This window comes from Diadema setosum, chromosome 22, assembly GCF_964275005.1.
Source record: "Diadema setosum chromosome 22, eeDiaSeto1, whole genome shotgun sequence".
NCBI classification, from domain to species: Eukaryota; Metazoa; Echinodermata; class Echinoidea; order Diadematoida; family Diadematidae; genus Diadema; species Diadema setosum.
Window position 1 is genome coordinate 8,082,379 of NC_092706.1, and position 144,179 is coordinate 8,226,557.

Below are 144,179 nucleotides of genomic sequence, written 5' to 3' on the forward strand. Positions count from 1 at the left end.
AAATGTCAAGAACGGAAAGGTATATGTTATCCTTCCTTCTTTTTTTTTTCCTACAGAAAATACATATTACCCTTGAAAGAAAACTACTGTTGTGGGGACATGGTTTTCTTGATAACCTTTTCCAAATGAAAAGGGAAATTCTGTGAAACTAGTGACATTTCATGCACAAGAAATAACAAGGCAATCAACTGAATGCTAATATCACAGCCACATGTGCATCAACATCTGGGATGCCAATAACTGCACCACAGTTGATAGCCTTTTGTCAAGGCCCTCTCGCTGTATGGTAAAGAGAGCCCAGCTGAGTGGGGTTGCGCGAGGGCCTTTTGAGATCTGCTTCGCATCCTTTTGTTAGCCCTTTGAATTACCGACTTTTGCTCCCCGATTTTGGGAGCAAAAGTCGACGACCAATCAGCGTGTCTGTCTGCTCGAACCCGATTTGAATAGAGCGAATGCACGCCGCAGACCTCACAGAACTCTATACACACAGAGTGTGTAGAGTTCTGTGGCAGACCTCCGCGGGCGGTCAGTGATGCATGCGAACAGGCATGACAACACCGAGGCTGAGGATGCGGGGAGCGCGCCACTCCATTGGTTGACCAGAACCCGTTAAAATGAGTATTCAGAAGGGTTCACTATCATGAATAATAATGTGTAAAGTAGATTTCAAAAGGCCCTCGCGCTGGCGCGCTCGGCTGGGCTCGCTTCGCTCGCCCATTACAGCGAGAGGGCCTTGACAAAAGGCTACACAGTTGATGGCCTCATGACATTCACATGTAGCTGTAAAATGGATTATGTTCTTCACTGTATGTTTCTTTATTACTCTTGAGTTTCTGTGTCTGATAAAAACAGACAGAAAGGAGACAAATCATCTAATAATCAGACAATGTAAGGTATTTTTTTTTTTTGTTTGATCAAAACCTGTAGATAATACCCCCCCCCCCCCCATCATCTAACAGTCGGACATTAGAAGATTTAAATGCCTCACAATTTCCAGAAATAATTGTTACACTAAGTTTAATTCATTATAATGAAATCTACCTTATCATATGTTTTGTAGCTTACAAGGCTACACACATTTTTATCTACTTTCCAGTTTGTGGATGACTGCAGTTACCTCTGCACCCAGTGGCTATTAATTCTCTCTGTTTGCTTAATTATGTAAGATCGAATGAAATACAATATACTCACAACAAAATATGGAAAGGGACAATACAATATTATAAAATCATCCTCAAATCTGCATTTACATACTGTCTGATGGATTATTGTTACCATCACATGCAATATTGATCAATTTACAAAAAAATATTCACCAAATTGTTTTATGCTTCCATAATTTATGACTAATATCCGATACAATATGCTCTAGCAATACCTAGTACCACAAACTTGTACTAGGCTCTGTGCAACAGTCCCCAATTAATATAAGAGATGATTCAGCGATACATTTCACAGACAAAACTCATTGGGTTAAAAAACTGGCATATTCATCATGAAATCTACTTCATCAAAAGTTGAAGCTCAAGTTTATTCATTACAATTTTGAACAGAAAAGCAAAAAAAAAAAAAATCTACATATATCTACAATGATTTGAAGTAACAGGAAAACAAATAACTTCTGAACAAATTACAAATAAGAGTTTCATTGTACAATACATAGCAACTACTCTATTTTGTGTGTGTGTGTGTGTGTGTGTGTGTGTGTGAGGTGCACCAATGTAAATAGCTGTGCAAACTGGGTAAACCACCTTAAAGTTGGACAGAATTTGCCACAAAAAAGAAATGTATATTTAATATTTGTTATGTGTTTCCACTTCCATCACATGAGGCATACAGTGAATTTGTTACTTTCAATTTTCCTTCTTAGAGTGTCCTTTACAGTGCTTACTATGCAGAGACAAACTGTGTTTCGGAATGAAAACTGCCATAACACAACAAAATGTATAAAATCAAGGTGTCACAGACAAAAGTGTATTGTATGCCGTGTCCCGCACCAGTCCGCAGACTTGCACTTTTTGTTTGTCAGAAGTGAAAGTTCTCCTAAATTTGATGCAGTCTTGGGATAAGAGAGATTTTTTTTTTTTTAACAATTCATTTTTTGTCACATGAGAATGAGGTGAACATATCCATGGAAAATTTTTAGATTTACTCACTTGCAACATACACATGTATACACAAAGGCATGCCTTAGATGTACAATTTCAAAGCAGAAAGACAAAGGATTGAAATGTTAGGGTACAACAGTACCACATCAAAATTAATCTTAATTAAATCTAAATCAATCCAACTTGATAATAACCCTGTGGTATCAAATATAAAATGGCTTAAATCTCACTCCACTGGGTACTAGAAAAAATGGGGACTCCAACCATTATAGGGAGTGAAATTTGACATTTAGCAGGTCAGAACCCCCCCCCCCCCCCAAAAAAAAAGCACAAACATACAATGTATACACATACTGAACTACATACCAGTTCACATAATCAAGAACACCAGATGTGATGTACATTGTATTCAGAGAAAAATAATTTGTATGGCTTCAACAATTATGGGCAATTTTACAGACCAACTTCACACAGTGGGACAACAAACGTGCATGTCCATTCGCTTGCATAGCCTACATTTATCTTTCTCTGTTTTTTCCCCCTATCTGATATGACTAAGTGTCTATGAATGCTGTAATCTTCTCAATAGAAGTAAAGCAACTCATGACACTTCAGCAGTTTATCAGATAGTCTCAAAGAGCAGACTTTTGTGTTAACATGATTGATGCGTGTGAAGGATTGATTTTATATGAAATTTTACTGTTTATTTTTTCTTCCAATTTGATATTTTTCTAAGCCATGCATTATCTCTCTATTCAGAAAGCCTGGAAAAAATGTATTGATGTAATTCACAAAATTACTTTTTAAAATGTGCAAGGCTTGAAATACGCACAATGTATGCAACATCATTTTCCCTTTTTAATAAACAATGTAATACTTACAAGATTGTACAATATTATAAGACAAAATAACATTTAAAAAAAATCCTGCTATGGCTTCCTAAAACTGACATGAAAGCTGTACTGACAGCTTCTTAAGCTTCACACAGCATAAGAAGTGAATGTAGGCCTATTGCTCAGACCCCTGAAAGATGTTTCTGTAGGCCTAAAGATGTCTGATAATGCAAGACTAGGTACAGATTAAATATTGATCTGTCAAGCCAATGTATCATTGAGCTTTCTTTCTGTTCAATGGAAAGGACAGGGCTTGGAGGGTTTCTGCTTTTGACTTTCTCTTCTTCCAATAAAAGGGGGGTGCAGACCTTGCACCCACAGAACAATACAACTCTTGGAAAAAAAGGGGTCTTCTTTGATTGGGAGAAATGGGCTTTTCAACTGAGTAGGATGTGGTTAGTTCTCAAAGGCAGCTACTAAGTTAATAACATTAACATCAGAAGGCTACCACACCTTGGTTTAATGTTCTAGCTTCTGAAGCACGTTTCAGTCTTTAGCCTGTCATTTTAACTTGTTATCAAGTCATTCTAGAGACTGTATAGACAATCAAACTTTCATGAGCATAAACCAGAGATTGCAGTTGATAATATGTGCATAAGTAAAGTCTCTGAAGCAAGAAAGGTGAAATAAAAATGTACGATATTCAATTGAAACCTACCACGTACACATTGTATGTGTATAGAACAGTGCAACTTTTCTATAGCAACAGCAAGACCTTGATTCGGCCATCCTGTTGTTTATTCTGTCATAATGAACTCACCTACTTATTCGTTCAAGATTAGTTCCGAGAATACTTGGGCAGGTGTCCACGAAAAATGCATGTTTTAGCAATATCAGCCCATCCTCAATGGGTGAATGATATTAATAACTGATGTTGGTAGCAGAAATCGAACTGTGTTCATCCAGGCTGTAAACTGAGCTGCGAATGTTACTCCGTTTAAAGGACAGATCCACCTTCATTTACATAAGGATTGAGAGAATGCAGCAATATTAGTAGAACACATCAGTGAAAGTTTGAGGAATATCGGACAATCCGTTCAAAAGTAAATGAATTTTTGAAGTATCTGCGCAGTCACTGCTGGATGAGAAGACTAATACAGTGTATGATGTCACATGCATACAACGATATAAGGAAAATGAAAAGAGAAGTTCACAAAACTTTACTTTTTGAATAAAGTGCACATTTCTTCAACTTGTTACTGATGTATATTAAGGGTAATATTATTCCCCCTGCCTTCTGAAAGAGAGAAGTTGAGTGTTCTTTCGTCATGCGAGAAAAATGGAAATATGTTGGATTTTCTTTAATCTTTCTTTATATCGTTGTACTCATGTGACATCACAAGCCATAGTAGTCTTCTCATCCAGTCGTGACTGAGCAGAAACTTCAAAAATTCATAACTTTTGAACGGATTGTCCGATTTTCCTCAAACTTTCACTGATGTGTTCTACTAATACTGTTGCCTTCACTCAATCCACATTTATATGAATGTGAACTTGTCCTTTAAAGACCCAATAGCATGAGGAAACCAAGCAATGGGAAGGACAGCCCGACTCAAAATTTGCAAATTTTTGTCATGACAATTGTGTACAGCTTACTTAGGTAAAGAATCTCAAATAGAGTTGAATGTTTATAATAGGACCCTACTGACAAGTATTCTGTAAAACGAGGAATGTTTGTGAACATTTTAATTTCACATGAGCAAATATTCACAAAAATACAACGCATGCAAATGTTCTTGACTACACTTTATGCACTGATTGTTAGAGGGAACTCAAAAAAATTTTAAGACGTAAAAATGGCCGTTGGTTCCAACACGCAAAAATATTGCCTTTTACAACACTACTCTTCCATTTACATGCATATTTTACTGACGGCCAAATCTACTCCAGCATAGACAGGCATGTGCCTCCCCCCCCCCCCCCCTTTTTAATTTTTTGGACAATAAAAGAATAAAAAGAAGAAAAAAAACATGAAAATGGCACCCACATCCCTTTGATTTTTTGGAAAATAAAAGAAATAAAAAGAAAAAAACATGAAAATGGCGCCCACACCCCCCTTTAATTTTTGCACTGGAAAATGGCACTAAAGTTGGATGTCATTATCTCCGTGTTCTCTAGGTCCCTGGCAGTATGTACTACTTGCCCAAGACCTTAAAAATAAACCCTAAATGGCGTATTACAGCACATCAAATTCGCACCCCTAAATGGCTTAACACAAATTGTAAAACATACTCTAAATGGCGTCACTAGGGACGTCACACACCCTAAATAGCTTATTCTGTTATGGTATCAAGTACTGTACCCTTAATGGCATGTTTCATTATGGTATCAAGTGCAATACCCTTAATGGCGTATTTAGTTACAGTACTTGTACCAAGGACAATATCCTAAATGGCATTTTAGATGAAATGATGCTTCTTACACTAGTAGGAAAACAGCAACAAAATAACACTTTCCCAAAATACATTAAGGAATTTGAACAATTAAACAGATGTCAGATGTTACTGTATGTGTGTGGTCATCGACAACACATGCACAATGTGTGCAATAGTGAATGTGGAGCACCTATTTTTTGCAATAAGATGCCTAAGTGGTTATAGGGAGAAAAAAATTGAAGCCTTTTTAACGCAAATGTCGATGATGCTGTATACCTAAAAATAGACCCTTTTTGACGCTATTTTTTTTTAGATGCAGGTACGTAGCAAGTCAGGTTAAGAGCGACCCCTCTGTGGAAGCAGATAAGTGGGGCTGTAGCACCCCCGCTTGTAGAACTCTCTTTTCCTATCGCACTATCTGGCGTGCCTTTCAACTGGAACATCAACTCAGCGTGTGTTTTTCAAGTCATGTGACAGCTACCGCGACCCCATGGTACGTCATTTGTTTACTGTAACCTGTCAGTGCAGTGTCTCTAATCTTTATATACGGTTTCCGGGTGGACACATTTTCTTCTGACATGTGATCGAGATACACCAAGGATGTTATGTCACCAGACAATGTATCATTCCCTCAATAACAGAAGGAAAGAAACAAACAAACAAATAAACAAATAAAACAAGCAAAGTAAGATGGTGGTTAGTGCAACAGAGAAAAGTAATTAGGATCAAAATCTAGAAGTTCTAATCTCAATGGTTTATATTTCTTTTGAATCTCTGTTTGCATAAATTTTCATTCAGAATTAAAAAAAAAAATATATATATAATATCCATCTGCACACAAAGCCACAAATGTAGGACCCTTCAGACATTTTGTTCATACTGATATTTCTGGATCAGTTGATCAAAATGAAATAAAACTGTTGTAACTATGTATGTACCTAAATGCTTGTCTTAGTTTGCTAAAACCATTGCCATTGTGTGCCATCAGGAGTTAGTACGGTACTGCACATTCATGAGGAGAGACAAAATCACCAAGGGGTACAATGTATACCTCTCAGCTGTGTAGGCCCTATCAGATACAATATATGGTTGGACCTACTACTCATCGACCGCCTAATTTTTATTTCCTTGATAAGAATATTTAACACAGAAATTCACGTAAAAACTTGAGAAAATTCAGCACTATCAAATGCTGTTGTTCCCTTTTCAATTCAAAGTTTCAGTGCAAAAATATTGCTGTCGAACTTGCGTGGCCTCTTTTCAGCTCCCCACGGTGCCGCTCCTTTTTTAGATCGACTGCTGTTTTTGCATTGACAATGCACACAAACCGAGTTGTATTGAACACCGTGTTGTATGAAGCTTTTCAGAAAATGCATCGACATTACATTACAATTTGGTTAAAATATTCATTCAAAATTTTGTCCTTGATTAAAACCACTAATGAATGGTGAATTTTCGCGTTTTTCCCACACATCCTCATGAATGGTCAAAGCCAATACATTTTTACGTGTTCTGCTCGCAGTGCAGTGCGTACTAAGCATTCTGTGCGACAAAACTACGCGGTCGGTTTCAAAAAGGGTGGTCGATGTGTAGTAGAGCTACCATACATAAACACACGATCACACACAATACAAAACATGCACATCATTCCCCACCACACTGACTTAAAGACCAGTCTGGTTTCCAGGCTGCAAACTACTATAAGTGGTTATTTACGGCAAGCAAGTAGCGACTGGAGACTGGTTCATTTGCGATACAATCAGAGACTCCAACTCTCCCGTTTTCGACGGGAGATCTCCCGCCGAAAGCCCATTTTTGCACAATCTCCCTTTCTCCCGTTTGAGATTTGATTTCTCCCGCCCTGGCTCTGTGTCTCCCGGTGGAAAGGATTTCTTACTTATTTCTATCGTATGTTGAAAAAATAAGCCTTAGATAGCACCAGAGAAAATCTAGAATCCTAGGAACTTCGCGCTTCACACACATCAACTTGGAGTCTCCCGTTTGCTAGGGGTTTCGGGCGGGAGAATCTCCAGATCAGAAGGTGCTTGGGGTTGGAGTCTCTGTACAATTGTGACATACTGTCAGAGAGCTATCAAGTTCCTGGTGTTTGATACAAAAAGGTCGCACAGATAGAGGAAATCATCCAACAGTGCTGGAAGTAAGACTATCTAATGCCACACTGTCAACCAGGTGCTCCTGACAGTACAGCTGACACCTTGTCAAGTTCAATACAGTACTGAGTGACAAGTGACAACATTTTCTATTGTGCAGTTTGTTATCTTACTTCGAGAACTTCCCCCGCCCCTCTTTCTAGTTGCTAAAAAAGGTACGATCTGCCAAAAGTCTGGGGTCCCAGCATTCCTATAGCTGTCTACCAACCAACACTCACAAGTTTCACAGAGTATAATTATGCACTGTCATATTTATTTCGAGTAGGAACAGTTGTTGCCGTATCTAGGCAACTTTGCATGGGGGCAGGTTGGGTCACTCAGCACACACCGGTATTAAAAGGATGTTGTGCAAGGGGAATTTACTGATCTACACTATGGATTGTAGCCTTTGATGCAGACTTCAGTTGTAATTGTATGGATAAAAATACAGTGTTGCATCCTGTTAACAGAGTAAAAGCAATAGAGTAATAGCAAAGAAAAAGAATGTCAGGAATTTCACAAACATGAAATAAAATTATTCTATAGTATCTGCAAAATTTTGAACAGTCTGATGTTTTCACATCAAAAAAAGAGAAAAAAGGGGGATTTTGGTTTCGAATACTCGGTTTCAAACATGATATGCAAATTCGTAAAGATGGTGTCATCACCTAAAAAGTCTGTTATCGACCTTGACACAAAGGTCAAGCTATGCTCAGCCTCCTCAAACATCTTGTGCAAGTCAACATCCTGGATTGAGCAAAACTCAACTAGTATATACCTCTAGAATGAGAATGGCGATTCTCCCATGATTTGAGAAATGTTTTTGTAAGAAATACGATTGCAGTTTGCCAATGACACTGACAAAATAACTTGTTTCACAACTAACATGATTCTAAACATGTTTACAAACCAGTCTTCTGCCAATCCAAAAAAAAAAGAAAAAAAAATAAGATTCTCAAGATTTCCAGTGGTGAAAAAACAAAAAAACAAACAAGTGCAAGAACACTCATTAAATCCTTTTGAAGTGTTGAACTTTAGTCCTGATTCTAGGTCACTAGCCTTATGCAGGAGTACCCCATCAGCACATATCAAAATACATGTGCAAAACTTTCCATAATTTTCGATCCTTTCCCCGCTGTTAATTACCCTCACAAGTCCTGACGCAAGCAAGGTCTCCAGTCAAGCAAAATAATCAGGCAGCCAGTACTACGTCATTGGCAACCATGATCACGCAATATCAACAGGTCCATTGACGATTTGGAGATTGCTATGAGACAGCTCTCACTATTCGAAGAAAGCATGTACAGATTCAGCGATGCTTCAATTTTACAATTATACAGACTTTCCGCACCATCTGCTAAGCATCAGTGGCCTTGGGTTTGATCCAAATGAGCAACAGGTCGTATTAAGATCAATGCCTACCAAATACATTCACTTACAGCTTTCTGGCACAAACTGCTAGTGACGAGGGTAGCAACTTTAACCCGTTGAGGACGGACTAATTTTGCTACAACACGCATTTCCCACAGACACCTGCCAGAGTATACTCGGGACTCATCCTCAACGGGTTAATAAAGATGGTTATGATGGTATGTTTTGGTGATGAAAATAATAATACAGTATTCATCGCATAATCGGGCATCTGATAATCGGGAACCTCGCTTAAATGACATACGCTTCCCGGAAACATTTCCAATGCACGTTATTTTCACTGGATAATCAGGCGGGGACCTCTGATAAACGGGACAATTTTTCTTCAAGCGATCTTTGATTTTGTTGATATTTTACACAAAATATCTACCAAAATACCACAGCAATATTTCAAAGATTCCTTATCAGTTGTCGTTTACATCAAACTTACAAAGCAAGCTTCGGACTGGTGTGTTTTGACCTCCGTCCATCCAGTACACGTACATTTCAGCTCGCTGCCCGCCTTCGCTTTTCTGTACATGTGTATATATGGCGAGCCAGATCGCTACAACACATGTACAGTGCAGTGATCGCGGCAAGTAAACAATCAAGCCGTGATGATTGAATGATTGAAGGACTTTTCATTGACGTTCCCACATCAGTTCTGGGTAATCATTTCCCATGGTTGTGGATATGTATTTATACAGAACGCATGAATGTTTAAGAAAGTGCTAGCTTTTAATCCACATATTTTGTGTTCGAAGAGAGGCGACAGAAGAAGAACCCAGTTGCGATTACTCTACGTCATCATTGCGAGAATGCAGGGACAGCTAGAGGGTCGCGCCGAGGGGTAGCGTGGTTGTGTTTCATGTGCATGTACAGTACGTCAGTATGAATGTGTGTGTGTGTGTGTGTGTGTGCACTACATAATGTGCATGTCGTATGCCGTTATGGTGAGTGCTCATCGCGAAATCGGGCACCCCGCTTAAAGGGGCCGTGTTTGCTACTCCCAACCTGTCCCGATTATGCGGTGAATACTGTAATAGTAACAGCGAAAGTTGATTAATGGTAGTCATCATACACGTTCACATGCAGAGCATCGATGGTAATGATTGTCATCACATAAAAGTTAATCATACCATTAAAAAACATAAATTGTGTTCATCAGGTCAGTTGCCAATATCTGATGGCAGTGCTTGTTGAGTGTACTTTGGGTTGGTTGGGATCATGTTTCACCGTTTCAAAGGTGAAAAAAAAAAACAGGATCTTGTCGTCACACATAAACATGAAATCTGTTTGTGAATCACATGATTCACATGCAAAATAGGAACAGACAAATTAGAAAATTATACCAACCTATACTTGATACATAATCTGTATCTCATCAAATATTAAAGCCTGGGAAAGATGCATGGAGTACTCAAGGGAAATGAAAGGAAAGAGGAGGTACTCTTTCACTGTTTTATTATTATTATTATTATTATTATTATTATTATTATTATTATTATTATTATTATTATTATCATTATCATTATTATTATCATTATTATTATTATTATTATTATTATTATCATTATCATTATTATTATCATTATTACTATTATTATTATCATTACTATTATCATTATCATTATTATTATTATTATTATTATTATTATTATTATTATTACTATTATCATTATTATTATTATCATTATTATTATTATTATTATTATTACTATTATCATTATTATTATTATCATTATTATTATTATTATTATCATTATTATTATTATTATTATTATTATCATTATTATTATTATCATTATCATTATTATTATCATCATCATTATTATTATCATTATTTTTGCTGATGGCCACAAAGCATAGAAGTTTACTACAAGATGAGTTTCACATTGCCCATGTATGCACGTACACCATTCTTTCCAAAGCACCGAGTTCGGGCAAATTTTGCCTAATTTTGACAGCTAGAGGGACCAGAATTATGACCTTTGATTTCCCTTCTAATGTCCAAAAAACTGTTTCCTTCCTAAAAGATTAAAAAATATAACATCATGCCATCTCATTTGAGCATATGAATACTTGCATTCATGGCATGCCATAGAAAAATGAACAAATTGGCTTATGCCATGACTTTTTTCAAAGGAATGGTGTCACGCGCACATATTGGTTTAGACAAGGATTCAGCTTTTAACTTGTGAGATACTTAGAAACCACTTTCTGAGTGAAATGTTAAAGAGCATAATACAAAAGGAATTCAAAGTTTATTTGATGAAAATTGGGTTTGAAATGACCGAGATATCCAAAAACAAAGTAGAGCAAAGTGATCCTAAAAAAGATGGGTCCCACCTTTTAACTGGATCGCTTTGTTTTGAATATCTCAGCCATTTCAAAATGAATTTTTATTGAAAGACTTTGAATTCCTCTTAGAACTATAACAATATGCTCGTTTGTATTTCATACTGGAGTTTTCCTATTGTCTAAAAAAAAAAAATTATAAAAAAAAACATTAGAAACCTGAAGCCCTATCTTAAGAGAAGCTGTATACCATCACTTTAACTTTTGCCACATCTTTGCAACTGCTCATTAATACAGTAATGCGCTACTTTGCGCCTTTTCACAAATCTGCCTAGCACAAAACTGCCAGAGTCCGACTTCAATCAAGAGTCAAAACAGGTATACGAGATCTTGGGATAATCCCCTTACTGATGGATTGACGGATTGTCTTCCCAACTTTCTCTCTCCCTCCCCTTTTTTTTTCATCCTCCCACTCCTTCTTTTTTCCCCCTTTCGATCCATCTCCCGTCTTCCCTTTATCGCGTCAATTCGCCCCCTAACATTTTCCAGTCAGGGAACCAATTAATTAGGCCAGCCACAATCAGCTGACCTCAGGCTGAATTCCCGCCCACTGCCAGTACCGGTATGTGGTTCACATGACCGAGATCACATATTCAAAGTTCAGCGAGTTTGGTTTCACAAAAAAACAAACAAACAAACAAACACAAAAACAAAAAAATCCCGAGGGGGGGGGGGGGAGGGACAAAATCAACTTATGCAATATTTCTAAAAGCCTCACTGGAAGAGTCAAACATCTTAATGGGATATTGACCCCCCCCCCCCCCTTCCACAATCAAACCATTACGATATGATGAGGATGGAACTGATGAACACATGAGCAAGATCATGCCAGCATAATTGGCTTACCACTGAGACAGCCTAACCTTGGTACCTCTAAATTGGGAGCCAACTTGACTCTGCTCTAGATAGAATTATCCTCCAGTCCAACTACCCCCCCCCATCCCTACCCCTCCCCCCCCCCCCGAAAAACAAATGAAAATAAGCATAATTCTGTCCCACAACTTAGTGACCAATGCATGACAAACTGAACAGCCACACTCACTATTTTTATTTTTTGTTTAAATTTTTATTAGTATCTTGGGTGATTGTATGCTAAACACATGAGTGGACAAGCAAAGACTGAAATCAACCTTATCGAACTGTGACCTTTACAGGATGAATGCCCTGTTTTGGCAAGACCAGTACAGTTTCAGAATGAGAAATGGATGTTGAGTTAAAATCAGCACTACAGGTTGAAGTTACACTCGCACCCCTGTATTACTTTCTACAACACACTGTAAATGTGAACACTACCATTCTGAATATGAACGTAAAATCATCTGGAATGCTTCTAATCTACTGTGAGTACGGTAATCATTTCAAGCAATATCACCCAAGAGCCTACCAAACATTTTGCCCCCCAAAAAAGCAAAAACAAAAAATTTTGAAAACATACACAAGAATGCATCAATTTTATCTCTTGAGGTTCAAAGTGATGATGGAAAATGATTATTTCTGTGTTTAAAGATAATGATGAATAATTAATTTAATGCATGAATTTCCTAGCGATACCGTGAAGACATTCCTACCTCACATACTGTGAGGTATGCATAGGGCCTACTGTTTGAAAAAAAAAAAAAATGAATTAAAAAATGCCCTAGAAATTGGTTATAACTCAGTTAATCTGAGGCTGATGGCTGCAAAATAATGCTTGTAATCACATCATCTGCCTCCAGAAACATCAACAGTTAAAGTGAGTGTTTATCTTTACTGGAAACAGAGAAAGGCCCTGGCAATGTAATTACATTGTGGAGGATTTTATTGACCTTTTTGTGTGCACTTGATCTTTAAAAAAGGGGCCAGTCGATCTGTACAAAAGTGTGCTCTTTGCATGATTGAACGAAGCCAGTTCTACCAACTGCGGCACATAGTGATCATCCATTGAGCTCCTTGATATATATCGATCTCGTCTGGGAAGTAGGTGGGGGGTAGCAATGCGGAAATGAACATTGCAACTTGAATAGACTCTCACAAATTTGCAATTAGTTAGTCTTATGGTCCAGACTCTCTGTATCAGAATGTTTCCTATCCCTCTGGCAATTCACTGAACTTAGCTTCAGGTTTCTCTCGACAGTTTTCTTAAATTACATGCTGCAATGAATGAGTTTCCTAAACTACAAAAGAATTTTTATTGATGAAGGATGTCTTTACTCATTTATACTTTGAAAATGAAATACTCTCACTTAATACTACATTACCAATTCAGTCAACTTTAATTCAATTGAATCCTGGTTTTATAAATACAACAAAATATTTCAAGCAAACATCATACATCAGAAATTCAAATAAACTCAATTCATAGTTATAATATGATCCTGTTAAAACATGATGGGACAAGACCAACAGACAGCAAATTTTGCATTCACGAACATATAAACTACAGGGATGCTTAGGCATAGTAGAATTATATGATGTCTCTCACATTATTAACCCGTTGAGGTCGGGCTGACTTCGCTACAACACGCATTTCCCATAGACACCTGCCTGAGTTGGGACTCGTCTTCAACGGGTTAATGGTCTGCATGAGCTCCGCAATTCATGGAGACACACTAAGACCCTCGTTACACAAACACACACACACACAAAATGTGGTATACCAAATTTGGTCACCTTTTGAACAACCTTGTCTCAGACCAGCCTACTTTTGATATGCAGGTTCAAATACAGAACCAAATTCATCATGTGATCACAGTGAGAGATGACATTTGAATTCTCATCATGATGTCAGTGTAACCCACAGCATGCAAACCTTTACACGCTGTACCAGAGAAATTACTTGTTTACATGGGGAGCTTCACTACGACAAAATATTCAAATACTTTCATTTAGACCAGCCCAAAATCGTCATCAGTGCAGAAACGCAAAAACTGTGGGCCCAAGTACCACAACTAGAGACAGCCCAGCAGTATAAATAGGGTAAAGTTCTGGTTGCTCCAGAACATCTAATCAAGCCCTTCTCTGCTCCATTGACAGTCCAGAATAATAAATAAAACTGGATGCAGTCCACGGATATGATATCAGTCATGTAGGGACAGTAACAATAAATCCTGTTTATAGTGCATATCACAGAAAATTATATAATTAATTTCTTTCAAACAAAGGAAAGCAGACATGAGAGAGAGAAGGTTAACGAGGGAAGATAAAAAAAAGGAACAAAATGTTGGCATACAGCACAAAGCCTAATCAACTGACAAATTAAAGAAATATATATATATTTATTTTTTTTTTAAATAGACATTCCTGGCCACAATGATATCTCAGCAAGTTTACATATTTGAAAATTGCTTGTTTTTGTCTGTTTCTTTGCTAGTTTGTTTGTTTGTTTGTTGTTGTTGTTTTTTTCATGTTCCCACAACATGAGTCTTGCCTGCCATTCACTGATGATGAATGATAGGGAATAGAAGCAATATATTCAGCAAACATTTGCAAGGTTGATCCTATTCACCAGAGGGGGAAAATGCTCTTGCTTAACTAGTGCAGGAGTCTAAAATGAGCTTGTTATAAATAGTAGTGTACAGTAGGTCCATGTCATAAATGGTCTACACTGCATATGTAGGCTTGGTGCATTGAGAGGCAATGGGGGAATTCTCAATCCTTTGATTGTCTGGTTGTTTTGTTTGTTTGTTTGTTTGTCACTTTACTGTCATTTTAAGCATGAGAGAGCCATGACAAAGGGTGTGGTATGTGATATGACAAGGTTGAATTGTTGCTTACAATGACAAAATTTGTATCATTGAAGATGATATCAGTTTGGTGCATATTTTACTGATTGTTACTGATTGAATGACATCATACTCCTGAAATCCCAAGGTGACTGGCAGCGAACATTACTTGACCCACTGAACTTAATTGATTTGGTGGGCTGTCGTTCACTTTGCAGTAGACAAATAAACAAACAAAATGAGTGAAGAGGGTGCACTTCACACATCCACTCACATGACATATATGGGCTAGAAAGGGACAAACTGTCCTGCAGGTCGCAATTTGCTAATTGTATGCCAAACATGTTACTGGCAACTGAGTGACCAGTCAAAGCTCTGCACAAGCGCTAACCCTTTGGGCCCTAGACTGCTTGCTGCTGCCTTTGTGCATACTATGTGTACACAAGGAACGATTTTCCTGGTATCGCATAGCAATTTGCTATGCATTTTGGTATGACTGCTATACAAAATGTAATTTGCATAGCAGTTGCATTACATAGACTTGTATACCATTATGTTGAAAATGTATGTCCATCGACAAAAATTGCTATTCAATTTCGAGAAGGAAAATTATTCCCTGTGTATATATGTGAGTATGTGTGTGGGCGGGGGGGGGGGGGGGGGGGGGGGGTTTACAGTGTGCAAAAATCCGTGATTGTCTTCACCTGGTTCATATACCTCTGAATCATCCAACCCTGACATTTATTCCCCATCACTACACAATTCATTCCTCTTAACTCATGTGAATATCTGAGAAAATTGCAGCTTTCTTCAGTGTAAAAACAGCTCTAGGCTGACAGTGCCAGAAAAGGTGCTGTTAAAGGATTAAATATTTGGTGGGGTGGTTTCGCCAGGGAGCTGGAAACCACCTCCCTGGTTTCACAGTATACCATATTCTTTCTTGGATGTGATTGTGGTCCTAAAAAGACCTACTCAATATCCTCATCTCCGTTATCATTTTCTTACCACCATCAGGAGATCTAGATATATACCCACATCACTAAATGATCCACCACATGGGTATCCCCAGAGAAACCTTTCAAGAATGGTTAAATATTTCTTTCCCAGCATTTTTACAAATGAGGGCTACCAGCATTTACATATAAAGGAGAGCCACTAACAGAAAAATAACAATATGACTCATGACTATATGACTATAAAAATTGATAGGCCGGAGGCTAGAATCAAAGAAAAACACACAAACAAAAAACAAATGGTTCAATTCTTAAAGGTAGAATATTCAACAGATCGAGAATTACACACTCTAATCAGCAGATTCTAAGGCAGTTTGATATCGTATTCTGCACAAACTGGTTTACTGATTCTAATGATCTTCACTGAGAGATATATAGGGAATATTAGAAGGCTTCTGTAAGAGTCAGTACCATTCCGCACATCTATCAGCAATAAAGTTATATGGCCTCACTGATTACATGACCGATAGTTCATTTGGGTCCATTAATTTGTCAGTCAGACCACAACACACGCAAAGAGCAGGGCAATAGTGATTAAGCTGCATATCTCACTGGCCTTTACTATAGCGGCCTAAAATATTATCATCATGAGGCATAAGCACAGTAACACAACACAACAAAATTGTACCAGTGACAGTGACATTCATTGTTTAACATGATTCCACTAGATAAAATCCTACACATTCATCTCCAGTTATGCCAATGCTGTTATTTATGTTATCGTATGTGCTGGCACATTTCCACCAACTGGGAGATGTCACACTTGGCAAACAAAATTAAATCATAAATCAATAATAATATCCTAAAACAACAAATAAATCTTCTTGCGGTGTACTTCCCCATACCCTCACTGTCAAATGAAATCATGTCCTATGTGTTTGTAAAAGAAAAAAAATATGATTGCTAACTCTTAGTTTTATGACGATGACGTTTGATGAGTTTTTGAGGTACAACAAAGCAGACACGGCACTGCTACTACTCAGTCGTACAGTACGCTACGTCCCGAGCGGCAAGCTTTCATAGGTGTACCGCGGGACTTACGGCTATGAGGTGAGGAGCACATTCGATGAGCTAGGCGGATTTCAGCGCCAGCCCTCCTCGCTGTAATACTGAAAATACGCTCTCACCACAAACTAGAAAGCGTCAAACTTACTTGTAATTTTCTTCGGCTTGGTATCATCCATAGTACTAATCACATGGCACGGGATAGTCGAAACCTGAGTAGATTCCAGCGCAGTCGCGGATTTAGAAGTACAGAACGACGAGACCGATCGGGTATTTCGACTGCTGGCACAGATGCGATGTAGTACCGTGGGCGACGCAATGGGCGGACCGCACGCAGATGCTGGCACTCACTGGTGAACAGTCTGTGGTGTGACCATCGACAGAAAAGGGGATCCCCCTAAGTGCCCCCCCCCCCCCCCCACCTACAGACGCGATTCGCAAAAGCGCCCTCTGTGTTAAGCACCTGATAATCGCAGGCAGCTGGAGGATGATACGTAGTGTTTTACCATGGAGCTAGTAGCTCCATGGTTTTACCTTCCTCGTGATACAAGAGTTTGATCGCAAAAACCGATAAGTCCATATTTGCCAAATGGAGATATTTGCGATTAAAAGTCAAGAAAAATAAATAGAATAATAAGAAAATTTTTGCTTCTTTTGACCATAACTTCAAAAATGTACCTTTATATGTAGTGACCAATATATCATTTAAAAGATATTATTTTGTACTTTATGACAGAGACCTTACTTCAAAATCTTCAAAAATGGACTTATTGGTTTTTGCAAATAAACTCTTCAAATACAGTATTACATTTTTGCAGCGTACACTTGTACATTGTTTTATTCTTTCTTTTCTTTCTCTCCTCTCCCCCATTCATCATCTTCTTCTGCTTATGTCAGCCGATTAACCCAGGAAGTGGAACTAGAAAATTGCGCTGAAGGCATTAAGTTTTGTTTGTTTCTTTTTCTTGTCAGCTGATTAAACTCGGAAATGCCACCAGAAATATAAACTGCCCGGGTGCCTCCCCCCCCCCCCCCTCCCCTCCACACACACACACATACATACACGGCCCTGTTTATGATTGCAATAATAGTTCAGATATTCGCAGTGATTATGATATTAATGGCGTTGAAATGATAATAACCACACTCATAATAAAAAGATAATAGTCTTTATCATCATCATGGTCATCATCATCAAAATGGCAATAATTGTTGCTATTGTTATTTTCACATTAGTACCTCTTATACGATCCAAACGAAGAGACGCGACAAGACCAAAGAGGTCATATAAAGTCATATTTTTTTATTTATTTTTTTTTTTTACACGTGCACTGAGAAACTGAACAGCAGCAATGATTACAACACATGGGGGCGCTTGTCTCTCCCTTGCCTGAGATGTACAGCTGTAGTAGGAAATGAGTTTATGTGTTTCCTATATTGAGGGGACAAGAAGAGGAGGAGGAAGAAGAGATGATAATTATGACGAGGAAGAAGAAGAGGAAGAAGAAAAAGAAGAAGAGGAGGAGGCGGAGGAGGAGGAAGAAAGAAAGAAAGAAAGAAAGGAGAAGTAGATGAGGAGGAGGAGGAAATCGGGAAAATAACTTTATTGTTTGCATTACATAAATGCAAGAGATTTCATTATGCATTAACTTTTATATGGATTTACTTGTTTGTACATGAATGTATGATATTAAACGAAGGGGAATTTCTTCATTGATGAAATTCCTTGCATAATAGAGGTTCTCTGGGTTTTATTAATATATAGTATCCAAGGATATCAAACTCGTATGGTGCAGTCCTGACCGTATTTCCAACTATGAATGCACCCTGAGAGTGAGATGCTGCTCACTACTCCAATTAGTGTTTATTGCTTAATGTATGTTTATAATAACGACCAGTATTTATATAACGCCATTTGTATAGACTCAATGGACTCAAAGCGCTGTAACAATGTTAAAAATAGAAGAAATCAACAATATCTACTAAACAAAACAAAAGCGAGAAAGAAAAAAACGACATAAGATAAAACAATGACTTTAGACTTGTCGAATCATAACGAGTTATAAATAAGTCTTAATTTTGGAACAAATAGGGTTTCACCAGTTTTTTTCTTTATTGTTATTATTAATCTGTGTAAGAGTGGTGTTATTATATTGTTTGAGACCTAACTTCGGGTTTCTAACATTTTTTTCTGGTGAAAATGTGAAAGAGCATGTAATTCCAAGAGGAATCCAAAGATTATTAATTGATGAAAATTGGTTTTGAAAATGGCTGAGTTATCCGAAACAGAGCGATCCTACTAAAAGGTGGGACCCACCTGTCCAGAACTTTTATCATGATCGCGCAATTGTTTTTCTTTGTTTTTGGATGTCTCAGTCATTCCAAAATTGATTTTTATTAAATAAACTTTGAATTCCTCTTAGAATGGTATCTTCTGTACTATTCATAAGTGGTTTCTTGGCATCATGCAAAACAACGTTGCTATAAGCTCAACCCCAATTCTCATCTCCACTAATATCCCTTTACTTGCTGACTGGAAGTTTTAGTGAGACAGTTTCCATGGGTTGTGGTGGTGCAACACAGTGAAGGATGTCTTATTCGGACTCTTTTCAATTACATTAAACCCTGGCTAGGGCCTACATCTTTGTGAAATTGATCCTCGTATTAGATTTAAAGGCAGAAACAATTTAATTAGTTGAAATTTGCATTCCGATTTTAACCGTCCTAATTTTGTGTTATAAGAATAGTTTGGGAATGTAAAAAGCCTTCAGTGAATCACTCGGCTTACCAGTAAGAGACTTGAAATAAAGTCGCCCTAATAAAAGGCGGGACCCTCCCTTTGTCAGGACCATTTCAAAGCCAGTTTTCATGAAATAAACTTTTAATTTCTTTTATGATTGTATGCTCTTTGATATTTCATATAAAAGGTTTCTAATCATCTCACAAAAAGTTTAAACCTGAATCTCCATCTCAGCCAAAACTTTATTCAAGGGGGAAGAGCTTATCCTGGAAGTTATAGCTATAACCTTGAGGTTAGGGATCACAGTCTGTATGTAACTACGGGTGCTGTTCGCTATTCCGAAGGTTCGTTATTCCGAAGGTTCGTTAATCCGAATCACACAAATTCCCTGTACCTATAAGAGGTTCGTTAATCCGAAAATGAAAAAGGGTTCGTTAATCCGAACATTTGTGGCGTTAATCCGAAGGTTCGTTATTCCGAAGATTTGTTAATCCGAAAATGAAATTCGGAATAACGAACCTTCGGAATAACGAATCTTCAGACTGAAGAGCCTTCGGAATAACGAACCTTCGGAATAACGAGCTGTAACCGTAACTACTACGGACAACATCTTGTCCAAGGATGAAGGCATCTGGCAGGATTCGAAACCCGGGCCTATAATGCTGACAGAGATTTCATTATACTAACAGTGCTTCTGATATGAAAGGGATTCTTCAAACTCGAGGATCACTACCTGTTTTGTGATAGTAATGTTACACATTCAGTCAACGTAGATGGCGTGCTGTATGATTATACTCGATTCCACATTGTAGCAGGTGTCGTTTGTAGCTCCATGCCTTTAAAGGGGCATTCCGGACGATTTTCATAATTTCACATCATGTAGTACATAAATCGACAGCTCCATGTATAGATTTGTGGAATTTATTGTGGTCCTTGAGCAGAGAAACCAATAAATTGAAAATCTTAAACAATTTACACTGAACAGTATTGATGACATCAGAGCCTCATATATTTCAGAAATGTAGCGGTGTAATTTCATTACAATACCGCTTGCTCAACAATTTCACCTGTGAAAAATGTGTGCATGCCTTCTTCTTTTGTTCTGCTTCCTTGAGCCCCAACTCCTGCATTCTTATGGTGAGGCTGCTATGTCATCATCCTTGTTCATTGCAATTTGTTATCGATTTTGAAAACATTCTCATTCCTCATCCCAATCACTAAAAATTCTGAAACTCTGTATTCAGTTTAACTAATCTATAGTTGTTCAAATGTAAAGGTCTGAAAATCATCCGGAGGTTCCCTTTAACAGACGCATTTACGCTGTGCTGCAGCTAGCAGTGGACAGTTCTCATTGGCGTCGCTCAGTGGAACATTCGCTCATGCTTTCGAATTCTTCTTTCTCTTTGCGGCCTATTACGAAGATGAACCTGGCCTCCTTGTTTGTTTTGAGGGGGAATTGAACGTGGTCCTACTCAGAAGCTGATGCAAAATGGCCTAAAATGAGATTTTGGATTTTTTATTTCTTTTCTTGGTTCATGGACCTACTAGTACTACACACATGGACTAGTAAGGAAGGTCTTTCTTTGATCCCATCATCACCACCGCCACCTGATTATGTACATCTTAATTAGTATATTCAGGTGCTTGGATAATGACGATTGTGACAATAGTGCATCGACACTGACAAAAGAACCATTTCCCTCATTGCGGCCTTATTTTGCTGAGGTGCCTTTTCAGTCTCAACTGCCTTTGAATAAAATGAAAGGGAGCAGCAAACCCGAAAAATGACAGTTTTCCTATCACAAAATGTAAAATTACTGAAGTGGACACTTGTGGACAAGCATGCAACCTGGCTTAATGATAGGACATATCTATCATCTGTACGGTTAATGTCCATGTTGACTCTGGAACAATGTGTGAAAAATTGGAAAAATTAGATTACAAATCACAACCAACCTATACCAAAATAATTGCTTTCTCTTAAGTACGCGCATTTCGCAAATGAAATTACTTGAGCGATTATTTCCCAATGTACAGTACAACTGCATATGCATTTTTATCGATTTAAGAGAGTAATGAGGTTCTGCCACTTTTTTTTTCAGATTTCTCAAAGCTCTGTCTTGGTTTTTATACAGGCTGGCTGTCGGCAGTAATGATAAGATCAAAGCAGGAAAGCATGTTTAAATGCTTTTGTGCCACTTTTGACAGAAACAGTTGAGCGAATTAATTAACGAGCGAAGAACGTCCATGTGTAGTATATAGGTCCATGCTTGGTTGTACCTATATAAGGAGGTTGAAAATATTCCGTGCACAGAATTTTGATAAAATATTTGGGAAACGTTAAACCCCAAAGGCACTAAAATTTAATCTATGGAGGGGAGCCGAGCTGGGGGGGGGGGGGTAATTTGAAGGGAATATCCCTATCAAACATGAGAGAACTTTAATATTTTTGTGATTAAAGTGACAGAGTTTGTGCACGCTTTTGATGAAAATTAATATTCGGAAATTTGTCAATTTCAAAAGTGCACTAAGTCCATGGAAAGGGACCGAACAGGGAGAATTTTGCATTTTCAGAATGAAAATTCAACGATCTGGTACATGCACTCTTAGGGTGATAATATTTAGACAAGTTTATAGCCCCTGGACTATATAGGCGAGCTATATGCCTGTTAAGTATAACTCCTTGCACTTCCTTGGTTTACCACGTTTGTCACTTTTTATTATTATTATTTTTTTTTACAGCACTGAGTCTGCTTTATACAGTATAATCGCACCATTGTTGTTCTTTGGTGTAAAGCATACACACTCAAACACGTCATATAGTGTAGCATAGGCCTATGGTTCTCTGCATTAGTAATACGACAAAACAAGCACAAATGATGATGTGTTTGTGAATATTTTTTAGCGTTATGTCCTCTGTTACACTAAAACCTTTTTGTTTCTTGTTTTCAAATTGGTTTTGGCTGTTCTGATTTTTTTTTCTTTGGGGGGGGGGGGGGAGGTGACAGGGAAAGACTTTGTGCTTATGTCTTTTCAGTGTAAACTGAATAGTGTGACAATCAGTGAGATTCTTTCGACAATGTCATATACATGCTTCTTTTCCACAGATCCATGTTCTGAACAGCAATGACGATTATGTAGCGACTTTGACGTGATTTCATCGATTATTACAGTGATTCAGGAAAGGACACACACACACACACACACACACACACACACGTACAAAGTTCTTTCAGATAAAAACAATGGAGAAAATGGATACAAAACGAGAGACGAAATAGAGGATGTATGGAGCGATGAAATACAATAGACTACGAGTACTTTACAGACATAACCCATTCTTATCCAACAAAGCTTTAACAAAATCTCTTCGACAGATTTCTGAACTAGTGTTATAAACAAAAGCGCAGATTCCCATAGAACGAACATTGCCAAATTGTGTACGTTTGCTTAGTTAACGATTTCCTTTACATTTGAAGTTACCTCCTTTGAAGAAAGGACCTCGCATACCACAAACACACACCGCAAAACACAAGAAAAATGTTACTTGAGGTAAGAAACATTCTGAAGACATGTAGGCCTACAAGATAAAGACAAAGAGAGTATTGACCGATAAAGGACAGTGGACTAGTATGGATTCATCAATCCATAACATGGGAGAAACAAAAGCTTTCTGGAGCGAACACAATGAAAGTGAGATAACAGATTTTCAGCCGCAAAGAATAATGCAGGTCAAAGGCGGTTGGAGCAAGGAGGTATGAGAGAACATACCCCCTTGGTTGGACCAAGGAGGTTTTCTCTTCAACCTCCTTGGTTGGACTAAGGCGTTCAATACATTGGTGCCAAGAAATGGGCGCTAAGCTTGTGGCAAAGCGATGATAGTTCTACGCGCTTAAGAAAAACAAAAAACACGGGACAAATGTGATGAGAAAAAAAAAAAGGTTTTTGAGAAAAAAGGTCATAAAAAGCAACAAAAAGTTCAAGAAATCAAGAATGTGTTTCTTCATGTTTTTTTTTTTTCCTTCAAATTCTTTTATTGTTTTTGGTATTAGGTTTTTGGTTTTAGGTCACGATAAGAAAATATGAAATACATGTAGATGAAAGCAAAAAGAAAAAAAAATGCACCTACAAGCACAGAGTGAGTAGACCTACAAATTTGTTGTTATTTCCTATTTATTAGTTTTCCGTTGTGGATTCGCCACGCGTTCCTCTACATGATCTAGAGTAGGATTATGGTTAGCCGGAGTACCGTTTGAATTGTGTAAACAAGGGTTAGAAATCACTAATGACCATGAAGCATTGTATTCTACAACAGGTGTGTTGTTACGAGAAGATTCGATCGCCTAACCGCAATACAGAGACGATAAAAGAACGGCGATATACCGATTCGATTGTTTCTACTCCGAAGAGCACAAGAGAGTAGATAGCGCCCCATGGTTCTTGATCCCTCGTGCAACTAAAAGGCCATCATAAAGACCTCTTGGTTCTTGCAACAAAGGGACAGAGTTCAACAAAGGACGCGTAAATCGATAAATCAACGACTCTTCAAACCCCGCAAGTGTAAAGAAGCCCGATAATGCGGTCGTGAATAACACCATGTACCACAAGAGGGGACAATTTGCATAATTGATTGTCACATAGTAACCAATGACAACATATTGAAAGGCGGGCGTCCTGCGTGCACGCTCGGTGAATGGAGGAGCTTTGTCGTATAGTCGATAGTCTTGGAGTGTGCTAAGTAAGCAGTCAGCCCGAAACGGACCGTCCCACCGCCGCGGAACCCCCGGCTACCCTGCCCTGCTGCCCCGTAAAACTCGCAGCCACTTTCTGATGGATCACTACTAGCTAACTCACACAGTGCACAAGAGCGGACTGGAGATTATCGAATTGCTTTGTTACACGACAGTTATATTCGAAAATGTGAAAAATTTTCACGCTACAATTATGTAATTGCTCGACACACTAGCTGAAGGGATGCAGCCGTATTCGTCCAGCGAAGAAAAGTGAGTAGATAGACCTTCCAGGACAGGGTAAACAGCTAGAGAGTGTTTGTTTAAATTTTTTGCTGCATACACGAGCACTTGACTCGTCCCGGGTTTGGTGACCCGGCCCTGTGCTCCTGATATGGTTACGTCCAGGCGATCACGTTTGTGCTTTCATTATTGAGAAGAAAGTCAGTCTTTTGAGTTCTTAAGATGTTCCCTCAAGCTTAAGGCTTTGCTGATTTTCCTCTTTTATAAAGATCCATGTTTAGAATTTCTACGCTTTGTAACTCTAACGTTTAATACAACTACAAGTGAGTACTGAGACGTTATCTTTCTGTGCCCTGTATAAAAACATAAAATTGTGGTTTGTAATTCTCTGTTAGATAGAAATCTGGCCTGGTTGGAAAGTTTAGTACCATTTTTTTTCTTTGAACAGGAGGGTTTCCAAACTCCATGAACAATACAAACTGTCTATTAGTATTAGTATTATTAAAGTCTAAGAATTTAAGATTCATAAAGTTCTATAAGATTCAATGCTCGCTGAGAGAGATATACTTACCCTGACCAGACGCTGTGCTCCGTCTGTCGTGTTTTTGCAGCGACTGGGCTGTGTAGTTAACTGAGACTATCTGTATAGAACACCTATTCTATGCCAAAAATGATTTCACAGGCATGTCACTACTTCTCTGGACTTTAACTACTGGTAACCTTGCTGCTGTACAGATGCCGTGCCTTGCACGGCATCTGGTCGGGCTATTTTACTTTTAGTATTATAACCGTTTCTGTTCTAAGAAAAAAAAAAGAGTTTTATTGACACATTTGGCACTATTTTGCTCATTTTTTACCTCGGATGTACATTCAAAAGTAGCCTTTGAAATCAAAGCAGTGGGCTAGAACATGTGGAACAGTAACTATACACAGCCCACAGTCGCTATCATGGACAGCACACTTTGGAACATACAGCTGAAGGTGAAAGCTAGAATCACGTCACAATTTTGACTTTAGTGTTGAGTGTAGTACAGTACATATAAAGGCATTGCACAGGACATCTTTTGTTGTATTTTACCTCAGATATGCTACCTAAAATATTGTAAGGAATTTGTGTAATCACAACAAGAAGACAGATTTCATCAAGTGAAATCAATTGTGATGAAGACATTCTAATTCTATTCTTGTGTACTTTTATCATCATTCCTCCACAGTACTAAAGAACCGACTGCATATGAGCTCTCCTTTCCTCACATCAAGCTAGCCTCCCAGGAGGATGAGCTCCTAAACAAGTCTCTCCTGGATTCCCTCTCCCCGACCCCGTCCTCCTCAACGTCCTCCACCCCATACCGCCTGCCGAAGCTCAGTTCGTCTGGCTCTCTGTCGTCGACGGCCAGCAGTGACCGCTCGGACAAGCCGCCCAAGGAGGTGCCCCCGGCCAGTGAGAGGGTATCCAGGGAGAGACAGGTCCAAAGCCGCAAAAATCTTGCGTGAGTTTCCTTTGCTTTGCGTAGAATACTTTTTGTTGAATAATTTTTGTGCCATTTACCATTTGCTTTGTTTGCATGTACACGATCTGTTTGAAAAAATGTGAGGAGCTATTTTGGCTCTGTGGATTAATCTGCAAACCCCGATTAATACTTGAAAATCCTGAAATGCTAGACAATCCTGATGATAGCTACCGATGGATACCTATGGTAGATATTAATGAATACAGGCATGCCGCACCTATATTGTGTTCAGTTTTACTTGTGTTTTCTCTTCAAAATAGCCACACATAAATTTATATCTTGGTCCTGATGCACAGAACTTTTAATAATCAGTATGCTCGATTTCTATCCTCAGCTGACTCGGTACAGTGTACAAGTGTATATGTGCGTGATATGACACTGGAAAAATACTATCAAGAAACAAAGATAGGCAAATATCAAGCAAACAATATTTTCAACAGACATTTGACATATTCTCCATCCGCAACCCAGCCATTCTCAATAAAAAACTACAGGTGTAGCACTGGTCCCTAGACGAGTACTCTATAGCACCTACCACACTTGTATCAATACATTGTAGAATGGCTTCAAATGTGAGCTCTGTAAATGCTTGTGTGAGTGAGTTTGATTTAGTTCTGCTCTTCCAAGCTTGAGCATGTAAATTACTCATACACTTTGTCTTTCCATCTTCCAGCTCCAAAAACCAGCAGAGGACCAATAACAGCCGTGCCAGGCAGCAGCAACAGCTGCCCATCCCTCCCTACACCATATCCCAGTTGCGCCGGCTGCAGAACATCCAGGTGCCCAGCTTCAAGAGGGCCCAGTTCGAGCCCCTGCTGGCCAGTCCCATCCGGCCCGTGGAGATCCCGGACCTCGTCGACGAGGAGAAGGACCAGGAAGCAGAGCATGCGATGAGGGCCAGCACACGATTTACACAGTGAGTCTCGCAGAGTCGTAATACTAGTATGTGGCTGCTTATCATAGGTTGTATACATTTTCACTGCGCTCATTGTGTTGTGTGGTTAACTTCAACAATACAGCTACAATGGTTCATGTTGAAACTGCAAATGCTTCTATTTTTATAGGTCATTAGCTATAAAAGAACCCCCCCCCAAAAAAAAACAAACAAACAAACAAACAAAAAACAAACAAACAAACATACAAACCTAGAAGAAGAAGAAGAAGCAGAAGAAGAATAAGAAACAAACAAACTGACAACTCCCCAACCTCCATTAATGCATTTAAGTTTGTTTCAACATTTTGACTGTCTTTACGGTGCAGTATCTCACATTTACTAGAGCCTTGATCTGGCATGAAGCAGTACAAGTACAGCTCAGTCTTGTTGCTAAAGAAATTGTTGCATAGATTAATCCCTAAGCAAGTGCTCTGGTGCCTGCCACAGTGTGCTTTTTAAATACATAAAGTAGGCCTATGGCTTCTCATAGAGAACTACATTGCATACTACTCGGTATACACAAACAATGCCAATATGTTATACACTGTACATACTGTAAAACACGATATATCTGCGGCATTAAAAATTTCGTGAATTGGAGCCGACAGCCTTTCTTGCAGCATGAAATTTTCGCGACTTGCCACTGGCATCCAGTGCATACTGTGTAGGCAAGAACTTTCGCGTGCATTTTAATTTTGCGAATATTGCTGCTCGCGAAATTCGCGAAATTAAAATGCATGCGAACATTCCTCATTTTACAGTACTCGTCATACCTGCATTTGTTTATTATACTGGTAATATCAGCCCCCCCCCCCAAAAAAAAAAAAAGAAGAAAAAAAAGAAGAAGAATCCAGAAAGAGAATGTAGTTTCATGTGCCAACATAACAATTTTCAGATCAAATCAAATCAAATCAAATATTTATAATCTAGGTTTTGAAGTGACATTACTTTTTAGCAGTTCAACTGATTTTGTCAATTGTGTAGTCATACATGTGCATGTACTTGTGTACGAGTACTGTAAAAATCCTCTTCAGTAAGGAACAACAGCAATGTCGCATATGACACGAAAAATTATATAGGATGTGTGTTTTGTAGTGACTATTCTGTGAACCAGGTTAATTACAATCTTTAATTTGCTGTGCTGTGATATCAGACAGTTGCAGTGTATTTTAATACTGGTCAATGTTTTTGAAGTGTTTTCCAAGCAACTCACTATTAAGACTTGTCAACTATCTGGCAGCACATATCTTGATTGCAGGGAGAAGTAATGGTACAAATAAACAAGATTTGGTCAGGATCTGTTGTTACTTTTATCTTTGTAATATGAAAATAAGAATACTGCATTTGGGAAATGAAAGAAACTGACTTCTCCGTCATCACCATAAATTCTGTACAAATGCATGACTATCTGATAAAATGAGTATATGACATTCATTGTAATACGTGTATCTTTTGATGTTTCATAATGTGAGTGACTACCAATCTTATGTACAAAGAGTTTTTAGACAAACTTTAACTTCATGGTGAGCCATGTTCACTCTAATCCTGTAAAAGTTTTCAGAATATTATATGTCACATTGAACTCCATTACCTATAGATTGAACTCTGAAGATATGGTGTGTTTGACATATTTTTCTTTCATTGCTGAACACAAAGAAGACTGAAACTTAAATTAATGCCATCTACAGGTTGTATTTGTAAACTGAACTTGAATGAGCAAACTGTGTTGACTTATAGTGTAGTAAAGAAAAAAGGAAAATAGTACAGTAAAATTTGCAAACAAAATCTGTGATTGGGTATTGAATGTGTTGAGTATCAGGGTATAATCCATAATTCCTCTTTGCAAATTGGAATTTGATAGCTGCAGGGATATTTGTCAGAATGGAAAGGATGAGGTAAGTGATGATCAGAACTAAGATTGCTTAAAATGTATCATTACAGTCATTGATGATGGGAAGAAAAAATTGCTACAATAATGGACTTGAATATTCAAGGCATGTCAAACAGTGATTTATAAAATTCTGCTGAAGATTCTGGTGGATATTCCTCATACTGTACCTATCAAATATTGTGTGAGAGTGAGGGAATAGGGATATGAGCTCAGTTAACTTGTCGCGAAGTCTCGTCTTCGTCTTCTTTTTCTTTTCTCTCTCTCTCTGTCTTGAAAAGAATAGCTAAACAAAAGTAGACGGTAGCAAATGACCCATGACACTTCATATGGTAGTAATGAAATACATGTGTATAGAGTTTTTATGTACTTGTGTGAGAGAGATAATAGTGAAATTATTGGCAAGTGTAGTGTCTATAAAATCTATTGAGATATGTGGAGGAATTAATGTTTACGGTCACTTTGAATTGGAGAAATACTTTGGAGTCCCGTCATATTAGTAAATTGCAGTATGTACATTTGTATACCACTGACATCATCTTTTAAAGGTCATGTCACACATTAGTGAGATTTTTCTGTGTACTCCTAAACGACAGTTCGTCCAATGTGATGAATTCCTTAACTTCTGCTGTTCAGGAGTGCACTGTACTTTATATACGATCATATTGTAGTCTATTTTCTTCAATTCTATGGATGCTGTCACCGGTTTTGGGGCCTTTGTTGCACTAATTTAAGCAATTTCCTTGTATGCGTGGGATGAATACAAGTTTGATTGATGAGGACAATGGCAAGATTCCAACTTCCTTGTACATGGTAATGGGGATTCGGTTGAAGAATTTTGCTGTGGCAGTTTGATATTGACTCTGTGGTCTATGTACATTGCAAAGGTATTTCTAACACTTAGAAACCTCTTCCTGTCTTGATTTGGAGTAGACAGGCCCTTTTTTTTTTGGTCATTGTACTAAATATTTTTTTTTCTCTTTTTTTTTTTTTGCCATCATGAAATAGGTAACTTAATGAACTTGTTTTTTCTCTACCAGTGACTACTAATATGTTATTCTACTTTCAGTGAATACTCCTATTCAGTGTTACATTGTATGAAGTTGAATCACTATTAGCTAACGTGATACATTTGATACTCCTGATTACTCACATATGAAATAGAATTTATACTCACACACCACTGTATGCACACATACACAACTTTGGGTGTTTCCATTACAGAGCATTGGAAATTGGCGTGATCCATTTATGTGCCTCTTTCTTTTCTTTTTTTTCTTCATCACCACAAGGTTAATAAGTATGCATGATAGATACTCTCTTTAATTACTAATGTCTTGAATGTTGTCAACCTCCTTTGTCTTACACTTCTGTAGTGCCAGCAGGACTTCCTATGGACCACGGAGCGCAGCTGTGTCCATGACGATCCCCATGGCAACAGGAAGCGTGTACTCCCGTCCTCCACCTGACCAGAAGGCCGAGTGGCGACTGTCGCCGTACAGACACAAAAACTTTGACCAACAGGTAAAGGTTGCCATGTGTATTGCTGTGCAGGTCTGTTGAAATTTGTTCATCTCTCTCTCTCTTTCCCTCAGCTGCATCAGGTGTGTAAATTTTTAATTTTAAGGTCACCATAGACATCTTTAAAGTGCACTGTCACTCCTGTGTTCAAATCGCATTTGATAAATCATGTTACATTGATCAAACATTGATTTCTTTCTTATTTTAAACATGATTTTGGTATTCAACTTCTCTCGTCCTGTATTGTTGGATTTCACTCATATCCTTGGAATAAGCAAACTGAATATGGTTGTTCTGTAGCTAGTACAGAGCAAGAACGTTAAATAGTTGTGGAATCATTGATGTACAGCACACATAGACAGATTTTCTTTTGGAAAACAAGATGGCACAAATAACTTAAGAGATATAGCACAAAAGTATCATCCAACCAGATGACTGGTCATTGACGGCAAATGTCTATCATTAGAAGATTTGATAGTAGCTTATATCCTCCGCCTCCCCCTCCCCACCCACCCCCCCCCCCCCAGAAATGATTCACTGTGCAGCTATCAAATACTGTACCACAATTTGATGTACCCAAGCAATATTCAAATAATAGATTGAAGTAGGTTATCAAAATATCTGTATTTCATTGTCAGTAGACATCATTGCCAGAGGAAAAATCTTTGCCATAATTTTTTATGTGTTTATTCATTTTTTTTTTTTTTTCGGGGGGGGGGGGGGGGGAGGGGGGTTTGAGTGAAAGGAGGAAGAAAATCTTTCATGTTTTCCAGTAGCATTCATTTCAAGAACAGTGAAATATTAATCAAAAGAATCATAACTGGTATACATTTTTGGTCTCTCATTTCACAGTACAATAGCTCTTGATACCTTCCTTTGTATTTGAAAGAAGATGAAAATGTCATCTTATTCATCCTTAGTACTACTTAAATTTAGGCAAACCTACCATCTCTAATTACTCGCTTTTCTTTGTGTTAATCTTTTTATGCAGGCTGTAAGTCCAAACTTTGGACCATACTCGCGGGGCTTTGTCATACACTGCACAACCCCCAAGTCATGGCTGCACATGAAGTTACGGCGGACGAAGACGACATTAATGTAAAACAGCACATGGAGTCAAGCAGTAACTACCTGTTTGGTTAAAGAAAAAAAAATGCCGCAAAGTTGAGGAGGATCGTCGGTTAGGTATCTCAGGGAGAACACGATATCAAATGAATTTGAAACAGAAATTGTCTGTTTGGCCATGAAATATGTATTGTAATAATTATTGTGCTACCATTTGTATTCTTATTGTACAGGAAAGAAAAAACGCACACAAATATTGCTTGGTGTTTTTCCTGTTTTATATGTTTGGTAATATCTACCCGGTAAGAAGGAAATTTTTTTTTTTTTTTTTCATTACAGCCCATGTACACAGTTGTGGTAGCCATCAGAGGTGCAGTGTAGATTAACTGGAAAGCTCCAACCCATTTTTTTTTTTTTTTTGGTTAAAGTCACTTTTATTTTTGATAATTTATGTCACTTTGAAAGTGACAGATCTTCCCAAAGGACAGACACCGCCAATCCTTAATATCACTTGTGCAAAATGTGAATGCAAATTGGGCTAAGTTAGTATAATTTTTATTCGGGTTAGAACTGAAATAGATCCAGATGAATGTAAGATGAGCATTCTAATTGCATATGATGTAGCCAAAGAATGCAGTTTTCTTTTCACCTAGGTAAGAATTACCTTAGAGAGGTTTTATACATGAGCGCAGCTGATGTGACTGTTAAGTTTCCAAGTTGTGCAACAACATTTTAGAAACTCTGACTTCCTGTAAACCAGGGGGAATACCCAAAGTGAAACAAGCTATAAGAGAGTTAATGTGAACAGTAGTATTGGAAGCATAAAGCCCTTCAAATGATGCTGTCTAGGGTATTTTGAAGAGGACTTTCAGAAAGTTGTTTTTATATGAAGACATGTATTATTCTTATTGCAGGAGCACTTGAATTTCCAAATTCATTGCACCATCAGAGAGGGAGATAATGTACCAAAAATATTAGCAGTTGCGTCATCCAAATTTATTGAGTTTTGCTATGTACACAGACTATGCAATGCATGGAAGGTTCTGAACCTGGGAAATATACTATATTACAATGTGTGTAGATTCTCATATATGTGTGATAAATGTTAAGAATGGTGTATTCATGTATCACAAGCTTGTGGCTGTGCTTATTATAGGCATTCTTGCTCTTCTTTTCAACCCTTACACAGCATTGTCTATGTCACTTGGGACTATGGGGACACTAATATTGAAACACAAATCTTGCCAGTATGTGCCAACTTTTTTTTTTTTTTTTTCTGACACCAATTTACCAATTTGCTGTTTTCACTCTGTTCTACCCAGCACAATTCTCCCATTTGCACATGAATGTCAACATTTTGCTGTTAGTGGTCAAGTCCGTATGCTAGCCGTATGCTATGTTCAAATGACAGATCTTATGCACCCATGCCCAACGCGCGGACGTCAATCGGGGTCACACTTCCAGTGTTGACTTGTTCACTTCTGGTAATGCAGAGTTACTATGTGGCAGGCATAGGCAGAGCATATGTGGTAATCGCACCAAACTTTTCCCTATTTATCAGGACTAAAGCATTGTCACTTCACAATAGAAATGCATTTTTAGAGCTTATAACTTCATATAAGTTTCTTTTCCCAACATGTAGAAGTAACTGAGAAAATCTGCAAAACTATGGTACATGTACAGTTTGGAAACAGATATAGTGCTTCATGTTTTGCACGCACAATCAAATAGAGCTCAGTGTTATTGACACATCGTGATCGAAATTAGATAAAGGGCCTGCCGCTGTTTGAGTTTTTACTGTTATATGCGATAGGGAGGGTTAACATTTTATTTCCTTTTCATTTCTGATCACATGACACCAGTTTGTTAAACTTTAACCCATCAACTCCCAGGCACCACATTTCTTTTGGTTTGATGCCATATCTTTTTATATTTACCATTTGTTGCTAGTGTTTCAATGAGTAAGATAAAACCTCTTTCAGTAGAGCCCAATTTTTTTCATATATACCTACCATTGTTTACTTCAGTTGCTAAATCATCAAAATCCTCCGAATCACTGGATTTAGAGCCAGTCATAAATTAGCAACATATTTTAGAAGAATTTGAAAGTTCAAGTTTCTCTTGCTATTTGGTATTTTTGAGTGCAGATTTCTGTCCGATCTGGTACAGATGTGATGAATTTAGCCAGCCCCATATAATCTTTATCAAAGATAAGACATGTCGTGAAATTCAGAGTTGCCAATTTGATGACGACACGATCATAATATCTGTAGCAAATTCCTCTGGGACTTGATGGTTGAAGGTAGGGGCCCTTATTTGCAAATCCTTATAAGCTATGTCCGTGTGAGTAGCCTGGAAAATGATCGCCAATATGTTTGATATTTCATTCCATTCCAGTCCATTTCATTCCATTCCATTTATTTTCTCTTTTTCAAACATTATAAAAAAATGTTCCTGCAAGTACAGTAAACCTTGCCCAAGTCGAATCTATATATGGACTGAAAAAATAGCTTTGACTTATAGTACCCTCTGCCAGCATTAATGGTTGTTGTAAAGTGTTGTGTGTCACTACCCCAGGAGGGACACTCTTATTGATACATTTCATAATTCCCAAAGTCAGACATCCTGTAAGAAGACATGTTCTCTTTCACCCTCTTGAGTGGTACTTCAGGCATTTTTATCGTGTGCTGATAGCAGAGCAACCGGTGTGGAAATGATGGTATTACACAAACTTTCAGTGCAAATCACGTATTTTCATGCAAAAACATACAGTGTATAGACTTAGTGTGAGCCATTTATTTTCATTCACGTACCTGCTGTGCAGAGTACTTTATAGTTACTACTTTATAGTACTTTACAGTTTTTCATCGATACTTCTGTTATACTGAATGATTATTTCCCTTGGTTTTGGCAGAATGTGCTGTGTCTGGCTTACCATGTGGTGTCTACTCATCTTTATCATGTATGTGGAATCAGAGTATTAATAATAGAAGTGCTCAGTGGAATGGTATCACTTCTCGTGGGCTCTTATGGGTTTAAAAGGGTAATAAGAGGTAATACTGGTGCTATGCTGTTTGGGGTTTCTTTGTTATTCTGTGTGATGGTTCATGATGCAACCAGGTTTCCTGTGGAATTGATCACTTTGTCCTGTGAAATATAAATTCATTTATCCTTCCAATGTTTGTATTGCCAAAACCCTTGTGCATGTTCTTCTGTAATTTATGACACAAAGTTTGGTATTCAATGATTTTCAACAGTGATGGCGATGATGAAATAGTCATGATGAATAATGTAATCTTTCATCATATTTTTTACCCTCATGGCTGTGTACAGCACTTTGATATGAACTTCAAAAGCTGGTGACAATTTACCAGAATGTTGTACAGACTGTATTATCCATGCTGGTAAACAGGAAATGGTTGCATCGGAGCAGGGAGGTGAACATCTCACCTCCCTGATCGGAGACTCGAAATATTTGCTGCAGGTGACAATCGGTTTTTCATTCTATTCTTTACCTGTATATTTTTTTTTTCATTGCATTAATATCACTTTTATTTACTTTGCTGTTGACAATCTACCATGGGTGTTATTTTGTGTGCTTTATCTTTGATTTTGTTTTCTCACTCTCTCTCTTCTCATTTGGATCAACTTGGTATTTCATGCAAACTTTGTCTTGGTGGAATGGGCCCATGGTATGCCAGGTTTCCAATCAAACACATTTCACCATTTAGGGTGTGAATGGCATCGCGGCAATGGCACATTGGGATCATGGATTTTTTTTTTGTGAGTGATAGCTTACAAATATGTTGGGCACTTGGGGTTGGGAACTCACTGACTTGGAACCTCCAGTCAAAAATGGTTTGGTAACTAGTCATATTAATCCTCTTTTCTCTCTGTTCAATGGACATGAAATATAGGATGCTTGTACATATTTAGAGTCTAATGGTATACAGTTGATACATGTTGAAGTAAATGCATACGGAAGCCAGATGTAAGCAAAAGTAAAAATTCACCTCTATATGTGATTCTTTGTGATGGGTCAAACATCCACAAAGATGTATTACCGTATGTCAGTTGAAAGTATCAATTATCCTGATATCACATCCATCCATGTGTGTTTGCTGAACTAGGAAGTATATCTCTCCCCATGTTGGTCCAATGGTAGAGAGAAGTTCTTAAAGACACTATCTTAACCTTTGTGTACAAAGAGATATGTATTATACACATTTCATATGAAATATTGGTGAATTAAAGTTTTTATGTAAGAAAGAAATCAATGTCAATTTGTTGCTTGTGTTTTTTATTTTGTTCATTTGACCATCTCAAAAAGATATATACACTGTATGTACATTTTATTTGTACATTGTTTTAATCTGCATTGTTTCATCACAGATGAATGTGATAGTTTAAAATGCATTCTGATTCTTTAGATTTACTTTGCTTCATACAGTACAGTTTTCATACAATGGAGTTTGTTCGCAAAAACCGATAAGTCCATATTTGCCAAATGGAGATATTTGCGATTAAAGGTCAAGAAAAATAAAGAGAATAATAAGAAAATTTTTCTTCTTTTGACCATAACTTCAAAAATGTACCTTCATATGTAGTGACCAATATATCATTTAAAAGGTATTATTTTGTACTTTATGACAGAGACTGTACTTCAAAATCTTCAAAAATGGACGTACCGGTTTTTGCAAACAAACTCTTCAATTGTCACTGTCACTGTCATTGTCACTGTGCAGTTGCATACAACATTCTACAAGTTGCCCTGAATGAAGAATGAAAATAGAAATGAATATAATGGGAGAAGATTCAACATATTATCCAGACTTACACTGTGGACATTGCAAAATTTGGTGTAATTTCACTTGTTTTCATGGAGTAGTGACCGTGGCAGCAGCCTCATATTATGCAAGTTAGCTGGGGAAGTGATGCTATCAACTCGCATATTCTTTCATTGATTTGTGCACAAAATTATCATCAAAATTATTTTCAGAGGATATCTTAGCAACTACCCATGAAGTTATTGCTAGTTTTTTTATTTTGTAACACACACATACAATTGTACAAAATATGTACATTTTTCATATTTATTTCTCATAAAAGATTATGGTGTGTACAATATTATGTTTTAGTCAAAAGAATACATAAAATGTCCCAGTGATATCACTCACTCATCTAATGTACACATGTGTTTGTTGCCTTGTATCACTAAGTACTCTAATATTAGAAACATAACATTGCTGGGGTGATAAGACCTTGCATCTCAAATTTTGGTGAAAATTGCTTTTTTAGTTTATTTGCTGGATACTAGTAATCAATCAAGCGAAGTCTTGTCTCGAAGCCTATGAGAAACAGGCATGCTGAATTTGCTGTTACTGAAGATAAGATTGCACACTCAAGCAGCTTCTTCTATATCTTCAGTTTCTCTGCAAAATAACTATTTTCTTCATTCAGTAAAATACATTAGAAAAACATAATATAGTGGTATGTTATTTTCCACCAGAAAGGTGGAGAAAAAACATAATGAGGAGGAGAAGAAGAAGAAGAAGAAGAAGAAGAAAAAAAAAAAAGAAAAACCAACAAACAGCCCTTCCACGTCCTAGATCTAATTTCAAAGAGAAAATAATATGCCACTAAATCCAAGGTTTTGAAAAGTTCTAATGCTTCAATACGGGATTTCAAATCAATGGGCTATTGATACCACAAGTTACATCATATCATTCTTTTCTTGACCAAAAAAGTACAGTGGAATGTATAGTTGCAACCATATCAGTAAAAAAAAAAAAAATAAATAACAATGGACAAGATGATGATGTCATACTTGCACACACACACACATACACACACACACACATACACACGAATCTCGTTTTATTGTGAGTAATATGACAACTACAACCCCTTTCCTGAAAAGATCAGTGTTTGCAGTTATTGGAGACTGCCATAGTGTAATGCTAAGTCAAGGATACAAAATCCTTGCTAACTTCTATCATCAATTTTTTATTTAACGCTGACTTGAGCATGGTGTAAAATAGAATACCAAAGCACATAATTCTCTTGTGAATTGAAGGCTCCTTTTTCTTGCTTAAGTAAGTGCCCTGTCGGCTTCATTCATAGCAATCATTGCTACTAGGTCTAGTATTCAAGTTGATAAACATTTTTTTATAAATATTTCCCCTCCTTTCTCAACAGCGCCATCTCAAACCGCGATGGGCAGATGAATAATGATTTAAAGGGTCATGAATATGCAAATTTCTATGAAATTAGCGCGCGCCTACACCTACGTCACAGCACACACATGTGTTGTGTGCATAATCTAGCTTCGACGATCGGCGTGGGTTCGGCGAAAAATTACATGCACTACCCTCCAGTATGGAACTGTGGAAAAGCGCGATGGAAAGTGGTATGTTTTGGTGAAATAAGACGAAATTCCATTGTATTTCTCTACGGAAATTGATCATCAGATATTCATGAACTTGACTGGGGAAGCGAACTGATAAAGGTATGTACGTATATTTCTTTAAAACACGACGCCGAACACCTTTCCGATCGGAGAGCGTGAGGATACTGTTTTGCGTGTGCGCATACCATCGATGCTGATGCTGTGTATGAAAAGTCCTGTAGCATGTTGTGTACGTAGGCTAGGCCGCTTCGCCGGGCCGAATGGCTTCTGACGTTCTGTCGAATGAATGAAACTGGCTTCGGCCTTCGCGGCCAGGTAGTTTGTGCCAGTTAAACTCAACTCTGTCGAAATTTCACGAATACCTGAAATGTTCCGATTGTTGAATAAGCATTTCTACTTCTCAACCAACAGTATAAAATGTGAATTGATACAATAACAAAACCATTTATTTCTCATAAATTAGCTATTGTTTTCTAGCGGGGGGGGGGGGGGGGGAGGTTCTCAGAACTGTATTGTTACAACGTTAGAGACCCAATGTATGTTAAAGGCCTTGATCTTAGTGTTAATATTTCTGTACATTGATTGACATTCCATTTAACCCAGTTCAAGAGGCAATACTGACATTGTTAGTGTTGAGAGAGATAATTTTTTTGTATTTTTTAAAGATTTTTATTTATTCATTTTTCCTGCTGTGTTGACTTAGAAATTTAGGCCTACTGAACTTAAAGATTATTACAAGCTGTCTGCATCTGTGACATGTTATCTCCAACCGCACCAGCGACCCCAACCCGTACTGGTTATAAACGTACACTCTATAGTATTACAGCGCCCTGCGCCGGGGTTAGTTAACTACTGGAGTGTAACGTTTACTGGTATAGGTTCTACATAAATACTAGGTAAACCAAATTCTACTGGAATTAAAGGCAATTTGCTGAATTAAAAAAAAAAAGAAGAAAAGATTCTTGAGTAGCTATGTGAGTAGGCAACATTTGCCTCTAACTAACTGTTAGGTAGACATCTCTAAATCAACATTAGCAGTGCAGCGTTTTAGAATTATCAATTCAAATTGTTCAGTGTTTTATTACTGTTTGATACGCAAATGTTGATACTTTCAAAAATTCTATTTAATCAATAGTATGCGAGGACCATGGTATGATGTTATTGAAATAAAATTACTAGGATGCCTAGAAAATGACTAGGATGCATGGCTAGAGTATAGTAGAGGTAGATCTATAGAAAAATAAAACCGTGGCTGAAAGTCCACTTAAACAACATTATTCTTTACAGACATTTCCAGAGTGCAACTGGCATCTAAAAGCAAAAAAAAATTATTATGCTGTATAAAAACTGTATTTGAAGGCATTATTTTTTGTTTTTTGTTTTTCCAGTTCCAATAACCGAGGAATGGATACCGTGGTAATAAACCATAGTGAAATCCTAATCCTCGGGTACTAACAGTGCGAATGTGATTTAGAGGGGTTAGACTGTATCACTATCAGATTCCTATTCAATGTTCACTTACTACGTTATTAACTGTATGGGGTATGTGAAATAACCCTTACTAGTCATGTGGATGTAGGCCTATCTATGAAGGTCTATGATACTGACTATACGCTTGCTATACGTAATACAGATATATCTTATCGTAGCTTGTTATTTGACTGGTTAAAGGGCCTCTTGTGGTAAACCCTAGATATTTTAGGATGACATGAAAGTCAAGTGTTCTAATTTGATCATGCAGGATGGTTTCCCTTCATCTCATCTACACTGAAATCTTTTTACCAGAAGGCCGTTTACTTTTGCTATCGATGGGCGCTGGCTGGACGCAGGGACTCTGATCTAGGATGATGCACACCACTCTGTGGATCTTCTGACAGCTAGCCTCGCCTGCTTGGATCCCTGGATTCATCTTTGCAACTGTTCCCATCATCATCATCATCATTATCATCATTGCCGTCATCAGTATCATCTTCTTTATCAGGGTGTCATCTCGAGGAACATCATTTCTCAAGTCATCTTTCCACCGCCAGACGTTTGGAAAGACGCCTGCTTTCATCTCTGATTAAGTCAGATCTTTCCAGGTACAGTATTTAAAATGAGTGAGTGTATATCCCTCTGGACAGAACTGGGTGTCTATATGGTATGCCATGACAATCCAGAGATTCGTTGGTTTTCTCCAAATGACATATTAAATTACCTTCTCTGTATATAGTGTGTTGGTGAGGAATTTCATTTGATTGTTGTGTCATATATGCTGAGATAATGGTATTAATGAAAATACAAAATTGTAGATCTAAGTGGTACAATTATAGATCTCCAAAGTTGCTACCAAATTACAATCTCTTTGTTGTTGTATTTTTTTTCTTGTTCTGAACCATGCAGTTTTATAGCCAGCAATCTAAGACACTTCATGCATTACATGCAAAAAACTACATTAATCTTTTGCGGTGGTCATGAGTTGGAAATATGTTTTGATTGCCCAGCCCAACAATACAAATGATTCAAGAGGGAAACTGTCTTTCCAAAATGAAATCTGTGATTTTTTATTTATTTATTCATTTATTTATTTATTTTATGTTATTTTATTTATTTATTTATTTATTTATTTATTTATTTATTTATTTATTTATTTATTTATTTATTTATTTATTTATTTATTTATTTATTTTTTTTTTTTGGGGGGGGGGGGGAGGGGGTCTAAAAGTCTCAAAATGAGATAGCTTGTGAATTGTACATATTATATATGGCAAATAGTTTGACTCAGATTTGTGGCTGACCTGTCAAATCTTGACATAATTTTGCTCTACACAAATTTAAATTATCATCTTTTATAAAATTGGCTTAAATAGAATCTCTGCAATCTGATTGGTCTGTTATCATGCATGGATTTTTACTGAGCCACACCGAGCCATGTGTTCGGTAAAATCTTAAACACATGGCTCAAGCCTTGTATAGTGGTGTAGGTGTTCCAGACGCACGATGGGGAAAAAGTTGAATTTCATGAATTTAGTGGTCCAATGATACACTGTAAAATGAATGATGCACAGGCCTATTTCGTGGATGGGTGAGAATTTAACGCTCTCTTTAACTTTGGAACCAGTCCTTAAAATCACTCGCTGTGCTCGTGGGTTTAAACAGTGCGAAAGTTAAGCTTGTGCATCTAGTTCTCACTGATCCACTCTGTCCTGTGCATCATTTGTATACTGAGGCTCATAAAATTCTTCTGCATATCCCATTCATAGACGATTAGATGGAATTAATTCTTGAAGTCTGCCCAAAGTCAGAGGAAAAAAAAATAGGTTTAAAGAAATGCTAATAACTGTCATCTTTTGAAAGTGTGGTGCACATTTGATCTGCAATAAAAATACAAAATGTATATTTCAAATAGTAATGTTTACATTTTTATGGAAGAAAGCTGCCACAGCAAATTGTGATGCGGTACCAAGAAAATCATTCCCTGACAGCGAATTATATTCTACGCTCGAAAAAGAAAGTAAACACTTTTCAAGTTCATATTTCTCATAGAATATTTGGCTACATATTTATGTTTTATGTACCACGTTAAAGGTATTTTAATTGGCTGTCAACCTGGTAGGTCAATAAAAATGGAAACTTAGTTATGCATGAGTGAACACATTAGTTTTTCTCTTCCAAGGCACATAAGTAAGAATTGCAAAAATGTTGTCATTCATGTGTATGTGCTCTTCCATACACTTTTATATCGAGAACAAAAGACAAATTTAACACAATAAGAAACAAATGTTAACATACAAAAATCAACCTAGATGATCTCTGTTTTGTCTTTATAGCCCACAAGGATAAAAAAGGCAAAAAAATAAAAGAGGAAAATGAAGAATCTTCTGTCAAATCCTAATTCAAATGACATTATAGAGAAGAAGCAGTATTAACAAAACTGGTAGAAATGTGAAATTTTATTTCAGATTGAGGCAATTCAAAATGATATTTGGTTCTTCAATTTGTCTCATTAATTCTTAAATTCCTGAATTAAAAGAATGAAATAAAGACATTCTGTCTCTTTTATCACCTTTGCTGCTTACTGGCTTTGTCAGTAGGGAGCTAAAAATAGCCCAGTACGCGTAGTGAAAAACTCAGGCGACGCAAGCTAAAAATAGATCGACTTGACGCGCGCTTCTGCGCATGCTCAGAACATGTTTTTTTTTCCTCTGAACGTCCGCGCGTCTAAAATCTAAAGCTCCCTATTTAAAGTTTGAGTTGACAGAAAAATTTTATATTCCCCCTTAGTTTCCCAATTTGTGTTTTTTTCAGGATATAAAGAGAAACAATGGAACGGAAGCTTTTTTTTTTTTTTTTTGCTAATCTTTCATGTCTCTCATTGTTTTAGATTGGCCTTTTGTTATCATTGCTATCTTGAAGGCAATTGCAAATGGTGGCAAAATGTCAATTTCTGCAGTATATACTTATGTGCCTTGGAGGAAAAAAAAAAAAAAATTGTGTTCACTTACAAGTGTATGTATAAGATATTCCTTTGTATCAACCTACCAGTTTGATAGCCAATTAAATAGCCTTTAATATGATATATATGACACAATGATTCTTATCAAAATTTTGTTTGAAAAAATATGTTCTGGAAAAAGTGTTAACTTTCTTCTTTTTTTTTTTTTACTGAATGTAAATTATACTCATGCTTTAACAGGAACAATAGCATATTCGTACTGAAAGTTGATGCTGTACCACATGTAGTATAGTGTACTGTTATGTAGCTGATAACATCTGAACAGAGCTCTGTATTTATGTAAATGTGTCGGGGCTACATGTTAACATATTGTATTTGGTGTTAATTCAAGTTCAAGTTCAAATGTATTTTGTTTTTTCACAATAAAATAATATATAAATTTATTTCTTTGAATTGCAAGTATAGCACTTCGCGAATTGGGACTTGAATGACAATTGCACACGTTTTTGAATTCCTGACCGAGAACATACATGTAACCACACAGATGGAACGGGAAAGAAGCATTATCCCTGGCAAGACAAAATTTAAAGATTTTCCACCTTGGGCGAGAGATATATGCAATACATTTGTGTCTTGGAATGCAATGTAGCTGATAATTTTGCTATTATGGGTCAACTTCTGAAGTTATTGCCTGTATGCAAATACACTGAAATATTCAACATGCAAAGTAATCTTGTGCTTTTAGAGGTACCACTTGGTAGACAAGCTATGCCTTCAGGGTCTGATTAGATGTGTTTTGGCATGTGTTTATATCTCTTTTTATGCATTCAATTTTTCATTATTCAGTGCTTCTTGCTTTGATGATTTACATTGAAGAGAAATTGAAGAAAAGGGCTCATGAAATGACTGCTTACAATTTGTTCAATATTCTACATCGTATGTCTCTTATAATCAAAGAGCCCTCCAATCTGTGGGCTTCTGATGCCTATCTGAAACTTTCATTGTGTTTTGTTGTCTACCATAGTTTGCAGTTGGCAGAAAACTTTAAGTTCATGAGTAACGATGCCCTAGTGTTACTGCCCTGGGTACAACTCGAAAATTGTTTGCTTTCTACATAGTATGACACTGCTGTACTCTAGAGCTCTGAGATGAGGGATGAGAAAAACCTGTCTCATTGAATGTAGGGTTAGTGGTTTTCAATGGGAGGTGTGGCGCCCAAACATACCAGCTTGAGTACAATCAATGGGTTCTCTTGTGCAGAACCCTATTCTGGGTTTTGCAGTGAAAATGAATGCACTATTCTAAAAGTATCAGATGTCTGCCTCTTTGCCCATTGTGATGGCTCGTAATTTATTTTGTGCCATTCATAATTTTTTGTTACAAACAACTGCAGATCTGAGATGCCTATTTTTCCCCCTAAAAATTGAGTACCCTGTCACAGGCCTTCAAATGGGGTGCATGTACAAATTGTACACTGTAAAATACTTCCAAATAAGCTGCATTCACAGCATTTGTACATACTTGTGTGAATAAAAGGTTCATATAAAGTGCACTGGTACCAGAATTGAGTAGATTTGATCATAATGCAAAAGTATGTAATTCATGTAGATTGCAGGTTTACCATACTTTTTGTCTGAAATGCATCCTGTCATTTTTGTTTTGAAATTTTAACATGTATTAACTCCAGTGCATATAAATTATGTACAGTTTAATCTCTACCACAATTTTTGTCTACTGGTACTTGCTGTCCATATACTGTACTTCTGTCATTCCATGTACTGAGCATTCTGTTATAAAAAAAAGATGACCTTATCACAATTTCTATTCAGATTTTAGACTCTGCCTCGCTGGAATTATGTGCAGCTAACTTTTATGGGAAATGTTCACTGCTGGAAGGTACGTATTGAATCGTCGCATGCAAAATTTTAATAGCGCAATAATTTGTATTTACTATGATCTCTCTTTTTTTGTTAGCAAGTAAGTCATAATGATCACATGATTTTGTGTCTTACTTTTAACTTGTTTTACATTATGATTGCAATGATCAGTGGTATGTTTGCTGTAAAAATACATTGCATAATGGTGTGGATGTAAAAAAAAATTGCAGCCAAAATTTGACCCTCTACATGCCACATTTGCACATGGAATTTGGTGTAATTTTTTTTTTTTGTTTTTTGTTTTTTTTTGTTACCAGTCACTCTAGTTTTGAACAGTGTTTAAAAACAGATAAGCAGAAAGATACATGTATATTGTATTTTAATTGGAGTATAATTTCTTGTCAGTATTTGTTTAAATTGTATCATTTTTGATTACTTGCCTCACAATCGGGTCTGTGAATGTTTAAAAAATAAGGTTTTTGCTTTATATGACAGCTCATCCAGCGGTCCCAACACCAAAACTTTAAAAATTCATAACTTTTGCATCAATTGTCCGATTTTCCTCAAACTTTCACTGATCAATGTGTTCTACTAATGTTGCTGACCGCACTTTCACTCAATCCACATTGCTCTTTGGGTTTGGGTTTCCCTTAAGTACATTGTATAAGGGTAAAACTTGAATTTAAATGTGCTGCTTATTATGGATTGTCTCCAGCATACTGCTTATTTTTCTTGAAAATGTGGCACTGCATAACATAAAAAAAAAAAAAAAAAGATTACCAGACTTGCCATGTGAATGGCAAACTCGACCTGTGTCAGGCTTCATACATTTACTATTCATGTATATCGTAGCTGTTGGGTGTCAATACCAAGGTCGTTACTGACAGCACCAGTAGTGAACAGGTTGCATGCTGGTAGTCTGTTTTTTCAGTTGTTTTGTTTTTGTTTTTCTCTCTGTAGCAGCACGGCATAATGTTCTGCGGGCACCAAGGATTTCCATTATGTGTCAGTCTGTCACTCATCATACCCACACTTTTTTTTAAAAGCATTACCAGTTTGCATTCTTTACATTATGGCCTCTCATTGCGAATCATTATTCAAGTTAGCATATTAATGCTTCTCCAACAGAACGAAGCCTACAAAAAAATACATTATGAAAAAACTTTTGTATTGTTCCCCTTTACATTAAACATAGTTTTTGGTGAACTGCTGAACCATATTTTCAAACATGCTGAAACAAACAGGAAGAAAAAGACGCAATCACCAGACCCTTGTGCATGCAAGTGTAGTGGTAGAAGGCATCTTGTCTTTAAGATGTTCTCCTTGAGTCATCCTTAAGGTACTCTAAATACATGTACTAAAGATGTTTGAGCAAAGGGGCAGGAATAGTACATGTACATAAAGTATACAAACTTCAGCAAAATGTTCCTTGTGAGGGATGTTAAAGGTTATCTCATCAATGGCATCTTTGAGGCTATTTTGATCACGTTTACCATGATAGTATTGATGATCTTTTATTATGGTAATTACTACACACTTCCCCGTCTTTTCAATGATATTCTGTTTTGCAGTTATGTTTAATCCATTGTAGTATTCATTAGCAAAATGTGAGGAAGAAAGTCCTATGTATCGTACTTTACAATTGATGAAGGTGTCGCTTAGCATGAAGACATCTTCTGTGAGGGGGAAAAAAATGCTACAGAAGGGGAAACTAACGTTGTGCATCGTGTTTAGCTAATCATAATGAGAAATACTCTTTCCCTTGGCCTGTTTCTATGGTATAATATGGCAAATTTTATTTGTAATGCATTCTGGAAGAGCTTTGTCTAGTGCTGTACACTGAGAAAATGTCTGTTATTACTATTATTGTTTAAATTCAGAAATATTTTCTGTAGATCAAAATTTCATTATCATGAAAGTGTGAAATGTAGAGGTCCGGGGGGGGGGGGGGGGGGGATGCACATAATTAACCCAAACTTGAAAATTTCATAGTGAATTAATCATCTGATTATCTTTGTACTACACTGTATCACTTATGTAAAACTGTACATAAGTCACAGCACACACTTACCAATGAATGTCATGTTTATTCTTCATTGTTGTAAAACATACATGTACACACATGCAACACACACACACACACACACACACACACACACACACACACACACACACATTCACATTGACAAAAGAATAAGGCAATAAGGCAATGCTGGTTGTGGACAGCAGTAGTAACCATATACAGGGAAGATCTTCCTTAAGGTATAACATCGTAACACTTCATGTTGATAATGGAAAAAAAAGCAGTAACTAGAAACTCCCATCCATGTGAAATTTAAGTACTATTTGAGTGATCTATTTGATGTTGCTGAATACAGGTCCTCCAAATCTTTGCTGCAGGAAATTTGTAGCACTCTAAGCTTGCAGTGGTGTCCTGGCAGTGTTTGGATTTAAACGGTGGTGGACAGTGACGGGTGTCTCTCCATTGAATCGTCGCATCATTCGCATTCATCCTTGGAAGTTGGGAGGGGACAACTGTGACCGCAGAGATCCTTGCTACCAGTGACGACCTACTGCTTCCACTCGGAAACAGCCAGAAGCATCCGACAGCCAGCAGTGAGATTCTACCAGTGCCAGTCGACTGCAACCGTTTCACCTGCCGTATGAGGTGACAACCTTTGCACAACTACGCCCCGAGCAGGAGTTAGTCCTTTGGCAGCCTTTTGGCAACATCCACAGTTTTCGCAGGCAATTTGTGCTCAGTGGGCGCAACATCCCCGAGGTGTGGTGGAAAGTATTCCAAGGCCAGCATCTTTGCACTGAATCCGCGACAGCTGACGGAAAAAGGTCTACATCGTGACAGCCATTTCACAACCTTCAGCCCAAACTTGGATCGAGCTACAGGTGTGGACTTGGATTTTTGGATCATCTAAACTCTGGGGAAACTCTGCAAGGTAAATTGCACCTTTTATTAATTTATTATTTTTTGCTCCACTAATGTAGCTGTAGCAGTATGAGGGTCAGTAGAAATCTAACAAACAACATGAAGGAGGATCCTGAGGAGGAATGTGAGGAGGGCATCCATTGCCATGGCGATTCGACGAGAACACCGCTGTCAACAGCTGCAAGGACTTCAGATTTTGCAACTTTGATTTTCACTTTTTTATTTTTCCTTTTTAAGACTTTGAAATGACTGTCACGACCTTGCCTTTGTGTAACTTTTACTACTCCGTCAATGCACTATCCACCAAGAGGATGAAACCTAGTGTTGAAACTTCAGAATATTGTTGTACAAATACCTGTAAATACTTGACATCTTATTTTGATGTCCGCGTAATGACCCCTCATTATTTTTTTTTTTGTTCCAATTTTCCCTTTGTCCCTTGATAGACTGCACCTCTTCTTGGATGTGTGGATATCACCATTTGTTCTATACCACCACAGACCTCCCAACCATTCTTAGTTTGGAGAAAGAATCTGAATCCTGACCATTCCCAGCTCTTGTTTCCATAGGGTTTTCCTGTTTTTCTTGATAACTTTGCTACACACTCCTATGGGAACTGCTCTTTCTTTCGTACTTTTGAGTCAAATCCCTATTCTTCAGAAAGGTTGGGAGGTCTGCCACCGTCTTTGTGCATAATATGATCGTTGGTTTACTGCCCTGGCTTTATCTAATCGCCGTGTGACTGGCAGATTGTAAGATAGAACCATGGTAACTTCTTTGAAGGGTGGCATGACCATAGCATCCCATGACTGATCACTTTGTAGTTTGTCATTGATAGAGAGTTTTACTTTTGACCTGGATTTGTAAGGAATCCACAAATATTCTTCAGTTTTTGGTTTTTTTTTGTATTATATTTTTTTTTTTTTACCATGGACTCAGTGATCAATATAAAAGTCACCTTTATAGATAGCTTTTTCTTCTGTGTGTGCCCTTGTATGAATATGATTGCTGTAATAATTATACCCTGTCCAACCACACAAACTGCCATCAGGATTTGTCAGATCATGAGGAATACCATGTCTTCGTATCATATCTGCTATTATCATGGTAACTTTTGGTTTCAGTACTTTTGTGTGTCTTTCTTTTTCCCTGGAAAATTACACTGTACCGTGTAGTGAGCACTGCAGAAGGCCTCAAATCTACATTGTATGTATTGCTATTTAGTTTAAGACAGTCAAAACTTGTAGAAGTTTAATTGTTCTGTCATTGTACATGTAGGCTGGGGATAATATATTCAACTGTGAAGGTTTCAGTTGTACATGTATGGTAGCAGTTGAAATGCCAAAATCCACTTGACTTGAAATTAGCAGCGCGGGCTGACGCTGCATACTTGTATAGCAGATTCTGACACACACAAAATATGCATACATATATTAAGTGGTCACAAGTAATGAGTCAAGGCTGAGTGAAAACCCGTGCTTCGCATCTGACTCATGTCCTACAAGTTGCTTTGCATACCCCCAGTCTAGGATACTGGTACTGCAAATGTAAAATATTTCAGTGTGGAAATCTCCTCGAATTTCACGCTCTGTGATACCTGTGCAAAAATAAATTCTCTGCCAGTATTTTTTTTTTTTTTTTTTATCCATGTTGATTTCTAGTGTCACACACTTATTGAAAGTTGGAGGTCAACAAAATTTCAAAAATGACAAAAACCCACAATTGTCTCATTAGGCAAAGTGCCTAAAGAGTCCACACGTTATGTTGTGAAGTTTGTAATTCGTAGACCAATCACGTGAGCAGAAACGATGCAGCACTGCCGTAAATCACGATATGGTGATAGTCTGTTTTGATCTAAATATTTACATATGTGTGAAGAGTAACAAGAAATTCACAGTCTAGGAAACACATGAGCAACCTCAAAAAGACAGGAAAACCAGCATGTGCCACGTACAATGTAACAAAATGGGGATGCAGGATTTTATGCCACCGTCTGCTACCAGACTGTTTTCAAATAGAGAGAGGTCCGAAATTTTGATCAGGCAAATGCATTTGCCCGTTCTCACCATGCTTTTCAAGGTTTTACTAAAAAAAGAATAGAAAAGCCCCTCAAAGAATACTTGTACATTCGTAGAAAGCTACTTCAAAAGGACAGGTAACATGCTACTTAAAACACAAACTGAAAGCAGAGCCAAATAAGCCACATATTTGTAATTTCTCATTACATGAGACTTAAAAATAGTTGCCTTTGATGGACAAATGAAATGACTGCATTTGATTGTCCAGGAAGATTTATTGTGTCCCACCGATGGCTGCACTATTATAAACCAGTTTAGAGCAGTCCAGGGAAGCCGATCAACCACAGAGTGAATTTACTGTCACATGATTTTGGTGTGACATTTCTCAGCAACAAATACATGTCCAATGTGTTTATAGTTTAATACTGACGGGAAGTGACAGAGCTCTATACACACTTAGTGTTGTGTCAATTATAAATGTGTAGCATGCATTTTTTAGCATACAAGATACACTAATTGTGTCAGACTTAACTTCATAGTGTGCTTTCATGTTCCCAGAAAAAAAGAAAAAGAAAGAAAGAAAAAAAAAGGAGTGTGTGTCGGGGGGGCTGGTTGCAGGAAATGTTTATTTTATTTTTAATTTTTTTTAATTTTTTTTTTTTTAATCCCAGCTAACATTATTTTAACAATCAGGAGACAAGTGTCAATATTATTTTAAAATGTGTCTTTTGCTGGAGAATTTCACATACAAGGTGTATGTGCCATGAGGTCTGAAAATACACAGTTTATTTTGCACAGAATCTGGATAATTAATTTCTCAGATGTTAGGAAGGATGTGTATGATGTGTGATGTATACATATAACTGATTATCAGTTGATGCGAGTTTTGATTCATCCAGGTAGATCTAACGTTCAGTTAAAGGCGCAAAATTAGATCAACCTGCATATAGTGTGCCTGCTGTTTAAATTCCGAGAACAGTTTCATGTCCAAATCAGGCGAGCTGATGAAGCGTCCAGGATCGGATGTGAAACTTTTCAGATTGGAATGAAAACAGCAAGTCCAGATGCCGTGATTAATTTTGTGCCTTAATATCTGGGTGTACATATTTTCTCTCTGTCATTGGACTATCTTTCACCTAAGGAATTGGGGGGGGGGGGGGGGGCAGTAGTTGAGGAATTTAGAAAAAGGCAGAGGCTCCAACCCTACGCATCTCATAACAACCCCCCCCCCCCCCCAAAAAAAAAAAGGAACAAAAAACAAAAACAAAAACAAACAAACAAACAAACAAACAAATGGGAGATTCTCCTGCCTGAACCTGCGAACATTTATGTGCGCTATATTACACGTATGTGCAGGTACAGTCTAGTGCATATCAAGAGTGCAAAATGCAACACCTTTTTTTTTTCTCTCTCTCTATCATACTCTATCATGTTATTGTTACGGACACCATAGTCATTTCTCAGGAATAACATGATTTCCTCAACATACCAAACGATTATGTGTACACTTACATGTAACTGCAATAACTGCAATGTTGGTTCCTTGAACACTCTCTCCCGCATCTCTTACGCTTTGCGGTATTCTTTCATACTGGAAAAACATAATCTGCATTGTGCATAAGATAAGACACACTGTAATAATGTGAATGGAAATCAAGTTTGCACTGTTCTCACTTCCGTGAAGATCACACATTGTTTTTGCACTGATTTCATTTGCAGACCGTACAGATTAAAGACATGATCTTTGCATACCATTTTGTACATGCTGTGTGTATGTGCACTGGACTTTGCACCAGTCTTTTCTTCAAGTATTAAATTAGTTCTTTTTCTATTGTCATTTTCTCCCTCTTCTTGGTGTACCACCTCATTCCTGGTAATTCTTCTTTCACTGAAGGAAAGAAATGGTGTGCTTGTTGGTTGGTTGGGTGGGGGGGGGGGGGGGAGGGAGGAGTTAAATAGCAAACAACTTCACGTAACCTACGACAGAAGGTCTCTACATGTGCAAATCATGTCAGTGCATGCCAAATGAAGAAGACTCTTCCAAACAACACTATTGCACACAACAGGGGCAGATCCAGGAATTCTGTAAAAGGGGGGGGGGGGGGGGTTGCGAACAAAGTTTACCGTGCTACTTCCGGGTTTCATTTAATTTTTTTCTTTGTATTTCTTTTGTTTCAACAACAAATAAAGAGGGGGCGCGCGCCCGGTGCGCCCCCCTCTGGATCCGCCACTGCACACAGCTCTCTTCTCAAGCAACAGCACTATTGGTGGGACATGGGGTGTGAGAAGTTCCATGTAGCTCCAACATGTAACGTTATACAAAATGTGATGGCATCGTCCATCTAAATGCAAATTGCACATCATGTACGTTGTATGATTTAACCCCGAGGCAGCAGACTGCATTAGGGAGTAAAGGTGTATTGTACCCCATCTTGTGTTGTGGGTTCTATTTTCTCTGTGCCATGGTTTATTGCCTGTATGGTTATTTATAAATGATATGTTAAGTTTTTTATTCCTTTTTTTTGGGGGGGGGGGAGGGAGGAGGGGGTAGAAAATAAGGACGGGCAAGCATACAAATGTGCTAGGCTTTGACTCAACTCACTAGTAGTGGACTGTAATGTGGCAAATTACACCTGAGCTCTGCACTTGGAGAAGTAAAACTCAAGGAAAACAGTTTTAAAATTTGAGCATTTGCATTTGCTCTGGAAGCCACAGGAATAGATATTTGGTGATGGAGTTTTCTTGGGGTTTACTTTATTCTTCAAAGATATGTTCTTATCTTTTTTCCCCCAAACCATTGAATTCTTCACGAGGATTAATACCGATTTTATCTAGATGTACCCTTCTGCTAATAAAACCTTAGAAATTCTGCATTAGTCTCATTGCTGCAAAAGAGTGTATGTGCAGATACACCATACAAATCCTTCTCTTTTCAGCTCTCTTTGTGGCAAAAGGATATCTAGAGATGCACCCTTTTGTCATTAGATTATGATTTACCCCCAAAGAAATGAATATGACCCAAGATACCGTAGCTCTGATTATTTAAGGAATGAGAACTCTATAACTCAGGTTGTAGCACATACACTGTATGAGAGTTGGTTTAATGAAATGTTAAGAGCAACATTTGACTCAAGCCTTTGGCTCTCTTTGTGCACTCCCCATCATATTTTACACTCTATATATTTCTATTTTTCAAATCAATAAAATGAATTGAATTGAATTGAAGACCCCCCAAATGAAACAATTTACAAAACTTGCATTTTACCCAGATACGTCTGTTTGCCATATCATGTTTGGCAAACACACTCTTGTTGATAAGTCAGAAGATCTCTGAGTGAATAACATGTCACAGGCTTGATGAACACAAAGCATTCCTTTGCAGCAGTAGAACTCTATCAAGCCCAGCCAATCTTGTCTCTTTCTTGCAAACACTAGACTTGCACCAGATATCCTTAACCCTTTACCACCATGATAATCACAATTACTCATTTGATTAGGGTTATCATATGGCACATACTTGTTCTGGTAAGCAAAGGGCTATAGATAGCTTATGCTGTGCCATGTACCTGTATGCAGTTATAGTATTACTTGATGATGATAATAATGATGTTTGGCAATGACCTTGCCCTTTTGGAGGATAATAATTGCTCTTGTTACGACCACATACCTGGGGGACCTTGGTAGGGCTGGCTGCTTGGTAGGGCTGGCTGGTGAAATTATATAGTAAAAGCAGACTCTAGCAAGTCACTCATATAAGTTGTAACTGCATTAAGGATCGACGAGCACACAATTTGTACCATGCACTCTTTTGTAAAATAGTGAAAGTTGATAAAATGTCCCCACGATCTGTAAATTTTAGAGGGGGCAGGAGATGGGGGTATTGCGAAAATGCCTGATTTGAGTTGGAGTCAGATAATCCTGCAGTAGGCCCTACTTGTGTGAACCTTCTGATGCCCACCAGTTCTAAAATTGCACAGACTTTCTGCATTTATTCTACTGATGAGACTCTATTAAGGATGGTATAGTATTGGTGGAGGTGAGGATTGGGCTTTTAACTTTTTGCGAGATACCAGGAGACTACTTATGAAATAATACAGAGCATATCATTAAAGAGGAATTCAAAGTTTATTTGATGAAAATCAGTTTTGGAATGGCTTAGACATCCCAAAAAACACACATGTAAAATAAAACAAGGAGACCGTAATAAAAGGTGGGTCCTACCTCTGTTATGGATGTCTCAGCCATTTCCAAACCATTTTTCATCAAATAAATGGTAAATTTCTTTTGGAATCACATGTTCTTTCATATTTCACAAGAGGTTTCTTGTTATCTCACCGAAGAATGTTATAAAACCTGAAGTTAGGTCTCAAAAAAAAACTATACGTTCCCGATAACAGTTAAAATGTGCACATTATCAGCAGATGTGTGTGTGCATCTCGACTCAGAGGAAACATGAATCGTGAAGCAGTCAATGCATACCAAGCCATGTTGATGGTACAGTGCTTCTCATTAGCAACAACCACACACACCGCACACACACCGTGTGTTCACCTTATGCAAAGCCTTTATTAGTGAATTACGTTCTGAATACAAGGAAACCGTGTATACGAGGTTGCTAGGACTGCTAATTTTACCTCTGAAAGATTTACAGTATAACTGGAACCTCCTCGTAAATAACACTGAACATACTGAAAAAAGACCAGCTGAATACTTTCATAGTGGAAAATGGGGACTTGCGAATTCTTTTTTTGAAGTGGTACTTCATCGTAAAGTGATCTCATTATAACAGGGTTTCTGAGTTTCTTTGTCTGTGACAACTGTTTTAATTGCCTTGCCAAGTGTAAAATTATGGAGCTACAGTGTAAGTGAGAGGATGTATGCAGATGCTGCCTGACTCAAAACTCCTCCAATTAATCCAAATACATTGTAGAAGGATTGCGCATCATAGAATCCAAAGCTGTGGGGAGGGGGACCTGAATAGATACATCTCCTTGTATCTCGTCTTTTTGGCTTTAGAGATTTTTTTAGCCACAAGACTAAGAAAAAAGAGAGAAGAACGATTGCTGATACACACACATCTCATTGTAGATCAGGACGGTCACATCACAGCAATAATGTAATGGATGAAAATCACAAACATACCGTGATAGCTTAAATATGATACAATACCATACAATGCAAGATTTACGTTACCGTAACGTTCTTACAAACTATTAAGTTGTTTCACAGCTCTTTGCATCACAGCGTCTATAGTTTAAATCAGATTCATGGGCTGAAACAAGCACAATATAGGGATAGTCCTTGTGCAAAGAAATGTGGACTACTTATTGGACGTCAGTTCTTGTAAGGTTGTGTCACTAGCATTTCAATACCATCACAAATCAGAATTTGTGTGTACGGTAATCCCTAGATTAGCGTGAAACTATACCTTAGTGAATTTTGGTCAGTGGCTCCTGAAAGGAACTTTACCACAAGAACCCGGAAGTGCTGCACAGAGATTGATTGTGAAATATGTGTCTCCCCGACCTTTGCATTTTATTGTTTGGGTAAATATTTGCAGCTTCCACAATGATCATGCCCAAGTGTACAATGCGCAAAGCATGCCTTCATGCTGCCAAACATATTGCGTTGTACAATAGAGGCCCAGATCACCCAGAGTTTTCAGGATTTTGGAAGTACATGTATCTGACGGTGGAAACCATGTGCATTTGCTGCAGTTGCTCAAGCAGACAAATGTTAAATGTATTGTCTCTACTCTTGATCCTTCGGCGAAGTGATCAATATGTGAGGGGATGTAAAGGGCTCACCAAATCCTTAGTGGACAAGTCGTGACTTGAATATACCATGTGCAGCAGTTTACATTCTGCATGAACGTGCATGGTGCTGTAAGTTACGCAGCAATGACTACGTCATACCTGATACTGCATATTCAGGAGTACATGTATGCAGCAGTCGCTGCATTTTGTGTAATGGCGCGCTCCTCCTGTGGATATTGAATTATGCCCAACCCATTCCTAACTCAGAATGGAAATGCAGGTGACGTCCTGAGCTCACAGCTTAGAGCTATAAGATAGAAGCATCGGAGAACATGCCATCTTTGGGTGCATTCAAAACGGAGCTGGCATGATCGGTTGATAGCTTGAAGGAAGACTAATGCACCAAATCCGTGAATGCAGTGAACATATTTCCATCTCTCTGATCATGCCTCAGACAGGCACATACTATACACGTAGCAGGGCTGGTTTGGTTCGGTGTGAAAGGAAATGCACCCTGCCTGCCTGTGTGTAGAATCCGTGTGTGCATACACATGAGAGAATGTGTGCGCTCTTGACTACCTCCCTCTGGCCCGAGCATGACACATGCATTGTAGATAGGAGTGGCTCACAGGTGCCTCATTAGCTATTCGCCCAATAAGGTACCAGTTTTGGGTGTGCCTCTTGTATTCTTGTCAGGGCTGCAGCATCTTTCTTTACATTTCCTCCCATGTGGCTGGCAGGAGGAGGAGGAGGAGAAGGAGGAGGAGGAGAAGGAGGATGATGAGAAGGAAGAGGAGAGAGAAGGAGGAAGAGGAGGAGGACGAGAAGGATGATGAGAAGGAGAAGGACGAGAAGGATGATGAGAAGGAAGAGGAGGAAGAGAAGGAGGAGGAGTCAAAAGAGAAGAAGAATAGGAGGAGGAAGAGGAAGAGGAGGAGAAGGAAGATGAGGGGGGAAGGAGGAGGAGGAGAAGGAGGAGGAGGAGAAAGAGATGGAAGAAGGAGAAGGGGAGAAGGAAAAGGAGAGAAGAGAAGGAAGATGAGAGGGAGAAGGAGGGGAAGGAGGAGGAGGAGGATGATGAATGAGAAGGAAGAGGAGAGAGAGAAGGAGGAGGAGGCAGTAAAAGAGGAGGAAGAGGAGGAGGAGGAAAAGTAGAGCAAGAAAAGTATTAGAAAGAAAAGGAATTGGAAGAAGGAACAGGAGATAAAGAAGAAGGATAGGAAGAAGAAGAGGCAAGAATACAAGATGATAGATAAGCAGGAGAAGAAGAAGAGGAAGAAGAAAGACAAAGAGAAGAAGAAGGGATGAAAAAAAAGAACTGGAGGAGAAGGATCTTCACCCTGGATATTTTTAGTGGGCAGTCTTCATGTTAGTGAATAGGTTTCACAGTAGTATAAAAAAAACAAAAAATGGGTACATGGCAGTCATGGAAGAGAAGGGTTCACAGTGAGGACAAAATTTTAGTCTTGGTGATCAAAATCGAAACTCAATCACCTGCTATTTGCTAGTGGGAATTGGAAGAATATGATGATTAGTTTTTCAGATTTTTTTACTCTTTTTGAAAGGAAGTTTTGTTTTTTTAAAGCACCACAATTGGCCACAAAAAGATGTAATGCAAGATGTTGTGCTTCTGTCACATTCACACCGCAGAAGACATATTGCAAGGAGACAAGGTTATGAGAAAAAACAAATCTAAAACCAAATGTCAAACATACTTTACCAGAAGCAAACAAAAATAGACATTGAATTAATGTTTTTTTTTTTTTTTTTTTTTTTTCAAAAGGAGTGTTAAAAAAAAAGCATATGGGAAAACATAAAAAAAAAAAAAACACATTGGTTAAAATACAAACTTATTCCTTGAAGTGAAGTCTATTTGCCATAATTTTGCAAACAGCAGCATGACTCTCATTTGTCAATGAATCAAACACGTTCTGTTCAATTTGAATTCCACCAACCATTTAATTTCTCCATTATTCTTAATACTTTAGTGACGTTTTGTTGGCACCTGCCATTATGGTGTACAGCTCAAGCTCTTTACGTATTAATTGCTCATTAAAAATTGATACAATCTCATGAAAAGAATACAATACAATGTGTTTTCATTTTTGCACATGGATTATAGATGATGCTGCGCACGGAAGCACATTGTTTACACTACTGTTTTCCAGAGTGTATTGTGCCTACGTCACACGGGTCAAAAGGTCAATGTGCATAGTGGGTTTGGTCCCCGAACCAGAATCGGACGGCAGGAAACAAAAGCAACGGCAGCTTTGCGTGGCCATCTGGTGGAGCGAGTAACACCACACACTATGTACACTATAGAGGTAGCGTGGGGGAAAACCCAGTATGAACCAGGATTGAGCAGGGAAAGATATGTTTATTGTATCAGAGATGAAATTTTATTCTTGTTTTTTTATGTTGTTGTATGTCATGGAAATTCCCCTCAATTATTGCAGTGAGCTGTATTAAGTGCTGTTCATTAGATATTGCATGTATACTAGCATGCACATAGTGTCCTTGTTCTAGATTTAAAAACCAACCAACCAACCAACCAACCAAGATATCTTAAAGGCATAATTAAGTACCATTTGCAGGTGAAACAAAAACCCAGCATCAGTGCTTTAAAATAGTTCTAAAATGTGAGGTAGGGATAGAAACAATTCCCCTCTGTAAAAATTTGAATCTGTAAAATTGATGTTAAGTATTGTTAAATATACAAAATGTGAACAAAAGTTAAATAATAAAAATGTTTCCATACTATTCCCCATCTACAGTTCAGGTTCACTGAGAAAAATACAGATATCTCCTTATGCTTTATCGCAAAAATTTTAGACGAAAGGATGTTTTGTGGTACAACAGACCTGCACATTATGCATTAAATGTCATATCTTGAAAAATTTTTAAATCACTGTTCCCAAAGGTAAACAGGACCATTAAATTTCCAAAGAAAACAAGGCTAGGCCATCATAGTATGTTTCAACAAGAATTAAAATGACTTTATGATAACAAAAAAGGGGGTGGCCCTTTCAAGGTCAGCAAATGTTTGAGCTATGATTGTATCTGAATCATGGTAATGACAATCATGATTATATCAATAGTGATGCTGATATTAAGGACAAGTTCACCTTCATAAACATAAGGATTGAGAGGATGCATACAGCAATATTAGTAGAACACATCATTGAAAGTTTGAGGAAAATTGGACAATTGATGCAAAAGTTATAAATTTTTTAAACATTTGTGTTGGAACCGCTGGATGAGGAGACTACTAAGCCTTGTGATGTCATATGAGTACAACAGTATAAAGAAAATGTAAAGGAAATTCAACATATTTTCACTTTTTTCGCAAGATAAAAGAGCACTTGACTTGCCTCTTTCTAAAGGCAATGGGAATAATATTACCCATGACATTATGTCAGTAACGAGTCAAGGGAATGTGTACTTTTTTCAAAAGATGAACTTCTGTGAAATTCTCTTTTAATTGTTGTACGCATGTGACATCATACACTGCAGTAGTCTTCTCATCCAGCGGTGACTGCACAAAAACTTAAAAAATTCATAACTCTTGGACGGACTGTCCAATTTTCCTCAAACTTTCAATGATGTGTTCTACTAATATTGCTACATTCTCTCAATCCTTAATATGTTAATGAAGGTGAACTTGTCCTTTAATGATTATGAGAACTAGGATGATTAGATCGAGTATCAATGCGATTGTTTACTGCTGATAGTAAACATATACGGATGGAAATGTGTGCTTGATTAAATTATCCTAATGTAATAAAACCTCACACATATTTCAATACTGGCCTTTTATATAAACTTCCATCTACCGCCAATCTATAAGGCAGTGCCTTAGCTGACTTCAACAAACCTTTAGCAAAATACAAACCTTCCAAAAAGCATTCTTCACCTTTTTTTTTCCAAATATTTTGCACAAACTGCCGCCATACCAAACCACATGAATTGCAAGTCTGTAACCTTTACAGTGTATCTATTCCTTTTTACTCTGCCCCAAAGGGTGACAGGGGCATTACATTTTTGGGTTGTATGTCCATCCTTCTGTCTTGTCTGTCTCAGATCTCAGTACAGTGTATTGTGATTTTTGAACCGGAGCTTGATGAATTTTCTTGGGACCTGTCCCAGGCTTGCTGAAAGAGGTGCAATATAAGGATTACAGTGGAACCTGAATTGGATATCAAATCGTGATATGTGCAGATCATGTATGGCACCATTTCGTCAACAGAGTGACATGGGACAAGGCATGGACAAGATAGGGCATTGTAATGCGGTGCTGTTCGGTAGTCACATGCGTATACTACCAAGATGTCCGACTTGCATTATTTGCTGTACAGATAGGAGGGCATGTTGTTGACGCAGGATTATTATTATTTTTTTTTTTTCTCACAAGTCTGATGCAGCCAAGGAGGTACTAGGCGAGCATTGTGTTCTGTGGCAAAGTGGTGGTTTGTGGTGTAGCACCCATGTCAGATTCACTGCAAGTTAGTACTATACACTCTTGCAAAAAATCATATAAAAGTCAAAGTTTGGTTGATTTTTATAATGAACCATACATGTACATCTGTACCGTAGATTCAAAAGAAGAAAAAGAGGAAGAACAAGAGAGAGAAAAAAAACAACAACCAACAACAGCAACAACAGAATAATGATACTGATAGTATACATGTAGATTTTTATACCTACTGCTTGCACTGAAACCAATATCAACATACACTGTAGATGAGTCACACTCATACTCATTACCTCAAAGCCTGAATTTGGGTCTGCTCTTCTTGCTTCCCATTCTATTGGTACAATGTACAGTAGTTGTAATAATGAAAAGGTTCTCGACAAGTGATTCCACAGTGCAAGATGAACTGTGAACCTCTCGAGTGTTATGCATATTTCATCTTGTGTTGCAATCATTACATGATCCCTACAGTCAGAGTCATTGGATTAGATGTCGACTGTATGCTGAAGATGATGCGTAACATACATGATGTTGTTCATTTTTCTGCAAGTAGGGTTCTGTGCCATCTTTATTTTTGCTGCTTTTTTGTTTGTTTGATTTCCACCAGAGAAGATTGCTGGATAGCCCATATTCAGCTGCAATAGCTGGTCTTCCTTGGGGTCCAGTTGGATGTTAGGCGAGACCACTTCACAGGGTTAAACACCACGCTCTTTGCGTTGACTATTAAGCGGGATCTTTTATGTGCGTGAGTTGTGACTTGCTCTCACACGGGACCTCCATTTTTTGTCCTATCCGAGGGACAGAGCGATTTGCCTCTTACCAGAGGGGATGGTATGATTACACACAACATTGCTCAGTGGGACTCTGGAATCGAACTGGGGTCCTTTCGATCGTGAGGCAGATGTGTTGCTGACTGAGCTAACTCACCGCACTACTGTAAAAACGCTCTCGATCACTGACATCCAAAGGTGTTTCCCTGGGCAGACTGTATAAGAACATACAGTATGTTGTGCAAGAAGTCAAAAGCTAGCGATACATTGTGGTTTAGGATAATTACAGTGTATGCCCTCCAATTGGACCGCAAGATTAACATTTGTTAAGACAATTGCAACTTCAAGATACTCAAGGTACTTCAATCTTTACACACACTGGCAGACTACTTTACAGTTTCAAGTGAGAACAAGTTTATATCAAACTGACTCATCTACACTTTAGCTGTCCGTATGGCAAGGACAAACTGCACACACGTATACAATTTTGCACAGGATCTGTAGTTTAGTTTCTGTGCTGAAAGTTTGAAAATGCCATTGGACTTGGTAGATTAGTTTTGCGTGGAACATTCACCACAACTACTGTGTACTTTGTGTTATCCATAAAAATCATGTTTCATGTCATCCAAAGCAGAATATCTTTATAAACACCACTGTACTTCCTCTTCTTTTCTTTTGCCTTTTTCCCCTCACAAATATAACATACTCCTTCATTCGCACAAACATTGACAAAAGACTAAAACCAAAGCAGGATTGTAACAGTTCCTTCAGGGTATGGTGTACTCATATTGTCACCATTTCTGAGAAGGGCACTCTTCTGTATTAAGGGGTCAATTTTGTGTCATTGGGGTGGGGATTGCCAACTCCTAAATCTACCAGTATGATGGTTTGCTGGTGTCTCTGTCCGGATTCCCCCCCCCCCCCCTTCACCTCTGCACCCACATACACCCCATTACCCCCACCCATTGAGCCCAAACAAGGGTTTTACCTTCAAACCTCATTAGGGGGCCATTCTAATGCTAGCTTCTCAATTACACATTGATTGTTCTACATTCTATGTGCTGCTATTCAGGCAGAATAGGCAAATTACTGTCACATAGTAAATGAGCACATACCTACATGTATCTATCTATTTATCTACCTACCTATTTATCTATTGATCTATATCTATTTTATCCGTCTGTGTATGTCTTTCTACCTTTTACATGATGTGTGTGTGCATTTAAACATCTATATAGTACTGGTACAATAGGATATCACCTGAAATCTAGAAGGAATAGAAATAGTGTTTCATGTTGCAGAGAGATATATATTCAATGTACATGCACGATGTACAGGTAGTTCCACTGTACATGTGCATGGGTACATGATGTTCATATCATATCCAAGAGAGAATATCAACATCATTACATGCTTTGAACTGTAGATGTGCAGTGATCATACTCGGCACATACATATGCTATGGTGTATGGTAGTGCATGATGGGATATTGCGCAGTTAGGTGTGGTATAATAGGATGGGAGTGCTCTTGAAGTCTTCTCCTCTACCCCCCCCCCCCCCCACTTTGTAGGACATCCCTGTCTGTGCGTGCAATTCATTTATGTGTGTAAATCATTGTGTGCCCTTGTATGTTTGTGTGTCTGTGTGTGTCTGTGTGTGTTGTGTGTATGTGTGGTGCACACAAGATGCAATGCACCTTCTCAGCTAGTGGTCAGTGCATGTGATACACACCGACAGAATGAGTCCATTTACTGTGTACAAAGCCTCTGCAACAAAGCTTCTGTCTGGCCTGCAGTGCAACTGGCATACAGTGACGGCCATGACATTGACAATCCTTTCTAGGTGTCGGCACAGGAGCACCAAAAGAGTCCTAAATACCAGTATTGTTCAAGACAGAAGTAGGTCAGAGGAATCATCTACTGTACCAGTTATAGTGCAAAGGTATAAATTTATTTGATGTGTGATCATAACGATGGTTTTGGATGGCATCTTAATTACAACATCTTGTGGTCTTATAAAAAGAGTGCATGGAACAAAACATAATAAGGAACACATCTACACAAAATTAGGACCAGAAGGAAAGCAAGAAGTGTACTGTTAGGGAGAAGAAAAGTTGCATTTGGTGTGCAGTCACAATTTTTTTTTCTCTCTCTTTAAGTGTCTGTGGTTCCAATTTTATGTGACCCGCTGCAACAAAAGGATCCGAAAGTCGGGGAGGACAATTTTCTGAAAATGACATGCCATTATTCCCGTACTCTTCCACTTTAATGTCATATATAACACAACTCATAAAAGCACTCGGTTGCGGAGATATTGATGATTGTATTAGCGCATATCGAGTGGTTTATGAAATCAGCGTTTCGAGAAAACCGCCTTCAAAGTTTTCCTTTCGATGTTATCATGATCAAGGGGAAGCAAGACAGTTGTCACTGTTTGACAATAGAAGGTACGCTCCTAGCAACCTCCGCGATGCTCATTCAAGCTTAGCGCCAGCGGTCTACGCACGACCAATCAGTAACCAGGATGCCACGCACTGACCAATAAGATCGATCCCTTGTTGCTATGGGCGGAGTCTAGCTGCGGCGCTAAATCCAAATCTTCGGACACGTTTCTGTTCCGTTAAAAGTCGGAAAATCGTGTCCCAGAAAAATGCTGTTTTCTTGCCTTTCCTTTGATCATTTAGCTTCGAAATTTCGGCAGATGATAGACGATACATTAGACTTCAAAGTTATGTCAAAAACAGAAATCTGAACGTTTTAACGGATTTTGATGATCTAACTTCAAACTATTTTCTCGGCTCACCCGTCAGCGACTTTAGGGTCCTTTTGTTGTAGCGGGTCACATATGTTTAAATACAGGAAGGCTTCTTCAGTATGTGGTGACAGATTCTTTTTTTTTTCATCACTGTGGTGGGTAGCACCTCTAGGATGATGGGATCTCAATTTTCTTCTTCAACGGGCACCATGCCACCCCCCCCCCCCTCCAGGTGGGGCACCCAAAGCCCCCAGCAGTCTTCTTCTCTTGAACCAAAAGTGATGGAGCTAAGCTAGTGTTATGAACTAGTACATTGAAGTCTGTAGTTTCAAGTTTGTTCATGATGAAAAATGGGGTTCCCCCTTTGGCCCCTGTGGTGGGGGGGGGGGGCAAATTAGGGTCTGAATTTTACATTTACATCAACTTTAACCCATTGAAGATGGACTGATTTTGCTACTACACGCATTTCCCATAGACACCTGCCCGAGTATACTTGGGACTTGTCCTCAACGGGTTAAAGTGCATGGTCAAATTTTCACCGAACTTGGCAGGTACATGTACCATTGCTGAAGACTGATAGACCCATTTGTGCAATTGGGCATAAATGGGCATCATTCCCCACTTTTGGGTCTTCAAGGGGCACTTTTTTGTTGTTGTTGTTGCTGGGGGGGGGGGGGGATGGGGAGCAAAGCCCTCAATTAAGGACTCTGAAAATCTCCTCTAGAACTGGAAGGGATATGCTATAATGTCAGTTAATGCTATAAGTATAAGTAGACTGGTGACTGTAGGCATATAGTTTCATGTTTGTTCATGGTAGGTCTTGAGGTAGGCCGGGGGAGGGAGGCTAATGACGGTTCAATTTTCACATTTTCATCTTCTTAAAAACACATGGGCAAAGTTGTCACTATAAACTTAGCAGGCATTATTTCTAGGGTAATAAAATATGTACATTGTACAAGTGAGCACTATTCTCCCAACCCCTGGAAACCCCAAAGAATCCCCCAAACTCCCAAATTTGAGAATCTCAAATGATAAAGAAAACAACAACAACAACAACAATAACAACAATAACAAACAAACTTATGTAAAACCAGAATACTCTGAGTAAATACATTTAATAGTGAGTGTACTTTTAGGATGTTTATGGCAGATCCAGTGGTGTTGGGGCCAGATTTCTTGTTGTGATCTTCTTTTTGAAAATGCATGGAGGTCAGACTATCTCCAAACATGGCAGGTATTGTCCCAGCACATCTTAATCAAAATCCTTGGGGAAACCCTGCCAATCCAGGTAGGAGCATTAGGGAGACTTCAAAGAGGCACCAAGAGATATCCCAGGTGTTGTTCCTCTCCTCCCTACGGTGTAGTGCACAGGGTTCCAGTCTCTCTGGCAGAATATTATCTGCTTGAGTCCGGCCCTGTGCACTCATCCTGGATGGACAAGGTGTTTCCCCCACTATGTCCCCTTCTCAACATGGGTGTCTATGATGGATACAGAACAATGTCGGGGTGATAATAATGGCAGGGCCTCCACGAAGGAGTAGGGACAATACTGAAGATGTCTGCAACCAAAAATCACAAGGTCGAGTCCACTTTGTGTAGATTTTATCTGTCAGACGAGATGTTTTACCCACTCTATCACTCTCTTGACGAAGGTGTCTTTCAGTGTGTCCCTGGCAGAGCTGGTACAGAGATAATGGTGGGGCCCTCTGGAAGAGTAGGCCTCATACTTCAAAAGAGGGCTGCCCTGGAGGACTTGAGACCTTTAGGACCATTGCTGGGTATGTATAAGTGGGTTCCAATTCCAAGGTAATGACAGGATGGGCAAAGGGGCAGGGAGAGCTGAAGGTGGTGCACTTCTGCCAGGAATTTGCGATGCAGAAGAATATCGGAGGACATTGTTGGTTGTTACACACTTTAAGGGACCACACATCGACTCAATCAGGACAGCCAAGGCCACAGCTTCCTGGTGCTTGTACAGCATTATTCAATCACCATCTCTGGGATCCCTTCATTCTGTAGAAGATAACAGTACACGAAGATAGAACCAGAACCAGAGTATCCACTCTGCTCTACATCCTGCATATAATGAATTCTTCTCCTTTCCAAGCTCAGTAATTTCATACACAATCCTGTCACACCAAGCCGAAGAGAAACTACATTTTTGTACAAGATTGCATCAACTGATATTGTGCATTAATTTTTAAGTTTTTTTTTGTGTTTGTCAAGATATTGTTCTTAAGAGATAAATGAAATGTGGTCAAACCTAGTAAGCTGTATAGAAATTTACTACCAAATTGACAAACCAAAATGGTGCATATTATATATATATATATATATACATGTATATATATATATATATTTTTTTTTTTTTTTCACAGAGAGGCAATTGATACAAACTGATGTGTTCTAGAGAAGACTGCTGATTCTCCTTTGCATACAGCTGAGCACTTCCACTTTTATTCCACTCCAATGAAAAGTTTAAGAACAGTAGAAATGCTATAAAAGATAAGACAGAAGAAATTTATGAAATTTTGAGTGACACTGGATACAATTACGTATGCAAATTAAACACGGTGACATCATTGCCTGTTCACTGTCCCTTTGCACCACATAAACATCATAAAAATCATTCTTGTAGTCAATAATTCAGCAGCTGCAGCCCCTACCCTCTGTGAAGATGGCATGGCGACAATGTCGGCAATATCGGACAGGAGATATGGGGGGTTGTCATGGCTGAGTGGTTAAGACCACATGGATATTAAGGCCTTGCACAGGGGCAGATCCAGGAATTCCATGGGGGGGGGGGGCAAAAATATTTCTGTTGCCACTTTCGGGGTTTAATCAGCCGACAAGCAAACAAGCAAAAAAAAAAGAAAAAAAGGCTCCTTTGTGCAATTTTCTTTACGTTTCTTGTACCACTTCCGGGTTTCATCTGCTGACATCTTGTACCACTTTGGGTTTCATCTGCTGACAAGCAAAAAAAAAAAAAAGCTTTACCAAGGATGGCTTCTTAAAAAAAAAAGTTAAGATGGGGGCTCACATGGCCCCTTTCATTTTTTGGTTATTTCTTTTATTAACAAAATAAGGGGGTACGCCCCCCCCCCCCCCCCCCCCCCGGATGCGTTTTTTTTTTAAAGACGGCACAGATTGGGGCATGGCGCGTGTTAAACCTATGGGAAAAACGTTGGGTTAGGGTTTTTGGTTATGGTTATGGTTATGGTTAGGGTTGGGGTTGGGGTTGGGGTTAGGGTTAGGGTTTGATGGTTAGGGTTAGGATTAGGATTAGGGTTAGGTTTAGGGATAGGGTCCCCGATAGATTTTTAGTTTTCCCAATCTGTGCCGTCTAAAAAAAAACACGCCCCCTGGATCCACCACTGTTGCACTTCCAAAAGTGATAGGTTCAAGTCCAAGTCTGCCAGTAGTGGCCTTTGACAAGGCACTTTATCCTTGCTGCCAAGTCTTTCAGAGGAGCCATGTGGAGGAGAGCTATACCAATACCCTAGCTGTGCAATAACCTTCAGGATCAAAGCAGTGGCGGATCCACAGGGGGGTGCACCGGGCGCCCGCTATATTTTTTGTTTCGCCCCCCTTTGTTTTGTAAAGGCACCTCCCCTTTAGGGAATTCCTGGATCTGCCCCTGTAATTAAGGAGGCAGATTACAGTGAAGAAAAGAGACTGTGTAACAATTTTAGTGAAGATTTGTGTGAAACCACGAAGACACAATGGAGATTCAGCAAAATCTGACCCAAATACAGATTCTTTTTAAAAATCTTTTTTCATTTTTGATATTTACCATAAAGGTACAACATTCGCTAGGTACATGTATTCTTTTATTTTGATAATATGAGCTATAATAAGACACATGCATCTCCTCCTAAAGGCACAATACGGTACTCAGTCAAAAGCCAGAATACCGTGTAATCATATTTATTTCGATGGCGACCATTGTGAGATTATCCTGTTTGTTACGATTACAGCTTTATTCATTCAGTACTACATATATGTTTTCATTGTATTTGGTTGTATGATTCTGTCAAACCAACATATTCAGTCGCAAAATGCTACTTCTCATCACTGCCATGAAGACACTGAATACCTACATGTATTGTGGTATGAAGTCAGAATTTGGGAACAAAAATATTTTTCCATCTTAGCTATTCTGTAGGATTCTGTGCAAGATAACCCTTTGGAAGGCCATAGACAAATTGAATTCATGAGATTTGAGGACAGCGATTATGAATTAAGAGTATAATGATGGTACATTTATGTAGATCAGAGTGAGCACCATCCCTTTTTTTTCCACAGCCTTCTTTTGGAGCGCATCTATGCTGGCAGAATTACTTAATTTGGAAAGAGCAATAGTTAATGTTGATGAGAGTGATGCCACAAGTATTTTCTCTCCAACTAGCCAGTCGACGCATACATTGCCGGAATAACTATATTTATATTGTTAGAAAGACAATAAATGCTGATATAATATCATTGCAAGCCCCCAACCCAATGTTTTTCTACCTCCAGCTGCCCTCCTATTCTGTGCTAGATATGTCAACATCCAAATCTTGAAGTTTACAAACTCAACATTCTAGAGTCTTTTCTCTAAATTCATGTGTGATTATTTTCAAAACTGCATTCAGTTTAGGATCTACCCATCCTTACAAATAATAGCACATTGTATCACTGTATCAGACCTATCTGCAGTCCAATTACGTATTCATATGAAATTAAAAAGACAGCTGGTGCAAGGAACTGGAAAGGTGTGAGCCTAGCAGACTCTACCGTTTTTCCCTCATTCGTCAGGACCGAGAGAATCTGAGTAAAGATATGTCGACGGGTTCGAGCGTTGTGCAGTGTCGTCAAAAAGGAGGCAGAAAATCGCGAACGGGATCTCCGCTGTCAAAATCATCGACGATATATATCCCGCGGTATATTTATCACGTGGTCAATGTAGAGATTATTGTACATAACATATGAGCGTGTACGTAGAGTGACGAGCCGAACACGGAACGGAGATTGCTGGGCGTGCGGCTTCTGACGAATTTTATGTGGTTTTGACAGCAAGAATTGCCCCACCTTCGGGAGTTTCGGTCAGAGTAAGTAAAGTAGAATGTAACAGAAGTAGTGATAAATATATCAGTGGTCAAATTAATGTTGCTCAGCCTCGAAATGTGCAGGAAAGGCGAAATTTACCGTTCTCTTTTCATCTGACCCGGATCTTCTTCGCCGATAGCGCACGAAATTTAGCGTTGTTTGTTGCTTCCATCTCTATCTTTGCGGCGATTTTTAGGTCGACCCGCGCTTTTTATTCGTTAAATTGTCTCCTTTTTGTATTAAGTCGATATTAATATCAGTACCATAGCAGTATTTCACTATTGGAAAGATAACATAAATTTGGATTTTGGTTCCTTTCAGATGCTTGTTCGTGTTCCTCGCGAAAGGTGGAGTCGATTGTAGTTTGGTTCGAGCTAACCTCGCGACCCATTGCTGCATGCACTACACACACACACACACACTGCTTCGAGTGTCTGGTGCATGCTCACATCGTGTGTGTGTGTGTGTGTGTAGGTTTCCGAGTGTGTCCCATGCTCTGTGAATACACAACCACATACACACACACACGGCCGGATACACACTGAGCGACGACACACCACGAGCACTTTATACCGCTAGTCCAACTACAGCCAGGCCGTCACTGTCGGCTTGACAATGCGTGCGTGTTCGGTATGGAACATGGGGCGCGGAGCTCGGTGAAGTGAACTGTCGGTAGCGGCAAATATTCACCAGAATATCGGCCCCTATGTGACCTCAATAATCTTGATAATGTTAATCATGCGAACCGCAGACATTTAATATGAAACTTCATTCACACGACAGTCTCATACCTACAGTCGATTTTGAGGGATGTTGAGAAATATATCGGCAGAGAGTTCGAGGTACGCTGCACTGAGGGGCGGAATAAAAATGGCGAGCGCAAAATGACTTTGCTCGCGTCCTATTCGGCTTTGTGCGACAACATAGCTCTAAGCATTTGACATGTTCTTGCTTGTTCGTTCAATCTTCAAGTTTCCCTCTCTGTTTGCAGGGCTATACATTCGCCTCTCATCTGTTGTTTATTTTGTTAGGAGTGCAAATAGTTGAGTTTACCTCTGAATGAGTTTGATTAGGATGTGGAAACTCTGTTTCTTCTAGAATTTCAGACATTGTTGAGTTGGCGTGGCTTCATAGAATCATTGCCATGAACTAGAGGTTCTATTATGAGTGGCACCTATTGATACAAATCCCTTTTCATGCTTGTGTTGTTGATGCTCTGGACAACACATCGGTGCTTACCATGTCGGTGATGAAATAGAGACCTCTTTTCGTTATAAAACTTTGCAAGTGATTGGTGCATTTCACTTGCAGGCCTTTCTCAACCGAATCCAAAGGACTGCTGTGCAGTTCTGCTGCCAATTTTGAATGATATCACTGCACTGGTTCATTGGGCCTGCCTCCCTGATTTGATTCCACCGTACTGGCCGAGTTATTTCTGGTTGCCACTGCATAGCATCTTACTCTTATTCTCTTGTTCTTATCCCTGGTGCTTTTGTGATATGGATAGCAGGTAGTTTGATGCTGAATCCACCATACATCGTCTGGCAAACTTTCTCCTGTCAGAGCCATAGGAGCTGAAACAGGAACTCGGAAGCTTTGAAATTTAAGATACCATCAGCATCCTGTGTATACATAACTGAGTTGCCAGTGGAGCTGGATGTTAATGCTTAAAGGAGACCTCCGGATAATATTCAGATTTTTACATTTGAACAACTATAAATTAGTTATACAGAGGACAGAGTTTCAGAATTTGTGATGATTGGGATGAAAAATGAGAATATTTCCAAAATTTAGAACAAATTGCAATGAACAATGATGATGACATGGCAGAGTCACCATAAGAATGCATGAGTTGGGGCTCAAGGAAGCAGAACAAAAGAAGAAGGCATGCATAGATTATACACAGGTGAACTGGCAAGCAAGCGGTATTGTAATGGAATTACACTGCTACATTTCTGAAATATGTGAACCTCCTACACAATGTATGTCATCATCCTTGTTCAGTGTAATTTGTTTAAGGTTTTTCAAAGTATTGTTTCTCTGCTCAAGAACCACAGTAAATTCCACAAATCTATACATGGAGTTGTCGATTTATGTACTACATGATGTGAAATTATGAAAATCGTCTGGAATATCCCTTTAATACTCTACCTGTTCCAAGTACCTGGTATGGTAGGGGTCCAACCCACCGACCGGGTCCATAACGACCGACCGCGCATTATAATGGCATTGCGCGTACAGAAAGAAAATGTAAGCATGGGACTACGCGCAACAGTGTTCGATTCTTCTCTGGGCTACGCTACCGAGTAAAATGTGGCGAAAACAACTAAGTATTCCCTCTAAATTACTGAAATTTAGCAAAATCGAATAAGGTTTATCGTGTAACTACATAACTAGGCCTACCTTTGCTGACTCGTTGTTAGATGTAGAGTATCCTTCCGTAATAAATTTGACGATTCTGACCGCAAAATTGTCACCGCCGCTTGTACGATCGTGCACACACGTTACACATACACATGACATAAACATTTTGTCGCCCGCTACGACCGTACGAGTTGATGCAGAAACGAGAAATGAATGTGAAAAAACAAACCGATTCATCTAATTTATTTCAATTACGATGAAAAGTTTCCTAATGAAAATCAAGTCAAATTCATCAAACAGTCCTTCAAAAGTAATATCGAAGGATTCAAAATATATATTCAAATATTATTGGGGAAAAAAATTACGACTAGAAAAAAACAGCAGCTTGTCGAAAAAACGCGTTTAAGTACGCTTTATATGTATTGTCAATAGAGGGCGGGGTGGTCGGTCGATATGAGCCCGGCAACTGAGTGCGGAAAAAATGACACCCCAGGCGTTCGAAGCCGCCATCTAGAGCGCGTACCTCAGATCGCATTTTTAGTGCGCGCTTGTGAATCCGGAGTATTTTCTTTACACATGAGTAAAATTTCAGGCAAATTGTAAGATTTTTCACGTTTCTATTGATAGAAAAACGTTAGGTGTCCGATATTATGAACACCCAACCATACATTGTATACTCATTCCATCCTGTCTTGCCTGGATGTTGATACTGTAAACATACCCCACATCAAACATAGATCGTCTACCCTGCTATCCAGTAAAACTTCTACCTATGTCCCTGTCGAGCTGTCATTACCCGGTATGACTTTGGAAGGGTATAAATGTGTTACCTGTATTTTTTTCATGACCATTGCTTGGTTTTTGTTATTCTTTGATAGTGTTTCCTGCTCACAGATAATTTATTGCATGTACATGTAAAAGTGGATATTTTTCGCACAGCCTATTTTTCGCACTCGGCCAGGTCAGAAGAGTTTCGCGTATCGGTAGTATTTATTCCGTGGAATCAAGACATTAAAGGTATTAGCCCACATTTGTAAACCTGCAGCAATTGGTCTCATAGTTAGCTTGGAGTTTGGGTATGATTGCAGTAACACCTGTGCAAAATTTCGTTCCAATTAGTCCATTACTTTCATAAAAATAAATGAAAATGCACCGTATGCATGCGTATAAAAACGCTCGCTAGCTCCGGTCCACTCACATACTACATGCATGCGATACATGTGTAAGTTAATGTGCGTAGCTAGCCCGCGCTCGTAATTTGATTTTGGGTTGGGTTGACCCGGTTTGAAAATTGATTTTAAAACAATGATTTTCTCTCTTTTATCGAATGGTATAGACAAAGAGCAACAGGTGAGGTATGTTACTGTTATAACTTGTACTTGAAGTCATATTGGACCTGTTTTATGCAGTTTTGATTTTCGTGGGTTTGCAAATGTGGGCTAGTGCCTTTATACAAGTAATTGTTGGAACATGTGGCAAGCAAAAATATTTGCCTACTTTTATTTTGGCGCTAGTTTCAGGTTGCATGTTATGTGCGAAAATTTCAACACCGAAAATTTCCTGTCGTACGCGATGTTTACCTGGGGGAATTTAAGAATGGTATAAACAGCATATTTATCGGGCAAATATAGTATTTCCCCTTTTAAGTTTCTTTTTTTTGGGGGGGGGGGATGGGGGCAGGGTAGAAGCTAGGAAAAGTTGAGGCAAAAGGATTCTGTTTTATATACTCTATAATTACTGGGATTGGAAAAAAAAACAAAGTGTTGGGTAGGCATACAGAGTTGAATCTGTTTTAAGCCATATAGCTGCCACAGTTTTTTTTTTTTTTTTTTTTTTTTTTTTTTTGGGGGGGGAGTATTTTTTTAATATTAAGTCTTTTTTTCTTCTTTTGTCACCATAAAGGATCGAGGGAACATCCATATCAATGCAACCACCACTCTTCACGCCTTGTTTAGATTCAGAGCGGTTGAGGATGCTCTCCTGGGAATGGATGATTTTTTTTTTTTTTTCATTTATCATGGAAGAGTCATTTTGTTTCGTGCTGTTTTTCTTAAGAAAAAAGATTTCTATCTCTTGGTTGTAGCTTTTTGAGTCAACTCAAAAGGGCTTTCACAAAGTGGATCAGTGTAAAAGCATTTTCTATACATGAAGCTCTAAATTCACACTTTTGTATGCCTGTATTCAACTTTGAAAAAATTGTCATTCAGTGTATACAGGTTCTGAGGAGTAGGATCACTTAATTCAGCTGAAGTTCTTGTAATATTGTAGCAACTACCTTCAGGCAACTTCTTCAACTAACGATTGTGACCAAACATTCTCCATCTTGGAATACAGCCTGTCACTGTTCTGTATAATATTATGCTGCTGAATGGTTTTGTTTGGTAGTGTATATGAAATACTATGTATTCTGATTAAATCTTACTGTACCACATAGTAATAGGCTGGCAAGAGAACTCTGTTACCTTCATGCAAAGTTTTAAAATGGGCTAAACTGGAGGTCTTCAATTTGAGACCCCGTTTACAGTGCGAGGCTCGGCCGCGGCCAAACCCGCCTTCATTTCAGTGTAAATGCGCAAAAGGCCAAATGCGGGGCCAAAATTGGCCGCGCATTTGGCCACGCTCTAGAGGTGGTCTCGGCCGCGGCAGAACCGCGGCAGAACTGCGGCCGAACCGCGGCCGATCCGCGGCCGAACCGCGGTCGAGCCCGGCTTTTTCTCAGTGTAAACGCAAACTGGGCCAAATGCTTGGCCAATTTTAGTCTGGCTTCCAAACCCTCTGCCCGTATTATTTCGCTATTCAGGATATTAACCCCCTCAACGTTGAAAACTAGTATAGTTTAAGGTGGTTTTGTCCTGCAAAGTATTTTTCCTTCGGCAAAGGCCTTTGCCCGAATGGTGACTTCGTCCAGGGAGGTGGAAGACTTCCACCTCCCTGCTTCGTCGCCACGGAATCCAGTTGGCAAAGGGTCTGAAAACCAGACTACATATACCAAGTTGCGTTTGTTTACAAGCAGAGCGCCACTATGACATAATATTGAAAGGTTTGAATTAAAAGCGGGGCCGAGCCCGGCAGTGTAAACGGACAAAATTGCGGGGCTTGGCCCCGCAATTGAGGCTGGGCTCGGCCGCGGCTCAGCCCAGCCCCTCCACTGTAAACGGGGTATTATACACTGTATGTCTTTAGTGCTAACTGTTGTAGGCCTATAGATTAAAAGAAAATGTCACAATGTCCAGGAGGTTATGATGATATCGTGCCATCTGTGATATCTCATAATTCAAATAATTGGAGTATTCACCCCAGTCTCCAACATAATGCTGGGATTCTCATTTCAAAAAAAAAAACAAAAAAAAAATCAACAACAACAACAACAAAAACATTTGGCAGTGTGCCATTTCCTTCAATTGTTTTCCCCAGTGGTTGATAGCAAGAAATCTGATACTGATGGGCATTTTGTCAGTCTTCTAAATGAGACAACCCCCCTGTTCAAACGCAAGCCAGTTTGTACCAAAACTTGATAAAGAACAACGTTTAAAGAATCATTGTATAGCTGACAGACCTTTCAGATGCGTAATGTCAACCATTCTGGAAAACGTTGTATAGTGGTCTATGCACAGTTTTCCCACTGCGCATGTTGTTATGGTCATGACGTCGCTGCTCGTGAGAGGAATAGGGTCACCTTTTGCGCGCACTCACATTAAGCCCTACCCAACTACTGTAAAACATATATTCGCGGCACAAAATTTTTGCGAATTGGAGCCAACGGCCTTTTTCGTGGCATGAAATTTTTGCAAATTGCCACTGGCGTTGAATTCACATAGTGTTGATAAGAAGTTTCGCATGCATTTTAATTTCGCGAAGCTTGGCGCTCGCGAAATTCATGAAATTAAAATGCACACGAACATTTCTGGTTTTACAGTATACCGTTCTGTAGTTGCCATACAACTGCACGTTCAGATGGATATATGGACATGATGGAATGCTGATTCATTATTGAGTTCTAGTACGAAACAATGCTCTGAACATTAAATACGTCATTTTGTTACACATTGTTTCGTTATGTACATTAATGTAAATACGTCATTTCGTCATCATACATATGTCATTTCGTTAGCATTCAGATGTATTAAATTCATCGTATAGAGTACAAGTGTACATTTTTTATGGCGTACTGTTTTGGTATAATTTTTTTTTTTTTGCATCTGAACACCCTGAATGATAGCACCGGAACTGTTCAATGAAGTCTTTGTTAGTTGTATCAGATGTTGAATTTGATGTTGAATCTGATGTTGAATCTAATGTTGGTAGTCTGCACACAGAGTCATTTGGATACCATACTCCCATACTACTGTATGGGAATGTGCTTCACTGTGTCAATGTAATGATGAAGGTACTTAAAGCTTGAGGTCAAAAGGTCAACGGGTTAAACAATGTTCAACATTATCTCCCAATTCAGGTTGATCAAACCCCCGAATGAAGGGTGCTCTTGGCTGACCTTGCAGTATCACCGTATCTAATGGCCTGGAACTTCCTTGCTAGTGACTTCTCTCTCTGTGCTTGTTGACGCTGCTGAACCCAAGGAAAGGACTCTGTGTGGCCCAGCATGGAACCCTTCAGGATCATCCCCACCAGACGGCGGCTGAGGAGCAGCAAAAGAGTGCAGGAGGCCAGTGAAAAGAAGGTGAGGATATGTGTGGAAAGGTCAAGGGGTCATAGTTCAAAGTCCATTGTAATTTGATCACACAGTTGATCATTTGCAGCCTTTTCTTCAGCAGAGCTGACTGTATAGTGTGTATGTATGTGATCCTTCCTTTGGTGCATACAACACATTTAAATTGGCCACTGCAAACTTGTTTGCATTTGTCAAGCTGAAAATCATGCTATTGCCCATGCAATCCTGTGGCTGCATTTGAGACAATTTCTCCTTACGATGAAATGATGTGCCGGTATTGGATGAACATGCATACAATGTACTGTAAGTATAGAGTGTGTGCAGCCATAGCTTAGTTCAAGTCGAGCAAGAGCAGCCAGCTGGTTGGTCAATATATTGTGATACATGTAGATGAATCACAGATTATCGAGTAGGGATCCAATTTGTCAGTGTATTGATGTTGTGTACAAAGTATTATACAGTGTACCTCTTATGTTTACTTTAATACCGTACTGTTGACATGCTCTTGAGTTTCACAGAGCTGATGAAGATTCACCATTATTCTTACACAAGCACGCACAATTTGTCATCCATGATCACTCAGACTCATAGGCCTGAATTCACGAAGGTGGTACAAATGAAACCATGGTTTAAACCATGGACAAAAACCATGGAGCGCCACATGTCGCACAGAATATTTCGTTATACGAAATCAGTCATTTCGTCGATGAAATGATTATTTTGTGACGAAATGACAACATTTTGTAACTAAATGAACATTTCTTCCACGAAATGATAATTCCGTTAACGAAATGACCAATTTCGTAACGAAATATTCCGTGTGACACTTGGCGCTCCATGGTTTTTGTCCATGGTTTAAACCATGGTTTCATTTGTACCACCTTCGTGAATTCGGGCCATACTGTGGCCCATTACAACATAGATTGGAATGGTTTGTCTGAATTACGGGAACTTTCTGTAGTCTGTAGATGTTGGCATGGTCAGTGAACTTTGCATCCTCAGTCATGTTCGTCCATCATGTTGAAAAGTGCACATTATATATGAAATGCAGTCTTGGGCTAAGAAAGTCGGTATACTGTAACATGTCAGTAAGACAATATTTTTTTTTTCCCCCTCCAGAAATGCGATGGGCTTGTGGAAATGTGTGCTGGACCCATCAGGGTTGACCAATTAGCTTTAACCCTATCTTACCAAATTGACCCCCCTCAACGCGCAAAGATTTTGCCGCGCCATTTCATGACTTTTGTCATTGAAGTCTCCCGCATATTTTGACACCAAATTTGCGACGTCCGGGTACACTGTTTTGAAGTTACACGTACATTGTATGATTGTATGTTATGTTTTGCATAAAGTGCATTATGTCAACCCGGAAAACAGCTCAAATTCGTGATACTGTGTGCAAATCCAATGCAAATTGTGTTTTTTTTTTTAAATTGATATGAATTAGAATATTTTAACTTTTAATCATTGAAATTAATTAATTATAATGTGGATAAGCTTGAAAAAGTGCCTGCAACAAATTTTGGCCCAAAACAATATCTAGAAAATAAAGGTAAAAACAATAAAATACATAACAAATTAAAACAATAAAAAACCAAATGAAATTAATTCTTATTGTGATTTTTTTGCAAGAAAATTGTTCGATGTGTCTTGAGGAATTCTGTCAACAACAAAATCTAGCAATCCTTCGGCATTTTTAACGGGAGTTATAGGCAAAAATTATGATTTCATGCATAAATTTGCATAGTTCACTAAGATAGACAATCAATATTTTTCTATTGTATGACCATGATGTAGCATCTTGTAGTTGATATCCGTCTCTATGTTCAGGCAAAATTTTGCAGCAATCGCGCCATCGGCAGCCGAGATCTGAAATTGAAACCCCCCCCCCTAAAAAACCTGGTCTTACACTTGTTCTAAATAGCCCAGTTAGAATAGGGTTAAACCTCAAAGAGATGGTTGTTCATGCCGTCATATTTTCCTATTAGTATTTCATAGATCTCACAATAAGAGCCATTTTACTGTGTAGCAAATGGGTAATACCATTTTTGACAGAAATTGAATAACTCTGACTTCATTTGATGGTGCATATTTTAAATATCACAGTTTGACATATTTTGCATGATATCCACAGTAAATTCAAGCACATTCAAAGTTTCAAGTGATTTGAAGTGCCATGGTCATTACGCTGTACATTGTACACAAAATGAAGTGCTTAGGGTTTAGATATCTCTGCAAAATTTGGCAATGCTCTAGTAATCCTCCAAATTGGCAAATGCCACCTATTTGAACCTCAATGAAAATAGTATGTTTTTATACCTCCTTTTTATGCCTCGCCTCACAGTGTGTTTTTAGGTCCTCCGTCTATCAGTAAATCTGTTTGCCTGTCTGCTTGTATGGATTTATTCTTCCCCATAGCAGAGACTCAAACCCCAAGCACCTTCTGATTTGGAGATTCTCCCGCCTGATACCCCTAGCAAACGGGAGACTCCAACTTGATGTGCGCGAAGCGCACAACACGAGCACAATGTTCCTTGTGCTCTAGGGTTCTACAGTAGATGCTCTCTCGTGCTATCTAAGGCTTATTTTTCAACATACAATGAAATTAAGTAAGAAATTATGTCAAGCGTGAGATTCTGCAAAAATGGGATTTCGGCGGGAGATCTCCCGTCGAAAGCAGGAGAGTTGGAGTCTCTGCCATAGACTTATTTAGCCGATTTGAGAAAGTTGTTTTGGAGAGTTCAACAAGAAGCCCAGGTATACATACTACATTTGTACATCAGGTGCAGAGCGCACAGATTGATCTGGTAAAAATTTCTTGGTCAAAAGCCAAAGTTCACCTGCATAGGGTGTTTTCCAACCTGAACTTCAGCTAGAAATGTCCAGTGGCTGTTTATAGTGGGAAGGATAGAAATGATATGTATGCAGTAATTTGCATGAAGTTACAGGGGTGAAAAAAAAATCAATTTTTAATCCATCTCAATTTTAATCCATCAATGGTATTTGCTGAAAAATTCCAGAAGGGCTGTAATGTGGTGTGATTGATCTATTGTAATGATATGAGATATACAAATGTATCTTCCCAATATTATGGTGGATGGTTGCAGGTCAATCCTCCAAGTTGTAGTGACCCAGTCAGAACCATGTATTTTACATGCAAATGCATGTGTGCAATGAAGGGCCATACTTTTGTTTCACTGTAGTAATTTTGCAACAGGAGATGAAGTCGCCCCACATGACATATTTTGTAGCACACTGCAGTTGAATTTCCGTGGGGTTTTTGTTTTGCTTTGTTTTTGTCACGCCCGTGTAGCGGAAGCAAGGCATACATTGTACAGTTGTAGGTGTCACTTGTCCGTCATCGTTGTCATCATCGTTTGCATCGTCGACAATTTGATGTACTCTCCCTAACTTTTCACAGCTTTTAGCTACATGTTTGACCTTCAAACTTACAATCCAGCCTGTACATAACCTAAAAATACTGGTCGAGTTTGAATATGGATACAGTCCGACAAGGTCAAAGATCAACAGGTCAATGAACTTACACAAGCACTGTACCCGGTACTCACAGTATTGTTGTGTACTCGCAATAACTTTCCACAGATTTGAGCTACTGTATGACCAATAAACTTGCACGTCGGGTACATTTACACTGTCAATTGTTAAAATGTCAATGAACTTTCCCAGATATGTGCTGTGCTCACAGTATTGTGGTATACTCTCTATAGATTTCCACAGATTTGAACTGTGACCACCAAACTCACACCACAGGAACATTTCCTGAAGATGCTGGTCAAGTTTGAATATGGGTGAATTCCAACAAGTTAAAAGGTCAAATGATCAATGAACTTTACCTGATAAGCGTTGTACACATAGTATTTTGGTGTACTCCCAACTTTCCACAGCTTTCAGCTGTGACCACTGAACTCACAGCAATATTGTACAGATGCCAGTCAAGTTCAAATATGGGTGAGGTCTGACAAGGTCAAAGGTCAAAAGATCAATGAACGTACAATGTGCATATTGAAAAACACTATAATCACAAATTGCCATACCAAAATTATATGCAGGCGAGACATCGCTTGACGTTTGCCTTGTTTTGTTTTCTTGTCCGTATCATACAATCTTGGTCATTTTAGTGCCTTCATTGACTGGATATCAATAAACAGAAAAGTTGAATGATATGATGTCTTCAGAATGGATTTTCTGGAACAAATTAGCAGGACCTCAATAGACAAAGTTTATCTTTGGGAAAGATGGACATTTTTGTGGTACATGTACCTACGTCATGATCATCTTAAATGTAACACCAAGACTGCTATTTTCAAGATGCCTTAAATTACATTTACAAGAGTACAATACTTATATTACACTACAATGACTGTGAACATTTCCAAATTAGTAAACATCCTAGTGTGCTTTTAAACCTAATTTGACAAAACATGTTTCACATTTTCTCACAAGGAAAGTTGTTTTTAAAACAACTTTCCTTTTTATCTGGAGCGATTATGATAGAGGAGCGATTATGATAGATAAACAGTATGATTTCACTGGTTGCAACTTTCATGTCTTACGACTTCCAAACACCCTTGCATAAGTTGACCTCGCTCAAGTTGAAAAATGGGATACGTCCAAAAAAAAAAAAAAATGGATATAAATCTGTGTTGATTTTGTTGTGTTAGTCAAAATTCGCATACGAAAGTCATTCGTACCCATCCCTTTGGATTAAACTTGGGTGAGGTTGACTGTACACAAAGGTTGGTCAAATTTTATTTCTATGACAGTGTTTTCATTAGCATGCTACAGACCTTATATTTTTGTTGTCTTAAGAATTAACTCACATTTTTATGTGTGCCTTGATAGTAGATTCAAGGCTGTCCCACAGTGTATTGAGTATAGTATTTATTTTATGACATCTTGCAGGATGAACTCGACATTCATGGAACTACTGCCAAGGTGCCCACCCCTCACCCAGACCCATCTACGTTGGCAAAGGAGATGGAAGAGTTTGAAAAGCTGATGCTCTTGGACTCGTCTAATACCTCTGCTCCTGATGTTGCCCAGCCGACCGAACAACCAACGGAAAAGGCCAAGGAGGATCCAACCAAACAAGCAGCAAGCACACCCAATTTGCCACCAAAGCCAGAAGAGGAACCTACCCCTGCTTCAGAACCGTACGAACCTGATGAGCCCACAAACCCTACTGATGAAGAGTATGTGCCAGAGAAACCAACCACGCCCGATGACCAAGATGAACGGGATGAGCAGCCTTCTCCTTCAGATGTGCAAACTAAAAACTTTGAACCCTATGACCCTGATCAGCCTACCGAGGAAGATGTGGAAATCGAACCTCATGGAGAAGAAACAGTGCCATCAGAAGAAAAGGTAGAATTACCTGAAGTTGAAGCAGATATGCCTCAGCTTCTAGTGGACTCAGAGAGGGAGGAAATTGTTAATCCTGAAAATCTGCACAATCATGTAGACAAAGACTCTGAAAGCGTCACAAAAACAGATAACAGTGCCGCTGATAAACCCGAACAACCAACAGGTCGTAAAGGGGAAAACAAATCGGAACAGGAGAATCTCTTTCCAGAGTTGTGGCTGCGCAAGAAGGAGAAGAAGAAAAAACATTCCCATTCAAGCAAGCACAAAAAGCCCTTGGTTGAGTGGCGTATTGGAGTGCTACGCAAGGACTATGTGAGGACAGACTTAACCAAGTTTCCTGTGGACGAGAATTTGATGGCGACAACCAAGCACAAGTGGAATGATGAGAGTGAGGTTGAGCACCTGAAAGAATGCTTGACGGACACTTTGGAACACATGGCGGAAAGCAATATCACTGTTATGCCTCTCATAAACGGACCAAACGATACCCGGTGTGATGCATCGGAAGAGAGCGAAGAAAGAAGAAAAAATAGTGAACTTGAAAAAATGGATGTTTTGTCAGTCATATCAAACTCTGACTCGAAGGATGTATGTGATCGTGATACAATTAACAAGGAGCTAAAGTGCGTGGATGATGATGCTGGAGAACCCACAAGCGAAGAAAGGACAGTTTTGCCATTGAAGAACACTGAGGGCGAAGTCAAAGCCAATTCGCCTGAGAAAAGGGAAGTTGCTAGTGATTCTTTAGCAAGTGAGGAAGATGGTGTGAAACATGAAAGGACAAGTATATCAAAAGAGACCAATAATGAGCCTGCTCTACATGAAAGACCCAGAGATGGGACAACGGATGAGGTACAAGAAGAGATAAATAACCAGGAGTTGGATGAGGCAGAGAAAATGATCCAAATAAATCATACTGTACCTGAAGAGAAAAAGCCAGAATGTGTCAAAGAAGCCAAAGACAGTGGGAAGAAGAATGAAGCTGCAGCTAACAAATCATGTAGAGAAAGTAGTGAGGAAAAGTCAAAAGTGGAGGAGGAAATGAAGGAGACGAAAGAAAATGAGGAGCGAACCAGTAGAATGAGTACGAGGCAGTCAAGGAGGAGAACAAAAGATGAGACAGAAGAAAAGAAAGAGAAGGAGGAATCTGTTGCAAAGATTGAAAAACGGGATGAGGAGTCGAGTAGGAGGCGGTCGAGACGTGGAAGAAATCGAGATGATTCCGATGACGAGAGGAAGGAGGATTCCAGAGATTCCAGGAGAAGGAGCAGCAGCAGGGAGAGACGAAGGTATGACGACCGATACGACCGATATGACCGGGAGAGTCGCCGGTCTAGAAGAAGTGACCGCAGGAGCAGAGAGAGATCAGAAGAGCGTAGACATCGGGATGATGACCGCAGACATGACAGGAATGATTCACGGGAGAGAGAGAAGGAAGAGCGGAGGTACTCCCGAAGAGGAAGGAGTGAGACTGATTCAAAGAGCGTTGATAAGGCAACAGAAAAGGAGGAGTCAAAAAAGAAGACTGACAAAGAGAGGAATGTCAAAGCAGAGAAAGAAAACACAGATGTCAAAAATGCTGAGTCTACTGAAGATAATCCCAGAAACAATACCCTGGGGAAAAAGGACCAAAGTGCTAAGCCAGATCCGTCCAACAAAGCTTCTGCCAGAACACCAATCAAATTCAATTTCACGTCCCGTGCCGTCAGGCGGACAACACGTAGCTCCAGCAAGGCCAAAGGAGGTGTGTTTGGTGATGAGGAAGAGGAAGAGAGTGAAAAGCCACTGTCAGACTTGAGGGATGTATGTGGGGAGAGAGAAGAGGAAACTGTGGATCTTGTGGAAGAGCAAACTGGCAGGCGTACTCGTAGCAAAGGCAAGGAGGAGAGTATGAGGGCAGAAGTCCGAGAGTCAAGACAAAAGAGCAGTTCCCCATCTACTCCTGACCCTCAAGCACTGTCTGCTGCAAACACCTTACGCACCAGATCAACGAAAAATAGTCTGGCAGCAGACTTCACATTGAAAAAGGACATTAGAAAGGAAGCTCCTGAATCAGAATCAGACAGTGGGGCTGAGTTCAGTTTGCTAGGCTTGGGAGACGAAGCTCCCAAGTTGTACCCTGAGACCATCCTGGATAGTCAGTTAGAGATGGAACTTCTTGCCAATGCCTTCTGCTCAACAGACACTGAAGCTGATATGGACATTGATAAGGCAAATGAGAAACTAGCCAAAGAGGGGGAGGAGGCGAAAGAACATGAGTCTGCTGCACAATTAGAATTGACTGCTCCACAACTAGAATTGCCTGTAGACAGTGTTGAAACACTACCAGACAAGGAAGACAAACCTTCACACGAAGATGCTGCTGGTGAGGCTGAGCCAGATTCTGCCCACCTACCTTCCAGCAACAGTGAGCAAATGAGTATCGTAGTTGACACTCCTCCAGAAGTCAGAGAGGAGGAATCAAAGCTAAGTGGTAGTGAAAGTGGGGCTGACCCTGAGAGAAAATTGGACCCAGTCATTACTGCAGAAGCTCAACCTGAAAAGGAACTGCACAGTGTCCCCCAAGCGGACACCCCACATGAGAGTGAAGATCGATCCCAAGACGACGGTAGCCCTGTTGCCACAGCAGTGCCAAGAATTAAGATTGAGGATGTTAATCCAGAAGAAGTCGAGCATGGGCAACAGACTGGAGAATTTCCAGTGGCTTCCGGAGATCTAGGTGATGCCGCAACTGTAGAGACAAGTGATGCGCCACTGGCTGCTGTCAAAGAACAAAGTCAATCACTAGCAGCTGAGGAAGAGACATCAACAATGGATGGTGATCAACCAGAGGATTCTCCAGAGACCCATTCATTGGAAGTATTGGCTGAAACATGTCCTGAAAAAGGAACAATACTTGAAACTACAGATCAAGAAGCAAATCAAATTGATCAGACAGAGTCTGTTGTGAGTTTGATGTCACCTCCAGAAGTACCTCCCCCAGGAAAAACAGCTGAGGACCACATTGTGCAGGTCCCGATGAACGTGTCACTCGACCCACTGCAGGAAAGGACTGCAGAATCTGTGCTCGTATCTGGCAGTGAAGAGCCTCACAGCAAGACTGACAACATTCCACCTTCAGAACAGGTGGTAACCACTGACATGCCCATAATGGATGACACCTCTTCTCATGTTGATGCTCAGTCTAGTGTAGTTAGTAAGCTAAGTTCTAGCGAATCTGATCCAACACCAGGTGCAAACACAAACAGTACTAATGAACCAAGCGCTCCATCTGCTGTAGAAACCATCCAATCAGAAAGAAGAAGCTCCAGGCGAAAAAGGAGTAGGTGGGGAGAAGAAGCAAAGGAGGAGGATGAGAATACTGCTCTTGACACTGAAACTGTGCAGGAGACCCACCCAACAGAGCAAAGCACAATTGAAGTCCCGAGTTCCTGTGAAAGCCAGTCTGATGAGGATAATCGTGTAGGTGGAGATGTTACTGTGTGCTCCAACACTGCCGAAGCTGGTGAAAATGAACCATCTGTGAGCAAAGACAATGCAGAGTCAAATTTTCCAGGACAGGCTGAGTTGCAGATTCCTGCAGAATCCTTCGCAAATGATGCCGTGGACAAGGAGTTGTTGAATGAAGGTGTAGTGAAACGCAAGAGGAAGTCGAGGTGGGATCCAGTAGTAGTGCCAGCTGCAGCGGGTGAGGTGGAGACAGTTGTGGTAGGACAAGATGTACAGGTAGACCCCGTCAAAGCGGTAGAAAACCTTCTGACAGCAAACCAGAGAACTGATGATGAATCCCCAGCATCCGGTGACCAATGGGATTCAGTAGATCCACCCCCTGATAGAACTTTGCTGGACACTGCTTCTGATGGGGGAGGCACTCCAGTTGCGGACGAGAGGGACTTTGCTCCGGGATCTCTCGATGTGGAGCTGTCCTGCTCTCCGTCAAAGCGAGTGAAAGTGGAAGTGGGCCAGTGCCAGAGCGATGCGGCAGAAAGTGGTGGTCCAGGGCCACTGGAGATTGCAGCCGCTGGCGACAGCCATAGTGGACTGGTATACACGGACATCCAGCAACAGGATCGTCTCCCTATTGTAGAGACTGAGGGATTCATCAAGTCACAGGTTGCCATGACGTATGCAGGTGGAGACAACCAGTTCAGTGTTGGTGCTGTTCATGTGACGTCTGAACTCATTGAGGCAAGTTCAACAGCTTTTATTCTCTGATCAGAATGTGGCAGTACCTCATGTGGATATTTGTTCACTCTTTAGGTAGAATTATTTTTGTCATTCTTGCAGTTGATTTATGCATTGTTTCATGTATGTAAATCTGAAGTATACAGTCACATCTGTTTTGTGTGAAGTGATTCTAAGGGGATCCCTCTGTAGACCACAATAGGATTATAAACTGTAAAAAAAAGGAACGTTTGCATACATTTGAATTTTGCGAATTTTGCAAGAGCTAATATTTACCAAATTAAAATGTCTGCGAAAGTTCTTGTTTACACTATATGCATTGAATGCCAGTAAAAATTTAAAAAATCTTATGCCACGAAAAAAGGGCGCCAGTTTCAATTTGGGAAGATTTCATGCTGGCAAAATATCTTGCTTTACAATATAAATACTTAAAGCAAACTAAGTATCTATTCTGACTGTGACAATATGGTATGAACAGGTCAAGAAGAAATATTGCATTTTACTTATACACATATTGTAAAATGTAGAAATTAAGCAATTTCTTAGAAATAAGGTATTATTAAGAACTAGTTCGCAATAAAAGACTTATTTTTTGCTTTTTTTTTGTTGCTTTTGTTTCTTATGTCAGAATCATTGTTAAAACATGAGAGATAATATGCAGGGATAGTATTATGGTAACATTTCTGAAAAATTTGATTGCATTGAACTTGATAAAAAGTGTGATTCATGAGGTAATTATCTCGAAAATTTTGGTCTGAACAATAGGAAATCATGGAGAAGCTGGAAACTGACAAGAAACAAGACGTATCTTCCAGGGAAGAGGACTCGAACGCCACCAAAGAGGAACCTGTTCCCCTTGAAGAGGAAGTCGGTGAGGAGTCGATGGAGGAGGGCGAGATCGAGAAGGAGATGAATGAGGTGAAGGAGGAAGAGGAGAAATGGGATGACAGCAGCGGCAAGGAGCAGGGAGAGATTGTGGACAACGAGGAGGAGGAGGTGGATGTGGCCAAGGAAAAGTATGGCTTGCGGGAGCGCCACTCCCGGCGTTCCAGCCTGGACAAGGAGAACATCCCGAGAGGCGGGGAGCACTGGGAGCGGGACCGGAAGCGGGAGGAGCGCGACCGAGCCAAGGAGGAGCCCCCGAGGGAGAGCCGGGAGGAGCGCCGGAGGAAGCTCTACGAGGAGTGGGGCATCGTCGACAGGAGCAAAATCCCACCCTTCACTGAGTTGGAGGAAAACAACTACCTGACTGAGAGGTGGGCCACTGCATCCTTCGGTCAATTCATTTGTCCCATCTACATGTCTTTCTGTCTAATGACCCATTGAGTCTATCAAATTTTGATTAGATAATTTATCAAATTGGCACCTCTAAAATCTACGTCATATCCCACATCAGAGAAAGATTAGATATAACTGGCTGGATTCATTAACTCTGCACAAAATCAGGAAACAAAAAATGCCACAATTTTTTTTTTGCCAATTAGAGAGAGAAATCAGAATTTTAATCTTCTCAAATGTCTTGTCAATTTGACGGAAGCTGCTACAAGGAGAATTATTGAAAATCTTGTGAAAATTCTGTGACTTCCCCCCCCCCCCTCCATAAAAAAAAAAGTTATTTTAGCAGAAAAAGAGGAGGAGTTTTTATTCTCCTAATGAATTATGAACAGTAAATGGTGAAAATTATTCTTAAAACAGGTAAAATCCAGACTCCAGAAATATGGTTTCTGGGACTTTAATGATAAAGCCAAGGGACTTGATAAATCAAAGGATGGTGAAACCAAAGCAAGGTAGCATTACGATCAAGGCATGCGATTGCTTCTTCAGAGGCTTTGTGCAAATAGAGCATCACGTGTTAATAGAAAATGAAATATGTAAGCATGTTGGTCCCTGATCCTAGTGCTGTATCTTGATTAAGGAGTGCTAGACCAGCCCACTGTAATCTTTGACTGGAGGGAGGGCATGGGAATATCTTGATTATGTATTGTGATATGCTTTTTGCGGTAGGCGGCGGTCCAAGGCGGGCAAGGAAGCCCGGAGAATGGTGTGCTGCTGTACTACATCCAGGGAGGAAAGAAGGGAAGGAATTACGCCCTGTGGAGAAGACTGCCTCAACCGAATCCTCATGATAGAGTGGTAGGTACATCATTTAGTGGATTTCCAGCTTTATGGACACATATTTCTCTTTGCATCCTTTACTTTGATTGAAAATGACACATCGACCGCTATGTATTATGTTCGTATTCCTATTAATGTATGTATCCAAGCTGGACATTCTGTATTATTATATTTTGTTATATATCATGTATTTTCCATAGAGAAATACGAAAATAAAATTGAAATTGAAATTGAAATTGAAACATATCAGTGTGTCCACTCCATGCTCTACTTAAAGGTTTATTGTGTTATGTGCAACAGAGCTGGTGGCACTTGATACGGGCACAGGAGTGGCTGTACAGGTATACTGGGGTGGTTAAAATATTACCAAATGAGGGAATATGTGATGGACATCGGTGTGGATAGGTAAGGACTGGTTAAATTTGAATTGTGTCCAGGGAATGATGTGTTACAGATAAGGTATATGTTTGTTAGTCAAGTTCATTCATAAAAATGAACCTTTAATATATCCTCAGTATAAAATTAATGTGAAGTGATCACATTGTATATACATTAGTTTGAAATCTCCTTCCTCTCCTTGAATGTTTCCAGTACTTGGAAGTTACAAAAATTGTCATGAAGGAGCAAAATATTTCGGCCTTTGGCACGTTTACCTACTGTTATTTTCATGTCCATATTTTCAGTGGTTCCCGATGCCCTTGTGGGGATTATTGTACCAACAAACGCTTTCAGAAGGTAAGTTTGATGTTGGTAACTTTTTCACAAAATGTCTCTTTCTTCAAATCGTCTACGAGTCATGGAGTGTGGTGTGGATTCAGTTTTTACATTTTATTTGGAGTATGAATAGATGTCTACCAGTTGCACATATTATTTTTTTTTTTACTAGTTCGCTGACTAGAAGGAGGTCTAATGTGTGGTTCTTTTGTTTTTAGTTCATTTAAAGATTTGAGTTTGGGTGAATTTGGTTGCTGGTATCTGGACCAGAACAATGCAGAAATTTGAATTTATTTTGTATGTAAATCAGCCTCTTCCTTGTGAGAAACTGTCTCTCCAAAATGGTGTAAACAGTTTCTGTAAATGTATTACGATTCATGAAAAGAAGTTTCTTTTCTCCCATCCCAGTACGTAATGAACCATTTCATTCATCACCTGTTTTCTCCAATTTAGGCCCTTAGGCAGGAATTCTCGTAGATGCTGCTAGGTAGGGTAAGCTCTGTGGTTGTTAGGGGCAACTTTCGTGAACAAAGAAGCATCCATAGAATTTGAATGTATTACCAAAACAGTGTGTTGGCTGGGTTAGGGAAGACTGTTGGCTTTACCCTTTTTAAAGGTTGATGAGGTATGCATAAAATTTGTCAACAGCATATTGTGTCTTTTCCTGGAAAGCACTGCCGTTGATGACATGGAATACAATGTAGATCTTTTTTTTTTTTTAAAAATGCAGTATATTCAAGTGCTATGCATGCTTTGTTCATAAAAGTTTGCTCCAACAACCACAAAGCTTGCCCAAAGCTTGCCCTACCTGGCAACAACGAATTGAATTCCTGCCTGAGGAACATCCTAGAAAGAAGCAGGTGAATGAAATGGTTCATGAATAGTCTGTAGGAAAAGAAACAGTCATGAAGTTTAAGACATTAACAGAAGCAGGTCTATTCTGGAGGAATGTTGGGTTACAAGTGCAGTTGGTAAAATGTTTGGCATTCGGGAAACGTAAATAATGTAAGTTCATGAATGTTCAGTTGTTTAGCTATTCAGTTATAAGTTGATTCTTCTGCTCCTGATAGATCCAGTGGACGAGTTTACTAATATATGCAAATATATGGATGTTTCTCCCTTGTGATGTCATAAGAGGCTATTCTGTTAACTTGTACTCCAAATGCACTTTCCAGTTATTGGAATTCAGTTTGCATACATGAGTTGTTGCTATGTTGGCAAACTTTTGCAAGTGTTTAGGTTGTCAGGGAGAACCATTGTCCGAAAAGCATGCATAAAATTTGCATATGGTTAGTAAACTTGTCTATTTGCATGCATTAGTCATTTTGTTGGACAAGCTCTCTGGTTGCCAGGAGCAGCCAGTGATTTATAAGTTGTGCATTCAGTTACAATCCATGTATCTATAAACCAGTCTATTGGCCCACTGTAACCCGGTGAAGTGTAGGAGCCCACAAATGCATGTGAAGTGTTTTCCACGGCAACTGCCTCGTTCATGCGAACATTGACTTTCGTTTTTTGCTCGACAGAGAGAGAACGCGAGGGTTGGAGTCTTTTATGCTGAGGGGAAAGGACATGGACTGAAGGCCAAGGAGGATATCAAAGCGTAAGTAGAGGAGTGGTTTGTCCCCCTGTTTTATCCCTCAGTGTGTCCCCCTGTTTATCCTTGTTGGGACCCCCATGTTTATCCCTTGGAATGTCTCCCCTGTTTATCCTTTGGTGTGTCCCCCTATCTTTCCCTTGATGTGTAGCCCCAGTTTATCTCTGTATTTTCCTTATTTATCCTTTGGTTCCTCCTCCCCCCCCCCCCCCCCCCCCTTTATCCCATGTGCAGCATTTCTGGGATCGCACTCTCACTTGGCTTAATGCTTATAGTAGGTGAAAAAAACAGAATTGATAAAAAGGGTCCAGAGGTAGACTAATGCCATGATGTGTTACCCCTGTTTATCCTATGGTGTGTCCCCCTTGTTTATCTCTTGGGGTGTATCCCTCGGTGTGCACCCCCCCTGCCTATCTCTTGGCGCCCTGTTCTCCTTTGAGGAAAAGAAGTCACAGTGTTGAGTGTCTGCATATAGCTTTCTAGTGTAATATCACTGAATTTCATTAACTTCACATTTTACTTTTGAACGAATAAGCATTTTGAATCGGTGAATGTACATTATACGACACTTAGCTCACTCTTTAACAAATGCAACATCACAAATGATGGGACTTCACACTTGTAAAACTGCTTTTGTAATTTTTTTTTTTTTTAATGCCTCCGACCATACTGTAAAAGTGGTTTCTTTCGCGTACAGAAACTTTCGCGGTTTCCATCGGTGCCGACTTTTTCGCGTGTGTTTAAATTCGCGGTCGGTAATGAGAGCATTGAAACAAGCGATGAGTTCAAAACATTTTCGCGTGATGCTAAATTCGCGGTTCAATCTCAAAGCGTGAAAAGCGCGAAAATAAAACCACCGCGAAAGAAACCACTTTTACAGTAGTCTATACATGTAGGATGTCAGAGGCCTCATTCTCTACTTTGGTGTTTGGCAGAGCAATGATTTGGTGTCTTGTGTTTGGTTATTTGGTTGTTTGTGAACACAAGGTCTCCCTTGCTAGGCATCATGAGGGTGTATATGGTTCCTTGTTTCATTGTGTTTTTTGATGATTTCTGCATCTTTCAATCAATTCAATATTTAAAATTGTAATGATGAAGTATCATCATGGAGGTAATACCTTTCTTCTTCTTTCCACTACAGTATGCTATTGAACTGGGATGTAAATGATTAATTATCACAACTGGAATAATTTATTTCTTTCCAGGAATGAGTTTGTTATGGAATATGTGGGTGAGGTGCTCAACCCATCTGAGTTCAGGCAGCGTGCCAAGAGTTACAGCAAGAACAAGAACCTACACTTCTACTTCATGGCCCTCAAGTCTGATGAGGTGAGTTCATTTTCCTGTACAGTAATAGTGTGCAGACATATTGCAAAAATCTTGCTTTGTAAGGATAGTGCTTTGCTTGTATTTATTCATTTTCAAGGGCATTAGAGAGGCATCAAGATTAAAGTGTGAAATTAGTTTTTGGATGTGATAATGCACTATCAATGAGATGTGGAGATTTTTGTCCCCGCCGAACGAGTTCGAGCAGGGGACTATGAAACGGGCTCCGTACGTGTGTGTGTCTGTCCGTCTGTCTGTCCGTTCGTCCGTCTGTCTGTGCGTCCGTGTGTGATCAAAATGTTCAATTTGCTACTTCTCTGTCATTTATGAGCCAATTTTGATTCTGTTTGCTTTATATGATAGCACTACATGGGAGCTTTGAAACTTCTACACAGAATTACAGTTGTGACCTTTGACCTTGACCTTTGACCTATATTGTACATTTTGCTTCAAAATGCTACTCCTTCGCCATTTCTAACCCGATTTCGATTCCGTTTGCTTTATGTGATGGCACTAAGTAAGGGCTTCAAAACTTCTACACAGAATTTTGACCTTTGACTTCTTTGACCATTGACCTTGATTTTTGACCTATATTGTACATTGGCTACAAAATGCTACTCCTTCGCCATTTCTAACCGGATTTCGATTCCGTTTGCTTTATGTGATGGCACTAGGTGAGGGCTTCAAAACTTCTACACAGAATTTTGATCTTTTGTCTTCTTTGACCTTTGACCTTGATTTTTGACCTATATTGTACATTGGCTACAAAATGCTACTCCTTCGCCATTTCTAACCCAATTTCGATTCCATTTGCTTTATGTGATGGCACTAGGTGAGGGCTTCAAAACTTCTACACAGAATTTTGACCTTTGACTTCTTTGACCTTTGACCTTGATTTTTTACCTATATTGCACATTTTGTTACAAAATGCTATTTCCGGCGGGGACATATATTACGCACCGCGTAATTTCTACTTTTCCTTGTGGGAATCTAGAGCTGTTTCTTTGCTGTTGATGGTGTGTGCTGAAAAGCCACTTTATTTTTATATTGACATGACAAAAAGATGTGAAAGAAATTCAGAAAATGCCCACGGTATTTACCTTTTAAATTCAATAGCAGCAGTGACAAGAAATAAACAAATTTCAGCAAAGTTTGTGTGTAGAGTTGCTATTATGAACATAGAATGATTGAAAATGATGTTATGAATAAAAGATAACGTTTATTGAAGGAAAGAACGCATGTGGAGAATGCTTTTGATTGATGTAACTGCAATGTACTGACATTTTCTTTTTTTTTTTCCTGCCTCTATGTTACATTAGATCATTGATGCCACCGAGAAGGGAAATGTGTCTCGCTTTATGAACCACAGCTGTGATCCAAACTGCGAAACGCAAAAGGTGAGAGAACCGTGTCCACCTGAGAATTTCTTTGTGGTGTTGATAATCTTACTTCTTGTATATTCTGTAGGTGAGATGGGGATGTTGGGGAGCATATTTAAAACTATGAATCTCTTATCATAGAGAGAATGTGATGACTTGAGTCTGAGCAGTGAGAGTGATGAGAAATTAAATATTGAATGAAAGCAAGAGATTATTAAGCAGAGAGGGGAACTCAACATTTCTCTGTGTAATTTGGGATGAGAGAAAAAAATAGTGGTTTGTAATCTTTAATGCCAATTTCCAACCATCTTTGAAGACTTCCGTCCTTCGTCCCACTCAAGTGTATACATCTAAACCGGGAGTTGTGATGTGTGTCATGTCAACCTTTAAAAGGTCTGCAAATGGTCACCGGTGCTCAGACATGGCTGTAAAGACTGGCAATAGTATTCAATTGGCCTTTGCTGGCCTTTCAGTATGCTGTCATCATGGCAGGCTCTCAATTGTTACTGCCAAGTAACATTTCTGTAATTGCTGTTCTGTCAAGCTATTTTTTTTATAATCCATTCTTCTCATGTGGATTTAAAGTGAATAGAGAACCTCTTGATTGAACATATTACTTTTGCTCAACTGGCCTGTGTGTTGACCCTTACTCCTGCAGTGGACAGTGAATGGTCAGCTCAGGGTGGGATTCTTCACCAAGAAGGCGGTCAAGGCTGGAACAGAATTGACATTCGACTACCAGTTTGAAGTCTATGGGTGAGTTCTTAGCATATGTCTCAAATGTTTATTGAGGACAACCGACAAAAGGGACAAAGAAATTTAAAACAGGTCCCACAAGTCAGGAATACATGAAAACATTTCATCCTTTGTAAAATTGGTATAGGAATGTTAAAAACAAATTTATTTTCACCTCTTTCATGAAAATTGAATGATTTACATTTTGGTATGCTTTCAGAGGGTGTGATGGAAATAGAAACTTGCTCCATCCAGATTTGCAAAGGATTTACATAATTGATGATCAGATATATGCCCTATTGAATTCATGATATTAGGTCGTGAAAACCTTGGTAATTGAAATGATAATGTAATGATCAACATTTTTCTCATCTATACTACCAGTCAAGAGGCCCAGAAGTGCCTGTGCGGGTCTGAGAAGTGCAGAGGCGTGATTGGCAAGCAGAAGAAACAACGGGAAGGAAGGGACGCCACGCCCAAGAGGAGGGGGAGCATCGGGGAGAGGCGTCGAAAGGACTCCTTTGAGGACATCACGGTGGGTTGATGTAAAAGTGGACAGCTTGTCACTGCACTTTTGTTTCTCGTCGTATGGATATTGCTGGATTGAGGCCCAGACTTCGTCTCTGTGGACTTGTCATCTTAGAACCAATTAATACGAGACCGGAGTAGCTGATTTTGACTAACTGCTGTGAGAAATGCCAACCTAATCGTTCAGAATAGTATCATAGGAAGTCCACGCCTCAATGACTTCACTTGTAATTCTATAATAAGTATAATGGTTGATCTTTTCTGAATGAATTGGTGAGATTTTGGATCTCTTTCTTATAAACAATGTAGCTTTCCTAAAAACGCTGAAATTCTAGTATGTCAAGTGCAGAACAAAAGCAAAACCCTGTATCACGATAGTGAGATACTCAAAATGCTTTCAAAGCAGTGTTTTAAGATTTAAACATACTCATCCTAATCATCATAGGAATATTTTTACTTTGTGTTCATCAGTTTTAGTTTCCAGGAAATGACGTGACGAAATAAACATGCTTTCTAGAAAACGAAACAAGTGTATATTTGCAGATTAATGAAAATGACTTTATGTTTGCATAGATATATGTCAGTAAAACATCCAGACATTATCAGCAGAAATTGAAGATTGACCTTGAACTTTACCCTTTGACGTTGAACTATACCCTTTGACCTCTGTACCTTATTCAGTTGGAAGATGAGATCCAGCAGATGATTGATGAGCTGGAGGAAGGCGGTCTGCGGTCCAACGACCACACCATCGCCCTGTCCAGGTTCATGGTCCGGGCAGAGCACGCCAAGCAGCGTCTGGCCCTCCTCAAATTGCTCCAGGTTTGGGTCACATCATTTGCTTCTTCGTTTTCATTCTCTTCTCTTTAGATGTTCCTACTGTGTCTATTGATGTAGCGGCGCCAGCTTTCTGTGTTGTGCTGGTTGCCTTCCAAGTTTAAGTTTGTTCACAAGTTATAGCTTCATGGACTGAACAGCTATCAGATTGGTGAAATATGTGCAGGGAAGAAAGTTACAGAGGTTTAAAGATTGGGGGGGGGGGGGGCACCAATAAAGAACAGTTTTAAGGAAGAATTGGCCACCTGTGAACTTGAAAAAGCACATTTCAGGGACCTTATAGTGTTGTCTACAGGCCATTTTCTTTTCTTTTTCTTTCAGAATATGGAGATGTTTCAGGATGAAGTTAATCGTAACTACCCAAGATAGTAAACATTTTATTCTGCAATATATGATGTGCTACTTCAAAGTTGTCTCTATACACAGTTGTTAGGATCTATTGATCAGCATGTAGAGAACTTTGACTGTAAGGGACTGGACATTGTACAAGCCCTTTAAAAGCACAAAGATATGTAGAAGATGTATTATCTGACAATGCTGCTGTAGTTTTTATCAGAATCTTTGCACTGGAAAAAAAAACCAACACTTTTCCATATTTGGGGTTTGGACATCTGGAAATATCATGTGTAATTTGATGCTACTGTGACTGATGGAGTACTGCCTTCGATGTCATGGTAATGTTGAAGGTTGTTTATTCTATTTTATTCCACTGCTGTGAATTCATCTCCCTGCAGGAGACGACAGAACAGACCTACCTCAAGTACTTCCTCACGCACCATGGACTGAGGCTCCTCTGGAGCTGGATGGTGGACCTTGGAGACAATCCAAGGGAACTTCAGATGCAGGTGAGCATTTTGACCTTGACCTCAGCATCCTCTTCACTTTGACCTTCCCCTCTCCATTTCCACCTCCCCCCACTCCACTTCCCTACCTTCCTCACATACATGCATACCTTTTCTGACTTTGCGTATCCCACCACCGAATACACAGTATCCTTACTCAAATATGTTTCCCTTCCCCAAATACGTCATGTATCCATCCCTTGAATACACATGTCATCTCTGAATACATGTATCTTGTTCATGCAGAGAGTCCTTTACCGGAATGCACATTTCCGTTCACCAAATGCACATGTTCCTTTTCCCCACATGTTTTCCCTTCCTTGAATATGTACATTCTTTCCCCGAATACTTGTGTCTTGTTCCTGCATACACATACCCCATCCTGAACACATGTTTCCCTTTCCAGAATACATGTTTCTCATCCACGTATGCTTATCCATTCCTTATATCACACATATCTTTTCCCTGAATGCACACCTCTCTTCAATGAATGCACCTATTTTGTTTCATGAATGCACATGTACATCCTGATAATACACTAAGTGCATGCAGGGAAATTTTTGTAATCAAATCAGTTATCAAGGTGTAAATATGAGGTTTAGCTTGAGAGGCAAAGTTGTGGCTTAAAAATTTATTGTGCAGAGGAAGTCTTAAGTAAACTGTGTTGAGACATAATGTCTTTTCATAAACTTCTAATATGTTTTTGTCTGTGTGTGGGCTTTTGTATGTGTTACAGATCCTTCTGACCCTATCTAAGCTTCCGATCCCAAACAAGAATGCACTGGAGGACAGCAAGGTGATGCATGTCATTGAGCGCTGGTCCAAGGACCTCAGCAGGGATGAGAGCAAGGCAGAAGTCTCTGAGGGAGCCAAGAACGAGAGCGACGTCGACTCGTCCAGCGCCAGCGAGACGCCATCTCGCTCCGACACGCCCATCTCGGCTGCCATGGCGGCAAGCCTCAATGCGAACAGTGGCATCGAGGTCCTTAAGTCCGTCGCGGAAGCCACCAGCTCGGAGAGCGATGTGGACAATGAGCTCGCCCCAAAGAAGCGCTTTGTGCTGCGGCAGCGATTGGAGATGGAAAGCAACGCTTCGCCGTCGTCAACAGCGAGCGGCGACACAGACTCTAATGAAAAGCCCAGTTCGAGTGCAGGAGATGTGGCAAAAGGCGAGTTGCAGAGTGAGGAAGATGTTGTATCCAGGCAACCAGACTCTGCATCAGAAGCCAAGGCGGCCGCAACGTCAAGCGACGCGGAAGGAGCAGATCAATCCAGCCAGAATATGGAAGAAGAGATGTCAAAGTTGGACAAGATTGTGGAGGGAAAATCCCCCACAGATGATACAAAGAAAGTGGGTGAAGCAACCAACCACGACAGAACTGAACCCGAATCGCAGGGAGACGATGTGCCCAGTGTAGCCAGTGGCAAGGCGGACAGCACGGATGCCGACGTCAGGGACGAGAACGTGCCAGGCGGTGAATCCGAATTGATGAGCGGTGCTCCAGAAATTCCATCCAACAAAGTACTAGACAGCACAAAGGCTTGTTCGCCCGATGCGACAGACGACCCCTTACCTCAGAATTCAGACTCTGCCACATCGGTCAGTGTAAATGCCAGTACGATTGAGAACGGGACTCCAAAATCTGACCAGACCTCATCCGTAGAGGCTCCCTCGGCTGGTATGAAGGACAGCAATAATGAGGCAGAGAGTAAGAGTGAAGGACCGGAGAGAAAGGAGACCTCAGGACTTCAGAACATCATCACTTCCCTCCTAGCCTCCTGGAGTAATCTCAAAGTAAGTGGCAAGCTCTGCTGTTTCACAAATTTGGAATTTCCTCATAAGATGCCTTACTGAGATTCTTGATTCATGCAGTAAACAATCTTTTCTCATGTATTGCCCTCTCCTCTGCTTTTCCCTGACCAGTCATCAATGTACACACTGTCAAGCAGAAAACTACTGACAAATGTAATCTGTCCCTGATTTAATTTTTATTAATGGGAAAAGAGATCATTTTGTTTAGGAGTTTCTAATACATAGTATACGTACAGTTTTAGGTTGCAACTAATCCTTACCAACAATTCTAAAAGATTTAGCGTGCAAAAGAAAGAGTGTCCGTTTTCACTACATTTTACCGTATATTGTCTTGTAGTGCATGTCACACTTCAGAATGCCAACATCAGAATGAGTAGTAGATTGTATTGCTGCTTTGAATATATAAGACATATTGTAGTTCATGGCTTGATAACTCACTGTGTTCTTGGTAAATTAACAGGTTTACTGGAGCTCTTGTGATTTATGACATGGCTGGACTTGGTCCTTGAAATATCACCTCTTTTTTTTTTTATTTACTTTTCTGAGCAGCAGTGAACCGTGTGATTAGCCCACTTTGGATCTTTCCTGTGCAGGGACACCTGAACTTGCTATTGTTTGGTTTTGCACAATATACAAAAAGAGCTAACGAGAGATGAGTGGGCATCTCAAAATGACAGAGAACCAGGAAATGAAATTCATTTGTCATGCATGCCTTCTCACAGACATGTGTTTGTAGATAAACATTCATAGAACCATATTATAAAACTGTTGCCTTCAGAAAAATCTCACAAAGCTCACACCAGCACAATGCATGCAAGTTTGCTTTCTTTTGATAGCTTTCCTTTTAACCCTCATTTCAAAGAATTGCACTGTGCATTATACAGTAAACTGTGTATGAGTCAAAGTTTGGGCAGTCAAAGTTGCTTGAGCCAAAAATCACCTCTTTTTTTAAAGCCAGAAACAGTTCCTGTTCCTATCGTAATGCATACATGTATACAATATTTCAGCAAAGTTGAAGTTGTAGAGTCAGATGTTAGATAAGTTCAAGGAAGAAACCATTCCCCTCCCTTTCACATGAGATACATGAGAAATTCATCGCGCGAGTCGCAATTCACATTTTGTATGGGCAGATAGCTGGGCAACGATATCAAGCGTGTGGCAGAGTCTTCCCCAAAATGTTAAATTGCAAGCTTGCATCATAAAACTGTCATACACACTCCAATGTGTTCCCTTGTTTTCCTGCATTATATGCAGATCTGTCTTAACATGCAATGTGAATGGTCATTTCCTTATGGAGCCAAAACAGCTGTACAATGTGAATGAGTGACATTTGTGGGAAAAAGCGGGAATGTAACTATGGGTGCGTATTCAATATTTTCATAGGTATCTGCATGTATGTAATTCTTCTGTTTTAAACATGAAAACCATTAAGGTGGGATAAGTGTTCTTTCCTTCCCCAGCTTTGACTTCTACTCTTTGTTCATATTGTTCGCAGGAAATCTACAGAATACCAAAGAAAGAGGGTGACAGGGATCGGGACAAGGAGAGGGACAGAGATCATGATCGGGACAGACACCGGGATCATGATCGAGACCGGGACCGCAGGCACGATCGGGACAGGGACTACGATCGGGACAGGCACCGCGATCGCGATAGGGGTCGGGATAGGGACAGGAGCAGGGACCGCGACGACAGGCATCACCGGGACAGGGGGCGGGAGAGCGATCGGGACCGCCACCGGGATCGGGACCGGGACAAGAAGGATAAGGAGAAGAGCGAGGATCGATCCCGCAGGAAACGTAGCAGATCGCGGAGCAAAGAGCGTGAGACCAAATCTTCTTGGTCAAAGGACTCGGACGCAAATTCTACTCCCCCAAAATTGCGGAAGACGTGGAAAGAAGGAAGAGGGAAAGACAGTAAATCTAAAGAGAGTAAAGGAAAGGAAAAGGAGGATAGTAAAGATGCTGGAGAGAAAGAAGGAAAGAAACTGAGCAAGGAAGAGAGGAGACATCTTTTTGCGATGCAAGTTGAGGCACAGGAGCGAGAGGAGGCTGCACGAAAGGAACAGGAGGCTCTGCTGATGGCCCAGTGGCAGGAGAGTGAGCAGCAGCGCCAACAACAGATGGCGCCCTTCATAGATGCCAACGGTTTCCCAGTGGATCCCAACACGCAGAGCATGGTGATGAATGAACACGGCATGCCCATTGAGGTCGTTCCCTCGCAGATGGGGATGGGTCCCATGGGCGGCATGCCCTTGGGCGAGCCATGGCAGATGCACCCAGACATGCAGGGTCAGTTCCCCCCTCCCGAGCACATGGGGATGGAGGAGGGATACACACATATACCTGAGCACCACATGATGCCCCACCCGGATGGGCGGCCGATGTACGACGACAGCGGCTTCCCCATCCCTCCGGAGCAGCAGCACCAACACATGATGAGTATGCACCCAGCGGAGGGCATGCAACCTGGCATTGAGTACGGGATGCACCCAGACATGGATCCCAACGCCATGGGGCACCACCCTCCCATGGACCCCAACGCCATCGGGAATCCCCACATGGACCCCCACATGGACCCCAGCATGATGGGCCAGCCAGTCCCTGCCATGGACCCTCATATGATGGCGCAGCAGGCTCACATGGACGCCAACATGGTGCCTCCCATGGACCACATGCTGCCCCAGCAGGGCGACATGGTACCCCAGCGAGAAATGCACATACCACAGGTGGTCCCTATACCAGCAGCCCCCACGCCACAAGTGTCGATTCCACATGGACCGTCCGAGCAGGAACTCATGCCGCCACCATCCTTGCCTGCCCCTTCTAGGAAATCGAAGAAAGCCAAAACCCAGAAGTCACTGTCCAAGGTAAGGACAGTGGGCAAAATTTTGTGGCAGAAATTATCTTATCCATTAGTTGTCATCTCTGAATTTCACTGCTTATCTTTTGTTCGAGAAAAATTAGACGTATACCCAAGTGGTTAAATTGATGAAATCAGCACAAAAATCAGAAAGGAATTTACAAATCTTGTTGATATGAGACTAGAGGAACCTGGATATGTTGTCTTCTGAAATGCTTTGGCAGTTTCAGTTACGAGTGTATTGATTGAGAGGCTTTGAAAATTCTGTACCTTGCACCAAAAAATATACTGTGTACACTATATATTTTGTGAATTTCATGAGTCAAGTGCTATTCGCCTATTTACCAACACATAAAAATTCTGACACAAATGTAACAAGCAAGCGTACATTTCTCCATTCAATACTGTACTCCATGATTGCGAAATTAATTGCTCGTGAAATTGTCTAGAAGTTCCAATTCGTGAAAAAATAAACTTGCTATATGTATGCAGTATATATGAACAACATTGGGCCCCTATGAGCGATTTTTTTAAATTTTTTTAAACACTCTACCATATTAAACATTGATAAAGAAATATAAATGTCATAATAGAAGGAATTGGCACCCAACCACAAAAATGTAATTCCCTAATCTTGATGAGTCAAAGGTCAGGTGTATAGCAGGACTTGATGATGATGATGATGATGATGATTACGATGATGATGATGATCATCATCATCATCATATAGCAGGACTTAAATGTATAAATGGAGGGCTGCTCATTGTCTACGAATACTATGTGGCTCATAGCCTCCCCATTTTACTTTCCCTTCCCCTTCTGTTTGGTTAGGCCTCGGCCAAGGCTGCCAGCGCCGCGACGAACTCCGCCACGTTCATCGCACCCACCCCAGCCCACAGCCAGGCCGAGCCCAACCCCGTGCGGGCCCAGTCTCCCGCTGTTGCCGCTGGCTCAGTGCCGCCAGGGATGGGCCACAAGGGGTACGCCCCCCAGCAGCAGGCAGCCCCAGTCCTGCAGACTCCAGTACTACCTCAGCCGGTAAGTGACTACACTTGTAAAAACCACACTGCCTATCCAGTCCCAGCATGGCTTCCTGTATATTTTAGAGTTCGTTTGCAAAATGAGTTAACTCCATTCTTGTAAAATTGAGATAGTGTCTAAAAAAAAACCCAAAATTGTAAGAAAATGTGGGATTTTTTAAAATCATAACTGTAAGAATATTTCTTGTTGTTTTAGAAGTGACTTATCACCTGAAAGGTTTTATTTTGCTCTATCTGATGGTTGACGTACTTCAAATGTTGAAAAATGACACTTCACCAATTTTGCGATCTAACTGGTCATGTATCCATGCTACTGTGCATCACAAAACTCAAGGAAGAATTGCACGCTTTGCATCTCCCATTAGTGAAGATAGAAAGAGTAACGATAACGCAAACTTCTATAGCATGGCTGTTGTATAGGCATAATCTACTGATCTGCAAAAGGTTTCTGTGTGCTTGATTTCTTGTATATTATATATTCAATACAGTTAAAGATTTAAAAACAAATACAACTTCTTAAAATTCATACACTCTTAAAAAAAAAAAAGTAGACTGCACTGTAGAGGTGAAGGAAACAGAAACCCCCATACCAGCACCCATATTGCGTTACTGGGATACATCTGTTCCATTGACAAAGGTATTTGCATTTGCAAACAGTGCCCCATAAATATTTTTATGCATTTTGTTGTGTCGTCATGGTTGCTGTTGGTTTTGAGTCCGAAAAAGCATCTTTCTGTCTGCGAAGTTGGAAGTTCTCTGAGCTTTGAAAAGATGACATGCTTTTAGGATGATCTCCAGTAGACATTGCACTTGCTTTTGAGGGAGTGAATTTTTTCTGTTACTGTATCAAGCATGCCTCAGAAGTTGTATGTGTGGTAGCAAAAGACAGTCAGAAAACAGAATTTGATCTCCATTTCTATTTGTTTTTGTTTTTTTCTCTCTCCATGATTGTAGCCCCAGCAGGCCGCTCAAACGACATTCACTTTCGTGACGCCAGACGGGATGTTGGTGACACAGACAATTACTCCGCTTGCCGCAGCCGAACAGAGTATGGCTCCGCATGTATCACAGTTGCAGCAACACGTTCCCATGGGTGTTGGACAGCAACAAGCTCAGGTAAAAAGAGTCGAAAGAACTTGTGTCTTGCTTGATTTGAAATGACTCCGTGAATTTTGAGATGAGCCAGGCAATGCTTAGCTTACTTATTGCCATGTACAATCATTGACACATTTATTCACCCTGTTTTAAATGGATTGCTGCAATCTTATACATTCACATTAACATTAATGATGTTTGGACCCACCACATTCCAGGAACCACATGTCTAGTGTTGTGCTTCCTTTTTTATTTGTGATTGTCACTATCACTTGTGTTTTGTGTTTTGTGATTACAATATAGTTTCTTTTTTAAGGCAGTGTGAAAAAAAAAAAAATTCTCCATGCAAGCATTATCTTGTCTGTGATAATTGTGCTTAAAGGTACTAGCCCACATTTGTAAACCTGCAGCAATTGGTCTCATAGTTAGCATGGAGTTTGGGTATGATTGCAGTAACACCTGTGCAAAATTTCGTTCCAATTAGTCAATTACTTTCATAAAAATAAATGAAAATGCACCGTATGCATGCGTATAACGCTCGCTAGCTCCGGTCCACGTACGTACTACTTGCATGCGATACATGTGTAAGTTACTAGTAGTTAGCCCCGGAGACCGCGCCGCAAGGCGCGGTCCTGGCGGCTACCTCGCAGCTGAGCGGGAGCAGAAATCACTGCCACATTCACGGCGACTTCACAAATAAAGCACAGTTAATTTCTATCATAAACACAGTGACAATTAATACATTACCTTTTCGACTTTGTTTTTCTCACCCATTTATCTAGAAACTGCAAAATTTTCGACATTTTTTTAGGAGTAATAAGCGGCCTGCCCTAGTGCAACAGTGGAGAGACTTGCTGCTATATCCATTAGTACGCATTAAGCATGCTCTCAATGCACTGCACTGCATGCATGCTGTGCGCCTGTGCAAGTGATTGTGAGTTTCAGTGAGCATCGGTAAGCTGAAGATATTCGAGTTATAAGACAGCATTTTCTGCATCATAAGCAATGAAATGCATCAAACAGTCGCCGAAATTAATCATTTAGGTTTAATCGACCAATGTAAGTATTCCTAGTAGTTTTTGTTGTAAAATTAAGGAAATATAGCGCCGAAACGGCACCCGTTTTGTACAACTCCTCGATCTGAATGCGAAAACGGCACAGCCCCAACGCTGCACGTTGGGGCTGGTCGCAGTTAGTACGTAGCTAGCCCGCGCTCGTAATTCGATTTTGGGTCGGGTTGACCCGGTTTGAAAATTGATTTTAAAACGGTGATTTTCTCTCTTTTATCGAATGGTATAGACAAAGAGCAGCAGGTGAGGTATGTTACTGTTATAACTTGTACTTGAAGTCATATTGGACCTGTTTTATGCAGTTTTGATTTTCATGGGTTTGCAAATGTGGGCTAGTACCTTTAAGATAAAAAGTCAAATTTGAAATAACAAGGGTGCTAACTGTGCTTGAGATCAAAGGAGGCACCACACTCTGATGGCTTATATCTCTCTTATCCAACCCGCCCAGGTCACAGAGTCAATTCCGTCGCCACCCGCCAAACCAAAGCCCGCCAAACTTCCCCCAAACTGGAAGACGGCCCAGGACTCGGAAGGCAAAACGTACTACTACCACTCCATCACAAGGTTTGTACCTTACCCCAGTTCTTACACACTGCTGAAAATTTTCTTTGATGGCAACGATGGTTGAACTTATTGTGTGCACAGCTTCATGGATTTTTTTATTTTTGTTGTTGTTGTTGTTGTTGTGTGTGTTCAAATATTGCATATAGCCAAGGCCTTTTGGCGAGCACTTCACCCAGCTGAACTCTGCTTCAGCTTTCTATAATTTTGGTGCACATTCAGCAAACAATGATACGCATGTACATATAAGGACACACACATACACACACTACATCTCACACTCACACAATGAGGCACAGTATCCAGTGATGTGAGCAAATTAATTGTGCATGCTCAGTTTCATGCTTCAGATATTATTGTGCTTCAAAAATATTTCCTGCCTATCATATCGCCCCTTACATGTACAATCCCTTTCCAACCTTCATGTGGCATTGGTTCATGGTTCCCGAAGTCAAACATTTCCAGGAGACCGTTTGTAGTTTGTTTTCCAGCGTGAAACCAAGACCTTCAAAATGATTGCTTGTGTGAATCTTTCTTCCCCTGCTAGGCAAACACAGTGGGAGCCCCCGACGTGGGATGAAGTCACCGACGGGGCGTACCAGGAGGAGGAGGACGAGGGTTCAAACACGCCGACGTACGACGAGAAGGGCAAGCAGAAGACGACCACAGCCCCGGCTGACACCTCCAGCGAAGCCGCCAAGAGGCTGAAGGAGGCGTTCAGGTCAAAGGTGAGTCGTGAGAATTCATCCTCATCGTCGCCTCTTTGTTTAGTTTTTGTCTTTCGTATGTTTGGAATATAAAACTGTTTTTCAATGTCACTCACTCTGCTTTCAACGCTGTCACCTACTGTTGCGTCACACACCCATCCCAGGTGAGCTTGATGGACAAGCTGCTATCAGGATTATATCTTCAAGATTCAAGGTTCAAGGAGTTTTCTACCCCCCCCCCCCCCCCAAATGGATTAATGCCACAAGAAGACCAGAATTATACTGTTCAAGTTCAAGTTCGAATTTATTCGTTGGGAACTGTCTGTTCCCATTGAAGACTGGTTCTGAATATATTTGAGCAAATGTCTATGGGAAACATGTGTTAGAGCAAAATAAGCTTGTCCTCACATAGAGTGCCACCTGTACAATATGATTAAGATGAAAGTCTGCATGTACATGTTCTGTCGAGCAAAAATGCAATCGATGCTGCGCTGTTGTGAGGTCTTTGTTGAATTTGCTTCTGAAGCAAGAAATGTGGAAAAACCAAATATAACAGTCTTTGCTGTCATTAATTTGTAATTCGTATACTTACTTTTAACTATACAAACCCACTGCCAATCTTCTGCTAGGTAATGGCAGTGACACAGGGACTGGAATTTTAATCAGAGCAAGGAAACTTATTGACCTCACTATGATTTTTACAGCATTTTGGTCTTATCATTCAGCTTTTGAAATGCTGTGCCAGCAAGAAGAGTTTCAAGTGATGCTAACCCAATACTTACTCCTCATGTCTCAGTTGTTGATCGTCTCGAAGGACCTCTGACTAAAACTGTGATGTGTGGGCAAGACTGCAAAATTGTGGAAAATACTGAATTTATTTCGTGTCGCTTTTAATTTTTCTATAGATGTCGCACCATGTCATCGGTTACCTAAACATGTATCGCAAGCCGGACTGTAAGACAGGGAGAATCACCAACACTGAAGATTTCAAGCATCTTGCCAGGAAGGTAAGATGTCAATTTCATTTAAGCCTGTTTCATGTTGGGGTAAGAGTATCACATTTGAGGTACAGGCAAATTCAGTTACAATGAAATTCTTTAGACTGGCATTTTTTTGACATTTTGTTAAAGCCAAACAAATGAATTATATAAAAATATGGAGATAATTTGGGATTTACACTTTGTTGTAATGAAATATCGTTATTACTTTGTTATAGCTGGTGGGTACTGTGCTGTTAATTGACGTTGCCCTGTGAATCTGTACGCACAGAACCGCGAGAAATCTTTGTGTATTAATGCATTTAGAAACTCATTCTTCTACAAAGATAGCTTATTGTGATGTGATTAAAAGTAGTTCTGGATATTTCACACACTACTATTCTTTACCCCGGAGGTGTCCACCTAGTTTAGAGCCAGTACTAAGCTGCTTGTCTTCCAGTGCCACGAATGTCATCAGCTACATGGATGAATGTAGATGAAATATCAGAAGCATGTAATGGGATGTTTTGTAATTTGATCTACTGCATTAGACAATTTTAGAAACGAGATGTTGAATATAATGAAAGAGAGTGACCGAGTAAGTAATTCAGTGAGGTGACAGAAAGGTTTGATAATTTCAGGAGAGCCACAAGTCTGTTTCTCGACCAACAGATATTTAACTTAAACTAAAGAGTGATTTCAATATCGTTGGGACAATGTGTACGTAGACATCCAATTCAATTCTGTGATTCTCATACTTCTTAAAATAACAAAAATATTTGGAGCAACGTAATGAAAATAGCACTCACATTATGTTCAAAACAAAAGAAATGCATTACTGTAATTTTAGACTATGTCCATGGGTGGACAAGACCTCATATCTCAATTGGCATTTATTAAAAAAAACTTGCTAGCTCAATTCTGAACATAAAAAATACCGAGTTTTTAAAACAACAATTAAAAGTGTAATCCAGAACATTGTTTCTTCCGTATTTGATGTCAACATTGATGTTAAATTGCGAAAATGTTACAAAAGTAAAAAAAAATGTTCTCTCCTGAAAATTCATGTTTTTGAGATACTACATGGTCTTGTCACCCCAGGGACAGTATGTCAGTATCTTATGGTAACAAAGCAAAAAAACAACCCAAGCACCATGTATTTCTAGATCCATCAGTTGTCCTCTCCTCGGACTGTAAGTCTCGATGAAAGTATGAGAGCAGAGAAAGAGATTTATTGTGAGAAAAACTGATTCTCATTGCGATTTTCAACCTCCCCCAACAGCTGACCCACGGCATCATGGCCAAGGAGCTGAAGCACTGTCGAAACATCGAGGACCTTGAAGTCAACGAGAACGTCAAGCACAAGGCCAAGGAGTACATCAAGAAATACATGGGGCGCTACGGCAAGGTCTACAAAAAGGACTCCTCGGACATGTGATAGAGGGCGCTAGTCTGCTCCGCACCTTCCGAATTTTCTTGCAAACATCGAAAACATTGCCAATCTGACTCGTTTGTCAGATAATGTGACAGAATTAACGAGATAAAGAGGAATTTTCAGCAGGCCTCCACCATAGGGAGGATTGTGCTTTTCTTATTTCTCAGAGCAGAACAAAATGGGAATATTTTGCAATCTTTCACGAGGTGAACATGCTTCCCTGGGCTGTAGCAGCCAGACTTTTGATAAGCGTACAAGGTGCAATAGTGACAAATCAAGTTTAGTAGGGTGCATTCAGAAGTGCAACATTAAAAGAGGAAGTGCTCACTCTTACTGAAAAATGGGAATTGGTTGCTCGATTCCAAAGAATCATGAAATGTGTCTGCATGGATGCAGCCATTAGCCCTCGCACTTCTGCTTGAGGTTCTCAGTTCCTACTTAATCGAGGTCTTGTGATGAACTTGACAAATTATGCAATCCAAGAATATGGAGACATGTAGAAACTGCTCTTTCGTATCCCAAATGAAGGGAAAAAGCCAAAACCAAACTCTACCTTCGGCCTGAATAGTGGGTGTGCCGAGAATCCACTGTAGCAGCTGGGCTCCTGTGACAAGCAAAACCCTTCAGGGTCATGCTTAGAGTGGGGGGTTGGTGGGGGAATCCCCCAAGACCTTCCATTTACTTGTGTTTGGTCTCTCTTTGCTTTTTCATTTGTGTGTGTGTGTGTGTGTGTGACCAGATTGCTTTATGCATGAGTTGATCTTCTCTGCGGACAGCCTGAGATTTGCCAGAAATTGATTTTGGCGTTGAAAAAAAAAAAAAAAGAGAGAAAAAAAGAAAGGGATGGATGGAACTGCATCCATTCTTCCAGAACAGCTTCTCTTTGATAGGAACATAAAGAAACAAGAATCTGAAATTCTTACCTTGAATTTTTGGTTGTATCTTTGTTGTTACTTAAGGCCTATGTTCATTCATTCATCTGTTCATTTTAATCATTGCTTCCTGCTGAACAGCTTATATTTTCTAAAAGAACATTAAAGAAAAAATAATAAAGCAGGCACAAAAAGAAAAAAAAAAACTGGGGAAGGATAAAAAAGGTAAACATTGCAGATGAGGCAACTAAATTCCCTCAATGTATTCACTTCTCAAGTTAACAAGAATTCATAGAAATGGTCATGATGATTGTCTAGTTTCTTCTTCTTTTCCTCGAGAGATGACCAAAAAAAGAAAATAAAAAAATGAATGGACGTAAGCGCAAGTTTGAAAAACAGCGGGAAGTGAATATTTATCTGAAATGGAGTGGAAAGGGAATAAAGAAAAAGAGGAAAAACGGAAACAGCAACCCAGGCTACTCGATGTAGTGTGCCCGTTCAGTACTTATTGTGTGTTGTCTTATGCTCCTGGCTCGATCCCTCAGCCACTTCCAGACGTGCTTCTTACTTCAGCGGAGCAGCAAGAATGCCAGCACTGTGTTATTCGCTTTGCTCCGTTTCAGATCTTCCCTACCCAAGTCGTGAGCAATTTTTCGTTTTGTATTTGTTTATTTTGTCTTCTTTTTTCTGTGGAAGTGTGTTATGGACTGCCCATGCACTTTTCGTATGTATGATAGAAATAGAGTGACTTTCTGTGTGTGGGTGAATAGCAGGAAGTGTTGGTTGAAAAGTTAGGGTCTTTTCCTGTTAGCAGTCACGCACGAGGCTCTTAGCTAATGGTATGTTCAGTTCGCACAGTCCAGGGATGTTTCAGAAATGTATTTGTGACTTCCTGTCAATTTTTTGTTGCTTGGAAGCTGCTCACATGTTTAGCTGTAAAGGGCAAACAGGTTGTGTAACTTTCTGAAATTTTGTGTTGTGAGTTTGTTTGTATCTTCTTTTCTGTTTTACGTTTGGATGTAATAGACCATTTCTGTAATGTATTACAATTCATGGATGTTGCTCATCCTACAGCCTTGCAACAAAGAATTTGAGTCACCCACGCCTTCCAATAAAGTCCCTTAGGCAGAAATTCACTTGGTTGTTGCTAGGTAAGGCAAGGCTCCAGTAAGCTTTGTGGTTGTTAAGGGCAACTTTTGTTAACATATCATGTATAGAATTGGGATACATGACCAAAAGAGTCTATCGGTGGAAAGATGATTTATTTAAGAAAAAAACAGAGACTCTTGTAAAGCCACAGAAAATTTGAAATTACAGCACTTAAACTGCATTGTTCAAAATTCAAAATGCAATTGGTACATACCCTAGATTCAGGTGTTGTACAGACATAAGGTAGAGAGAACTTGAGCTAAGGCTGCTGAAAGGAATCATTAAACATGTATTCCATCTTGTCTCCTGTTACATCATTCCTCGGTTCCATTTTATTGTTGAAAGAGACTGTTATCAGAATAGTGCGGCCATACTTAAGAATGTTTTGTTATCTTACTGTATACAGTACTGCATTCTGCTGGGTTTTGTTTTCATTATTGTTTCGTGTTTTAAATCAATTTCAGTGATTTGAAATCTTGCAGTGCATATTGGGGATTGAGGGAGGAAGTGTCTTCACTTTTAAGATGATCTGGGGAAGAAATTGGCAATGTCGTTGAGACAACATGTTGGCTAAGAAGATTGATTGATGGATTGCAGTCCTATTGCTCATGGGAAGGTTGATGAACAAGGTTTTTTTTTTTTTTTTTTTTTTTGGGGGGGGGGGGGGTTCCTATTGTATTCAAATATCATGCACAAGGTGAGAACAAGTACTTTTTCGTGGCAACTTGAAAGCTTGTCGGACCTCGTCCCACATTGCGACAGCCAGTGAATGGGAATAGGGTCCAGACTCTGGGGTCTTACGCAACTAAAAAGTACTCAAAAGCTTTGCATGAAATGCACTTTATTAGGATACTTGGAGATCCATCCACCAATCAGTACACAATCCGAAACTCTCCTGTTGGTCTGACGTGAAAATTTAGTTTGATTTTTAATTCACATGCTTCCTAAAAATCTTTTTGTATTAATTAGATTAAACCTTCTCTGAAATAAATGTGAGTGTAGCATTGAATAAGATGCGAGTATCAACTGTACCTTGGAAAATAGGGATGCCAGTTGGCCAGTTCTCAGTTCCACGTTGTGCATGAGCAGAAAAACGTAATTTGTATGATCAGGTATGTTGGATTGTACATCCAGTGAGATTAGCGTCTGTGATGTAATGATTAGTTTCATGATCAAACCAATGAATGGAGTGCTTTCCCATTGTTACTGATGGGCCATTCTGGTCACCTTGCCAACCCTGGCATCTTCATTCATTGTTTGAATATTGATTCCATAATTTGTTACGTCGAACGTGTGTTCGAAAACGAGTGAAGTGCCGAAGCAACTGAGAAAAAAAGAAGCTCTTTTTCAGGAATGTGTGCATGAGCTAATGACGAATTAGCTTATTGCTGTACAGCAGGTCAAGTCCCAAGACCCCCCTCTCCCCCTTTGTTGTCATTTGGTGCTGTATCTTTCATGTAAGAACTACGACTAATAAGTTTAGTTTTGTGCAGGGTATAGCAATTTAGACACCTGTGTTTGCGCCCTATGTTCACATATTAATTCGTAATTTTCAGTTTGCAGAATTTTCTAAAGCCTTTCGTTTTGCTAAATGCCAACATATTTAAAAAAAATGAAAGTTACTGTGTCTTGAATTGGCAAAAAAAAAAAGAAATGGAGATGTCTTTTTGATTTTGTGTACAATTGATGAATTTATCCAATTTAGTTCCAACCGTTTGCTAATATAGGATATGTAGGAAAATTCATGAGAGTTGCCAATTTATGCAATGCAGCAATATTTTCTTGAGGACTTACAAAGGGTTAGAAGAGGTCAAACTTGTGTGCTGTGTGGATGCACAGTTGATGGTGTGTATACTAGCTTCTTATACCTGTGCAGCAGTTGCCTGGCACAACAACATCAACGAGAACAAACAACATCGACAGAAACAATAGTTTTGAGCTGGCAGGAATGGCGAATGTTTGTAAACTATGCTGTTGAGCTAGAAAAATATACAGTGTATTTTAAGAGGTGCAGAGGTGTTCAACTCGTGCGCATTGTCACTATAAAGTATAAATCTGCACATTCACGAGTAAAGCATTTTATACTCGTTCAGTTGGGTTGACACGTCTTGTGCCCCGTGACCCTAAGGAGAAGACTGTGGGACTGCTGTACATAGGGTTGGTTGTTGAGTCTCTTCGAGTCTGCATTGTTTTGTACAAAGCGATATGTAAATATTCACTTCTTGTACAGCCATATTCTACCAGCTGCCATGTATAGCGACACTGACGTGGAGTCTGCTTAAATGCACTGTTCATAGAATGCACAGGTGGTAATAGACCACACGTTTATTTGTACAGCTAAGGTAGATAGGATTTTTTTTTTTTTGTATTTGTTTATATGAAACCAAAATATGTGTGTGCCAGAGGGACTGAAGACTTAGCAAAAGTCTTAGTTTCTGTGTGGGAAAAAATAAAATTGTAAATAAATATATGAATCTTTACATGACAATTGAAATACTCGTTTCCTTTGTTTTCATTCGTATTACATTCGTTGAGGTCTAGATCTCAAAATGGAGTCAAAATAAGTACGTCCATCAGATATAACAATATTAAACCTTTCCAGTGATACCTTACCTGTAATATAACAAGGAATATTCGTGAAGTTATGAAAAATATTCCATGTTTTTCTTATTTTCTCTTTTAGGCAGCTTTAATCGCAAATATCTGGACAAGAAAGGATTTTGCTAATTTTGCGATAAAACTGAATGTACATATACAAATAATGTATGTGTGTAAAATATTTGATAACTATATAATACTCAGTACTACATGTATATGAAATTTTGATATACACTGTATATGAATTTAATATACATGTGGTATTAAATACATATGTGCATACACATGTATATGTATATCTATACGTATGTATGTTATATATGTTTTATTATATATGACCGCCCAGCTCAAAGCCCACAAAAGCCAGATCAAATGAATTTCCATTTTCTGCATAGTAAAAGAGTAAGCTGTAAACTTATAAATGATACAAGAATGTAAATGATACAAGAATGGCTAAAGTTGGACCATCCTAATCGATTCAAAAAGTGATCGTAATAAGAGAGCAAGGTGGTGCAGTTTCATAGCGCAGGGAAGAAAGAGGATTGATAAATGAAGGGTCACTGAGGCGTGCTCTGCAGAAGTATCAATGAAAACATGTTCAATTTCCCAGCAAAAGTATTGCCTGTCTGAAAAAAAAGTGGTCCAGAAAAATGGTAATAACTTTTGAAAGTGGGCAGAGAAAAGATTACCCTCCCAGATAAGACAAACTTTAAAAAGTTGAGTTGGTCAACCCAAATGAATATTTTATTCCATTACAAAGAGTAATCTGCGGCTCTTGGAGGATTTTCAGGTAGGTGGTCATTATATGAATGTTTAATACATATATCATGGTACATTAAGAAAAAAAAAAAATCCAGGTTCACTGTTTCGCTCAATACAACACAAACAAAAGAACAAAAGTCACTCACACAAATAGCTTTAAATGCAAATTATGCTGTTTAATAATCTACCATAGACCGTCCTACAAGATATTGACAACACTGATTAAGAACTGGGACATAAATTCAGACAAGTTTTGTTTCTTCAAAATATTCAGGTTCTTTGTCTATATCCAATTATTAGTGGTTATTCACGATGACGGACGCGGAGTTCTTCAGTTAATGTACCTACAGTTTACATTACGTATATTTCATACTAAGATAAGTTTGATCAAGTCATAATTTTGTTCTCTCACAGTGGCACTCTGCCTATCAATAACAGAAAACACAATAACCCATTGTTTGGGACTACCATGCATGATAATAACGTTCGATCTCAGAGATTATAGACTTCTTCTCCACTACTCTATTTGTGACATATTAGTATTTCATGTTACGCACTTAGGTCCTTTTCCTTTCCAATTAAACTATACAAATTGATTTACGCGAGTAATAAACATTACTATCCATGTACGACGATGCTTGTAAACAGAATGAAATACGCTGTGATGTACTGTTCCAATACTTTATTCCCTTAATCGCTATAAAGAGTATAAACATATGATGATGGTAGCCGAGTATCAAAGGATATTCATGTACAATATAGATGGTTCCCCATATGCCATAAATTCTACGTATGCACCTATTCTGACATACTATAGTTATTAATTTTGGGATCAGAAACGCGATAAAATATACAAAAACGTTGTATAAAGCACTCTTACAGACAGCTAAAAGGCTATATTACACAAGGCACCTTTTGCTAAGACTCAATCTTTATACACAGAAAAATACTTCGCCCATTACCATATGTTATCAATTAAGAATCACATCAGTATATTTTCACACTAAGAACTGTATGGTCAAGTCTTCTGCTACTGACTCATGCAACCTTCCCTAAACTAACAATATCACGAAAAATCAAGTCTTTGACGTTCAGACATCTGGCGACTTTATTAAACAATGTGGAGTCCTTTCGCATAATAGGTATAATATCAATTCAATACCAGTTCAATAACTTCAATAGGATAACGTGCAGAACACAGCTAAGCTAAAACGCTAATAAGTTCGGCATAGACAAAACATTATGCGAACTCCAATCAAAGTAGAAAAAGCAGAGTGATACATTCGTAAAATTTTGACATTTTGTACACTCTAATAATAATCAGAGCCAGTTTGGAGTTAGCTCATGTATACGTTGGTACAAATTACCCTTTTTTACCCCTCTCCCTCTCAATGTGCAGTCAGACCTCAGCGCACCGAAAATTGCTCTATTTCACAATCTTGAATGGAATACAACTTGTATGAGCTGAAACATTATAGAGTCAAAGGAAATGGAATTTGCTCTCTTTGATTGTATAGTAACAACGGCAGATAACATTTTGGTTACGAACAGGATTTGGGAAGTGTCGAAGTTTTGTTGAAATCAAAGTAGGAAATGTGGAAAATAAGGACAAAAAATACGCCGTACGTTCTCCAACAGATTTTATGTCACTTAGATTTCTGCTTCTTCTTCATAGGCTCTCGGATCGACAAATGATACGACAATCATTCACTGCCCTGAAGGATAATATTCTCACTAAATTCTACAATAAATGAGACAGTTTGCTCTTCAGCCGTGTCGCCATGTTTTCATTGGTCCGTTAAGAAAGTTCACGGCTCGTGTGCGCAGTAGACCGAACAGAGTGTGATCAGCGTAGAAGTATAGCTATATAGGGCAAGTCCAAGCTATTTGATCACTCATGGTTGAAAATTCAAAATGATTCAAATAAGACAAACATGGTGTCATTGTAAAGCCAAGATGTTAAAATACACGAATTTTAATGAGAACACAGAAAATTGCTTGTGTGTGACCAGTAATAAATGAATACATTTGCCTGAATATAAAATTAGGTAACGCGTGGGACATCACAAATTGTTGCATTTTAAAGATATCTTATAAGTTTGCCACTTTTGTGGCCCAATACTAGTGGGACCACAGTCTGAATGGGAAGTTATCATGACTATAAATTCCAGTTTCCCAACTAATTAAATATGCAAATGAGGGACGTGCAAACATTGGCATGTCCCCCGCCTTACTTTTTTAGGTCATTATTTCTCATTTGCATACAAAAGACCAAATCTACATTAGTCTCCATTATAACCAGGAGAAGAAAAGTTAGTCTGATCAATATAATTAACCCAATCTTTAATTAGATTTGGTAACGCGTGGGACATTGTAGGTAAAGCGTTGGACAGCATGTGTATTACAATGGGAGTATATTGAAATTTTTCCATAAAGAAGTAGAATTTCCCCAAGCCTTATAGAACAATGAATTTGGAGATACAGTACTCAAAATATTAATTATTTTGGCCTTGTACATTTATGGCATTCTTTTACTGAGCTGGAAGTAATTTTTGAAAAGTTTTATACAAAGCAAAAAACAAACAAACAAAAAATAAAATGAAACAAACAGAATTTATATACTTCATAGGTCTTCATATAGTCTATGAGAACTCACCATATTTTGCTTATTGAAGTGTATTTTGCCACATTCATTGAAGAGATGACTTAAAGGGGACCTCCGGATGATTTTCAGACTTTTACATTTGAACAGCTATAAATCAGTTAAACTGAGTACAGAATTTCAGAATTTATAGTGATTGGGATAAGGAATGAGAATGTTTTCAAAATTTATAACAAATTGCAATGAACAAGGATGATGACATGCCAGCCTCACCATAAGCATGATAAGAATGCATGAGTTGGGGCTCAAGGAAGCAGAACAAAAGAAGAAGGCATGCATAGATTTTTCACAGGTGAACTTGTTGAGCAAGTGGTATTGTAATGGAATTACACTGCTACATTTATGAAATATATGAGGCTCTGATGTCATCAACACTGTTCAGTGTAATTTGTTTAAGATTTTCAATTTATTGGTTTCTCTGCTCAAGGACCACAATAAATTCCACGAATCTATACATGGAGCTGTTGATTTATGTACTTCATGATGTGAAATTATGAAAATCGTCCGGAATGCCCCTTTAATTTTTCCTGCAATATACAAAAATCACAGAGTCTTAATCTTTTTCTTTTTCCTTTTTTTAACAAATGAAGTGTCAGCTAATACTGCGTTATATACTAACCCAATTTTGTTTTTCTAGTCATAAAATGAAAATAATGTATTGTACATGTTGGGTATGTACATAAATACTTTGATGTTGTTTATCTACTCAAGATTTATTGTCACAATATATATTGCTTGATAAAAAAAAAATAAAGTTGTTCAGGGTTTCTGTTTGATCGTAATAAGCGACTATAAGTGTTACACTTACCCTAAACAAACAATCCCGTCACTGAACAGTAATAGGTATGACACAAGTCATACAACAGACTTTCACCGTAGTAATAGATAAACAACTTTGTATAAAGGGGGGGGGGGGGTGACTATAGGCCTACATGTACAGCAGCTGCTGTACTTGTAATTATACAACATTGCTCAGTGTAATGTAAGTATACAATCTTAACCCTTTAGCAACTGTAGATTCCGGGTATAATAGCCTATGGCTTCATAAAGGATACAACAATATTACTTTAATTTTGACAACTTTCTAAATTCAATTATAATAAAATAGTTTACTGCATGTTTATTTTTGTCTGTTATACGTTACGGTTTTTTGAAAACCTATTATGACTTTACGAAGAGAATTGTGTGTCACAGAAATAATTCTGACACATTTTCGTTGACCTTACCTCTTTCAAAACATAGCCTGTAGGGTCAAATATATGTACAGTATCTGTCTTACTGCCTAAAATGAATACCAAACTTAAAATTTTCTCAAGTAGATCTGCCATTTTTAGAATATTACCCACAGTGACAAAAATGTCCCACGCGTTACTAAACTCATCTTTTTAAAACTGACCTTGAGAGAAAACAGAGATGGATATCAATGAAACATGTTGTTTTGTCCTACGTAATATATGTTTAACAAGTTGTTTACAATGATTTTTTAGTGTGACAAGTATTCTCACAATATTTGAGAAACAAAGTAAAAGAAAAAAAAAAAGAACCCTCTTTCTGGTCCCACGCGTTACTGCCATGGAGAATAAATTAGCATAAATTCATTACGGAATAAGCAATTCTCATTACTTTTGTTGTTTTGTGTGTATTTTCTCCCTACTATCTACCAGAAATAACCAAACAATTGAGCTTTCATAACTAACTGTGAAATATCAATAGGGCTTAATTTGTTTATGATGTCCCAAGCCTCACTGGTGCAAAATAGCTTAGACTTGCCCTATATATATTTTCATGTAACTTGAGTGTATCTCGGTGATATACTAACATCTATAGAGTGTGAACGATTGCTGTTTCTATAATTATATTGATTCTACAACATTTTGGTATTGAAGTCAAGAAAACAGTTCTATAAGTATTTCACCAACGAGTCAAATATTTTACTTTTAAAGTGTAATAAAAGAACTTAATTGATTGTTTAATTAATTTCCCTCAGTAAATATTCTCTTTCTGTTGTCACGACCGATCATCTTCATAGAGTAAAATTTTGGCTGTTATAGCTGATAATTATATATTCCTGAATTCCGCCATAGTATCTTTTTTGTAGACTGTAAAATGGTCGTCATAGCAAATGACAAACTTGTTTGGTTCCAAGACTGCAAATGACGGAGGGACTTCTTTGCAGTTGACACTTTGAGCTCGCAGAATTCTACGTGGTTCATGGGCGTCATCGTCTGTAACATTTATTTCATAGACTATCACGGTACGAAGATGTTTACTCCAACACAGGACGTAAGCGCATTTGGAAGATGTATCGACTGCAATGCCCTTGAAATCATCACCATCAAGGATGGGAATATCACGCTTGATGGCACCATCAGCTTGAGACATAATATACGGACAAGGATTCTACTTGGGTTGTCTGTTTTAGTTAGTATGATCACGTCTCCTGGTGACATCGTCTTCAAGGAATGTATAGGCATGCCCTTTGACTGCCCGATAGTGTTCCGGTGTGTCCCATCGGGATTGTATATGAGAATGAAGGATTCTTTCCATCCTGCGACTAGAATCTTTCCATCTTCGTCGAAAGTGACTAGAATTGGTGTCTCGAGTTCGGTGTCGACGTCCTCTCTTTTACAGTCTGTACGAGTCAAATCCCAATTGTATATGGTAAATAAGCCATCTTCTAAGCCAAAAATATGTCCGTCATCACGCCGAGCACTGTAGCTGACGGCTCTACTATAACTAAAAATATTCTCTTGTTCTGTAGGCATACATGACGTATCATTCAAACGCACTGTACATGATCGTGAAGTGAAGCGTGGGGCTGTGATGACTACCTCATTGTCGCTAATGCACCCAAGGAGACGCATATTGCATACTTCAATGTCGGGAATCAACACCTTTTCTTTATCCCATCCCCCTTCAAAAAACTGTTCTATTTTCATAATGTATACTCCAGCGGCCATGATGACAATCACAAGGTTCACTTGCAGCTGCAATCGAGTCACCTGTCCTTATTAGTATAGTAAAGAATACAAATGAAGATTACTTCAATCAACTTGTATCCGTCATAATAATGTGACTAGCTGCAATTATGTCACGTATTATGTCAGAAATTCTATCCAGGGAGCTTTGCGTTATTGTTATTCAAAATAACGTGGGGACGACGACCCGTGAAATTGAAAGTAATGATTACATAAAATCCTCGCAACTACTGCCAACGTCGCTTGGCATCATGACATTGCTGCTATTACAACTGAGGGTACTGCCGGGCAAGAACTTTGCTTTTGCTACATAGCAAATACACTACTCATCAAAGCATCAAAACTATATTCTCAAATAGGAAAAAAAAAATAAGCATGCCAATATTGTGAGGAAGCACGAACCCCCCCCCCCCCCCCCAAAAAAAAAAAAAACAAAACAAAACAAAAAACAAAACAAAACACCGCACCCTATTTTGATAAAGCAGCCAGGCGAAACAGCTCGGTACGATGTGCTTCGTCTACATACCTTACACTGCCTTATGTATAAATAGTAAGGCTAAGGCTAGCCTGACCAGACACTGTGCTGTCGCGATTCGCGACAGCGGCTGCGTGTAGTTAGGCTAAGGCTACAATTCCCACGTCAGCAAACAGTGCAGCCGATTGAGGGAAGTTCAGTTACACAAGGGGACATGTAAATGATTCCTGTAACCAATGGATATAAGATTAAGCTTCTTGAGTCTAAGTAAAATTCTCCCACTACACGGTAGCATCATTTAAAGCAAAGAAAATGAAAAATCCCACGTCTACCGTCCCCGAAAAAGAAAAGATAGGGAAATACCTGTATATTCGCGATTGAAACCGATGGATTCACGACAAGTCAGTAATTCCTGAAAACAAAATTTGCTAGGCATTATTTGAAAGCAATAAAATAACTTGCTAATTATGCTGTTGTTTTATGAAATAATTTTTATTTCATCAAATTAGTAGCATTAGCTATTTTCTTCCTTCACATGCAAAAATGGGAACGTACATACAAGACCAAACACGGAAATAACGTATACGGCCTAATAATCACGCGTAGGCCTATTAAACAAAAACAAATGAGAAGATCGATATTTTGTCTTTAAATTTTGTACTGTCGTTACTTAATTCTAGCCGTATCAAATCCTGTGCAAGAGTCACTACCTATTTGCTAACTCATTTTTTTCTTCATGTTACTCACCTTTCATTTGTACATAAGCTGCTTTTCAAATTAATAAATCACTATGTAGGGTCTACACTTAACCATTCTGGATTCAAACTTACCCAAAGATAGCACTTACGTTTCCACTGTGAATAAAATACAGGAATAAGAGAGAAGTATGCGTAGGGCCTACATTGTGCAGAGTAGCAAACTGATCTAAAGCTAGTTGGAAATGTGCAATGAAATGCCACACAGCCTCACAACATGCGCTCAAATGTGTATGAACCCAACAAGGCAATAATGGCCTCTGAGAATACACTACAATCATGTCAAAGGCAAGAAACTTCAACAATTCTACATTTTCATACCTGTTGGATTAAATCACCAGAATGATCGTTAGTTGTACGAGAATCCCACCCAATGAAATACTTACATTCAATGCAAATGGCGATGACTTGCATGTACCGTACACTGCGGGATTTTCACGGGTGGGTACAGTACGCATTTATTGAAATAGAGGGCGGTTCATAAATTTCATGGACTCACCGCGCGTTATATATTTGCTTGCAATATGTGGGCTCTTCTGAAAAAACACCTGCTAACACCTGTTTAGAATGATACATTATTATGTGAACTCTTCTGAAGAAAAAAGTACCCAAAACAAAACACATGCACACACCTGTTTAGAATATGTGGCCTCTTCTGAAGAAAAGAAATACCAGAACGCATGCACTATGCCGTCAAACCCCCGTTTGAGGCGAGACCCCATCACCAAACGAAGCTGATGGGGTGCTATACCCCCCTAACGATTCCTCGTTTGAGAATGGGAGTAGATGTACTTGTCCACTGCAAAATAACTTTCTACTTAGTCCATGGGCCAGGCCAGATATTGGTACCATCTGAGGTGGCAAAACCTTTTTGGTGTCATTTTGTTTGTCGGGCATAGATATGCTTATTTCCAAATGATAGTCCAAACCTGGAGGCCAAGCCAGGGTTTAATGACTGCAACAGCTGTCATATTACGTAAGAGCATGATGAGGATATCTGCCTGTGGCAGACCATTCAAAGTGCACTCAATTTTCTCTATTCTTTCTAAAGTTTTAGATTTTATATTCTATTGAGAAATTCTATAGTCATCCGTTTTGAATTTCAAACGAAAAAATGTGACCCATAAATAACGAAAATACAGGAATAAGAAGGAGAGCATTGTAGAAGTTTGTCGACACACACACGCACGATGGAGCTACATAATATACAGGAATAAGAAGGAGAACGAATAAGAACGAAAATACAGGAATAAGAAGGAGAGCATTGTAGAAGTTTGTCGACACACACACTCACGATGGAGCTACATAGCCCATGCCAAAACCAAAACAATCTCGTCCTCTCGCGGGTGCCCCCCCTGTGGCGGTGACTGATGCTTAGATTAGGCCAGGGTCAAGAAACAGGTGTTTTATATCTTTGGTGTTTAAGTCCTTGATTGCCAAGATATACACTGGCATTGTCTACAGGGGTGTAGCTTCTTCAAACGAGAGATTTGCCTCATGAAAACACCTGAGCACACCTGTTTAGCATATGTTGGCTGTCTGTAGAAAAAAAAAAAAAAACACACACACACACACCAAACAAAGCAAAACACCTGCACACACCTGTTTACAATATTATGTGGCCTCTTCCGAAGAAAAGAAATACCAAAACGAAACACCTGCACACACCTGTTTAGAATAATACATTATTATGTGGACTCTTCTGAAGAAAAAAAAAATACCCAAAACAAATCTACTGTGCACGCATGTTTAGAATATGTGGGCTGTTCTGAAAAAAACAAACAAACCCCAAAGCAAAACAAATGCACACATCTGTTTAAGATATGTTGACTCTTCTGAAGAAAAGAAATACCAAAACAAAACACCCGCACACACCTGCTTGTAATATGTGGGCTCTCCTGAAAAAAAGAAATACATGATACAAAAAAAAACCCACCAAGACAAAACAAAACAAAACAAAATAAAACATCTGAGCACACCTGCTTGTAATATGTGAAGTCTTCTGAAGAAAAGAAATACGATAACAAAACACCTGCACATACCTGCTCGTTATACCTGAAATTTGGACCATTACATGCCGTGCATTACACTTCCGTCTGTTGTCAGATTTCTATTGATGTGCAAAAGAATTCCACAGGTGCACTTGTGCCTTTGAAGATCGATGTTCCAAGCCGCCGTCTTGCTGAGCAATCTGAAGATTCATTTTGAACGTTATCATAATGTTGGCCATATTTTGCTTATTTATTTATTAATTGAAATGAAATTTCATTTAATAATAAAGCATGTAAAACGAAAGTCAATTCCGTTCAGAAAATTGCGCAAAAGTGTAAATCAGAGCTGTGTTATGTGAAAATGTTTAAAACTGTACCATCCTAGAAAGCTGGTTTTATAAAGGCCGTGTCACACCTTTCCGGGCAAGCCTTGCGTGCGACTTGCAAAGAGCATTTTTGACTACCCGGAGGTCCCCGTAGATGATCCGCACATGACAGTACCTAGCATGTATCGCAACCGTAGTCGCCCGGTCGAGGTGCGCACGCATATATTTTTACCCGCAACCGTGTTTAGGCCCTGTCACACCTTTCCGGGCAGGTGTAGGGATTTTCTAGCATACCGGACATTCCTGAGGGCGGAAAAGGATTTGAGCGAGTCAGCGCATGTGTCTTACTTGCTGGACGCGTTCTACTTAAAGGGAACGCTAACCCAAAGATCAATGTGGATTGAGTGAAAGTAGTTACATTACTAGAACACATTAGTGAAAGTTTGATGAAAATCTGGCAATAGATGCAAAAGTTATGAATTTTGCATTCCCTTTAAATTATACTTGCGAGTATACTGTGTGACCTTTGTACTAGTCGCGTGGGGGCTGACAACTCAGTGAAGGAATTCCTCTAATGGAATGGCTGAAATCCCACAGAATTTCATTATCTTGGCTACATACGGGACTGCGAAGTACCTGCGTGGGAGTTGCCTGGGAAGTGCTGCCGCTAAGGGCCTCCTACTGGCGTTCTGCGTGGACCTCTACGGGCATTCCCGCGAATCATCCTGGAAAAAGTTTTGGCCATGCTCAAAACTTGGCTGCGGTTAAATCGGACGTGCGTGAGCACCTCCGGGCAATTACGCGCTAGATACTGTCAGGTGCGGACCAACTGCGGAGAGCTCCGGGGAGTAAATTTGTTTCCCCGCAAGTCAAGCCGCAAAACTTCCCCCGTACGGTATGACAAGGCATGAATGAAAATTGCAAACATTCTTGTTCGCCCGCTAAAAATCTTCTACGTGCTGGAAACTACCTCCTCGCCACAAGCCCGCGTAGCTTGCCCGGAATGGTGTGGCACGGCCTTAACTTTTTGACTTAATTTGCCCAAATGAAACTAAAATTATTATGTAATAATCTTCAAGTATGATTCTTTATTGATAGATATATCAGACTAGTACCCGCGTATGCCCAGTCGAGTAATCTTCATCTTCATTTCAGCATTTTTCCCTCAATTTCTGTTCGTTCATCCTCGTGTCTGTACTACCTACCTTTCATAAGAAAGGATAGCGAAAAGTAATTACCATCACAAAGACATATCTTCCTTTGAAAGTGGCTGGTGATTATGCAATGAGACACGAGTCAATTGTCTTCGTATCGGCGCGGCAGATCCTGTTTGGCACACGCTTCAAATATTTTTGAGCGGCGGCTTCGAACATAGATCAAAGGGAATAACTCTGTTGTTACTCCATCTCTTCAACCTCCTTGACTTAACTAAAGGCTCGGTCACAAATGCCTTTACGAACTGCTACGAACGCCATATAACGATTTTTTTGACAATCTCGTAAGATCTTCTTAAGAAGGCCGTACGAAACCAGTGTTCGTAGACTGTTCATAGACCGTTCGTAAGTTCGTAGTCTGGTCGATGGTCTTGTCCAAGATTGTTTTCAACTTCGTACGAAATCCTCTCTTCGTAAGGTAGCCGTACGAACACCGTACAAAAATCGTGAGAACTACGCAAGATTTTGTAGGGTGGAGAGACAATTCTAGAAGCCTTAAATTCTTACGATGATTGTAAGAACGTCTTAAAACATTCATAGAGTGCTCCTACGTCTTTCGTAAGAATGCCTTGCGAACGGAGATTTGTACGGCGTTCTTTCAAACAACTCCTCGAGTTTGTAAGGCGTTCGTAAGGGACTCGTAAGGCGTAGGTACACAATTTGTGGAAGTGTTGAGTTTTAGGGGGTATAAAGCCAAACGGGCAAAGTTCAAATCCTCACTCTGTTCAAGGTGTTCGACCAGAAAGCATCTCTGTTAAATATGGGACCAAAAGGGAAGGCAATCAAAGGGAAAAGTTATTGGGGGAAAGGGAAGAAAAGAAAGGAGGGAGATGAGGAGGAAGGAGCGAGAGGGGGGAGAGTTGGAGCAACAACCTCAAGAGATGATGGACATCCGAAGTGACACTACTGCCATCTTGAAGTATAAAACTTTCAACTGTTACAGAATTTTCGACAGGACACGGCATGGTCTTTCTAACAACCCGACAAAATATATTAAATAAATCGTAAAATCTTCTTATGAATGACTTGAGAGTGCCGTGAGTTGCACGTACGACCATCTTACGGCAAAAAGAAATCGTAAGTTTGCCGTAAGACTGACGAAAGAGTAACTCAAGGCATTCTTACGAAAAACGTACGAATAATAGGGTCATTGTATAACTGAAAATATTTTCGTTTCTCTCAAAGTTCTTAAGTTGTTCTTGCGAATTAAACAGCATTCGCAAGAAATTCTACGAATCTCTACGAACTCCAGAATTCGTACGAGCAGTGAAATTCGTCCGAACGCATCGTTCGTACGAACCGTACGAACCTTTGTGACCGTAGCTTAACGTGTATAGAAAGAGATGAATGCAGTATACACATCATTTCATATATCACATATATGGTTTTGAGTCAGGCAACATGACAACATAATTGAAGGCAAGTCTTTCAATATCAGCCCTACAGATAACTTGCTGGTGAGATATTATTGTATATTAAAATATTGCAGGGTTCTGATATAGAATCAAAATATGACATGGCTAAACCGTTTAAAATGGAGAATAACATAGCAAAAAAAAAAGATTAAATTTTGGTACATAATTATGCATGTATAGGTATATATCTATGTATAATCATCATTATTCGTTCGTTCGTATTTTATTTTGCTTCTCAATCAAATCAAATAAAAAAAGAATAACATCAATGTGACAAATTCAAACCAAACATCACCAAATGACAAAAGAGCAATACAATGTACGAAACAAAAGTGCACTTGATACTATATGCATAACAGAAATCTTTGTAAAACATTGATTGTTACATATAATACAAATAAGGCAGTACATTTGATTAAATAGGGAAGCAGGAGACCGTCAGCATAATCATAGCTTGACCGGGCTGATGGCCTCAGATTATTATGTAGTAAGGGTTTATCAAGATCCATAACATAAGGAATAATGTACGTGAATATTGATACGGTCATAACATTGAGATACTCTTACATGGCAAATAGCCGATTTCATCGTTGGAATAGAGAGACCAATATTATTCGAGGTTTTGTTTGTTTGTTTGTTTTTTTAGCTTGTACATAACGAGGTGAAAGCAATACAGAATCATTCCATGATTTTTCTTTAAATGAGAAAACTCAAAGTAGTATAGTATGAGATATAGTGTTTGTTAAAGGCAGATCAACTAAATGAAATGATTCACGAGTATCATTGTACGCTCGCAGACTTGAATGTTAGATAATATATATAACATATATATATATATACATATATCCTCCTCTTATTAATTGCAGTGAAGGGGAAAGGTCGTCTACACGTCCATGCCAAAGCATTGTCTGTATTATTATAAATCATGCCAAGTTTGTCACAGATAATAATTAAGTAGGCCTACATTCATTCCGGATCTTATGTAAAAGGCCAGTACGAGTAGTCCTACCTATCACGCCTATCAAGCAAACAGTTTGACATATCAATGTATCTAAGATGCAAAACCGAAATATTTCGTTGCAAAGACAATCAAAAGAAATGTCTTCATGAGTTAAATATTCTCCTGTTGGCTGTGGATTTAAAGTGGTGGGAAAGGCACTTCCGATATTGGAGAAAGACAAAAAAATAGGCTATACCTCGTTTAGTAGAGAGGGCTATGATACAGAACAATGGGTGACTTTATTTCGTCTAGCTTGTTGGACAGAAGCTTATGGGCCACGAAGAACATGGGTTCGTCTCTGTCATCTCCTCTGATGATACTTTGCCAAACAAGCGCGCCGGAACACTTCTGGTTTTGGGGGGCAAAATCTCAACGGGGGCACATTTATGTGACGATGTGAGATCCTCGGCGCGGGAGCGAAGCGAGAGAGCGGGGGGGGGGGGGGTGGAAAGGGTGATTCCGCCCCCCCCCCCCCCCACTGTAGGGAGCTTTTGTAAAACAGGGTACAAACGTCGCGTTTATAGACCATTTAAAAGCAAATTTCTAAGGAATTAAACACAATGAAAAATAATCAGTGCGAAGGACTATGATTATTACATACGGGAGTACATAATAATGTGATGGTGTGAGATCCTCGGCGAGGGAGCGAAGCGACCGAGCGGGGGAGGGTGTTGGAGGGGGGATACCCCCTCCCACGGTAGGGACTTTTTGTAAAAACAGAGTATAAAAGTCGCGTTTATAGAGAATTTAAAGCAAATTTCTAGGGAATTAACATATTGAAAAAATCAGTTGGAAGGACTATGATCATAACATACGGGAGTACATTAATAATGTGATGGTGTGAGATCCTCGGCGAGGGAGCGAAGCGACCGAGTGGGGGGAGGGTGTGGGAGGGGGGACACCCCCTCCCACCCTAGGGACTTTTTGTAAAAACAGAGTATAAAAGTCGCGTTTATAGAACATTTAAAAGCAAATTTCTAGGGAATTAACATATTGAAAAAAATAAGTTGGAAGGACTATGATCTTAACATACGGGGGTATATTATGTGATGGTGCGATCCTCGTCGAGGGAGCGAAGCGACCGAGCGGGGGAGGGTGTGGGAGGGGGATACCCCCTCCCACGGTAGGGACTTTTTGTAAAAACAGAGTATAAAAGTCGCTTTTATAGAGCATTTTATATTAAATTTCTGAGGAATTAAACATAGTAAAAGAAATCACTGCGAAGGACTATGATAATAACTTATATGAAAACTTTTCATTTTACTATAAGTACGGGCAGAACGAGCGAGCCACTTTCACTTTGCAATTTATGTGAATGTACTCATTAAAAGATTAAACGTGATCGCATCGTTCGAACAATAAAAAATATTCTTATACTGCTAGAAAGCAAAGAAGAAAATGAAAAATGTAAGGTTTAATAAAGGTATGTTTCAGCGGGCACACTCAAGGACACGAGGCTACCATCTATACATTAAATTTACTCTTAAGTTGATAGATACAATAATAGCCCGAGCCCGAGCCCGAGCCCGAGCCCGAGCGGGCGGAGCAAGCGAGAGGGAGAGGGTGTGTCCCCCCTCCCACGATGAGAACTTTTTGCATTTTTATGTTGTAAATGATGCAATTTGATGCATGTTTTTACGTGTTTTATCGAATTGAAAAGGCCCCACTTGTTGAAGGTAGCAGGATATTTTCATGTGGATTATTATTGAACAATATTATTTCAAGTGTTTGTATTAACCTTACAATGAATTTCACGAACGCTGTCTGTTAAAGCAATCAAACAGAAAAGACATGCACACGAGGATGCACATAAGGGACATTTCTCCTCCCACACGAAAGTGATTTGAAATTCGGCAATCTGGTGCAAACTTTTGGTGCAATACTTCGATTTTTTTTCTAGCTCCCCCCCCCAAAAAAAAAATGAAAATAATGAGAGCTTTTTTTCCAGGGAAGTGTTAATAGCGAGATCACGGCATTCAGCTCTTATTCCGCTTGTGTATGTACAAAGTCTAATGAGGTAGAGTGGGAGGGTGTGGGAGGGGCATGCCTCTCCCGCTCGACGGAGCTTTTGCGTTTTTAGAATTGAAATAAAGCGATCTGAAGCACATTTGTGTGTGTGTGTGGGGGGGGGGGGGGATTCGGAAATTGCCATTCCCCAAAATGTACTAAGTATAAAGAGGGGACCAATAAATGGGAGGGTGGCAAGATACCCCTCCCATATTCAAGGGAGCTTTTTTCATTTTTAGAACTGAAATTCAACAATCTGGCGCACATTTCTGTTGGAATATCTGGAAATTTTTAATCAGAAAAGTGCAAGTCTGTGGAACGAGACATAGCAGGATGATGTGGGAGGGGATAAGCACTATTCTCTTTCCTACATAAGGGAGACTCTGTATTTTTTTATTGCAGTTGAACGTTTTGGTGCACATATTTTGTGGCATATTTGGAAAACTCAAAGTGTAGCCATAGTCTACTTGTATGCATGGGGGCGGGGGGGGGGGCGAACAGGAAGAAGGCGTAGGAGAGTGCTATCCCCACCCTTCCTGTACGAGGGAGCTTTTGCCTTTTAAAAGTTGAAATTGAGATATCTCGTATACGCATATTTGATATTGGGAAATTATAAAAAAAATGATCGGAGGAACTGAGAGAGAAAGGGGTTGATTAAAAGGGGATATTCCCCTTAAACATGATTTTTCGAAATGTAAGTGATAAGTCTTGTGCACTCAGAATTATTCAGAATCTTAAGGGGGGCGACCGCTCCCCCTTTTTTTTTTTTTTTGCTACGCCGGTGCTTAGACAGGAACTTTATGCAAGGGAAGAATCTTTGGAAATTCACATTCATTGGTGTTGTGATTTTTCCCCCGATTTTTTCCCTTTTTTCCTTCCTTCTTTTTTTTTTTGCACGACCATGAATTAACATGGAAATATCACATGAATTATTTATCTAAAATGCTTTCGAGAAATACTGGGATTTTAAATAAGCTAAAACATTTTTTTCCAAAGTATATTTTGAAAAACTTATATTCAACGCTCATTTTACCCTACCTCTGTTACGGAATACTTGCCTGGGGAAACTGTGCCAAATTATACATTGATAAAATTTTCAAACTACAAAAACGGGCTATTCGTTCAATAAATCTAGCCGATTATTATTGTCACACGAATTATTTCTTCTTTGAAAACAGACTCCTTAAGGTTGCTGACTTGTTTTTATACAACTTAGGCACATTTATGTTTCAGTTATCAGCAAACGGCTTGCCTGACGTATTTACTCATATGTTTCAGAAAAACTATATCGTCCATGCTTACCCCACAAGACAAAGAGAATCATTTCACCTTCCACGTACTCGCACACTCCTTGCTCAAAAAACAATTGTTTTTACCGGACCTAAATTCTGGAATGATCTTCCCGCCGATTTAATCAATTGTTCTAGTATGTTTACATTTAAACAAAAATTGAAATTAATGTTGATAAATGAATATAATCAGTCTTATTAGAATATTTCAATATGTTATATGCGCAGTATCCTCGTTCAATGTATATTTCTGGTTTATGCTCCCGTTATATAATCACTGCACCCGTATTTGTATTAACATTTTGAACTCATTATGAAGTTGATTATATAGATAATGTGCACGTATATACTTGTGTACCTAATTATATATGCCATATTTTCATTTAGTTCTTATTCTTTGGGTTCTTGTTTTTTGTTTTGTTTTTTCACTTTTTCTTTTTATTCTCTTATTTCTTTTTCCCTTTGTACTTTGATATCTTAGCTTTCATAATCGTTTCGTCATTATTACTTTGTGTCCTATCTCCATTGATTGCATAGCAAATTTACACCGGTATTTTTTCATGGAACCTGCGTTTACAAGCTTTGCTTTTGCGGTTCCATCATATTTCACAAGTTATAGAGAATAGTCTTATGTACATTGTGTATGCTGACACACTTTTTTCTGTTCATGTCCCGACGTATGACATATTTTGTATCTTACTTGGTTTGTATTCTTTTTTTTTTGGATGTATTTTGATGTCAAGTGAAATATGAAAATAAACGTGCTGGAACTGTTCACTGTGTCTCGAGTGCAAGACCAGTGCAGTTTCAGTTATTCAATTCAATTCAATTCAATTCAAAAGTGTGTGTGTGTGTGTGTGGGGGGGGGGGACCCCCCCCCCCCAGCCCCCCTCTCCCGGTTCCGCGGCCCCTGTATATACATAATATATGATCAATCATATAAAGAATACGGCTAATATAAGATTTGTAACATAGGAAATAATATACATGAATATTGATACGTCGTTATACTATTATAGACCTACTCTCACATGGCAATCAGCAAATAACATTGCTGGGATTTAGAAACCAATTACAAATTATACTGTTCTATCATGCATTACTTACAAGGTATAGAACATACCAACATGAGCTTAACTAAAGTATAAGTCTTATAAAACCAGTACAACATCATCATATAACTTCTGTTAAAAAATGCCAAAATTAGAAGTAGCATTTGCGAGAAAAATTGCCTTCGATCATTGGCATGATGGAAGAATAATTATTACATGGTCTTGTCAAAAGTTTTCCTGGGTAACTCGACTTAATATAAGCATTCACAAAAAACACACTCTAATAGCACATATTAGAACCCATTTATAGTAGTCCATGGGCCAGGCCAGATACTGGTACCACCTGAGGTGGCAAAATCTTTTTGGTGTCATTTTGTTTGTCGGGCATAGATATGCTTATCAAGCTATGATAGCATTTCCAAATGAGTAGCTTAGTCATAATAAATGAATTTTTACCCAATTTGGTCTCGTTCTTATATCCCTATACTTCTGAATCGAGACTAACCGCTATACAAAGAAGAGCACTGTCTTCAGTATGTTCACAGGTGTTCTGTTGTGAACGCGGTGCGCTTAGTCTTTATTCAAGGCAGCAAAGGGAATATCCAAAGGTTATGATGTCCACAGCGCTTAGTCTTTATTCAAGACGGCGAGGGGAATATCCAAAGCTTATGATACAGTGTATATCCCTTTATCTAAAAACAACAACAACAACAACAACAACAACAAAAGCAATTCCTTGTGATTATTATTTATCATTTTCCGGTGAAAACGCTACGGTGAAAACGCTAATACCACGCCAATGTCGCTTCATTTCCATCCAACAATGCAACAACAATGCACCGGTACACTACAATACATTATAATAAATAATATTGTAAATGAACAGAGTGATTTTTGTTTAAAATTGATGTATTTGTTGAGAGGGTGGTATGAAAAGAGTAGAGATAATTCCTTTTATTAGGAACTTTCGATAATGATAACGGTACATTGTTCTAGATAAAGACTAAGTGCACCGCGTGACAGCTGTGGACATCATAACCCTTTGGATATTGTGATGGTGAACTTAATCACGACTTCCTTTCTGGCTCTATACCTTGGCGGATATCAAGCAGAGTGAGTTTTGAGATACATAACATGGCAACGATGTGCGATTTTAATGCTCTTGTTTATGACTCATACAGGCACAACTGAACATGGTATCCCTGTCCACATTCAAAATACAATCCTTAAGATGTGACTTTTTTGTTTATTAGTGCAACTAAATGCAGTACATTTCACTGAAAAATAGTGTCTAATTATTAATATACGCATCATCTAATGAAAAAAGCAATGAGCTCACAAATGTGCTACAACCCTACCCCCCCCCCAAAAAAAAACCCAAACAAAACAACCGTCAGATGTATGTCGAGTTAAAGAATTATCGTCATAAATACACACGATGAATTTTTCACTTCCTCTGACTACATCCTTTTTGAAATGTATTTCCTTGGAGGTAAGATATATCAACTAAAAACCAATCAATGGGAAGGTTATTTTTGAAAGAACTTGATTATAATGACCAAAAAAGGCATCAGGAAAGAAGAGAGAAAAGATCATGTTCACGAATTATTCGTTCTCTGCTGCTGGTATGACAGGAAAAATGCTAGGACACACCGCAATACGTTAGCATGGTATGCCAAAATCCTCTAAAAGGATCGTAATTGAAAAGTCATTCCTTGACCAAAAGAAGACGAAGATAAGTGAAACAGAAGCGAATAAGATGCAAGGGGTCAAGCTGTTTAACCGACAGAATGGTGCCCTCTTCCAAGAGAATAGATGATTACAGAAAAACATGATCAGAGGGAGGTTTGTAAAGGCGATGTAACTGATTTACGTGAATGGATCCCAGCAGATCCGAGAGAAGACAACTTCTCTGCAACCGAGATCCACATCATCTTTCTTATCCCAGGGCGATCAAACGATTTCTGTATAAGCAGTTTTGCAATTGAACACACTTCATTGTTCACTAGACCTAACCATACATTCCTTTTAATATACATTTATCCGTTTGCATTTTGCACGCTTATCTTTTGATGATAGTTCACTACGTAGAACATAGAATAGAGCGACTAATGAAGTGGATAATGATATTAGGCAGTTGAATGTCGATCTATGCATAATACGAAGCTGGACTGAACAATATTAAGGCCATATACTGTAGCTCAAAAATTCAATTTATCAAATGATTGCATGATCCCCTCAGAAAGTAACGCAATGTATGAAGTAACCACACGAACGGTAACCGTTGCACCGATGCATGCATCTATTTGTATATACAATGTATTGCATATTTAAATGCATTCTTTTTTCAACCGTCTCTGAAACTGCTCCCCCAAACTGATAAACGCATTGAATGTGAACTTTATACTTATCCAATTTGAGGAACAAGTATCGTCGTTATGACTGTTGTTTCCTTCAAACTATGTCGTATCCAAAATGTAGAGTTTATTATCATGGGAGATAGCTATCTCACCACTCTGAAACATTTGTACATGTATGGAGAAGTCTGATACGACTACGAAGGTGAGGATCTCCGTACTGACAGAGGGATCGGAACCGCCAAGTTTGAAACCAGTGACAAGATTCTCAACGTACTCCAATTCGCTTGTGTATCGATCGATATTGACAAGATCATTCTGTCTGTCCACACGAACTATGATGACGGAATCATCTGGACAAACAGCTAGGCGCGGAAACGGACATTTTAAGACTTTCTCCCTCTTTTCTGTGCCATTAAGGCACACGATACGGCCAGAACATGGCAGTATCAGGTTACTCTTAGATTGAAAGGAGAACAATCCCTTGAGATTATATCCATCACAATTAATTCTCCTGACTTCCTGCCCACCCTGGTGGGTAAAAACCTGGATAGTCTCGGGAAATTCAGTAGCCACGTAGATATAATCATCCCGATCAACAGACAGGCTAGAAAAATACCCCGGTGAAGTATCAACACAGAACTTAACATCGAGCTTCTCCCATTGTGGCGTGTACAGCGATATCTTTTGGTGTATATCGCATACAATACATCTACCATCTGACAGGAAAGCAATTGCCATGATTGGGACATCCTTTATCGCCGTCTGCTGTAAGTGGCCATCTGGGGAGTAGAAATAGACTCCACCTTTCCATGAGGCCACTGCCACCTTACCGTCTGGGGTGCGGGTGATACAGCTCACGTCAATTCCGACAGGGAGATCTACCTCTGCCTTAAGAGTCACCTTGTGCGCATATCCTCCGAACTCTCCCAGACTAAGTTCACATACTCCCACATGTTTGCGGAATGATATCTTCTGTGCTCGTTCTGCTACATCCCTCGATGGTTGGTCGTCAGGATCATCTCGTCCCAGAATGCTCTCCCAGTTTTCGCACAGTGTGTCGTGTGCAAACGAGGCGTTCTTCTCTAGCTGTACCTTCATACCGTTAGTTACCAGCTCTTCCGCAGTGTTTATGTGATTGATTGTTTGGCGACTCTCTTCTGACATGTTACGCAATTCCTTCTTGAATTCTTCGTGCCATTGTTCCACTCGACATTTCAGTGTCTGTCTTCTGTCTGACAATCGTTCCATGTATTCCTCATAAGTCTTGTCGACATCAACGTTGAGCTCTGTCATCGTGCTTGGTATTTCCGTGCGTTTTGTCTCTAGGAACTTAATGTGGTTTTCAAGGATTGTTTTCTTGGAATGTGCTCTTTCTCTCAAATCCATGATCTTTGCAACTAATTCATCCTCATGTTTGGATGCCTCTACAATCCAATCCCCCTCACGCGAGTGCTCCAACACGCCGCATTTGAAGCAGACGTATTTTCGACATCCTGGGCAGAAACGATCTTCGTCTTCGTTAGGATGTATCTTACACTTCCGTCGCGTCTTAAGCGGAACTCTTTCCGAGAGCAGCTCTCTTACTGTCACCACAGTGTGGTTTGAGAACGGTTTCCAGCTAGAATGGTCTTCATCGCAAGATTTGCACATGAATTTCTCACAGTCATGACAACAGGAGACAGCTGGCTGCTTTTCTTCTTGGTCACATGTCATGCATGGTGTACTCCTAGGTTTCAATTCGTCCACGAGAGTACTCTGCGATACGTCCGTTTGTAACTCACTCACATCTCCACTGGGTACTGCAGGCGTTGCTTTCTTGCATAGTGGACATGTTATAGTTGGTTGATCTGGCTGAGTTTGAAGGACACGTTCCAGACAGTCTGTGCAGAAGGAGTGAGAACATACCATTGTCTTGGGTTGGTTAAAAAGTGTCAGACAGAGAGAACACTCCAGATTCTGGCTGCTTGATTGATGAAACGTTGCCATGGTGTATATCTGCACAACAGAAACGAAAAAACACACGGACTTAAAGGCATAATTTACCATTTGCAGATGAAACAAAAACCCAGCATTAGTGCTTTAAAATAGTTCTAATATGTGAGTTACGGATAGAAAGAACCACTGTAAAAATTTGAATCCATGTAATCCATGTTAAGTGTTGTTACATACACAAAATGTGAACAATAGGTATAATAAAAATGTTTTCAGACTAAACCGTCTACAGTTACGGTTTATTGAGAAAAACCCTGATATCTTAGATTTTAGGTTTTATTGCAAAAATTTTATATGTAGGATGTTTTGTGATACAACAGACCTACACATACGCATCAAATGTGGTATCTCGAACATTTTGAAATCACTGCTCCCAAAGGTAAACTGGGCCTTTAAGTCCCAGTCACACAAAGGTAAAGACCGGTCAGCGACCACTATACGACCTGTGATGTCACTGGTCGGAAGTTGGTTGTCAGATGTCGTAAAAAGTTTTGTTGTCATTGTTCTTGTTTTTAAGCCGGCAAATGGTTGTCAGCGGTCGGCGATTGGTCACCGGCCAGTTTTGGTCGGCAATTGTAAGAACTGCTACTGAAATATGTTTGTGGAGTGTCGGTATCCACGTGTCATGAGTCTATTAGTGCTTGACGCAGTCCACATTCATTTATTTACCGTTTCTTGACCACACAAAACGATTCCTATAATACTAAAAACATACCCGAGGGAGTGGCGTCACACCGTCCGGAAATTGGCAGAAGATGGCAAAACGACTACGGAATTTTCAATTTCGTGTGAAGTTGGTCGCGAACATGGTCAACCGAAGGGCAGACAAAGCAAGAATGGTGCCTACAGCAGGTCACACCATGGCACCCGAACCACACATGAAGGCTATATGAAGATATGAATCTTTATCAAGTTTATCAGAAAGACACACGAAGAAAACATAGTGGTTACACGAATATCTTGCTTTGGCGATTACGAAGTTGAGGTTGGAGCCTGAGAAACTCCACCGGCGGCCATACGAATGATCCAATGTTTATACGATCAGGGCCGAATTTGAACATTTTTTTGATCGTGTGTCTATCTTTACTTAATATCTGGACAGTGTGAAACCTCCACAATGAGTACCCAAACAATTTTGCGTAGGAAACGAATGTCAAAAAAGAACGGTGAGTCCGTTTGGTAAGGGTTTTCTCCAAATGTGTCCCTACAACGGAACCGTAAACCATTCTTTCGCAGTATAGTTCGCACGACTCTATGTGCGAATGTCCCGTGTACCATTGCTAAACTAACGGCAGTCACCCTACACAGACACACAGACACACAGACACACACACAAGACGCGACTTAAAATGCGTCGACAAACGATCGCACGAACTTAGCTGCTCTCGCTGGACGTAATGTGGGGCATTCTCCAAACTGTCGAGATCATTTGGGGTGTACGAAGACTTTGCGAACGTCGCGCGCGTCTTCATTAGGTCCTGCGCATATGACGAAGCTTTTGAAACATTTTAGACGACGCTCGCGAACGATTAATGACGTCCCGAACCCTCTCGTTCTTTTGGCGATATTCTGGGGCGATGTTTTGCAGAATGAAATACGAACGTTGGACTTTTTCGGCTTTTGCATCCCTCGCAAATCGCTTGCGTGCCCATTGAAACAGCTCACAGTCGTCAACTGTTAGTGGGTGTCGTTTTAGATTTGTCGGCAATTAACAAAAATAATTTCTTGGGAACGTTTTCCGCACAGTGGGTCGTGTTTGTTCTCGAAGATCTCTTGAACGCGTCGTTCTGTGTATACGACCTATGCAAGATTTGCGCGATGTTCGCAAAATATTTGTGAACCCCTTAACAGATCCCAAACAGTAATTGGAGAATGTCTTGGGTTTGTTTCGAGAAATCCGTGAAGTTCTTCCGATCAGTTTACGACATACCCACAAACGGCTTGCGTACATTTTGAGAGGTTTGGCGCATATTTGGGAGCGAATCCGCACCACGTGACGACTGACCTCTATAAAGCGCATTACAGAGTTATCTGGATTCACAATAACTTCCATTTCATTTCATTTCATTTCATATCATTTATTTGGTTTTCTATGAATAAAAATTGTAACATACATCTACCAATCATACAGTCATATAGCATTTTCAAAAATAACATTCTTAATATCAGTAAAGAGAATGAAATTTTTGATCAAAGTCACGTAATAACCATAAACTGACTGTAAGGTAGACCTACTCCAAAATTAAATTTTAAAACTTAGATAATATGTTGGGGTACCTATAGAAAATCAGATGGTTGTTGGGGTAGGTCCTCGGAAAATTAGTCGGCACAAGAATAGTTTAAGGCTCCATTGTCGGAACACATTCCGAGAAAAAAAAAATCCGAATGTTTGACTTTGCTATTTTCTCGACATGCGCATCCTTCGCAAATACATTTGTCAGGTTGCCGAGCGTCACAGGCACATTAACAACCAATCGGCAATGTTCAATGAGTCGCCGACTAGTTATTGACTGTATTTGTCAACCTCTCAGTCCTTGTGTTGTTCGCAAAACGCTGGCAAGGCGGTCGGTAACCGGTCGCCAAATTGTTAGCAAACTTGTACTGCAACCGATCGTAAGTTTTGGGGGTTTGGTCATCGATTGTTTTTCAATTGTTTTTTAGCTGCTGGAGGTCGGCGAAGTGTCTTATCGTATGTGTGGAGGCCCTGGTCACAGAGTGATTAAAGATAACAAATGGTACGAGTAGAATAACAATATCGTTTCCTGCCAAACAAAGACGAGAGAGATGATACTAATCGTCTTAAGTGCTCCTTTACATTTCTTAAAAAACTATATACGTAATTCGTAATACGTTTCAGCCAATATCATTTATTTGCTTACCTTGTACGCTTTACTTCTGGGCCTGGTTTCTTTCCGCTTCCGACGTCTATTTGGGTGAAGGAGATCACAACAAGCTGCCAGCTGAGCCTCTACGATGAAGTCAACGAAAATTATATTGAATGTGAGCTGTGCCTTGAGACCCGAAGGGAGTATCGAGAGAATGAGAGAGATGGATTATGATTATCATGCTAAACACTAACAAACTGTTCATGTAGTTGCAGCGTAAGGGACATTCACTATAAACTCTGTTTTTTCACTCACTTTATCTATTAATACATGCGGGTTTTCCCACCTAAAAAAAAAAGAATCGTAAAAAGAACAACAACCACAGCGTATTTTTAATCGTAATACCGCCCTCTAGTTTTACCTAAGGTTGAGGTTTCACACTTGGACTCACATGTTTCATATATATATATATATATATATATATATATATATATATAATGTATATATACACTCAGCAAAATAAAAAAGAAAGAAAGAAAGTAAACACACTTTTTCAAGTTTCTATTTCTCATAGAGTATTTGCTTAATGTTTTTATATAACATGTTAAAGGTAATTTGGATATCAGCCTGGTAGATTAATAACAAGGGAAACTTTACGCATGAGTAAACACATTCGTTTATCTCTTCGTATAGGCAGAAAAGTAAAAATAGCAACAATGCACAAGTCATTCATGCTCATGTGCATGCTCTTACATAGGCCTATAACAATGGGAATGAAAAAAAAAAGACAAATTGAACGAAACAAGAAACACAAATCTATTTGAAAAATCAACCTATGATCTCTATAATAATTGTATTATCTTTATAGTCCCTAAAGATAAAGAAAGGCAAAAAATAATGAAGAAAAATGAAGAATCTTCTCTAAAATCTGAATTCCAATGACATTGGAGAAGCAATATCAACAAAAGTGGTAGAAATTTGAAGTGTTAGTTCAAATCAAGAAAATTGAAAATGATATTTGGTTCTTGAATGTGTCTCATTCATTCTTAAATTCCTAAATTAAAAGTATGTATGAAATAAAGAAATTTTGTCCATTTTATCACCTTTGCGGTTTACTCCCTATGTCATTTGAAGTGTGAGTTGATAGATAATTTCCCCCTTTATTTTCCCCACTTTGCATTCGTTTCAAAATGTAAAGAGAGACAAGGGAACGAAACTCTATTTTTGTGATTTTATTCATGTCTGTCATTTAAATTAGTCTTTTTGAATCATTAATATCTTGAAGGGCATTTGGAAATGAATGACAAAATGTTAATTTCTGCAATTTCCACTTTTGTTCCTTGGAGGACAAAAACGAATGTGTTCACTCATGCGTTAAGTTTTCCTTTGTATTAAACTATCAGATTGATAGCCAATCAAATAACCTTTAATATGATATATAACACAATGATTTTTATCAAAATCTTCTATAAAAAATATGTACTGGAAAGTGTTTACTTTTTTGGTGAGTGTATATGTATAATAATGATAATGATAGTAAAATTGACAATAATAATAGTAATAATGATATATAAATAATATATATATATATATATATATATATATATATATATATATGTATATTCAAACAAAGAAAGGAAAAACTGACCAGACACAAATGATATATAGTGAAAACTTTGAGAAAAGGAAATGGGTCTTTGTTTCAATAAACCCATTTTCTTTTCTCATAGTTTTCACTATATATATATATATATATATATATATATATATATATATATATATATTTATTTATTCACAGACAAACTGGAGTCGCGCGCACACACCTACGAATACACGCAGAAAACAGACAACACGGCCTTAATTTATAATTGTGATATTGATGACTTTGATGACAATGCTCCTCCTCATAATCATCGTTCTTCATCTTCTAGTCCACCTCCCTCCTCTTACCCTGATTGACATTGAAATTATTGTATAAGGTCATTCAAAGGGGAAAAAAGGCACACACGTGGGTATATACAAACAGCAAAAAAGCACACAGACGAAAAATATCAAAATAAATTGAATTGCAGATCTTAGCTTTATCACCTCTTTAATCAGCTTCGCCGGCAATGCAACAAACAAAACAAAAAATGTAAGCAGCAATGTTTCCGTTATCGTTTGACAACTCCTTTTAACCCGAGATTCAAAATAAGCAAGTAATAGTTCCTGTACATGTAATGACATATCTCACAGGGTATACAAACACACAGACAAACAAACAAACTAGCAAAGAAGCAAACAAACAAACAACACATGAAAGAAACCTTATATCAAACCCGGCATGAGTGGAGATAAGACCACAAGACCGAAATCGAGTATGCAACATGAAGCTCGACGCTATACCGTCGGCGAAAATATTATGAAGGTGAATGGGTAATTGTCAGCAGATGATAATCACCTGTTTCAATACATTGCACGTTGTAAATCATGAGATAGTATAGTTTCTTTGTTTCTTTTAATTTAATTTCATTTCATTTTACTTTTGAAATGATAGACATTTGATGCACAGGCCTGGGTGGATGGATGATAATTGGACTCCAAAGTCCACCTTCACAGACATGTGGTTTGAATGAATGCAGTAATATTAGTAGAACATATCAGTGAAAATTTGGGGAAGATCTTACAATTCGTCCAAAAGTTATTGTTGAAGTTTCTGCTTAGTCACTGCTGGATGAGAAGACTTCTACAGCTTGTGATGCCATGTGCGCAGTACGATATGAATTTAACATATTTTCACTTTTCCCGCATAATAAAAGAACGCTTGACTTGCCTCTTTCAGAAGGCAGGGGGGAATGATATCACCTAACATACCTCAGTGACAAGTCGAAAAAATGTGCACCTTTTTTTTTCCCCCCCAAAAAAAATAAAATTTTGCGAAATTCTCTTTTTAGTCACCTTATATCCTCTACGTATGTAACATCATACACTATAGTAGTCTTCTCATCCAGCAGTGACTGCGCAGATACTAATAATAAAATAAAATAATAACTTATGAACGGATTGTCCGATTTTCCACAAACTTTCACCTATATAATTATGTTCTACTAATATTACTACATTCACTCAATCTAAATATATATGAAGGTGGACTTGCCCTTTAAAGCAACAAGGTGCATTAAAAAAGAATTATCGGTAGGAACTAACCAATTCATGGTCACGCACAAATTTATCAGAAGAGTTTTACAGGAAGCATTTTACCAACGCATTGCTTGGTTTAATGAACAATAATGTAAATGAATGTTAACACGTAGTTGGTCAGTAAAACACTTTTACACAGCAATCAACCGCCATACAAACTGTATGAACATGTACATAAATATTATATGAGATGCATATATAAGAAAGTTTCACAAATGACTTTAGTAAGTGGTTGATCGTTCCTTTTTGGCGAGGGTGTTTACAACGGTGAACAAGAAATTTCAGACATTGGCAGAGGGGGGGGGGGGAGAGAGAAAGAGAGAAAAAGAGAGAGAAATATCAAGAATTTAAAAAAAAAGATGTGTTTGTGCGTGTCCTCACAATATACTCGCATAGTACAGGGGACAATACAGCACAGTAGATGACTTTATTTCGTCAAGCTTGTGGGGAACATACATCAAAGTTAGTCTTTAATTTCCACTGTGGAAACCTTGCCAAATTCAGGTAGACCTGTCTAAAGGTCTACCTTTTTAGTGTAGCACAAATATTGCGTGCCATCTCTTGCTGACAAAACCAAAAGCGACGCCCCCTTTTTTTATATGGACAACGTAGTCACAATATCCTTCCTGGCTCGGTGCCTTGGAGGAAACCCAGCTTTCGAGCCACATGACAATGGTGCGAACTTTTATGTTTAATTCTCCTTTTTTTATGACTCAGACACAAACGAACATGAAATTCCTGTTCACACTCAAAATGTAATCCTTGAGATATGATTTTGTGTATTCATCAGAGTAACTACATTACATAATATCAACAGTGCCAAAACAATACCTCAGTACGTTTATGAATCATAAATGAAAGCGACGAACACCATATAATATGATATACCGACATAAAAAATTCAAAATGTATCTCCAGTTGAAGAATATTATCGTCATAAATACGCTTCACCTCCTTTGACTACAGTTTTGTTTGAAAAGGTTTTTTCGTTGTGTTTTTTCCCGTGAGGTAGGGTATATCTACCAGAAACCTATCAATGGGAGGTTTTCGATATACACGGCGACGTCTTTTTGACTGGAGTAGTTGGATCACGATGCTAACAGAGTAAACTCAAGGGATCACTTCTGTTCATGAAATACTACTCGAGGTGAATCTATTCAATTTCTTGCTGGCTTATCATCATCAAAGAGAAGATGCATTATTAGTGTTATTGACACGCTTTATTTCTACCTATTCAACCGTCAAACTCGTTTTGTGCCTCTGTGTGTGTGTGTGTTCACCGCGGAGCACCCTTTACTCGTTAATAGATTGATATTCGGATTATTGCTTTGAGCCACAAATTACATTTTAGGTAAAAACATATTTTCAAGTTTGTAGAGGTTGTATGGAAAGTAGAGATATAAATCCAACTAATAAGTTATCTAATGCATTTCGCTCAGACAGCTAAATACCATTATTTGAAGAGCTACTATATAACGGGAGGATATCGTATGGCTCAGTGGATACGTCATCTGACAGTCATTTCATTTCATTTTCAATTTCATTTTGATTTCATTTTATTTCCAAAATTTGCAGAACAGACTAGAAAAAGAAAAGAAAAGAAGGAACAATTAGGACAACATGGCAATCATATGCAATACAGAGTGTGGAAGAAGAAGCAAAAGACATTGACCTGTCAGGGCTTCTCCCTAGTAAAAGGTAACGATTATAATTAACACCAAGACAAAACACACAAGACAAGACAATCAGACACTAATCAATCATAGGGTCCCTTGGTTTGCGAGTCTTTTTTTAGGCAGGGCATTTGTCATCACTGTATAATCCCCAGAACAGGTACTTAAACGTTTCCTCAATGACACCGCAGAATAAATCCAAACTCAAACTCAATCTAAACTGATCTATACGAAACATGGAACAAAACCTCATACTGCAGTAGCCCTTGACTGACCGTAGAGGTCTGACTATTGGCAGCATATATTATACTGATACGATTAGAGCCAGTGAAGTACGCTCATATTCTATGCCAATATTATAATATACATATATATATATATAATTATATACATGCATATCATTATATATGTATTGTGAACATGCATCACACTTGGTCCAAAATAATAATATAATGTGGTAGAAGTTGTTTCTACCTGTATCATGTCACCTGTGCGGAATATATCATTGCTTCGTTCCTGTCTCGTACCAAAACTGAAAGGGGGTGGTCTCCCGAAACAAATATGGATTTAGCATATGCGAAAGTTTGTGAAATATTTTGAGAGTTCTAAACTTTGAGGAAAATCATGATTTATAAAGGAACCTACATTTACCTTTTTCTTTTTGAAATAAAAAGTGCACACTCCCTCTGCCTGTTACTGAGGTACATTGAGGCATATATCATTCTCTATGCCTTCTGAGGGGCCGCTGGATTAAGTGCTCTCCAGCGTTCCTGTATTCTCTGATTCTACGTAAATGTTTGGGGACACATACCCTTTAAACAATTAAGTCACCATTAAGTCACCAAACGTGTAAGTCTCCACTTTTCTTGGATAGGAATTCATCAGTTGACGTGTTGGGGGTGGGGGGGGGGTGGGGAGGAGGTAAACAACCATTTACTCTCTGCTCCTATGGCAACAAGAATGATAAGACGTAATCACACTTTCAATTAGTGCCAAACTCACCGAATTAATCAGTTTTTAGTAGCAGCCACAATGCTTAAAACACTGATTGATTCGCTCGAGTTTAGAATTCTTTAAATGTGGCGTTCCACAGGGTAGTTTATTAGGACCTTTACTTTTTATCATTTATATCAATGACTTTTGCAGATCATTTGACATACTCTCATTTATACTTTTGGCTGATGATTAATAATTTTTTTTTTCTCACCAAAATCCAGATACTCTTGTACGCATCGTTAATTCAGAATTGAAAAAAGTAACTCAGTGGATAAGAGTTAATAAATTATCACTTAATCTCCAGAAAGCTAAGTATATGCTTTTTAGCAATTCTACAGAAGATTTAGGCACAGGTATTGTTTTTGATTACACTTTTTTTAAACGATTATCTCATATAAAATTCCTTGGTATCACAGTGGACGATAAACTTTCGTGGAGGCCGCATATTACAACAATTTGTACAATAATTTCACGCAATATTGGTATTATTAATAGACTCAAGTTTCATATTCCATTGTCCCGTTTGTTGACGTTGTATTTTTCTCTAATTTTACCATATCTTAATTACGGACTCCTAGCGTGGGGTAGTGCCCATCAAAATTTACTACATAAACTACTGTTATTACATAAAAGGCTATTCGTATTATTTGTGGCGTCCCGCCACGTTCCCATACAGAGCCATTATTTACTGAATAAAAGATTTTGAAAATCAAAGATTTGTATTTTTTTCAACTTGGTCAGTTTATGTTCAATTACAATGTAAATGCACTTCCCAGTATTTTCAATTCAATGTTTCCACGGAACCAGTCTTTTCATGATTTTCCCACTAGACAATCTAATAAGTTTCATTTACCCCTCCTGAGAACTTTATTGGCTCAGAATACATTTATATACACCGGTCCTAGATTTTGGAACTCACTAAGCTGTGAAATAAAAAAAAATTCCCCATCTTTGTATTCTTATAAGCGCACGTTGATTTTTTTTTAATATGAAATCATCTTTGATATGTTTTTTTTTTTCTAAATTAGCTATAGGTTTCGTCAACCTCAGGGTTCATCATCCATCCACCAATCATTCAATCACTGAATTCATCATTACGTAATGAAGTAGCCATCACAATCCTTGGACAGCTGCATACAGCGCCAATTCTCTACCATCTCCCGTTCCATTCCCCTTGTTCAGCGTGTAGGCATTCTCTCATTCTCTCTTTTTCTTTCTTTCCTTCCATTATTTTCATCTATTTTGGCAAGTTGTTTCATGATGTTGTGTTTCCTCTGTTTTGTCCCGTCCTGTCGTATAACATATTTTTCACAAGTGTTTGTAAATAAGTAATTAATAAGTTTTATGAGTGGTTCACAATATGCAAGCTTTGCTTTTTAGTAGACCTCTCTATTCTTTTTTTTTTCAACTGAAGCATGACTTTGTATTATTTTTTTTTGCCATTATGCGCTCATATGTTTATCAATACCATTCATTTATTGCAAAGGCAAATGTTTTTGTTTATGATGTAATACCTGATTTATCTTGTGTTATGTTTTGTTGGAAAAAAGAAGAATGAAAATAAATGAATTGAATTGAAATACAGATATAGGTCTACATGTATAGTAGCCGTGAACCATTGAACACGTGTTCGTGTGTGCACTCCACTATACATATATCGATAAGAATGTATTCTTTTTCAACTATCTCTCTGAAACTCGTTTCCCTAATTTTGTACATACATTGACTGGGAACCTTATACTGCGGAACAAGTATCGCCGATACGATTTTTTTTAATTGAAAACTATGTTATAGTCAATATGTAGACTTCCTTATCAGTGCACAAAACTACCTCACCACTCTGAAACACTTGTATGAAGGTTGGTTCAAACAGTTTGAAATCCGTGGAGAGAGTCTCAACGTATTCCAAATCACTCGTGTATCGATCGATACTGATAAAATCCTTCCAATCTCCCCCACGTGCTATGATGACGGAATCATCTGGGCAAACAGCTACGCACACATCCGGGGATTTCATCACCAATAGTTTCTCCCTCTTCCCCTTGCTATACAGACACACGACAGAGTCCAAATACTCCAGTATCAGGTTACTATTGGATTGAAAACATGATAAGCCAACGGGATTATATCCATCACACATTATTTCCCTCACTGGCTCACCACCCTGTGGAGTAAACACACAAATTTTGGGACTGACATCATATA

At 39.1% G+C, this 144,179-nt stretch overlaps 2 protein-coding genes across 2 annotated transcripts; both read left to right on the forward strand.

Annotated features, from left to right (window-relative positions):
• Positions 1-24,727: 24,727 nt before the first annotated feature.
• Positions 24,728-31,772, forward strand: LOC140245594 (uncharacterized). The gene is made up of 5 exons (XM_072325158.1): positions 24,728-24,756; positions 25,941-26,216; positions 26,929-27,153; positions 30,436-30,583; positions 31,572-31,772. Exons 1-5 carry the CDS (start codon positions 24,728-24,730, stop codon positions 31,680-31,682), a joined length of 789 nt encoding a protein of 262 aa, XP_072181259.1. The 3' UTR covers positions 31,683-31,772.
• Positions 31,773-38,036: 6,264 nt separating this feature from the next.
• Positions 38,037-106,759, forward strand: LOC140245596 (uncharacterized). Its single transcript, XM_072325160.1, has 24 exons — positions 38,037-38,153; positions 39,840-40,135; positions 44,319-44,385; positions 46,767-47,320; positions 74,985-75,209; positions 80,124-84,773; positions 85,536-86,026; positions 86,775-86,903; positions 87,569-87,620; positions 89,126-89,202; positions 90,402-90,525; positions 91,842-91,919; positions 92,560-92,657; positions 93,021-93,171; positions 93,846-93,986; positions 94,736-94,846; positions 95,580-96,638; positions 98,152-99,525; positions 100,350-100,556; positions 101,513-101,674; positions 103,172-103,287; positions 103,832-104,012; positions 104,897-104,998; positions 106,251-106,759. Exons 5-24 carry the CDS (start codon positions 75,132-75,134, stop codon positions 106,404-106,406), a joined length of 9,537 nt encoding a protein of 3,178 aa, XP_072181261.1. The 5' UTR covers positions 38,037-38,153; positions 39,840-40,135; positions 44,319-44,385; positions 46,767-47,320; positions 74,985-75,131; the 3' UTR covers positions 106,407-106,759.
• The last annotated feature ends 37,420 nt before the right edge of the window (positions 106,760-144,179 follow it).

Coding starts and splice junctions, on each gene's coding strand:
- LOC140245594 (XM_072325158.1), top strand. CDS start 24,728: ATGCAGCCGTATTCGTCCAGCGAAGAAAA. Junction 24,757..25,940: donor TATTCGTCCAGCGAAGAAAA/GTGAGTAGATAG, acceptor ATTCCTCCACAG/TACTAAAGAACCGACTGCAT. Junction 30,584..31,571: donor ACAAAAACTTTGACCAACAG/GTAAAGGTTGCC, acceptor CTTTTTATGCAG/GCTGTAAGTCCAAACTTTGG.
- LOC140245596 (XM_072325160.1), top strand. CDS start 75,132: ATGGAACCCTTCAGGATCATCCCCACCAGACGGCGGCTGAGGAGCAGC. Junction 75,210..80,123: donor AGGAGGCCAGTGAAAAGAAG/GTGAGGATATGT, acceptor GACATCTTGCAG/GATGAACTCGACATTCATGG. Junction 86,904..87,568: donor CGAATCCTCATGATAGAGTG/GTAGGTACATCA, acceptor CCATATTTTCAG/TGGTTCCCGATGCCCTTGTG.